This window comes from Semicossyphus pulcher, unplaced genomic scaffold, assembly GCF_022749685.1.
Source record: "Semicossyphus pulcher isolate SPU_LCO1_2020_fin unplaced genomic scaffold, fSemPul1.0.p SCAF_15, whole genome shotgun sequence".
Lineage (NCBI taxonomy): Eukaryota > Metazoa > Chordata > Actinopteri > Labriformes > Labridae > Semicossyphus > Semicossyphus pulcher.
In genome coordinates, this window is record NW_027211659.1 from 11,132,141 (window position 1) to 11,276,319 (window position 144,179).

Here is a 144,179-nt window from a genome sequence, read left to right on the forward strand (position 1 = left end):
GCAACTGTTCCCAGCAGGGGGTCCATCCTGTCTGCGTCTGTCCGCTCGCTGGCATCAGGAGCAGCTGCGGGGAGGACGGACGAAGGTCACCACCAAAAATGAGGCTGAGTGTCCAGAAACCAGAGAGCCCCGGTCCTGGTGTTTCAAGGTCGAGATTGATATACGAATCCCTGCAGAGGTAAAAATAAAGCTCAGTGGATCTCATTAAGGTGTCGGTTATGGCACCAAACGTTATGCTACAAAGCCTCAGTCCATTTTCAGTCATTTTAGACGCCATCTGTGGACTCTAAATGCTGCCATATCGACTGCTTTCCATCTTAAGGATTTGCTCCTTTAAGTGTGTGGTTGATCTGTTTCATTTAGAAAAACAGGGACTGTACCTTTCAGTCAAATGCAATTATTGCATCAACGTTTAAGTGCTGCATTTAAAGATATAATCTCAAAGATTTTCATTTAAATAAATGTCTGTTAAGTCACTATCTATCGCCGAATGAGGTAACACAATGGTAATTGAGCCCAATGCATTTGCAGTATATAGTATTATTACAGACTGGGTGTCTGTGGCGACATTCGTGCAAAAAATCACAAGCAGCGCCCAGTTAGTGACGCGTTTCCCATCATCCAGCAGTGATTGGTCTGCCAGAGATGGTTGGCGGAGCAGTAATCTACTATGGCTGAACAAACAAAGAAAAGATGGATGACTACAGATACAACTTCAAAAATAAGTGAAAAGAAACAAATTGGACGCTCAGATGAAGGCAAACAGTCTAAAAAGGAAAGCGACCGTCAGCGAGGAAAAACAAGAGTTACAACCGTAACAAAGGGAGCCAACTATAGACGTGTACTCCCGCAGCAACTGTTTCTCGCCAAAGGGGCTGCCAAAGAGAACGAAACTGAAATGTTCGGAATTGAAACAAGTCAAAAATTGAAGTCAAAATACAATTCTTGCATCAATTTTTATGTGCTGCATCAAAAATTTCAAGAAGCTATATTTTACTTATTATTGATTCCACTTGTCCATTATGACTGAAAAAAAGCCTTTTTGCTTCATGGTCGTGACTGAAGTTTTTTCTAGAATTCTAAAATGTTAAACGAGTGCTGACATTTCTCCTCTCAGCTTTGTCCTTAATAAACAAAATGTTGAACCGCTAGATTCCCAAATGTTTCATTTATGACACAACTTTAACCAATTTGCTGCGATTTTCAATATGAATTTGGATTCTGAGCAACACGTCCCCTCTCATCAATGGAGTTATGTTTTTGAAGCAGCGCTTTCTTGTTAGTTACTTAAATTTTTAATTAACTTTGAAGGCTTTTCAAATCGATGTATTTATGCCTGTTTGGTTAGTTTATAAGAGAGACACTTTTATCTCTCTCCCTCTCTCTCTCTCTGCTGTTTGCTAAAATCTCAGCTAAGCAACACCAGAGCCCAAAAAAAAAATCTAATTTCATTCACAACATCTGCTCCGCCTCCTGCTCCAGTTGGAATAAATCTAACAAATATTTCTCATTTGGAAACAAGGCCCACATTGTTCCCAGGAAAGGGTTAAAAATACATGTTGTTCATTCTGATGTCTGTGTGCTATTGATCAGTGTACACGTATGCTATAAAATACAGTTTGTTAGTGGGCGCACATGTGGCTGTGCCGTCTCAAACACACCATGTTTCTTAGTGCGCATATCGCCTGCACTGTTTTCCTCTTCTCCCTCCTTGATCCCGCATGATACAGCACTGCAGTTCATTTGGGATGCAGGCTGTGTATCAAGTGGGACGGGGGGGAGATCAAGTGTGGGTCAACCTTAATATGCCGGCCCATTGGCAGGCAGGCGGTGAAGGATTTGCTGGTTAAACTGTGTTAGCAGCACACTTCGAGACAAGCCACCAAAAGGCAGATTGCAACAGGCAGTGTTATTCAGGCTTCAATCTTGCGCAACAAACACAGAATTATGTGGCTGAAACAGTGACTCCCATGTAACATCAGGGATTAGAGGATCCAGATGTTTCCCTCGAAAGGAAGCTGGCTGTTATAGAGAAGTTTTATGGGACAGCTATGAACTACCACTTGTTTTATCTCACTTGATATCATTATTTTTTTTGTATCTAGTCTTTTTAGGAAGTCATGCAGCAGTCACTTTTCTGAGCTGCCTTTGAAGTATGTGTTGTATTTTGTGTTGGGATAAGGCTGCCATTTTTTAAACATGTCCCTTTTGCAGCACTTCCATGTAATAGTTAAATATTAAGACAAAATAATGGAAGATAATAACACCAGTGCCTGTGCATGTCCCTGTTGTGTTATATTTTGTTGCAGAATACAAATTCTCATTACCAGAAAATATTCAAGTTGTTCCGGTTCTTGGAGAAAACCTGACAGTTCCCGGCACGCTGCAGGCTGAATTCCATGTAATTCCCCCATGTGCACTGATTGCAAGAGAGACTGCTGCTTAGAGACAGTAAAAGACACATAACATTAAATCAAGCCTCAAACATATAATCAGGCGTTTTGCACATCAAACACAGTGCCAGCAGTTAATAATTAAGCAGAGGCTCGACCTAGGTAATTATCACAGAGTGACTTCAAAAATGAAACATGTTCAATAGTTATATTTCTGACACACAAACACTTCGGATACATGGCTGTTTCCATGAGAAAAGAAGGGCTCTTTCTAAGCACTTTAAAGATTTTACACTATGATCAATACCCCTCTGAACCTTCTCCCCAATGTGTCCTCCCCAACACCCTGTTAGCATATTTCTCCTTTGAGCTAGCTTTGAAAAAGGTGATCTCATACTTATCATCCTTTCTTCCTTCCTAGTTTTTCTTGTCCCGCCTAGTAACCCACAGTTTCCCCACAATGAAAATATGATACAGACGTACAGCGCTCTGACATGCAGGTCACTGCGGAGAAATATGTTATTAGTTTGATGTTTGAAAAAATGCTGTAGCAACCACCCTGAGAAACAACAAATAACAACCCAGCAACAACTGAGAAAAGATACCAGCCACTTAGAACAACAACAAGTAAAACCAAGCAGCTAACGTAGAAGTGCCAAAAACTGCACCTCCTCTGGTAGCCACTTGAGGCTGGCTCCAAAAGCGAGTCAACCACTATTCGGCGCCATGTTAAAGTGACCAACTTTGTACACAAGGGGTTGATTTATAATATAACTCAGCCATATAAATTATATGAAGGCATAGACTTTTGCATAATTAAAGTTTTGGCCATTTTAAGTGACAAGTTGATTCTGCTAGCTAAAGTGTCACCTCGGCTAATTCAGTCATTGAACCTAACCTCTCCAGGTTTGGGTGTTGAGAAATCTAGTTAGCAATAATTAGCATGCATAGATATCCGCATTCACCAGACCTAGCTTGTTTGCTCGTTCAGGCTTTCTCATACATGGATATATTTGTGGCTGCCGGTCCGTGGTTGTCAGGATTGTTGATTGAGTGCTTTTCTACAGATAAGACGGTGGGCTGTAGCGATGGGAAGACCTTTTGTTTGAAGTTACCCAGTTCATTTTGTTCACCCTCAGCTCTGTCTCCCACCAGTCTGCTCTGTTCCAAAGGCTCCCTTTAAAGAACTCCTGTCAGCTACCACCACAAAAAGAACCTCATTCTCCGGGAAACTCAATTGCTTACAAGCTAATTAGCCAGCTAATGAATTAGCCTTGGACATAGTCTAAGAGAACATACAAAAAAAAAAGCAACTAGTATCACCAGCTCTAAAAAGTGCAATGAAGAGCAACCTAACTGGGCTATATTTTCAGGTAGTTATACGTTAGTCTGAACTGGAAACAAAGTAAAAGGTTTAATAGTACCACACAATTTTAAAATCCTTCGAAGTTTATTTCAGGTTTAAGGAGCACAGGATTTAAAAGCTGTCTTTCTTTGGTCTGAGCGAACCTTATCAAATGTAAGCTGTTACTGAGCAGGCATTAATGAGAATTGACTTCCCAGTGCAACAGAGAGTTCAAGCATGACGGCAAATTATTAATGTATTACAAAGAAAGCCCAACCTTTAAAAACGTGTAAACCAAGACAAAATACAGCTTTAAGGGGTTTATATAAATGACAGGCAAATCAGCAAGTGTTTCATTATTCTTTCATATTGCATTAATAGCGTCATTATTTACATTTCAGACACCAAAAGCAGAAAACAATTCTTTGTTCAGAGTTTAGTGCATTCTCCTGATTTAGAAGTGAGTTGTGGAGGTGCTGCTGAAGATGTCTTTTCTCCCATGAAGTGTCAAAATGTCTTCCGTGTAGTCCCAGCAGCACATTTGTTGAGATCGTCATAGTAAATGATCTGAAAATGTTCCTTTGTTTTGCCAGTCTAGGCAGTGACAGCTTCTATTTAGGAGAAAACAAAATGTCATGTGAAATACTGTCTGTATCAGCCTGGATCTTTCTCATCTAAGTCTCATATTGTTTTCTTGTAATAAATACTAATAACTCTCTTAAACACATGTTTTGAGACTTGTTGCCCATATGGCACATTTCATGTTGTAAATAGTAGCTGTAGATCTGTCAAACCGCTGCTCCGACAAACATTTCAGCTAAGCTAACCTTAGACGTCTTCTGAGTTTGATGGTTGGGATTGGCTTTGTTGGAAATTTGCTGCAGTCATCAAACTCTATATACTTAAATGAATCATACCGTAAAGGTGTAATCATCCCACTTTTCCAGGTAAAAAGTCCCTCTAATTCCCAACTTTTTTTCCCACCTGGCCTCCTGATTCTTAGGCAGAGCCAAAGTCTGAAACAAAACAGCAGGCAGGCTGCGTGTGGGTGCCACAATCTCCACTGAATAAATTAGAGTATATGAAGTCTCAAACTACAACCCAATCTACCCTTAAATTAAAATAATGGAACCAAATTCATTTCAATCAGTGCTGCTCCGTCTTAATAGACAAGTTCATTGTTATTCTTGGGGCTGGTAACCACTCTGAATGGCAGCCTATCTAGTTTCCCTTCAGTCTTTGAAGTGTTTCCAACTCAATGGATAGACTCAATTCAATCTGAAACATTTTGTTATGCAGCACCAATAACTTCTCCTCAACCTCAATCTTCAGCAAGATTCAAACACAATTGTCTCAAGCTGAAAAGAACTCAAGGAGTTTCAATTCCAGCCCAGCAATTTCTAATAATTTCTTCTTTCAAGCAGGAAAGGTGAAAAATAAGAGCAATAGTGGCCATTCAGGAGATGGAGGCTATAAAAAAGAGGTTTAAGTAAACTCTCAGGCTCTCAGTGAATACATAAAACCCTAAGAATAAATCTACTTTATCCAGCTCTGTTCACAGATCAGCTTTTTTTAATCCTGATTCATCCTCAACATCATTATCCTTTTTGTCATAACCATCCTCATGATCACGATCATCATCCTCCACCTCATCCTCCTCTTTATTATCCTCCTCTTCATCATCAGCATCCTCATCCTAAGCATAATTATCATCCTCAACATCATTATCCTTATACTCATCATCAGCATCCTAATCATCATCAGCATCCTCATCATAACCATCATCTTCCTCATCATCAGCATCCTCATCCTTATCATCATCCTTGTCATCATCCTCATCAGCATCCTCATCCTAATCCTAATCATCATCCTCGTCATCATCCTCATCTTGCTCATCATCATCAGCATCCTCATCCAAATCATAAACATCATCCTTGTCATCATCCTCATCTTGCTCATCAGCATCCTCATCCTAATCATCATCCTCGTCTTGCTAATCATCAGCATCCTCATCCTTATCGTAATCATCATCATCCTCATCAGCAGCAGCAGCAGCAGCATCCTCCTCCTTATCATAATTGTTATCTTCGTCGTCATCGACATCCTAATCACCCTCCTCATTATAATCATCATCACCATGATCCTAATCATTATCCTCATCATCCTCGCCATCATCCTCATTCTTACCATCATTATCATCATCCTTATCACCATCCTCATCATTGTCATCATCATCGTCAGTGTCCTCATCAGCCTCATCATCATCATCATCATTATTCTCATTGCTGTCTTCATCATCATTATCATCATCATCCGCAACAGCTTCCTCTTCCTCTACTTCTATTTCTACTACTCCTGCCTGCCTATGTTCCTGCCTCCGTCAAAAAAAGGCGAGAAGAAAAACCTGGAATCAAAAAGGGGAAGTTGCAGTTTTGTGGTGTCAAAAGTGTCAAGGTTTCTGCCATGGTAGAAACACAATGAATTTGAAGAAATTGAGTGCTGCAACTGGATCCAATAACATGACAAGAGCCTGAATCTGGCTTGGATTGGCGGCAAAATGTTCCTTTTGCTCATGATGCTGATATCTCAGCTCACCTGTGTACCTTCAGCAGCTTTCTCTTTGTTTTTATCAATGCAACTTCTCTGAAGACGTGACCTTTGACTAAATGACCTTTTCTTACAAGTATTCACCGTGAATGTTAAAATGAATCAATTTTACTTTATCAGGAGTCGAAAAGGGGAAAGTCCTCGAGGTAAGACTATATCTCGCTGAAGTCTTTCGGTAACCTTGACTTTTTTTCTCCTCTTGAGGGATGTACACCCAATTCCTCAAATATGATCTCATTATTGCAAGTGTGGAATTGTGTTGTCAGACTGACTCATCTATCTCGCAGGATGAATTCTCATTAGGGTGGAGGAAACCAATTCTCTCTTGCTTAATAACAAGTGTTTTTTTCTGTGCTGCTGCCTCTCTGCCTGCTGCTTTGTCTCCTTTAGCTTGAGCCTTATTTTTCTCTACTTGGTCGCTCAACTCAGCTGCCTTACATGCCTATTATCTGACGCTGACTTTCAGCATACCGGGTTCAGCCTTAGACACACATTTTTTCTTTTCTTTTTGCACAAAATAGATCTTAAAGTACCATTTCCTGCGCCAGCGATCCTTAAGAAAAGTGACTCAACAACATCTTAGATTTTTCTGATAACGCCTGCAGATAATGAATATCTTCCACTCAATGCCAGCTTGCGCAAGGGTTAAGCACTCTTCTCAGCAGCTTTGCATGCTCCTGTGTGAACCTGCTGGGCAGATGAGAAGCAGAGTTTATGTCAGAGAGGTATGTGTTCATACATACACACCCCGATGAAGGGGAGTGTACGTGCAGACAGAAACACCTTCCACCTCCTGTCTCCTGTCTGTTTAACCTCAGGGGAAGTACCAGCTGCCTAACAGTCAGACTCTGTATTAGCCTGGTATTTATTCACAGAGAGGAGACACATAGCAGCCGCAGCCATGGGGAAGCAGGTAAGATCTGATAAAGAAACGTTTACTGGCATCAGGTTCAGGGAGTTTCATTAGGTGCTAAATTGTTACTTGTGCGCTGAGGAGGAATCGTCTAAGTGCCTTTTAAACTTGAAAAACTTTTGGGTCGAGTCAGAAATCCGAGGCCTGAAGTTCTGCAGAAGTTAGTACGGCAGGTTATCTGTAACACTTGTTTCTCTGACATGTGAATCAACAAACTGCAGTCTGCACAGTCAGGAAAGCATTAGTGGCACATGCATGGATGCACAGAGGTAAACAACCAGGTTCGCACAAGAAGGAGCACTGCACTGCTGCATTATACTGTGCACAAGAGAGGTGTCGGATATGGTGTCTTAACAACACGTTCCTTCTTGTTTGCACATGCATCACATCTGCAGACAGTTAAATATTCTGATATCATGAAACAACAGCTGGAAGATTGTGGATTTGGCAGACATTTCCTGCGCACTGGGAATGATTTCTTTTCATACTTTTTGTTGTCCAAAATGTTCTGTTTTTTACATGAAAGCTTATGATTTAAAAAGTAGGGCATTTTCCTCCTGACTCTTGTTTTGGTGAGAGCTAAACCAATTCCATGCTGCTCTGAAAGAGAACAGGATGTGTTATTGCGCCAAATAACCACAGATCGGGAACTCTGGTGAATTCATTTTGGTTTCGAGTTCTTTGTGGCAGCATCTGGTTCTGCTATTCCTCTGAAACGCCCCCTGTGTTCTGCTTGAAGAGACTGAAAGTATTCTTCATAGTACGTCCATTCAACTGCCCTTTCTCTTATTCTAAACCGGAGTGTGTTTTCTTGAGTGCTTTCAATGCGTGCTGATATTTTCCAATCTATTTTTAAAATCTCCCTCTTGCTGTCGTTACACTCGGCTCTGTTCCTCCGTTCCAAATATCCGAGTGATAAACACAACTGTCTCCATCGGGCCGGCAGTGCCAGCTCCATCAGCAGCTGTGAGTTCTCTGGGCCCCGCTTGTTGTGACAGGACGAGAGCGGACGCTGCTTCAGTCTCCCTGTCAGAGTCAATAACTGTGGATGGTAATGGGGCGCTTGTGTGTGTGTGTGTGTGTGTGTGTGTGTGTGTGGCTGAAGGACGCTCTACTTTCAGCGATATCGCTGCCGGAGAATGAAAGTTTAATCCACTTTAAACTCTGGAGAATGTGCGTCAGAGGCCAAGCCGGAGGAATGTGTCCTACACCGTCTTGAGGGAATGCTTTGTTGACACATGGATGAAGTGAGGATATTTTGTAAGGCCACACTGAGCCAAGCTTTTAGAAACTGATCAGTTTAATTCCCTTTTAACCTTTAGAGCATCTGCAACGCAGCTGGCCTGCTGAATCTCCTCGCCTTACAAACTCTTAGTTATCCGTGAAGCGCTAAAAGTGACAACACTGTCAAAGGTGCTTTTTGAAAACATCCCTCGGCCCCGGATGTGGCCGACCCAGATTCTGACAGCTGGGGCTTCTGCCTTTGGCTCTGACTTTGTCTCCTTGGACACATGAACACAGCACACCACAACAGATGTTCAGACCTCCTCCAGCACTTCTGGGTGTAGGAGGTCTGAGCGAGTCAGTTTCTCCAACTGCTGGATGGAAGAACAGTGTAGGTGTTGAAATAAAGCTTAATGTGTCCCATATAAATGCTATTGCTGCTTGTTAAAAAAAAGCGTATATATTCAGGGGCTAGGAAGAGTTAGTAGCAGGGTTAGTAGCGCTTCAACAGCTCCATCTCTGATAAGATAAGTTCAGCGTTAAAGGAAAATACTCGATAAAGACGTGACACTACTTTTCTACAGTAGATCCCTCAGAAGCTGGAAGCAATTACAGACCTCTCGGAGCAGCAAAGAATGCAGCAGGCGTTCACCGCACCCTTTCAGAAAGAGACTTTTTTTTTTCAGGAAAAAATAAAAGCCAAGACTTTCAGGCAACAGCTCTGTGGTGTGTGGACTAAACATAACACATGACCTGACTTTCCCAAAACTCATATACTGTTTCATTTCAGTGAGAAAAGGCCAGACATTACTGAAGTCATTGTCCTGCTTTTAAGCCACAGAGTTTAACTGGTTTTATGGAGGATGTTTGAATGTTTCTGTTGGCCTTCACTGTCTTTTGTTAAAATTTCATATAGTAACTTAATCCAATAGTAATAGCAGATGGTATACCTTCAATAAAAATCTAATCTCCATTTACAGATTCTTCATAGAAATGTAGAATCTGTAAGCAGGGACGTGGACTTTAAGAATGGCAAGTCTTCTGGTTTCTGTTTGTCCGTGTGGAGAGCAAAAGCAGGCGGAATGTAAAGCACCGTAATGACATCCCGGCTCCCATCAGCGGCTATCGGACAATGATTTAGCTTCTTATTAATCTCTATAAACAGACACCTGCAGCAAGTTCAGCTAATAATCTGCTCTACTTAAAAAATCGGCGAGTGAAGCAGCCGTAGCCACTTCCGCTAACCCAAACACACGCTTAACCTACCGAAAAAACAGCAAGGATCTCACATGCCGGCGTGTTTAACAGCAGAACAGCTTTTCCCTGTTGGTCTGAGGTTAACGGTCACAGGTATGGAAACTTCAATGACTGTAGTGATTGTTTAAGTTACGTTTCCCCTCGCCGATCATCCTCCTCTCTGCTCACCCGGAACTGATCGGCTGCAGGAGCCGAATTTGTCAACAGAGCTGTCAATCATCATTTTGACAGCATCAAATAACTAATTTAAAATAAACTTGTCAGAAAAATGAACACTTGGATGTAAATCAGCATGATAAGAACTAACTATAATGACAGAAACATGTTTGAGAAACATTTATTTGACATGTATTTTGATTTTATAGTTTGACTCATGTCCCATCTGATAACATGGAGGAGGCGGGCTTTATGACCTATACTGCAGCCAGGCAGCAGGGGGCACCCGAAATGTTTTGTCTTCACTTTTAGGGAGCTGTCATGTCATCCATCTTTTTATACAGTCTTTGGTATGAACACATGGTCGCTTCTCAATTTGCTAACTGGACTGTAAACAAAGCAGCACACGGAAAAGGAAGTCTTGACAGGAAGCTGTTTAGCGCTAACCGCCGGCTAAACTGGACACGCCTGACATGTTCACCATCGTTCCCAGAGGCTATATCGTCTAAGACGATAGCTGATGGGTACCTAGATTGATAGAAATCAGTCGTACAGTATAATCGCACTTCGATTCGACGTCAACTTATAGGTGTTGCTCCAGACTTTAACTCAGGAGTTTTCTTAGTCTACATTCCAAAAACTGTTAACAGAAATAGTATTATAAGTCCTTTGTACTAAGATTGTAGCTCTTATTTGTTTGCAACACTAAATAAGAGAGCAGAACAAGGTTGAAAATTGATTCTGTTGTTGGCAAAATGAACACAGCACCAATAAAGCTGCCGCGTGCTGAAGAAAAAAATCAATTCCAGGTCAATGCTCTCAGCAGTCCTATATGTTTACCACGATGAATGTATGTACACATCGGCTGTTGTGACATGTCGACAAGACAGTTTAAACTGTTTATTTTCCACCCAGCATGCTTAGCTTTAACAAGTCTTCTTTAGGATAATACCTGGAATTAACACCTCTGCTGAAAGTCAAAGATAAACTGCAGTAAGCGTTAATTGGCTTGCGACTAACGCGTTCACTTATTGGGTCGATGTTTGGATTGATTGCGTGTTGCTTAGTTATGGGCAGCGTGCCTCGGGAATGGAGGCAATTAAAATGTTGAACCCTTGCCATGATGAGGGCACGTGCAGGCTCCACTTTCATCTTACTGTTTATGGGCAAGACGAGGAGTTGCTGTCCTCGTTAGAGAAAACAGTCATCGCGGCTTATATCAGTGTTTTCACTCTAACAGACAATCTGGATGCCAGAGCGTGCGCTAACTCAATTAGCATGCGCCCTCAGACTTTAATTACAGACGTTTTCTGAGGGCTTAATGGCCGACATAACGCGATAAAGATATTCTGTTTGGTGTTGTTTTGCGCTTGTATGTGGCCTATGAGCAAAACAACATTTATTGTGAGGATGTATGGAGCTGTGTATTAAATGCAACGATGCAGCTGAGCCCCGGAGACTGATCCCATCTGTTCGGGGCCTGGTCGCGTAGTCGGAAACTCATCAAAAATGGGGTCCCCAAGGTTTATTCACCCCCCTTTTGTCTCTCCATTTGCTACATCTTTGTCTTTTTTTTTTTTTTGTCAGGAGGGGCAAAAGGGGAGGAGGGGAGTTGGGGGGTTGATGGGGGCAGAGCATTAATGGAGACAGTATCCATGAAATGACCCAGTGGAAGTGACGCTTCCTGGCCACGTTTTACGCCTGCATGAGCATACGGCTGAGGCTGGGGCTGGGGCAGGGTGTGGGTGTGGGGAGCCGTGGCAATAAGGGAGGGAGTGTGGAACGAGACTAGCCGGGATGCTACTGTGTGTTTTGTTTAGTCTGTCATCCATGTGCCACTGAAAAAGAGCCATCACTGGGAGTTGCACCTGCATTTTAAAGGATCACCCTGGACGACAGCATGTAAGTCAGGCTAAGTGCCTTTTTTCTGCTGCATGTAATAGAAAAATTGTGACTTTAGTGAGCAATTAAGTTGATGATATAGACAATATGGCTCTTGTCCATTATGAAAGTCTTTCCTGTTGTACATTTTGTGCTCTGAGTTTGAACCTCTGAGCACCAAAGTACAGTGAGGATGTAGCTTACAAATGTTCCTCCAATCGCCCCGGAAGCAACTATCAGTTTCCCCATCAAACTTTGTGTAACATCAGATTTCACAGCCTATTTTGTTCACACTTATCTGCTCCTTCAGGACAGCTTTTCTGGACCTTTTCAGGTCTTTTCCCCAATTAAAACAGCCTCATGTGCCAACAGCCACCCCGAGGAGCACCTCAGGCAGCGAGCGGCCTTATTTAGCGGCGGATGAATATTCATTTGTTTTGAGTAATTATTCCGGCAGTGCTGTTACTTACTGATAAGGGAATATACGTACAGTATAATGCATCATATTTTTCCGGAAGTAATTCGACAAGGATTACAGCATCAACATCTTGATTGCAGCTTATACAAATGCTTGAATTTAAATATACAATGGTTATTGTGAGCGTCCCAACCTCTGCGCTGGATTACACTGCGGCTTTGAGACCGTATTTCATAAATTGGCTGTGATGGAACAGTCAGTTTCTCTTTTGTCAGAGTTGATACATCATGAAATAGTAGACGTCCAATATTTGGTTTTAAATAATATCACATTTGTTTTGATTCCTGGAAGTTTAATTGCTTCTGAGGCGCAGGAAAACTGAGAAATACATGTTTTTCATGCATTTTTCCGAACTGAAAGCCGCAGAAACTTTTGTCTTTTAGCCTGGAACAAGGATCAGGTTTGGTTTCCACTGGTTGAGGTGGGCGCAGCTGCTGAAACCACGGCCGAGACAAGTTTTCTTTCTTTTATTGGAATGGCTAAAACAGAAACAGACATTTTTCCGCTTATTCTTTATTACAGTCCGGAAAGTGGAGTGACTTTTGATCTACCCTGGAGTGGCAAACCATTGTCACCTTTTAGAAAGTCCTGGCCTCAGATATCAGCCTAGCTACTCGATCCATGTAAATGTCATGAGTTTTATGGCCTTTTATTGCCTTGAAATGCACCTTAGTGTGAGAGAAGAAAGCAGAGCCGTCTTTATTTCACAGACAGTTTATGGATATATTGCATGTGTGGCCTTGGGCAGTGGAAAGAGATTTTCTTGCTGTTGTAATTTGCTGTAGAGGCGGCATACATCTGAGGAGTAATGAGAGAATTGTGTAGCATTTCTTTGGGTTTTTCTGCATGTTTTACACAGGAAATGGATGTGCTGTTTACAATCCATTAGCGTGTGTGTAATGTGTGCAGAACGAGCCATGCAGACGGAGGCATCACAGCGGAAGTCATGCTTAACTCGCCCATTGTCTCCCCTCGCTTGTCAGCCCATAAGCGTTTAGTCGTGGTCACTGGGAGCCGAGTGACCCGTCTCAGGTATTGTTCCCCCCGCTAACACTGTCTTTACACGTTTTCCTCTCCTTACAAAACGCAGCAGACTTCGCATTGGCACGGCATGTTGGGAGGAACTGGAGAGTGACAGGCAGCGGTAAGCTTGACTGAGAAACAAACAAGCTGTGAAGAGAGAGCTGAAGGTTTGCCAGTGAAAAGATTAGAGTGGCATTTGGCTGGAGCGCCAAGATGCATCGCTGGTCTCGCCACACCGCCATGGCAACAGAAGCTTTATGCTTTCCTCCCTGCACCCCCCCTGCTGAGCGTCCAGACTGTACCAAAGAGTCATTTAAAGATCTTGTGATTCTTCTTGACCCTTTTATTCAAGTACAGCATAAATTACACCTTCTTGAATTCAGCGGTGTTAAATAGACATTTGCAATGTCAACTTTGATTACTCACTCATTTCCATGGCTTTATCTCCCCTTTTGAATGACATGTAAATGAGTGAGAGTCTATTATAAACGTGCACATAACCTCAGCTGAGCATCTCTGCAGGCCCATTTGTCATGCAGGGCACCTCTGTTCCCCGGTGACCAATCAGGAGTGCCTCCCCGGCGGCTAAAAGCAACCCCCCCTCCTCCTTTGCCATCTCATCATCAGTTGTGATTGACAGCCTCCCACAGGAAGGAGGGGGGTTATTTACCTCCTTATGTTCTCATGGGACTAAGTTAATGATCCCAGCCAACAAAATAATACAAAGAGGGGAAAAAAGCCTGAGAAGTCGGCGCCTGGTTGAACCATTTGGAGCAGTTTGGGCTTCCTTTAGAGAGGATTAGAGAAGAAGAGGCTGTGTGAGGAGAATTTCAGAGATAGTGGGGGAGACAGACGAAGCAGCAGACTGAAAGTAGGAGCTAAAGGGAGGCTTCAGAGGAAAGCCAGTGTTTATAGAGAAATCTCTTCCCGGGCTTTATTTCTGTATTCATCTGCCACCAGGACTATGGGCTCTCTGGTTGACTGACTAACAGACTGCGAGGTAAGGGATCATGTGTATTTCCAATGGGTGACTCTTTTAGACTCCTCAGTCAGGCTTTGAGAAAGTTTTGCGGTGCTGAAATAAACATGCTCTGCAGTGTTCTGGATGCTTTTTTTGGTCTGAAAGTTTGAAATATTTAGCAGGTGATTCTTTGACTTGCAGAAAAGGATGGTGACGTAAAGCAAAATATGACGTTGCAGCTTTTTTCCAATGAATTTTCCCTGCAACTGAATTAAATAGTATTTTTCAAGCTTCACTGATATTACTGCACATTAAGTTCATACTGCGGTGACCTTTGCATCCCCGTTTGGCGTTATACAATCACCATGTTGGTTAATGGGTTTATGTCACTATCTGCCGTGAACCAGTGGAAACCTAAATCCCTATTAGCTTTGTAACTCGCTAATCTGTTGTTTTATGTGCAAAACAGTCAGCATCTAAAAGTATTAGAAATGTCAACCCAAATTAAAAAATAACGCAAGTTCCTGTAAACTTTCCAGGTTTAGCTCGTGTATTTATTGAAAAAATTACTCAATTAATTCTGTGAACCAATCACAGGAAAAAACGGCAGCTATTCAGCTATTTAGCTACATTTTGAGTTAGCATGACAAGCTAGCCAAGTACCGATAGCTGCTAATTGTAACTGACAAAAGCAGTTGTTGAGTGTCGACAGTAGTTTCAGGAGTTTAGTGCGGGTTGTTAAGCATCTATTTTTGGCAATGAGTGTTAAGTACGCTGGTGATTTAGTTTAGTCATGTAATGTAACCGAGCACCCTGGGTTCTCCTAGCTTAACAAAATAATACAGGGCGATAGTCGATGTAACAGTCAGCAATGAGCGCTGCCCTTTTTAATAACACTTGGCTACTTTGAAAACAACAGTAGAAGAAGAACAATTGTATTACACCCTACGGCAACACCGAGGGACACAGTACCTTACCAACAGGATCTTATATCTTATCAAATATATCTGTTACAGTTTTAATACGCTAGCGCTACAAAGCTACCATTTAGCATTGCATTCATAGCTTTAAGCACAAATGGGGCATAAGCTAACGTTGCATATATGCACTAAAATACGCTAACTGCTTAATATGGTATGAGGTATATGCTTTTTGTAACTAACAGTCAGACAGTAAACAACTGACATAAATAATTTTCTGCTCTATGCTGATTGTCTCATGCGCCATTGTTTTGTGCAGAGCCAGGCAGATCAATCAATACATGACCTGCCACACCCACACAGTGTTGAGATATGGTCTAAACAGCATAATGAGCTATTTTTTTAACCAGGTTTTGAACATGTATGCTCTCTCAGATTTATGTTGATGCTTAATGAGGCTCTCGCGTTCATATAATATAGGCATTGTTACTATTTCAAGCAAAAATTGAGGCTTCAGCATGCCTTTAAATCTAAGTCATTTTCAGTGCTCTCACATTTCCTTTCACACTTCATTAGACCCTGCAGGCTAAACTGAACACACAGAGAGCTGTCAAAGGGCTTTATGTTACTTCTAACCTAAGTCAGTCAATGCCTCATGTGCTGCGGTTTCTCCACACAACCTAAACATTTGCTTTACTCTGAGATAGGTATCAAAAACACGGATTTGATGCTGCTGACAAGGTCGTCCGAGGTAACGGCCTGTAACTAAACACCCCAAACCTCATAGTCAAACAGTTGACCGTGAGCTGAGAAAGTGATCAAACTTTATAAGACGAGCTTCACTCTTTGGATGCCAGCCTTGTCAGCGAGCACATGTTTATGCTGGAGACGTTTAGCCGAAGAGTGGCGAACAGATGCCAACAACTTTCAACACTATCTAAGTCAACTGTCGCAACCACAGTGCATTCCTGTGTGTTTCCATTTCAGCGTGTTCGCATGAAAAACAAAAGGGTGTTTCAGAAATAAGGTTGCTGAGTGTAAGTTCCTGACTTTATGTGGATTGTTTGAACGCCATCTGTGCGAATGAACAAGTCAATGACTCGCACACAAAGCATCCGTCTTCCACTGTCCCGTATGCTCATCATTGATTACTGTGTTTGCTCATGCACTATTTCATCCGGCTGTATTGAATCGTATCGAATGTGCTGTGTTAAATGTCAGGCATGAAACACATTTCCTGCTACAGTTAACCAGACTTAAAACATAGCAGCGCAGATTGTGGTTGAGTATGATTGATACTTGTAAATGCCATCATTCCAATTATGCAAAAATGTGTTATAAAAGCACTCAGTGTTTTTTTTTATGGTGTGCAGCTCAGCTATGTGGATGATGTTTATTTGAGGATGACAAAAAAAGCTTTGTTGGGAGTTATGGCAGCACTCCATGCTCTGATAGCCCTGAGTGATAGAGCAAACCAGCACAAGTCCTTCCCCTTCCACGCGATTGGGCAATGCAACAATTTGCAGCCCACTATGTCTGCGTGGGATAGGTAGAGTCCTCTGTGAGAGGAGAGAAAAGGGTGGAAAGTTTCGATCCTCCTACTGCTTTTCAATAGGCTTAGAGGACAGGGTTAGAGGGTCAGAAACTCACAGGGAGCAAGAGAGACGAGTCACTCCACTCAAAGTCAAAGACCACTGCACTGGATCAGCTTTGCAGAGCCCAAATATCAACTCTGACTGACTCTAAAGGCGGCTATTTCCACCCTTGTCTGTTTTATGGATGTAATCATGTGGCGGGTAAGTCAGAAGGTCATTCCTAACTCGGTATGTATTTTCTGTTACTGCGCCTCTGTGTTTTTCTACCAAAACATTGAGTCACGATTATGTTTCCACGCCTGCAGGCAGAGCTCTGTGCAAGTGTTGAGGTTGTTTGGCCTTGTTGTGCTCACAGATGCCTTCATGTTGTGATCCGTGGATAATACTCCAGAGCTAGGATGACTAAGTTAGAAGGCCGAGGGGAATTTAGTGATTAAGAAGTGTCGAAGACAGTCTGAGCTGCCAAAGTAGATTTCCAGTCAAATCACTCTATTCACTCTACGCTGAGGCATCATATAAAAGAAAATATAAAGAATTTGTTACAGCAATAACAAGACCGGACCTTGCAATATTATTTTTGTAGGTAGGCTTTTCTTCTCCTTCCCTCAGTGTCATCTTTCCCCAGTCATCATAAAAGTTTTTTATTACCTTAAGTCAAACAGAGAAAGCCTCTGTAGCCCAGAGGGAGATAAACCCAGCCCTTCATCCATAATCTGGTAGCCTCCTGACCTACAAAATACCATTTACTCCCCAGATAAGATAAAGGATACACACTTCTCTCCCCTGCCACATCCGTAGACGCTCGGGCGATACATCTGGCCACAGTTTGTGACAGGCCTGCATACACACAGGAAGCTAATGAAGGGTGAAACTGGGACATCGCAGTCGGGCCCGTGGTTTCCCTTATTAATTAGTAACTTATCTTGTTCCTGTGAGGAGGAATGTTAGACATCTTCCCGCCAGAGTGCGCTGCCTTTGATCCCCCGTGTGACAAATAGATATAAAGATGTCACCGTGGCAGCACACGTGGAGGACTTTTTAAAGACATCATGGCTTATGTATTAAGTGAAGCTTAACAATTACAGCAAACTACAAGATGTTCTCAGGCAATGCCCAAACAAATATACATTTAAAATATTGCATAAATAAAGATCTAATTAGCATCTGAGATGTAAAATGATGAAGTATCATGAAAAGTAACACTGGTGTAGTCAGGTTTATAGTATGAATAGCAGAAGTTTGCAATATTATTGAAATAAATAAACAATAAACTGTAATATAATTGTATAATAACTGTAATAATAGTATAATTAGACTTAATTAAACGTGCAAATCCTTTTAAGTAGTTACTTTCAATTCTAGTGTGCAATTCTAGTATTCTTTGTGTTAGGAAAAATGTTCCTCGAGTTACATTATGCTGCATTTCATAAATCCACCACTAGATGTCGCTCTTTGACCGTTCCCCCTGCTTAAACGGTGTTGTTGTATGACGTTTACAAACTGCTTGTACACACGAGGTTGACGTATAAACACGTTTGGAAGCGGTTGTACATTGTAATGTAGTCGAAACAAGCAGTCTTCACGGTAGTTTTGAACCCAGTTAAAGATTTCTCGTCCAAACGGACCTCTGAGAAGCAGCAGGCTACATGCCTGGAAAGTCACAAGTTCCTGTGGTTGTGGAAAGGATACGGTGTTTTCCCGCGGATGCCACCTGCCAAGCCGCGCGCGGGGAGGAAATGAGAGTTTGGTGCAACTTCTGAAGTTGGCCTCGATGACCTGTACAGCTCAGACAGTAAGCTAAATTAAAAGAAAGTAAGAAAGTAGACTGGTAGCTGACATTAAGACCTCTATTTCCAGTCTTCAGTCTGTAAGAAACTCATTAGCCAAAAACATTAGGTGCATTATCGATTTTTGGGGCTGTTTCCTCATTATGAAACATCCTGTTCACTCTGGAAGGAAGCTCGAGCCTCTTAATGGAAAGTCATATGTTACTGTTAGCATCAGAGAGCACAGCAAAAACTCATAACTTTTACAGATGAGTTATAAATTCAGTAGCCTAAATGTTTAGATTTGTAATTAACTTGCCCTCCACTATCAGTTAAATAACATTAATAATGGATGCCAGCCAGGGCCAGGCCTCTTGCAGCTAATCTCAGTAATGTGTGCAGCTGCAGGTCAGGTAGATTTGTCAGTGTAATCAGCTGGCTCGTGCTGCTCCAGCTGTAAATCACATTAGGCCTGAGTGGGCCGCTGCTGAGCAGGCTGCTTTAGGGAGCAGCAACAGGCCACGCATTGGTCACAGCCACGCTGTGGAGACAGGATTACAGATAAATATGTTAGGTGTCTGCCCCAGGAAAGAAGACAAGAGCAATCACACTCCCTCAGTGGCTGAATACATGGTGAAAGAGCTATCATTAAAGGTGATAAAAGAGCATAACAAAAAGGATTAGGACAATTCTGGAGCAGGTAATTGTCTTCATATGTGAGACATTGTAATTGTTTCCTCTCTTAATGACCCATTACTACTAAATCAAATAAACTCTGTAAGTTAAGATGATGGTTCAGTTCATTATTTGACAAGCAGCACACAGTTAAGTGCATTCTCACCCCGTATTCAGCAGCAAGAATCTGCAATCATAACTGTGCCTTATGCTACAATTAAATGTAAATGCATCTTCTTACTAGGAGGGAATTTATGCCGATTTGTCCTTGAACCTTTTGCACAACAAATGCATTTAAATGCAATGCAGTAGACACAATTGGGACTTCGACTAACAGTTACTCTGTTTGTCAATTCATTTGTGGATTATTTTCAAAGCCCTGTGATTGACTGGCGATCAGTCCAGAGTGTACCCCGCCTCTCGCCCAATGACAGCTGGGATAGGCTCCAGCCCCCCTGCGACCCTGAACAGGATAAGCGGTATAGATAATGGATGGATGGAAGGGTGGATTATTTTCAGTTGATGGATTAGTTATTGGTCTATGACATGTCAAAAAGTGGTAAAAAATGTTGATAAGTAGTTTCCCATTGTCCGAAAGCCAGTGATTTTCAGTTTACTGTCATAAAGGAGCAAAGTAACCAGAATATATCCACATTTATCTATTTTTACCTTAAAAACTGTACTCAGAATAATTTCAAAGTAGGTGGGGAATAATTAAATAGTCGACAACTAAACTATTACGGTTGCAGCTCTAGTCAGTTTTGATGTATGCTCGTGGTTTTGATACCTGTAATAGCCTAAAATAGCATGACCATAAAGGTTATAAGACTTAACATGCTAAAATTGCACGACCTATGAAAATGCCCCAGACTTTAAATTCTAGTTTTTGTTATCTCAAGTTCCTAAAAGTCCGTCTGCTCATGATCATAAATTCCATCCCAGCTGGAGTCTCTATTGAGGAAACCTGGGGAATTCCTGTCACATTCCCATGTGCATCTCCCGAGCAGTGTAGCCCACACCCACCGCTTTGTCTGAACTTTAGCTCGTCTTTAATATTTACAGAGTGTGCCTTCCTCTCGGAGACGATAGCCGCTCTGGGGACTCCCTGTGAATGACAGGAGAATTGAAACGGCGCACAGTGGGGGTGTGTCTGCGGATAGAGGCACATGGTTAGCAGATGGTACCTCGGTGATTCCCACATGAGGGGCCAACTGGGACGAACGTGAAGGTAGCAGGTGATGTTTCCAAGTGTCTGTCTTCATTTGTAGTCCTGTCTGTCTGAGATGATGTTTAGTGTCTTTCAATGTTTGCTGTCAGGAAGAGGAATGGATTTTTAGCCCTTGAGGCGTGTTACACATCACTGGCCTCTGGAGACTGTGAGGTAATTCCTTTTTTCCACGTCACCTTGTTTTTTTTGGGATGCTGCTGAAACCGCAGACCTCTGTCCCACGTTGCAGCTGAGTCCTGCAGCCTCTCAGGTGGCCTCTCATCGTTGTCTCCAGCCTTTCTCTTTGAATCCCTGGTGGCAGAGAAAGCAAAGAAAAAGTTCCAATCCGCAGCTTTGTGCGGAGGGATGGCCACACAAGGAAACCTGAACCTGATCCCGATGCTTTGAATGTCTGAATGGGCAGGGCCGAGAGGACACTAACCTGCCTGTAAGGGCATGGGCTGGGGCTCCGCACAATCCTCTGCCTCCGCTTGTTTTCTCTCTCTCTCTCTCTCTCTCACACACACACACACACTCTCTACACTCCCTCTTCTCCCAGTTACTGGCCAGCGCTCCAGCTGTAGGTGGAGCTGGCTTTCCTGGAATTGTCGGGCAACTTTTCCTGTTGTGCTTGCTACCTCTTGCTCAATCTTTCGCTTAATGACAGCTCTGCAGCAGGATTACTGGGGCTGTGAAGACTTGTGCCATCTGGATGCCTGTCTCTACAGCCATGTCCGGGTTTATATGGCTGCCTGGTGCAATTGTTATAAATATGTTTCCATGATTTAGGTCAGAAGTTTTTTTTTTTCCTTCAGCAGAAATGTCTCGGCAGTGCAAAGTGGGGCGAAATCCATCGGTGGGTAAAGTAAACTGTGCATGAATGGGAGAGCTTTCAGGAGTGCGTAGTGTACTTGGGGCTGTAGCAGCAGTTTGTAGTGGCTCTCTGCCTCAGTGTTGTTTCTGTGTAACTTTAACACCATAGGCGATGACATCAGAGGATCAGCGTCTTTGCATTGTGCTTGTTAACAAAGATCTTTCTTCATCTTGTATTTAAGAATCTAACCTGTTTGACAAGACCTGTAACTGCTATAACGTAGCCGTAAGGTTAGCTTAAAATGATATCATGTTTGGTGGCTTAATAAAGCAAAAATATGGCCAACAAACCGATCAAATGTTTGCAAGTAATTCGGTTTTTTTTGTGCCAAAGTTTATTGAGATTAGTGTGGTGTTAAGCTACTTACATATGCGTGCATTAGTTATGATTCGTGGCCTTAAACGTGGTGTAAACAACTGATAAAGTGTGTAGAAGCTTTAAAGATATGTTCTTTAAAACTTTAAATGGCGATGCCTGTGCCAGAATGTTTGGTGTTTTATTGTCAGCGTAAAGAGGCCGTCTTTGCTCCTCTGTAACATTTTATAGACGACTTCTTCTGCCGCTTTGTCTGTCAAGAACCAAATATCAAAAGAAACAAAGGCCCACAGAAGCATCACCGTCACTGGAGACAAGTGCAACAATCGCCTCTTGTCTCGTACAGTGCAGCGGGACAGCCGAGTGTGTGTGAAGATCTGAATAGAATAGAAAAGAACAAACCCAGGTCTGTAGCTCAGAGGTAATTGCTGTATCCTCGCAACTTCAAAAGGGGCTACTTGTGGCCCCGACCGTCCTCGTAACGAGCTTTTGCCTTCTTCACACATAATGAGTGGAGGTAGAGAGTTCACATCGAGAGACGCTGTGAGCACAGTGTGTCCACTCGCAGCTGGGGTGTCTGACTGGCCGGGAACAAAGGCTTAGTGTCTGTGATAGTGTGGAGCCCCAGCCATCAGCAAGCAGGCCAATAGACTTCTGCTTGGCTGAGCTGTCAGTCCTCGCTGGCCTGCTGACTACAGTACAGAGCGGAACACATGGGGACAGGCTAGACTTTTCCTGTGCCAAATTAAAATGAGCCGCGGCTGCATTCTTTCGAGTTGTAAGTCGAGCCAAACAAACCACACAGAAGTCTGATATATGTGTAATATACAGGGACGTGTTTGTGTTGCAGCTCTCCTGTTAGCTTGTTTTATTTTTACAGTTAGCTTCATTTTCATAATCACATATTCCTTACAAGAATTAACATAAAGTTATATTTATATTTGAACATTCACTTTGCAATGGAAATCAACATGGGGATGAATAATTCTGCTTTTATTATCATAAGTGCTTTATAATAGGGGCAGAATATGCATGATGTCTGTATTAATCAATGTTTATTTTCCGCTCTACGTCTAATCCAGAACATTAGGGCTGACACTTACAATTATCTTTATCATCTGCTGATTATTTTCCTCTTTATTCATTTTGTCTGTTTAATTTCTGTCACATTTATGCTTGTTAAAACTTCCTAAAGACAAAAGTGATGTCTACAAGTAGCTTGTTTTGTCTGACAAGCACTGGACGTAATGCAAGGCAACTTCCTACCTCCTGTTCAAGGACTGTTTACAACCTCCAATAGTTCCTAGCGATCAATATTTTAGAAGTCTTTTTTTGTCTTTGCAGATAGCTGATCAGCTTCCCTGGATTTCGCACACGACCCCGCTTTGTTTCGCCTGAAAATGGAAACACTGGAGTCGGAGCTGACCTGCCCAATCTGCCTGGAGCTCTTCGAGGACCCGCTGCTCTTGCCCTGCGCTCACAGCCTTTGTTTCAACTGTGCCCATCGCATCCTGGTCTCACACTGCACCCCCACCGAGCCAATTCAGTCCATCAGCGCCTTCCAGTGCCCGACCTGTCGCTATGTCATCACTCTCAACCAGAGGGGCCTAGAGGGACTTAAACGCAACGTGACATTACAGAACATCATTGACCGCTACCAGAAGGCTTCTCTGAGCGGACCTAACTCTCCTAACGAGACCCGGCGCGAGCGAGCCGCCCCCGAGAGCAGAGCCATGACTTCTCCCACTGACCGGGTGCAGTGCCAGTTCTGCGAGCAGGACCCTCCGCAGGACGCAGTGAAGACCTGCGTCACCTGTGAGGTGTCATACTGCGACGAGTGCTTGAAGGCCACCCACCCCAACAAAAAGCCTTTCACGGGCCACCGTCTAATCGAGCCGCTGCTGGACTCCCATCTGCGGGGGCTCATGTGTCTGGAGCACGAGGACGAGAAGGTCAACATGTACTGTGTGACAGATGAACAGTTGATCTGTGCTTTGTGTAAGCTGGTTGGCCGACACAGGGACCACCAAGTGGCAGCGCTCGGTGACCGGTTTGACAAACTGAAGGTAAGAAATGATCTATAGCAGTGAGAGGAATGCTTGGAGATTTATGATGCACTGCACAAAACACTTTCCTCTGTTTTCAACCCCTTTGATTCAAAGCTGACTTCTGCATTTCTTCACCTCTCTTCAGCCTGTATAGTATCACAGTAAGGCAGGTACACAAGATGTCAAGATGAATTTAATTTATTATATAAAATGTGCAGCATCAGGAGCAGTATAATACATATAAACTTTTTATATCTTCACGTATATTTGAGTTGTTTTGCATTACCCTAATTTGTACTGTATTTTTGGAGCTACTTGGCACTATTATTTCCTTCGGAATTAATAAAGTTCTATCTTATCTTATCTTATCTTAAATTAGTTTATCTTATCTTATCTTATTTTATCTTATAAAAAATGCCATAAAAAAGCTATTTCGTGCCGCCTGATTTTCCTAATGTAGAAATGTGGACAGACACTGAGATAAACAATAGTTTTTCCCAAAAAGTTTGATGTTTATGTTCAAAACTTGTAGCAACACGAACTTATAATACAGAAAATTACATATTTTATATACATATTTTTAATCAGCCAAGTTCAAGGATTGTTAATTAGAATTATTTAAAGGATACCAATAAAAGTTTTGTACTTCCCGCTTAACAATAGCCATCATTTTTGAATTCCAGTTTTTATTACTTACAGATAATTAAGGAGAAACTTGTACATTTTAATAAGTGGATACATACTGGACTTAATGCTGTCGGTCTACAAACATGAGATTTTTAGTTATTAACAGCCGTTATGTTTCGTACAAGTAAAAAAAACGTACAAAACTACATGTTAAGCCGAGTGAGATGCATCCCTGTTTATTGTTCTAAGACGTGATGTGAACGTAACATACAGCAGGCCTACACTCTGAATCAGAATCAGTTTTATAGGCCAAGTATATGGGCACATACAAGGAATTTGACTCCATTTGTTTCTTTACTCTCAGTGTGCAGACACACAAACTGACATACTACACTTAAAACAAGGACAGGTTGGAGACACTGAGGCACTAAAAGTTAAAAACTAAAACTACTATTAACACTACCGAGGCTGCCATCCGCGGCGCCATCTTGGCTGTACCTCAAAGTACCTAGAATAACTAAAGCTACAAAATTAATTCTAACTAACGCTTGTGTGATATTCTATCATCTATAACCTTTCTAAAATAAAAAAAATCCTGCGTCAAGAGCGCCCAAAACCGAGCACCCTGTGTCTCCTAAGCCTGATTGATCTAGCTTATTCCCCTCTGCGTTAGGGTTCTATTGTTGCCCAAAAACACATCAATGGGCGAAACCTTTACACTGGGCGACATGTTCTGAAATTACGTTGCGCATTCGCACTTTAATTTAATTTGAGACCACCCTAAATAAACTGCCCATTCAAAAAATAATCGCGAACGCACCAGATCTCCGGCGCAAAATATTCCCAGACGAAGACACTATTTACTTATAGAATTGTCTATTTTTGAAAACCAGACTTTATGTTTAGTATATGTTTACTTTAATGCGGGCTTCACGCTTGATTTTGGTCTTGTCATGGGATTTATTTATAATAAAAATAAAGAATACTGCCAGCCTTACTGCATCCAGACCAAATTAATCATAAGCCTTAAATAGACACGTAGAAAAAAAGAAGTGAGTAGCTCCCTCTGTGCCAGTCTAAAATGTAATCGCAGACCCTGCCAGAGACCGCTTTCACAGTTTTAGGAGGAAGAGGAACTGCTCATGTTCAGAGATATCAATAAGGCATGAGAAGATGCTGTTAGATGGAGCGCATGAAAAGGTGGCTCTGCTTTCTTCCCTTTATAGACTTGAATCAGCTTCTTTCATAAGAGTGACTTAGCAGGGCAGTATTTGGCCGGTACAGTGAGGGTCAGCCTCACGGGATCATATGATAGTCCACATAAAGGGAAAGTTCTGAGCGCATCCTTAAGTGTACCCTAACAATAGCATGGCATCCACTGCATGAAATAAAAATGAGGCTCTGCTTTGTCTTCTCTCACGGTGTCCATGCATGACTCACAAAAGGGGGGGGTGGCAGTGGTGGGGGGGGGGGGGGGGCACTGCATCGCAAGTAACACTCGAAACCCTTTTGTGCCCGCTCCTCTTCTTACACAATGCTCGGTCACAGTGGAACTGGGATGCAACATTTTGGGCGAGATAGGCCAGAGGACCAAGTCTTAACCTGTCTCCCTTTGTTTGATCATGCTGTCATTGTGCAGAAATCTCCTGGCCGCTTTCTCTGTGTGGGGCGTGATCGTTCACACCAGGAGGCCGACCAGGTGATCAGAATCATTTCTTTTAAGTTACACATTCAGGGACAGATTTACTTTACTTAAAAAACTAAACCTGAATGTTGCTTTTCAAGGGTTTCATCCTGTGAAAAGCAACAGAATGAAGCACATTCCCTGCTTACACACAGACATGGCTATAGCCTTGGTGTTGTCTTCATTCATTCTTCTAGTTAATTGTTCCTCTCTTTAAATAAACACATCCTCACAGTGGTTATTGACTGTAGCGTGTTTGACTTGAGCTGAATAGAGTCCTTGATCCTTTATCTTCTTTAAGCCGCACTAACAATGATCTGTTCTCTCTGCTGTATTACATCCTCAGCTGCCTGATGTCATTTAACAATGGGCTGTATTCTTCCGATTCATGTTTTCATTTGTTTCCCTATCTTGTTGACCACACATTACATGCACTTAGCTGCGTTGTTAGAAGCCTCATAGGAAACAGCAGTTCCCATCTCAGAGAGAAATTGTTTTGTTCTCGTGGCACGCAGGACAGCACCCAGGTGGCATGCAGCTGAGCTTGTTCAGAGTCGCTGTATTTCCCAAACACGTGTTTACACTACCAAACACATCTCAGACTTTCGCACACAAAGGAACATTGTAAATGTGTGCATGTAAGCGTGTATAATTTCTTCAGGCTGGTTCTAGCATTACGTGACATGATCCTGGTCTGGTATCAGATTATCCATCCTTATATGTATTCCCATATTCAGAGTCAAGGGAATGGATATCCCATCATGCAATGTTTAGAAGGGAAAAGAGCATTTTACACATAGGATGTTCAGGAAAAACTTGGGTTGCCAGTTTGTCAGTCAATAAGCACTCGAGGGCATTATAAGTTTCGACTGACTTTAAGTTGCAGGTTATTGAGCTGTGGGAAGAGACTCGTGAAAACAGAGAGAAATGTACGCTTAAAAAAGAAACGCTAGGAGTAAAATCTAGAGCCAGGACCTTCTTATATGCTTCTTATATGCTAGGGTACAACACGGTGCTGATATATCAGTTGTTGCAAAAATATAATTATAGTAATGTCTGATAATAATAACCTGCCTTGAAACCATTTTAAAGACTGTATTTGTAACTCTATCATGTGTAGTTATAACCTTATTAGTGACACCTCTCAAATGCATTGACTGATTTCATATAAATTTGACTTTCATATGACTTTACATTATATTTATGCAAAATGAGTCTACACAGTAGTGATGGGAAACGCAGGGTAACTCACGATACGATACAATCTGTTACGTTACGATAGGATACGATACATGATACAATGTGATACGATGTATTAGGATACGATACGATACAATACGTCAAGGTAAGATATGATACGATATGAAACGGGATACAATACAATGCGATATACGATACGCGATACGTGGCCCACGATAACGATAATATCATGATACAGCAATTCTGCGATAATTGACATATTGCAAGACAATAATATAATGATACATCACGATATCTGCTTAAATGAAGAGCACAAAACAGCCCTAAAAAGGTTAAGAGCAGGGTTCATGTATTTATTCACTGCAATTTGGTGTCAGTTGACACAAACGGAGATGAAACCATGTTTCAGTCTGTAAATTAAATTTAGAGAACATTTTAGTAGAACAACTGTCAACAAACAAATGAGCACTTTGGATTTGAAAGTGGCTGGCGCATCTCTTCTTTTCACCTCTGTCTTCTTCTTCTTTTATCCTGCTTCTTGTCAACTTCTTCGGCCAATTTATTTCCTTTCACGTCACCCTCATTGATGTCATAAGTGCCACCGCAAGGAGTCATGAAGTAGTGACGCGGTGAGTCGAAATCGCAGGGAAATCTGTTTAGAGCGCCATTTATTCCTACATTAAAATATTGATATTTGGCGCCTGCATCGATAATTGTATTGCACGAGTCAGGGCGACGATATATTAAATATCGTATCAATATTTTATCCCACCTCTAGTACACAGTTTGGATAGCCCCCACAGTGTTTAAAACGTTGCAGACACCCTCTGAGCTGCACCTTTGTCCTGCAGAATCAGTGCACTTCGGGGCTTTTCTGAGCTATAAATAAAGCATTGAATAGAATGAAACACTGTGGTGTTTTTTTAGGCACCTGAAGTTAAAACAGGTTTGGAACTTGCTTCCACTCCCACCTTGACTGACAGGCCTTTAAGCAGGCCTATTCCAGAGCCTGTCACAGCAGGAAGAGCACAGGTGTTATTTTAAGGAGGCTCTGCTCTATTTAAGTATCCCAGTAAGACATGACATTACAACGTGAGGGTGCATCAACCTCCAAATTGTTGAGTTAAGGGATAGTTGATCATTTGTAACTTTCATATGTGTTTCTATGAAAGCCTAAACAGCCCAGCAGCAAAGTGAAACTCACAGATGAGCAACAGGGTATTTAGTGCAGAATAAAATGACAAACTCTGACAGCGGATCCGATTTCTAATGTTGACACAGGAGAAAACTCCAGAGTCCTGACAGTGACCCGTCAGGACTGTGAGAGGAAGGAAGGGAGCCTGGCCAAAGCAAAGGTGTGGAACCAGAAGCATTCACACACAAAAAGGAAGCTGCTTTTCTTTCCTCTCATCAGCTTTAAAAGAATCTAGGAAAGAGGCGTCCATTAGAGAGAGAGCTGTCTAAACACGCAGAGAGTGTTAATGTTGCAGGAGAAGCAGTATTTTAGGCACTGTGAGAAACACAGAACACCGAAATGTTCTCAGAGATGAACTCGCCTTGTCTCTCACATTTTCCGTCTTTTCCATTTGCTCTCCCGCTCTCTGTTTGGCTTTAGGTGGTTCCTCAAATAACAGAAATTTTGACAGTGTTATAAGCTCATACACTTGGCTATATCCAACATCAGTTTGATGAATATGTTATGTTTCATGTGCCCATTTTAAAAGGTTTGCACCCCCCCCCACCTGTACCTGCAGCTCAGCATCTGAAATGGCTTTCACCACATTCTCTTCCATATAAATTAATCATTCTTGTGAGAGTGGTGATATAAAGCCTCTGCTATTTTAGCACACAATGACGCAACCCCCCTTATAAAATCACAATGTGAAACATCTTAAAAAGGTCTGGAAGAGGTCTACGCACTGTGTGCTACAAGACTTGGATCTTTACGGACCCTTTGTTCTCCGTTTGTTCTCTTCTTTGGACTATTTTCAGGATGTTGTTTTTGATCAAGTGAAGAATCTTGCATGATGCAAACAATTACACTTTTGGAGTTTGTGAACATTTTTAAAAGGGAAAGTTTAGGTAGATGAATTGAATATAAAACCTTAAAGAGGGGGTATTGTGCTGTTTCACATTTTAAGACTTAAACGTGGGTGTTTGAAATCTGTAGGTGAAAGTATGTTGGAGTAATCCCCTGCTAAAAAAGTCTCAGTCTACAGTCTGCTGTGAACGCTTGCTTTCAGACAGACTTCTCCAGACACTTCACTGTGATGTCACAAAGTGGAGGAACTCTATATTTGGGCATCTGCCCGAGATACAGCAGAACTTCCTGCCCCTGGCACAGTTCAAGGACACGCCCACCCAGCAGCTCAGTCTGCCTGAGACATTTTTTTCACTCCACTACTCAGCTCAACGGCTCTGCTCATCGAGTTGGTTAAGAATTTCTTGGAGAAAGTTTCTTTGGCTGTGAAGGAAAGACATCAGTGTTTACTTTTCCAAAGGACAAGAGCTCCAGATATTTATTTCAAATCTAAAAAGTGAAGTTTAGTCTGACGACACCTCTGTAACAAAGGGCAGGAGGGTAGGAGTTCTGCCCCTCAGCAGGTTTTTGAGAGCTGGCCAATCAGAAGAAAGCAGGCTTGTAGGGGCGGGGTTTCTTAAAGAGACAGAGCTGAGTGAGTCGTTATAGGCAGAGGCTGTATGAGGGTATCCACAGGTATCACAGAGTAAAATATGAGGCTTGAAATAAGCATAATACCCCACCTTTAATTTAGATGCCAAATACAACATGGATGTCTCAGAGATCAAATCATCAACTTTGTTTTTTAAAACAACGTAGAGACGTTTAAATTTGGATGTGACTGCACTTTTGTTTCCCTTTAAATAATCGACAGCACGCTTACATGTAATTACGCATTAATAATCTTTAAGAATAATAGTTTATATCAAAAGATATTTTGCACTATGATGTTAAACAGTCATCTTCCTACCCAATTACAGCGAGAGATTACGTTTGAAACATAAGCCTTTGATCTGAGTCAGTGATTAACACAGCCGGGGTTTAGTCGTCCAAATCGCTGGCAGATGCTCTGCTAAGCTCCGCGGCCTCAGCAGGCAGTATGATGGGATCTCTGGCTCACAGGGAGGACCTGGGGGCTCTGTACAGATCAGAGCCCAAATGTGGACAGTCATATCCAGAGGCGGCCTTGTGTGTCCTCTCCTGTGCCCATTACACTGAAGCCAGATATGATCCTTATGTTCCCATCCACCTTACTCTCCTCCAGGATTTATTCGGCTGTTTACAGCTTGTTGTTGGGTCTCTGGGGAGGTCTTACTGTGTAATGTTATACTCATTTTCATTTTTTTTTTCTCCGCAGCAAGCTTTGGATTCCAACCTCAGCAGTCTAATCAAGAGGACCAGTGAGTTGGAAAGTCTGATGGGCAAACTTATCCAAACCTGCCAACATGTGGAGGTGAGGTTGTTTATCTGTCTGGTTTCAGGTGCATGCTGCTCGCTGCTGCTGCTGCTGTGGCGTTTCATGGGCAACAACTCATTAAAATATTAACGCAGTGATAAATGACTGTATGTGAGGGTGGCTATTCATCATGTCAACAAGATTAAGCACTCATTAGGATATAGATCAATCATTTCTGTGATGTGCATGAACTTAAATGCTAATTTTCAGGGCAAATATGTATGCATTAACTTAACATTATCTGTCTCCTTTAAAAGAACATCGAGCAAAGCAAGGTTTGGTTTATAATCCCACCTCAGCATGCCCCTGTAACTCAAACTTCCCTAGCATAGATTTAAAAAAGTGAGAAGCAACCTTATTTTGGTAAATATATTCTCACTAGAATAAAGACATCAAAACAGGGTGCCACACGTTCAATACAACGTCTGCTATGATTTGTGTGTCTGGGATGAAAAAAACAAGCTGTGAACAAGGTCAGATGACTTCCTCTGTGTCCTCCCCGACATAAAAAGGCAGATTTATCCTCTAATGTTGTCCATGTGTTGCATGGGGGTTTTGCATAATATAAATGATGCTGTAAATAAATTACAAAACGCTCCCACTGACTGATCGTCTCTTATCTATACTTCTTCTTCTGTCCCGTCTAGGTTAATGCATCGCGACAAGAAAACAAGCTGCTGGAGGAGTGCGACCTGCTGATTAATATCATACAGCAGAGAAGACAAATCATAGCTACCAAGATAAAGGAGGGGAAGGTACAGTTTATCACCTTCTGTGTCTTGATAACCTTTGTTTGTATGTTTATCACCTTGTGCATGTTGATAACCTTGCCTCCCGGCACAGCTGACAAGATAACTTACATCTCAACACCCGAGCATGCGGCTCTTGTTAGAGTGCAACAGTAACAAGTCGGTGCTGCTGGGTGAAAACCATGTATCCTGAAAATGGTTCTTTTACAAGGTGATCAGAGGAGATAAACATAGACATATTCTGTATACAAGAAGAGGAAAAGATACAAAAAATCTAATAAATGTAGAGGTACGGATTTAATTTAAAACTGAAGTAAAAGTGAAAAAGTACAGGCTCTGAAATGAGGTGTGTATAAAAGTAAAATGTACATCTGCTGTTTCTGTGCTAAGCTAGCTGAGCAAATTAAAAAAACCTTTATATTAGAAATTATAAAGTTTAAATTTGCGTCAGTGTGCAAATCCATGTGGCTAGTTTTCCTTGTATGTCTGGACTTCTTAATATTTTGTCTCACAGACCAGCTCCAGTCATGTTTTAAGACATGAAATGCTCTGCTTGAAATACAAAATTGCGTCCGATGTTTTTTTCCTGCAAAATAAGTTTTATTACCTTGTAAAAATCCTCCCAAGGCTTCTCCTCCTTCTCCCTCATTAAAAAATACTGAATCTGCATAGTCCCCGCCCACTATGCACACTTCCAACCGCCATCTCCGTCGCAAAAACAAAACACATCTCTGCCATCGTTTAGTGGCAACTTGTTGAAACTTAGCTAGCTTGAAATGTAGTAATTAGTAATAGTAACATTAACGTTAGTAGTCAGTAGTGAGTTTGCAAAAATTACGATGACAGTTACAGCTGGCTCACGCATCACCGAGCGGTTGCCATAGGTTACACATAATAATATGCATAGCATCGCCCCGTCCATTAACGGGATTGGCTCCTTAGGTTTGTGACATCTCAAACCTGCCAATCTGAAAACGTGTCGTTCAGCCTGTCCTTGGCACACTGCAGTTTAAAAGCAGACAGGCCCAGCCGTGGAGATGACTGCTCATGTTGTCCCTGATATGTCTTGTAGCACATGAAAAACACCACATGGAGATGTTTACAAGGTTAAAACCTTGATTTTCACTGGAGGGGGTCTTTAAAGTGTTTTTTCTCTTATTATGTTGCATCTATCATGCATGATATGCACTGATGGATACGCCAAGGTATCATCTTTTTATGTATTATTGTTCCATCCGTGTAGGTTGAAATCAATCCTGATTTTAGGAAGGTGATGCGCAGTGATTCAAAATTAAAGTAATTGATGACTCCCCCAAAACTGCATAAAAACCACATAACAATAGCAGGCCTGTTTTTTAATACAAGGAGAGATGGTAAAGAAATGTGTGTTAAAGCGTGGGGGGGGTTGGGGCTGGCTCAGTGGTTAAATCAGCGGCCCATGTAGAGAGGCTACAGTCCTCGATGCTGCTTGACTCCCACCCTCGGCCCTTCGCCAAACGTCATCCCCCATTCTCTCTTTCCCTGTTTATAACACTATCTACTGTCCTCTCTATCAATAAAGGCATAAAAAGGCCAAATAAAATAAACATTTGTCAGAAAAATAAATACTAAAGAAAAGTAGATACCTGGAAAATTCTACTTAAGAACTGTGACAAAGTATTTGTAGTTTAACACTTCCAAACAATAACAACAAACCAATTTAACAAGTTCAATCCATTAGAAATACTGGGCCCATACATCGGATTTGCATTTAAACTGTGTCTCTTGAATCGCTTCCTTTCCTTTCCCCCTGTTAGATGCCTGTATAGAGGCAGGTATGCTGTCCCACGCTCAGTGTCAGAGAAAGATCAGATCTGCTTCCTGTGAGGGCTCTCTGTGGAGGAGGACTCTTTCCTTCCTCACCCCGTGCCTCGTGTCAGGTTCTGGTTTCAGCTGCTAAACCAATGAGGCACAGATGTGGGATAAGAGGCTCATGTTACTGATGCAGTGTTGTAATGGATGTTTCATAAACACATTTCTCATGCCAGTTGCTTTTTGAACAGGTTGAAGCCACGGTTTTTGGTATTACACTACTCAAAAATCCAATTGTCAAAGGTGTAAATCAGATTTTTTCCAGTAGGATTTTCTAATAGGCGAGTTCAGATCAGATGTAGCATATGGCAGGTTGCTGCCTCATACAGTAGCTAGTACATCATTGTATTATTTACCCGACCTTTCATCGATCATCATGTCTTTTTTTCCCTGTCCAGTCAGTGCGTCTGAGGAAACTAGCCCAGCAGATCGGCAGCTGCAAGCAGTGCATCGAGAGGTCCTCGTCCCTCATCTCTCAGGCCGACCAAACCCTAAAAGAGACGGATCACACTCGCTTCCTCCAGACGGCTAAAAGCATCTGTGAGAGGTGATGCAGCAAAGAAAAACAACAATAACATAGATCTGATGTATAAAACTGTCACCATCTGATAGAGTGCTTCTTTATTACAGAGTTTCAATGGCAACAGCGTCCTCCCAAATCCTGTTACCTGAAATAAACCTGAACGACACCTTCGATACTTTCGCTCTGGACTTCTCAAGGGAGAAGAAGATGCTGGAAAGCTTGGATTACCTCACAGGTGAGGAAATAACACCGGGAACAGAAGCAGTCATTTCTATTTTTGGCTCAGCCCTACACATGAAGGACTGCATGAGTGAGTGAACTGTGACTTTCACAGCCGTAGAGAGAGAGACTCGTGACATCGCAATGGCGGATCATGGAGCATATTGCACCTCCACTGACGCGACTCTCTGTCTATACGGCTCTGGATACTTTGTTCGGGGAGTGGGCGGGGCTGCTCTTCCGCTGTCGTCACCTATGCCTGCAGTGCGCTCCTGCTTTCAAACACGTTGTCATCGGCCTCATAAGGACAATCCTTGTAACACATTGCCCATAAAAGCGCACATTGACCTGAAGCGGTCAGCCACATACTAGGTTTTGACCTAGTCTTGTTATGAAGGGAATGGCTCCGTTAATTAACCACCTAATGCTCACTCAGTATAAACAATAGATTATTAGAGTGCCAGAAGAGATTAGCAACACAACAACTTTGTCTTGGTCAGGTTTTCACTCACAAAATACGATTCTATAAACTGATTATATTACCAATTTTGTTTGGCTCCTTTAGCCAAACTTATCCTCAACGTATTCTTCAATCATAGGTTCAATTTTCGCTTTGGCATGGCTAGAAGCGGGGACTTTATTTTTCAACTAGACAGTGATAGAAAACTAAAAACCTCACAGATGTAGGCTACAGTGAAGCTTTATTTTCCTCCGAATGAACCAGGTTTGATTGTTTATTCTCAGCGCCTGTTGTGAGCGTGAATTAAACCCTGCATGGGGGCTGTAGCTCTAATAGCTGTAGGAACTGCTCCCAGGCTTAATTACACTCGTCCGAATAGAAACACAAAAGGATGATGCTTTTTTTGTTTTTGTGGTCTCTGCGACATATTGTGAATTTTTTGTTTGTTATTTTGTTGTTTTTGTGAGCAGAATTGAATCTCCTCAGCTTTTCATTACCGACTTGGAACAACATTTCTCTTTTGTTTTCCAATTGCAGCACCAAATCCACCAGTAATCCGCGAGGAATTATGCACAGCTTCGTATGACACAATCACAGTCCACTGGACATCAGAAGATGAATTCTCCGTCGTATCGTATGAACTTCAGTACGCCATCTTCACCAGCCACTCCAATGTTGTCAGTAAGTGTATATGCGGCTCTCTGGCGGCAAATTGTTTGTGGTGGGAAACATGACAATGACAGAGGGATTTGAGGGGGATTTCGCTGAAGGACTTAAAATTGTTTGGGGGCTGTGTTACAATATCCAAACATCATATTGTATTGTAGCAGCAGGAGAAGGGGGGCTTTGTCCAGGCTCTTATGGGTAATGAGATGTTACCAAAATACACTGCAATTTTCACAGTGACTAGGAGGGGGATCAGGGAAAAAACAAGCTCAGTCAGACTGGATGTACATCCAGATGCACATCATGAGCTCGATATTGTCTTGGGGTTGGAATGAGCAGCAGACTGCTGGAATTGATTGCTCTAACAAGGTCACAACATGCTCAATCAAGCAATTTATTCTCATCTGCCTCAGTGCTGGAGCACGTTGGGATGAGTGGTAATGAAGCTGTATTTCAGGAGTCAAAAGAGTGGTTCTGGATTGAAACACCTCATGCAATTCTGCTGTTTTGTCTCATTTTTTGGTGTCAAACTCTGACTGAGGGCCTAACGCAACATGAGTGTTGATGCTGTACTGCTTTGTTCTCTGTCTGACTCTGTCTATCTGGGCTGAAGGTTTGTGTAACTCTGCTGATAGCTGGATGATTGTACCAAACATCAAACAGAATCACTACACTGTGCACGGCCTCCAGTGTGGCACCAAGTACATTTTCATAGTGAAGGCCATAAACCAGGCTGGAAGCCGCAGCAGTGAACCAGGGAAGCTCAAGACCAACAGTATGTCCACTTTAACCACATATGTGCATAATTTATTCTGAAATACGTTATTCTTGGCATGCATTGCAGACACCAGCATATCTTGTGGCTCTTTTTCTTTAAGGTCAACCCTTCAAGCTGGACCCAAAGTCAGCTCACAGGAAGCTGAGGGTGTCACATGACAACCTGACCGTGGAGAGGGACGAGACATCGTCCAAGAAGAGCCACAGCCAGGACCGCTTCTCCAGCCACAGCAGCTACGGCGTGACAGGAAACGTCTACATTGACAGCGGCCGCCATTACTGGGAGGCTCTGATAGGAGGAAGCACATGGTAAAAACATTGACCTGTTTGTAGCCGGGGTTAGGGGCGTGGCTCCTTTGATTGCAATGTTTGTCAGTCGTTAATTCTGCTACTGTGATCCAGACCAGACATCCCAATTGATTATCATAGATTATATGTATGAAATATAACAGGAGGCAGTTCTTTTGCCATAGATTCCCTGTATGGTGTAGCTTTTGTATAGGATTTTGGGGGATGTACTTTTTCACTGTTGTTTAAGACAGTGTTTCAGGTGTACAATGCTTTGAGTCTTCTTTGACATCTTTGAGTATCCATGAACTCTCGCTGTTTTTTTCCATTGTTCATGCAGGTTTGCAGTGGGCATCGCATACAAATCAGCACCAAAACACGAGTGGGTCGGCAAGAACTCTGCCTCCTGGGTACTCTCTCGATGCAACAACTCGTGGGTGGTGCGACACAACTGTAAGGAGATGCCGATCGAGCCTTCACCCCACCTGCGCAGACTCGGGGTCTTGTTGGACTACGACTCTGGATCCCTGTCTTTCTACGACGCCGTCGGCTCTCAGCACTTGTACACATTTGACATCGCCTTCGCTCAGCCCGTGTGCCCCGTGTTCAACGTGTGGAACAGGTGTTTAACAATCCTCACCGGATTGCCAATCCCGGATCACTTAGAGGGGAGGGACTACCACGACTGAAAAAACCTGCCCGGCAGGAATTTCACTGTTTACCCAAAAAGACACCTGACTGCTTGCGCCTCATTGACTGTGATAGTATTGACAGAATAAAAACAGTAACCCAACGAGATGCACTTAATAACCCAGGATTACATTCCTAATCAAGCCTTTTGTTGTAATGAATTGGAATTATTTAAGATATTATTTTCAAGCATCTGCAGATGTTTTCTTTGCTTTGCACATTTATGTACATTACACTGCTGGGTGGTTTTAAGGGTTTGCTTACACATTGAAATATTGTCGAAATAGACTCCAGATTGTTTTATTTTTCAGTTTTTCCATTCATGTGTTCCCGAGGGTGATCGGTGCAAGGAATAAGTGAACTCTGACTATTTTTGGAAGGTTGTTTTATAGGATATTTTTAATGCAATGTTTTGGGAAGATTTTTTAAGTAAATGCACTTTGAGAAGATGTCACTATAAAATGTAAACTAAACCACTCAACACGTACCATAAGGAAAAGTGTCCTTGTCATTGTTTTGTATGATAAAAACACTTAAATAGGTCAGATTACAGTAGTTAACAACAGCTTCACTTTTAATGTGAAATCAGTCAATCCAGAAAATTTCCAAATATTTATTTCTGTAAATACTCCAGTAGATTTCAGCGTTATCATTCCACTTCTCAATGTAGCAATTAAAAAAATGTTTTTACATTTATGTTTCTGTCTGACAAAATAAAAGTGACTTCCTTTGATCCTCTGTGTCATTTGTCCTAATTTCTTACACACGCTGCATGCTAAAAACGTGCATCAGTATAATAATAATTGAACACAATGTGCACTTGTTTACACTCATTTATACTTGATGTCTAATTACAGCTCGAACAAGCTCTCACAACGCCGTGGTGAAAAGAAAACACGACCTCCATAGAGAAAAGTGTCAGTCCTGCTTTACAGGACAGACTCCGACCCACTAAGAGCCAAAATACAACTCCTGACAAGATTTGCTCTGACATCTCTTTTTGTTCGGGAGTAACGCGGCTTGAATTCTGCAGCATCTCCTTTCAACTAAAGTAGACGTGAGCAAAAAGAAAAAAAAAACTGAACTCTGCGTGACCTTCCCAACGAGACACCCTGCAGATACAGCTGTAATACGTGAAGTCTACCTCCTCGGTGTACTGACACCGGGCCTTTGAAGGATTTTGAGATGTGTACGTGTTTGTTTGTAAAGGGAGTAGTGGCAGCCATTTGTATACTTTTATTATACTTGTATAATCTCTGAATCTGGTTTTGTAAATAGATTTAAACTAAAATTGTATTCATATCCAGGTAATTAAGTATTTTTCTAATGTGGGGATAAGGTTGTGTGCACTAACGAATATTTCAGTTAATAAAACATGCTTTAAGACTACAGAATCATTATGCAAAACAAGATTGAACTCCTGTTTTGTATAATTTCATCACGTTACATGCTGTAGAAAATATTTCAAATATAAATATTTTTCTCAAGACAATACACCACTTATGTGAGGCGTTTGCAATTATTTCAACACTGACAGTACGTTGAAACAAACAAAAAAAAACCTATAAATATATTTTTACTCTGTCTTACTTTATGAGACATGAGACAAAACGCAGTGGCAAAGAAAAAATCTTGTCAAACACGCATAAGGCATAATGAAGTGAGCAGACAATAAAGTTAAGGCAATAAATTTAAGGCTCTTTTTGTTGAAGGATGAGACACATTATTGTGGATATGTGAATGCAACACTTTAAATAAGTATGATTAATGCTTTACTCTAAGTGGATACTTAAAGAAGAGAAACTAAACTGCAAGAATAATAAAAAAAGAAAAGAAAATCTCAATTTGAAGTATAAAAAAATGTACCCCTGGGCTCCACCTGCTGGTTTTTTATTTATATGATAAATGATTAAACTGCCTGAGGCCATATCTACCCCACCCACAAATTCCATCTATCAGGCTGGTCTATTTGTCTTGTGGTGTTAGCTTTATATAAATTACATTATGGGCACAGCTGTTATCCAGGAGGCAAATTCAGCTCAAGGCAAATAAAGAATAAATAGCACTTGGTCAGGAACAGTCACAATAAGACTAATGTGAGGTGTCACATTAAGCGATTACTTTATAAAATAATGATAAATAAGGATTCTATATATTATACATTTTATTAGAGCACTTTTATATCTTTTATTAATGTGTTTAATTGTTACCATTTTAATTTGCTCAATATATGTATGCATAAGTATGTAATTAAGAAGTGATTTGATTTGCACATAAGAAAAAAAGAGACACACACACATTAAAAACTAAAACAAAGTTCATCTACCACGAGTAGGCTATAAAACAAAAAAATGACATGCACTTAAATAAAATAAATTAATAATAGTATGAAGCCAAACGATGTGTTGCACATAAAGTTGACAAAAGAGACACCAGATAAAACCCTAAACGTGTGTGTTTAAAGGTTTATATTGTTGGTTTCTTTATGGGCAGGCCAGAACTACTATAAAAAGCAGTCATGTTAAAATATATTTGAGTAAATATTATTGAGCTGCGACTGAACTCACCACTGTAGCTGGACCAGCAGCTTCCACAAGCCCCGCCCACACTCCCGGAACAGGAAGTACCTGAGCGTTGCTGCTGCTGCTGACGTTGGTGCTATACAAAGTGACGATGGCGTTCACAGAGCAGTCACTCCTGGACCTAACAGATAAAGAAACCAGGGAGAAACTATCGTTATGGGATCGCCGCACCGATGCCATGGCTCCGCTAACGGAGAAACAAATGGACTCTGTCCTGGAGATCCGAGCAGCAGCTGAAACTATCTCTATCCCGTCAGAGGTGAGGTGTTCCTCCGGAGCAAGCTAGCAAGCTAACAGGGCTGCTAACTTACTTTCTTAACGTCAGTGAAGTTAACTAAACATAGCAAATGCCTTTGCATGAGCTTAGTTCACCTTTTTGACTTGTAAATATTATATTTAAGCGAATTTAGCACGTAACGTTAGCTTGTTGGCTACCTAGCGAGCTCGCACTTACACTCCGCCACGTCAATCCTCCTAGCTAGCTTCACTAGAAGGCATGTTGTGTTTTTAGAAACTAGAGAGCCCTGCTTTGTTTTTCAGTTGCCCATTGAAGACTTGTGCAGCCTTTCGTCACGGTCCTTGCAGTCTCCTTTTACAGCGACTGTGCCCGCTTCAACAGAGGACGTCCTGCTGAAGGGTTTCCAGACGCTCGAGATGGAGAATGACAGGATAGAGACTGCACAACAGGTGAGCCTCTTTGCCACCAGGAAACGGTGATGCAGCCAGGCTTACATACTGTGTCGTAATAAGAAGCATGAGTGTAATACAATGACAATTTGTGTTGCAGTTTTTTGCCTGGTTTGCCAAGTTACAGGCAAACATGGACCAGGATGAGAGCGAAAAATACAGGTGAATTAATTTCATAGTGCTTTACACTACACTGTGATCATACGGATTGTATTGGCCATGTGCCTATATGGAGGAGGGCTGGCTTAGAGTAAAGCAGCTTCAAATATGAATTATTATTTTTTATAGCAAATCACTGTTATTTACAATTTATAGCATCTTCGCGTGAACATTAAGCTCTGTGTGCTTTAAATTAAAATGCTTGTTGATCACCCACAAACCCACTAAAATACGTTAATTACCCCACATGGAGTCTACCCATTATAAACAAGCTCTGAATGGCTGCCCATATATGATATTTGTTTTGCAATTCAAATGGGTTAAGTTGAACCAGGTTAGCTAGACATAAACCTGTGACACAAGCATGCTTAGTTAGAGACACACGGAAGCTAATCATCAGTCAACACAGTAGTGTCAAGTTTGCTTTGAAAAGTTGCCATGGGTATACTGGATCTCATGTGATCAGATCAGAGTGTTCCACAGAGGTGGACGAAAGGAAAGGAAAGGAAAGCAGGGCAGGATCCACCGCTGTGTTGCTCTACTGGCTAAACTCGTCTGCTGCACTTCTGGCCATGACCCAGTTTGTGATGTCACAGCTGGTGTCTGAGAGTTTCCACTAGAAGAAGTGTATTACGTTTCTGCTGCTATGTGTTTAAAACATTGTGGTAAACCAAAATCACCTTTCAAAACATTATGTAGCATCCCTGCATCATGCTGTTAATATGTCTGTTCTCCCCTCAGGAAAACCAGAGATGCTCTAAACTGCTACCAGGAGCAATGTGATGCTATTCTGAAAGACGTGTGTGCTGCTCTGGAGCACTTAGAGTCCCTTCAGAAACAGTATCTGTTTGTGTCCAATAAGACGGGCACCTTGCATGAGGCCTGTGAACAGCTCCTTAAAGAGCAGGTAAGCTGCACCCTATTAACCTAAGCCACATAATATGCGGATCTCTGAGACTTGATCAGCGGAAAAAAGTTTAAATTATGATTTCACAGAAAATATTTTTCTTATTGTCTAGTTTAGGTGTTTATATTTGCAAACATGAACCCAAAAGCTGCAGATATATCTGTAATGTCTGTTCCGCTTGTCTCTGGAGCTGCTTTGAATAGGGAATTTTTCTAAAAGAAAAAAAAATGTGGTAACCAAAGATGACTAGATATATCGTACACGATCTAGTTCAGGACAGCATGACATAGATAAAAGCCTGTGTGAATAGAATATCACTAGCATGTATTATGCAGGTCAAAAAAATCCCACTGCTCCTCATTCTTTCCATGGCGTGTTTAATATCTTATTGACGCAGCATTTTTCATTCCGTCTCTTCTCACAGTTTGCTGCTTATGTTCACAAATGTATGTAGATTGGACCGTTCGAGGGAACTTGGACTGAACTTGAACTGATGTGAAATTAAACTGTCATGACGTGTCGTGTCAACTGAGGTTTGTTGTTTTGTCTCTTTGCAGTCGGAGCTGGTTGACCTGGCAGAGAGCATACAGCAGAAACTGTCATATTTTAATGAGCTGGAGAACATAAACACGGTAGGCTGTTTTTATTTGTTCTTTATATCTTATAACTTTTAATAACTATATTCATGCATTAAACATGTTTAGCACTAATTTTAACTTATTATTATATTATGTCCTAGATTAAAACATTATTCTGAAGCGTTTGGAAGCCAGCTACATGTCATACATAATTATGTCTTTAAAAAGTTTCACAGAGTATAATCAGGACATTTTGTCTCACTTCCTAAATGTTAAAAAGTGAAATCTGTGAAACTAGTTCAACAGATTTTACTTTGGTCTGGTTTCAAAGTACACATCTCCTGGAGTTATGACTTTATAAGTTAAAATAATTTTCTGACTTTAAAGACAGAGAGCCGGAGGATTATAATTCTTGGAAGTCCTTCAAGCTTTTTTCTTTTCTTTGCCTTTGCAGAGACTGAACTCACCAACCTTGTCTGTAAATAGCGAAGGCTTTATACCAATGCTGTCCAAGCTGGATGACTGCGTTGAATACGTTTCTTCACATGTAAGTAGCTCGCACTCTCCAGAGTTTTGTCTGTGCAGATCTAAATTATTAGCAAAGAAAGAATTAAACATCATATTTGTGTTTGAATGTTTGCAATGTCATATTTATACCCAACCTACTTTACAGTTTTGTTTGTTTGTTTTCAAGTGAGAATTTCAAGACAAATGCCTGAATAATAACTTTCATAACAACTGCAGAGCTGATATCTTTGCAGTATAATGTCTGCATTTCAACATTTTCTTATCTCTGTTCATTGCAGCCCAATTTCAAGGACTATCCCGTTTATTTAGCCAAGTTTAAACAATGTCTATCTAAAGCTATGCACTTCATGAAGATCTACATTGTCAACACTATGCAGACTCTCACAAACCAGTTAACGAAAAGGGTAAGAAAAGTCAAATCTCCTCCTTCTAGACAATCACATGGTATAAAGATGCATTAATACTGTTTGTGTTCTAATATCACCACATGATTTTCATGTTTTCTCCCCCCTAGGATCCAATGGGCTTGACCAACGCTGACAATGCCTTTACACTTTACTATGTAAAGTTTAGGGCAGCTGCACCAAAAGTTAGAGTGAGTATAATGTTTTAATTATGCACTGAAATTATGCATGGATAAAATCCCCCTTTTAAAATAGTTTTCTTTTCCTTTCAGTCTCTGATTGAGCAGATTGAACAGCGAGCAGAGAAGATTCCAGAGTGAGTTTTAGATTTTTTCCAATATAAAACCGAGGTGCTGTGTTGGTCTGAATATAAGACTTTTTGAAGACCAAATCTTATATTCTCTTATATATCTTATATATCTTTATATCTTATATAAATCTCATATTTTCTATATCATTTAGATTAAAGCTCCTGTGAGGAACTTTCCGTTTGTGTTGATTTTGGCGCCCCCTGTGGACAAAGCCGTAGCTCTTATCTCTTTGCTGATTTTGTCCTGTACATGCTTAAGTGGTGTTTTTTTAACAAATCATCCTGCTTTCTTTAACTGTCATACATATCACTCACTTTAAATTTCTGCCCTGGAAAATGTAAACAAAGGCAGCGTGCAGTTAATCGCTGCGTCTGACACCTACCCTTCACCAGCAGTTTCAGGCATTAAAACTAACTATATAGAAATAATCAATCTTATCGCTCAGTTTCATAAACATCAAAAAACTCCTCACAGGAGTTTTAAATTGTCCCATTTAAATTAAATTAAATGGCTTTCAAATTTCCAATAAATCATTAACAATCGAAGTGAGGTCTATTTATAGAGCAGTCTTGAAACAGCTGGATGACAGCTCTAGTAATGTGCATACATTCGTTCCGTTTTTCAGTAACATACTCGCACACTCTCCTGTTGATCTCTTAAAAGCGACCGCTTTATGGACCACGGTACGATCTTCTCTGTCTCTGTTAGGTAAGACTGTTAGCATTTTTAAGACGTGGCGGCCCATTGCGGCTTTTTCCGGGCCTGCCCTCCCCGGACCGGTCCTGGGGGACTCCCAGAAGCTTGACCAAAGGTATGGAGGGCCGAGCTAAGTCCACTGAGAGCGCAGGAGGACGGGGCACGGCCGGCCCCTGATCTTTTTGGGACATTACACTCTGTCCGGAAATGGCAGACAGAGCAATTATCTTAAAATTTACATCATTGCTCCGCCTCAATTGTTGGTTAACTTGGCGCACTTTTAAGCCATTAGTTCTGGACAATCACCGTGTCGCTCCATCTTTCATCCCCCTGGCGCTGTAGCTGTGAGTGACGGCTGGCCTCTGTCATGAGGGGTACGCTCGCTTTACAGATGACTGGCGCCGTCTACTGTTGTGAGCGTATGTTGGCCTTTAAAAGTCGAATATAACACGACCCCACTTTTTCAGATGTATGTCAAGGGAAAAAACCTGTCTTATATTCAGACCAATACGGTATTCGCATTCCTAATCGATCTTTTCCACCCTTCTTGAGCCAAATTAATTCCTCCGACCTTGTAATTATGTGAGCAGATACCATCAGCTCTTAGATGAAGTCCATCAGTGCTACCTGGACCAGAGAGAGCAGCTCCTCAGTCCCAGCATTACATCCACCATTACTGACCTGACCAACCAAAACAGCAAAGACCACTGCGCTCTGGTAAGCTCTTCAAAGCACAACTTCCCTTTAGATATTGTAAGGTGACATTTCAGCCTGTGAAAAATGCACAGTTGGGTCCCTGTGGGATTTTTTTTGTGTTGCAGGCACAAACGTGTGCACATGATAAATGAGTCTAACCTGGGCGTACTGCAGGCGTCTGAAGTGAATTTCTGTGCCGAGTGTTGCTTGTGTGAATCTTTTGGCATGTTCCTCAAGTGTATAAAAATGAAACTGACCCAAAGGTCGGCGAAGCAATTCATGTAAAATATTTTTAATCTAATTTGATGCTTCAGAAATCACTGATCTAATTTTGGAACCTGGACAGACTTTGTTGTTTGATGCTCTTGTGATATTTAAAAATACTTCACTAATTGGCTTGATGGGGATACTGTAATTAAAGGTCAGAATATCATACAAGTGTCATAAAAGCTGCCCCCCCTATCTGAGATGTTTCTTTTAATAAAGGTTACGCGTCTCGTTAATGATTGCTTTAATGAATGCCTGCATCATTTATGTGGGAGGATGTTTGCTTGTTTAATAGGAGTCAAAGCAAAGTGTTGGTAGCCCATGCAGCGGGTGATAATTCTTGTTTGTTGTACAGGTTCGCAGTGGCTGTGCCTTCATGGTTCACGTCTGCCAGGATGAACACCAGCTGTACAACGAGTTCTTTACCAAACCTACAGCCAAACTAGAGTGAGTAGCAACTTCCTCATTGGTAAAACTGAACGCACACACAGCCATCGATTTGAGGCACACATGCGAACGAACCAAAATGCATGATTTTTCTTGATGTGTTAGTTACAACTATTTAAGTGCTAAAATATTTCTTGCATACTTATTTTTAGTCTTTGCTTTAATTTTAAACTTGAAGCAAAACTCAAACCTTTAACCGTAAGTGTTATTTTAGACTACAAAGTAATTAACTGGTGTTTAATCTCCGACAGCGAGCTTCTAGAGAAGTTATGTTTGTCCCTGTATGACGTCCTCCGGCCTCTAATCATCCACATCATCCATCTGGAGACGCTGTCTGAGCTCTGCAGCATCCTCAAGAACGAGATGCTTGAAGACCACGTTCATAACAATGGTAAGTTGGAGCTTCTGTTCTCCTAAAAGCGTATCACTTGTCTCTTTTGGTGTTAAATATGGACTTTGGGGTTTGTTAGATCACATTAAAAAAACTTTAACCAGTACTTGATCTTTTGGTAAATTTAGCTCTGTTAGAAAATTATCTAAAGAATAGAATTGTTTAAACTTTTAGAGCAGAAATCAATATCACAAAATATATATAAAACATACAAAAAACAAAGTCTAAAAACTTGAAATCAATCTTTTACAGTGGGTTATATTCCTGCCGAACTCTTAGTGGAGTCTATACAATATAACGTTTCCGCTCTTTGTGCTAAGCTAAGTTAGCTGGCTGCTGTTAGCCACATTTTTACTGGCGGCCTTGAGAGTGGTATCACTCATCTTCTAATCTAACTCTTAGCAAGAAGTCAATTCAGTGTAGCTTCTAGATTTCAAACCTTTCTTTAAAGCTTATCAACAATAACACAAGAGTTTTGTGAAGTTGGAAGTCAAACAAAGCGCTGTTGGACTAGAGGGCAGGGAGTGCTGTGCTTTTTATATGGGTTCAGCTGTGCACTGACCTCTGTGTGCTTTTGTGTAGCTACACAGCTGGGGGCCTTTGATGCGGTAGTGAAGCAGATGCTGGAGGATGTCCAGGAGAGGCTGGTCTACAGGACTCACATTTACATCCAGACGGATATCACGGGCTACAAACCGGCTCCAGGGGATCTGGCCTATCCTGAGAAATTGGAGATGATGGAGGTAAGTCTTTTTATAAATTCTTTTTTGTTTTTAGCATCGTCAGAATCCAAACTTTCATTAATTATAGTCAGTACAGTTTGTTCTCAACCAGCTTTATACAACCTGGATGTAATTACGACTGCAACAAATTAATATTTTCATGGCCATCAAAAATATCTCGAGCTTAAGATAATGACTTTCAAACAACTGACATAACTGGCATGACTGTATGTCTGTATGTATGTATCTATAATAAATAAATATTAAATTAATATAAATGATGAATATATTGTTCACTAGTTAACTAGTTAAATAAATATAAAAAATAAATATAAAAAATAGTAAAGTTTAATTTATACAAATAAATAAATAGCTAACTAAAAAATAGTTAACTAGTTAAATAAATATAAATAATAAATAGTTCACTAGTTAACTACTTATAAATAAATAAATAAATAAATAAATAAATAGTTAACAAGTTAACTAAATATATAATATATATTTATATAAATATAATTTTATTAATATAAATAAACAACTAAATAGTTGACTAAAAATAAAATATATGTAAAAATAAATAGTTAACTAGTTGGATAAATATTAATTATTAAATAGTTCACAAGTTCACTAGATAGAAATAAATATGAATAATTAGTTCACTACTTAACTATACAGACATAAATCGTTAACTAATTAGATAAATATAAATAATCCTTAAAATATGATGACATCAGATCTGTATCTGCTCATGTTAAGTGGACAAGGAAAAATACATGTTAATGCAGGTGTAAATGGGTTATCAGTCTGTGACAGTCTGGCTCACATTGTCTTTGAATCTTATGTAGATCCAAACTCGATCATACAGGTGTTTGTTTGTGTTTGGTCCACTGCATTGTCAAAGCAGAGTTGCTAAGATAAGGTTTGGATGGCATTTTTTTGCTGATATGTTTTGATGCAAATGGAGAAACATAAAACATTATGAAATATCCCTGATGCTCTTGCCCTGATGCTCTTGCTTTTTTTTTTTTTTACATGTAGATTCCATTATCGGTCATCAAGACTTTTCTTGGTAGCTGAGCCACCTGTCTGTTAATTTGCCCTTTAAAAACATGTTGTTGAAGCAAATGGAAAAACGTGACTATCCTTCTATTAAGTCTTTCCTCACTTCGTCATCAACAGAAAATTGCTCAGAGCTTGAAGGAAGAGCAGATGAAGCAGATGTCACAGGAGTCCATGTTTTCTGATGTTCAGCTTGAGGATCCTGATGCTAAAAGAAACAGTAATGCTGGTGTGTGTTTCCAGATTGTTACACTTGCTTTTCGACAACCTTTTTTTTTTGTTATTGTTATAACCTGATGGCTTTTGCTTCTTTTGTACAAAAAATACAGGGAATGTAGAAGCATCAAGCCTGCAGGCGTCAATCTCTCCTGCTGATCTGCACGGCATGTGGTACCCTACTGTCAGACGAACACTTGTTTGTCTCTCCAAGCTCTACAGATGTATAGATGTGAGTCGAACATTTTCTATACAAATATATGGTTGAATGTCTGCTGTATAGTTCCTCCACTTATGCATATATTATTCCAATGTTTCTTACTGTGTCTTGGTCTTTTTCCAGAGAGCAGTCTTCCAGGGTTTATCTCAAGAAGCCTTATCTGCCTGCATCCAGTCCCTGCTTAAAGCGTCAGATATCATCCTTAAAAACAAGGTTGGCACACATGTCTAACAGTACAGTTTTGTTGTCTATTGTTAGAGAACTTTTCAGACTTATTATTATCAAACAAGTTGGAAATGTGCCTTTCTTTTGACATAGTAAACAAGATTATTTCCCTCTTAGATAAAATGTGATCTGTTATTCAAAATTCCTTCCGGCTGCAGGATCCTTAACGAAAGCAGCTGGGATGTCATTGCGAGTTTATTTTAATGAGCGCTTTATTATGCTCTACAGAGTGTTCAGCAGACCATCCGTTATTTATGGGCTTCTCTCACCTTCAAATTTGCTGTCTATCTGTGCTAACTGGCCCGTTTCAACCTAACACTTCAAATTAAAGCAGCAGCATCAATCTCAGAGGACGTGTTCCCACCCTGTGTTGATGATGTCTTTCTCCAATGTTTCAGTCGCTAGCTGAGCAATAAATGATTTCAGCTGCCTTTTTTTTCTTTTTTTTTCTGTGTCACAGTAATGCGTCCCTTTCCAGCCGTGGTTAATCAGCAGTTATTAATTAGACATATTCCCTTATCTTCTCCAAAGCTGGTGCTTTTATGTTCTGTGAAGCTTGGATAGTCAGCAGATGCCCTTTTGTGCTGGCAGCCTGCAGTGTGGATTTAACAGTGTGCTATCACTTTCCGCAGACGCAAATAGATGGGCAACTTTTCCTGATCAAGCACCTGCTGATAATGCGCGAACAGATTGCCCCGTTTCACACCGATTTTGCCATCAAGGAAATCTCACTGGACCTGAAGAAAACGCGAGGTAAGATAATTAAAGGTGGAGGGAACATTGGTGTTCAGCTCCATAAAGCCAGTCATTACATTCTCATGCTCATTAAGCAACTTGTGCCTATCACATGCACCAGTGGCAACAATTAATGTGGAAATTACAGTGTAATCCAACACCATAATGTACATTAACTGATGGCTCACAGGGCAGGCTCGCTCCTCCTATCACCCTCATCTCAGTCAAGGTCATATTAAATTTGCAGCACTAGAGGGCACTGTAATTCTACACCAGTCCAGATTACATCTCTGCTTTGTGTTAAGATGCTGCCTTCAAAATCCTCAACCCCAAGGCTGTTCCCAAATTCTTCCGACTTAACAGCCACAACGCCATACTTGAATTCCTGTTGGAGGTGCAGTGCTTTTATTTTTTGTTTCCTTTTCTTTCATTAAACATACTATAAGTACTTTGATAGCACCCTGCCTTTAGGACACGGCACTTGATAGTGCTAAAGCCTTTGTCTCTGTGGCCCTCAGGGAACTCCAGAGATAAAGGAGCACTACATCGACTCAAAGAAGGACGTGGACCGACACCTGAAGTTCAGCTGCGAGCAGTTCATCCAGCAGCAGACTCAGATCTTTGTGGGGAACCTTGAGGAGTTTCTCACCAAGGTAACTGTTCCAGCGCAGGTAGACTTCGCCTCAGGCGGCTACGGATCATCCTGACCTTCACTTTTTCAGCGTTTACCTCTTTAAAACTAAAAAGTGCTTTACTGACATCTGTTTTTTCATCCAAGATGTCTAAGTCATTTGCTGGTGTGTGTCTGTGTGTGCATGTGTTGTCACTTTATTTTGTGAAATCTTTCAGTGCAATTATTGTGCTGCCATAATTAGTCGCCTGTCTTGTTGTCTACCTCCCTCCCTCAGTTTTCTGTTATTATTAAGTGAATTCTTTGTCTAACTCAAGATTGCCAAATTAGCAGCGCTGCTTTTTTGTGCTTGTTTTCACACACACAAGTGAAGCCTTTTCAAATTGTAATGTTTTGTTTTGACTGCCTGCACTCAGGTTGCAGCTCTGAAAACGATGGCTATCCAAGGTGGTCCCACGTACAGCCTGTCTCAGCAACCTTGGGCACAGCCAGGTAAGATTTGTCTCAGGGAACGCCACTGGCATCATACCGTAATTCATCAAAACTTGTAAAGCCAATGCTAGAGGGCATGTCAGTGTTTTTTCTCAGTGCTTTTTTTTTTCTCTTTTCAGCTAAGATCAACGATATAGTGATGACTACCTACCGGGTGATGAAGAGCAAGCTGCCAAGCACTTTACAAAGCATGTCCTTGTACTTAGCCAATAGAGACACAGAGTTCATCCTTTTCAAGCCTGTCCGGGTGGGTGGCAGACACACTCGGGTGCAGCGTTGTACCGCATGAGTCAATTTCTTTTCAAACCATTGTTTAAGCTCGAAGAATCCTTCATAAAGTGTTCACACAGCAGGAATGCCATGCGCTTGAGCTTGAAGGTCCAATCAGTAGCGATTAATGATCTGAATTAGAGGTTATCCACATGTGTTAGCGAAGAGTTCAACTCACAGACAGAAAGGCAGGTTTGTTTATCTCTCCACATGGATATTAAAATGAGTTATTGTGCAGAGATTAGCATGTCAACAAACCTCTGACTGCATCAGAAATCATTGACTTACATTTATTCATTAGCGAGAATTAGTCACTGTAGTAAAAGGCCTGTCAATCAATTTAGGAGACAATCCTGTGGTTGAAATCTCGTCCTGGCTTTGTCTTTTTTTCTTTAAATGTGGCGCGGATGTTGTGCCCTCAGCTATAAATTATCAGCGTGATTGAACTCCTAATAGAGAAATCTCTGTGCGCCGCTCATCAAGGTGCCAGGTTAAGCCGAAAGAGAGAGAAACAAAACACTCCAGTTGACATGGAAACAAGATAGTGAGGGGACGTAGGCCAGATGGAAATGTAGTATTAATTTCCCTCCAGCTCCCAGTAATAGGATGGCTTTTTTTCCCCCCCCTCCACAGAATAACATCCAGCAGGTATTCCAAAGACTGCACGCCTTGCTTCAGGAGGAATACAGCGGAGAAGACCTTCAAATCATCGCCTGTCCATCTCTGGAGCAGGTACAGTACTGCCGGATTAGCACAGCCCAAAGGCACCTGACATAGTTTTAATAATGCAACATCCAAAACTGCTGAGAGCCACTTCAGTGGAGAAACGCTAGATAACGAACGCCGGCTAAGTCACGGTGAGCACTCATCGCTTTTTTTTCCCTGCGCCTCTTTTCCAGATTAACCTGCTGCTGTCTGTGAATAAGTAATGTGCAAGTTCGACGTACATTCTATGCTGGTGTGCATCGTCTGGATACAGCAATTGGATGTTGCAACCCCAGCCATAACCGGGAGCTGTGAGGCTGAGTAGGCGAGATGACCGGAGAACTGCACCCGAGCTGCAAGCGTGGACCGCAAGCGCTGAACTGATGGCGATTTAAAAAAAGATCCCACACAAGGCCAAAGACTCTCTGACAGAGGCTCAAGTAGCTGCTGGTATGTTCAGGCTCAGGTATTCATCTTGAAGTCCGAAGCGGAGGGTGTTATTTTGGGTACTGAGGTCATTTTGTTCAAAGGTGGTGTCGTGGTGAGGGTTGTTTCCATGTAGGAGAAATCCATTTTCAAGGGTGGATTAAGCGCATCTCTCTTAACACCAAATTGGTTTGAATTAAAAGAATTTGCACACTATGTGAGGACGAGGGGGGTGAGTAATATGAAGGGTGTTCAGACAAGGACACTTTGGGTGTGCAAAATAGACGCACTAAAGGGTTGTTCATCAGCCAGGTAGCTAATGGCCAGTAAAAGGGGGCCTGCATTCAGATTCCTAGAATAGATTCCCCTCAGTGGGTTTGAAGGATAACAAGAGAAAAAAATGCTGCAAAATATTTTATTCCTCTATTTTAAAATGTAACACTCTTTGTAACGTTTAGTAGAAAACTCCATGGTGGCTTGATGCTCGACAGGACGCTCAGGTCCAACAGGTTTTCCTCTGTGATCATAACAAAAATCATCTTGTTTCCTTGTCTGAAAAATGTTCTTTTGTTATTCTGCTGCAAATATGTAAAAAAAGTCAAATTAAATCTTATGTTTTATACTTTTTTTATAACTAGGCTGATTAAAGCTACTCTACTTTTACTCTGGCTAAATAATGGACGTTTGACCTTGACAGTTTTGCACTGTAGACTTTATGATTTATGGGTTTCCTAGCGGTCCTCTCAGAGTAACACAAAGTAACAGGACACTGTCTGTGTAATATTTGCTTTGGTGTGTCCCATGTAAAATGACGTGTACAGTTATATTATTTATGAACATTCTGATTAAAAAAAACGGTTAATGATGTCCTTTGGTTTTATTTCTAGAGGCACTCTGTCATTGAATTCAAATTCTCGGGACACTTCAGCACGAGTCACTTCACACAAATGAGAAACTGCCATTCAAGGACATCATTGGCTTTAGGGGGTCTTTTTGGCAGACTGTTGCTGCTTCATTGGCAGCCGCTGCCTTTCCATCTGTGAGATGAGGCTTTGCTGGGGCTTGACCTTCCGTGGACTGACAGCCTTTTGATAGGTGATGAGGGACTGGATGTTCTGGAGCAAGACATTGATCTCTGCACTCTTCTGCTGCGGAGACCTCTGAAGCATGTCGGGCCCCGGCAGCGTTAGACCTTTGCCTTGATTTAGCTGCGACAGCGAGGAAATATAAAGCAAAGCAGAATCAATGATTTGGCCTGAAATTGGGTCTACACTTCACATGTCTTGTATTTCTGCTTTTGGCTACAAATGAATATTGATATCACACTCACTTACTTTCAATTTTGCCTCTACATTTAGCCGTAAACAGTGTTCAGCAGAGGTGAAAGCCATGCAGATGTGCTCCTGGGATTGGTTGGGGAAGCTGAGGTGAGGGCTCGGTGTAAGCCACAGGAGCGGGGCCGGGCTTTATCATGATTCTTCCCATCCAGCCTGCTCCACCGCTTCTGCAAAGCTCCTGTGTCACTGCAGCAGGTGCTTCCCCATGGAGTCACATTCACCTTAATAAGGTGAAGCAGCTTGAGAACAAAAAGCCCCTCTGAGGTTTTACCTAGACGAGTCCTCATTTCTACCTGCTGCCAATTCTATTAATCATTAAGATACAGTCAATTAGAAGTGCTTCTGCAGAGAACTGCTGAAAAAGATTCTTAATAACAAAATAATAAATGTACTACTATATTATTTAGGGTTTCAAATCAAGTATTAGGAATGATTAAACAACCAATCCTACTAAATAGAGACTTTGCTGCGATCACTGGTTCCCTCTTGCTCTCCCCTGGTGCTGAAACTGCCTGAATATGAGGTTTTTAAAGACGAATATCTGAAGCCTAAGTCAGTAAAAGTACGTCAGTAAATGTCACCTACCCACTTCCAAATTAAAACATTTGAGTAAATGCTAGATATCACATATCTTGTATAATGTAGGATGTGAGGGAGTTCTACACGTTGCAAACCTTAACTATAAAAAGCTACTGTGATTTCAACCTGTGAAAAAGCAGCTTTTTCTGGTACTAAATGTTTTCTAGTCGATGTATTTTATTTCGGTGAATGAAACTTGGTCCTTTGCAGTCAAAGCAGCAGCCAAGAGTCAAATCTGTAGGGTGGCAGATGCTTGTTTTTCCTGTCCTGTAATGCAGTTAAAGTCATCAGGCCATGCAAAGATAAGTAAATGTAATCTTCCCGAGTTAGGCCTATCTGTCCGGGCTGGATGGAGCGTGTGTGTAACCTGCTTTAGGGGTCTTGACGATCTGAGCTCCTTTCAAATTTCAAACCTTTCAACCTGCGCTGTATCATGGAAAATGTAGCATCAGAGATTCAATGGCATAGAAATTTAATTTGAAAAACCATTTAATGGTGGGAGCCAATAATGGTCCGAGAGCGGTTCTGACCTTTGATCTTTCTGCATTGCCGGGCCGCCATCAGTCACGCTCTCGTCTGCGATAACTGCTGCACCCTTCAGCAAAATCTCTGATAACTTCCATGACTTCTCACTGCAGAAAAGCTGACACAAAGAAAGAAAGAGGGGGAGAAGAGGAGTTCGTGTAGGAATGCTACTACAATCTAACTTCAGATTTTAAGCAAAATTGCAATAATTATTTAATCATATTTATTATTAGAAGCCCTGCTCATGTCTTTTGGAAGCAAATTATCACCAATTCCAGAATTGTTGGCATAATTAAATATTTCATACTTTCATACCAAAATACTTTTTTACTTTGAAAACCATCTGTCTGACAAAATTCCAGTTCACAAATTCAGACAGAAACTTCAAGTGCCCAAATATGTAAGGGATAATGTATAGTGAGCAGGTTGTTATCACGGCGATAACAACCTGCTCACTATACATTATCCGGCTTATTACACGGCTACCTACTTACAAAATATTTGACACAAAATATTGATTTGGAAATTATATTTATTAAATTAAAAATGATTATATTTCCGTAGTCCATTTAATAATAGTCAGTTACACTCATAGTGAGAGCTGGGTCTATAGCAACGGTGTAGCCTTCACAAAATGAGGCAACCAAGCTAATATTACCTTAAAATTAGCTAACCAAGCTGTTATTTCTCACATTAAATGGAAAAATTTCCAAGACACAGTGAACCGGACCGCAGGAATCAGCGCAGCACCTGATTGAGGTTTTCTGTCTCGTCACTGTCAAGAGTCTGTTGACATTTTTCCCCCCCCATTCACCGTCTTTAAACACCGCCGTATCCTGTGATATGTTCTGTTTAATGTTTACTTCATGTGCCGTCTTCAGTTTTTGTAGATCTCTCTGTCGTAGCCTCCCCTCTGTTAAGAGGCCTACGTTAAATTTACCGGACTTCTTTCGACGGATTGATATGATTACACTTAGTCCTCCGGATTGTGTGATTAGAGCCGCATCCCTGGTAACGGTCTGTTCTTCATAGCAACGGTGTGTTATCGAGAGATAACTGCTGTAATCAGAATTAAGTATTTAACACAGCCGTGTATTAATCAACTTTAAATGCTCAAGTTGCCCGATGATTCAAATTCTGATCAAATTATCTAAGTAAAAAAAAAGCAGCTTGAAATTCAGAACAACATTATTACTTTTTGTTCTCATTTTTTAGGCAGGTCAGAGTCATTATTATACAGTTTGATTAAAAGAACATCCTGATCCATTATATCCAGGGTTGATTGCTTATCCTGAAGCTGCTTAATAAAGAAAACCACATCAGTCTAATGACATGCTAGAAGCTCATAAACTGTACCTTAAATCCTTACAATGACAATGCAAGCATACTAATATTTAGCACATTCACCATCTTCATCCAGTCTCTAAACGTAGCTCTTTAGGTATTTGGTCACAAACCAAAATATGGGGAAGAGGGAAGGTCAGAAGCTCATTAAAGTCATTAGTGTTTAACTTCTCTGCAGCATGGATATTTGTACCACATTTTATCACAATCCAGCCAGTAGTTGTCAAGATATTTCCCTCTGAACCATAAATGCCAACCCCATAAAGGCACTACAAAGGGAAAGTCAGCAGATCACCAAAGTCAGTGGGCTTCCTCCTCTGGGGATCATGAATGTCTGAACAGAATTTTCCTGGCAGTCGTTCAGGAGTCGTCGAGGCGTTTCAGTCTGGACCAAAGCGGTTGACAAACACTCTGCCGTCCCTCGAGCCGCGCGGTTAATGTGGCCAAAAATACTTAATGAAGGCTTTGGAAATTACTACCTGTAAATGTCACCTCTTAAAATCCAGATCGTCTTTATTGTTTAATAGTTAAATGTAATAAAATTAGTGGCATTTCAAATTCTCCACATTAAGTATTCGGTGGTGTTTAAATGTCATTGTCGGTGTTAGATTGCTTATAATTCAATTTTTATGGCTTTTTCTGTTTCATCTCTTAGCTGCACAATTTGTAAGTGAATGAAGCTGAAAAATGAGCAAAATCACACTTTATTTAATTTCCCCCAACATGAGCGAGTCACCGTATCAACGGTAGTGTTACATGCACTCTCACTCTCTCACCTCTTTTGGGTCATTGCTGTTGGCTATCTGATCATTGGTCACATGGGGTTCCTTCGGCTGCTGGCAGTGCTTAAAGCGAATGTTCGACACATCATGCAGTCACTGCTCCGACGAGGTTGGGATCTAAAAATGTTCATAAAAAAAAAATTCACCCTTTCCTTCTTAAAAAAGACAAATATATAGCATCAAAATATGCTACTTAATGAGGTATTCAAAGCGTGTTTCGGTTTGGCAGCAGCAGAGACAGAGGAGTATGAAACGAGACAACACAGACTAATTGCATATTCTATAAGTGGATTCGTATTATTTATAGAAAAGAGGAAGCAGAGCAGCTTAAAAGTGGCATTTGCCTCCATACCTTGTCCAGATTAGTTAAAGACTCTTCAGTTTCTCCTTGGCAGGCTGCTGGGAGTTCGGGGAGTTTCCATACTGTGCGAATCCAACACTTCATTATCTGGGGATATCTCCAACTCCGACTTCATGTTTTTAGGAACGCTCTGAGGAGAAAAAACAAAGACTCTTCATAATTTATTAAATTCTTTGAGGTCTTTAACTTGTGCTTCATGAATAAATCAAACCCATGTCCCTGGATACCATGTCATATCATCTCTCACAAGATAAAACCCACTCTGTGACAAGGATAGACAAGGCTCTGAAAAGTTAAATTCACTGCTGCTTCTCCGTTCTCTAAAACACACACAAAGAAGTCATATATGCTAATTGCATGTGTTCACCGTTTGTCTGAGGTTTCTCCACAAAGAGCATTTTCAAATGTTGGTTTAATAACATAAAAAAATACTCAGACAACAGAGGATTCCTATCCTACTCCAGATGTCATTGCAGCGCTTTTATTTTGTCAAGGACATCGTGACTGCGGTTAAGTGACGGGGGGATTTTACAAGCTAGAGTAGCAGATCTTCTGGGTATTTACCCCACCTTAACACTCTCATCTGCTCTGATTTCAACCCCACATTCTCTGTGGGAGCTTTAATGTGTCTCGGGTTGGGTATTGATAGTCTGCAAATGAAAAAATAAATTAATATTTAATAATCTTATCTTAGGAATTCACAGCCGTTTGCCAACCAAGGTCAGGGATTCATAATGATCATGAAATGTGAAGAAGCGGCACCATGGCTGCTGCACTCCTCTTTGAATCTCTATTCAGTCTGCGAACCCACTCTGATTCTGGTTACAGCTCCCCTGTTAAATGTGTCACATATTTACGTTAGCTTTCACTGGAATCAGTCCTTCATTAAGAGTGTAATGAGCCAAAACATGAAGTACAATCAAATCCAAATGCCCTGCGATAAGTACAACCTGCTGCAATACAGTATAATGTTAGGATACGATTTTATTCATTGTCTTGCTTGAAGTTGAATGTTTGACTGTTTAAACTGAAACTAAAAATACATTTATTTATCACGTTTATCTTATGAAAGCTTACAACAGATAACTACAACTTTTTTGCATCCTGTTAAAGCTCAAACTTTCGGTTTGTGTCGCCCCCTGTGGACAAAGCCGTACCTCTTATTTCTTTGCTGATCGTGTCCTGTATATGTACGACAAGTGTTTTAACAAAAAATCTCATCCTGTTTCATTTTAACATTCAAATGTAGAACTTGCTGTGTATCTTTGCCTTGTAAAGTAAATAAAAAAAGGCTGATTGGCAGCGCAAAGTTAATCCCTGTCTAACGCCTAACCCCCCAGCAGTGGTTACAGGCGTTAAAATGAAGTATAAAGATATAATCAATCTTGTAGCTGATGGTCTTGTTTGCTTTTGAATGAGGGAACACAATGGGCCCAGTTAGTGACGCGTTTTCCATCAGCCAGCAGTGGTTGGTCTGACAGAGAGGGTAGGCGGAGCTAAGCGGCTGCTTTTCCAGTCTCTGCAAGTGTTGCAAGTAAGCAGTAATCTACTATGGCTGAACAAACAAAGAGAAGATCGATGACTACGATACAACTTCAAAAATAATTGAAAATCCAAAGAAAAAGCCACAAATTGGACGCTCACATGAAGGCAAAAAGGAAAGCGACCGTCAGCGAGGAAAATCAAGAGTTACAACCGGAGCCAACCATGGACGTCACACATGCTGCTTTCATCCATAGAACATGCAAGCCAGATTCTTCTATGTGTGTGTGCACGCACATGAGTGAGTTTCTGTGCGTAAGGAGTTGACTTTGAGTTGACTTTAGGTAGGAGAATAGGTTACCCTTCCATGATGTAGGTAGAAAGTACGATTTTTTAAAAAGTAAATAATGAACCTAAACAAAAAATAATATGTTTCATATATAGCACCTTTCCATCATAGTTATTTACAATGAGTCCTAAATTTCACCAGGTGGAACAGTGAGGCATGCTGTACCAGAGTTCCATAAGGTGAAAAACCTGAAGTGGCAAACAAAGACAACAATTCCACCAGTGCCACAATGGAAAGGCTCTCTACCAGAGTCAACTGGAGTATCAGAACCAGTAAATTACTTTCGCCGCCTTTTCCACAGAGAAGTAATTGATGTCGTCAGGCAAACTAATCTCTATGCTCTACAGTGCGACGTCACTAGACCCCTCAATGTTACTGTTGCAGACATGGAGCAGTTCATTGCACGTGTTGATGATGACTAAATGAAATGAATGATATTGAATGAGAATGATTAAATGAAATTAAACAGGAAATAAATTTGATTTTGATAAAAAAAATGAGGTCCCCGTGTCTTATTACAGGTGTGTGTAACTTTCTTATTACGATGTTATTATTAACATATATTCCAAATAACAATTAAGATTATATTAATTTAAGTGTGTAAATATTGAGTTATACATTTCACTAAGTGTAAGTTGGATTTGTTCAGTCTTGATTTCAATAAAGGGATGTTTTTAGAGAAAAATAAGATTTTATGGTACTTTCCATTATTGCGAATTGTTGCCACAATTTACCAACTACCCCCCTATAAAAATATTTCCATGATTTCAGTCATTTTAAGTGATAAAAACACATTAAAACATTTTTTTTCATGTTTAAGTATTAATTCATGCAACAGAGGGGGCCTGGTAATTGAAGGCTCTACCTCCCACACTACTCCTAGAGACTTTAGGTACCACAAGAAGGCCTGCATCCTGGGAGCGCAATGTTCTAGAGGGGTAATATGGCACTATGAGCTCTTTAAGATATGATGGTGCCTGACCATTAAGAGCTTTGTAAGTAAGAAGAAGTATTTTAAATTCTATTCTAGATTTTACAAGAAGACTGTGCAGAGAGGCTAAGACATGAGAGCTCTTCCTAGTTCTTGTCAGCACACGTGCTGCAGCATTTTGTACCAGCTGAAGAGTTTTTAGTGACTTATTAGGGATGCCTGATAGTAACGAGTTACAATAATCCAGCCTGGAAGTAACGAATGCATGGACTAGTTTTCCTGCATCGTTTTGAGACAAGATGTGTCTGATTTTTGCTGTGTTACGAACGTGTTAAATAATTGATTTTACTTCTATCAAATACTTCATTATTATGTGCCTATTTGTGGTATTATTCCTCTCTGAATGATTGCTCTGACATTGCACATTTTGTGTTAAAGGAATGCTTTACTTAATTATCCTCCTGCCAATAAAACAAATGTAAATTCGAGTCTGGGAGAAAACGAAAGAAAAATAGGATAAGAAAAAAATCCATATCTCCAGCGCTCAATAATTAAGAGGTTTCAGAATTGCTAATTAACAGTCCTCCAGTGGGCCATTTATAGTAACTTATAATGAAAACTATTAGTCTGCAGTTGACCAGAAGATACAAATAATGTTGCCGTCAGCTACAAGTGAAGAGAAAAAGCTTCAAAGTGAAGATAGAGCTGATCTTTCGAAACCTTGTGCTTGTTTCCAGTGCACACACGCTGTAGGTACCTTTAAACTCAGCATGAATATGGTGATGGAAATCGCTGTGTGATGTACACAATGATGCATCTGCTTTATTTAGACAAGGGATGCTGCTAACATGGTTTATTAATCACAAGTGTCCTGGGGTTCATTTTGATGTAGTGTGTACCACAACAACATAAGCAGTGCAGCTTTTGTCATATGTTATTCCTCTCTGTCTATCTCAGCCTTTACGTCCTCTTGAACGTCTGTTAAAATAATGGCAGTGATTTAGAACGCGTTACCCAGAGTTATGCCTGCAATATGAGGAGAAGAAGCGATACATGGAGAGCGTTAGCAGCCAATAAAATGTGCTTCAGGCTTCATCATACAGTATGTATCAGTAAACTTTCCACCACACGGCATTGTTATATAATGCATGCAATGTTGGATTTGCAAATACGTTATGCTCTGTTTGCTTCCTGAATAAGTTAGAAATAATCTGAACGTCCAATTGGAAAAAAAAAGATTTGATCTTGTGCCATTTTACTCAAGAGACCCATAGAAAGCCTTGCTTTCAGCTGGCGTAAACCTCAGTAATGCATTTCTGAATGTATCAGAATTAGTATTGGGGAAAATGTCTGGCTTGTGAGAGACTTCATTTTGCAATACAGAAACATAACATGCAGAGACAGACGAGGGGCAGATGGGCACTTATTTTGTGTAGTGTGGTGCATATAAAGTAGGGGTTATACATGTACATATACTGTATAAGTGTATCTAATTGGAAAACCAAGGACAAGAAGTCTCTGCAATACCAAGTCAGGTGTTTGATATGTTCCCTTGGTTGTAGGTCTTATTCAAGCCGTTGAGAGGCATTACACTGAGTCATAAAACGATACATTCAGCATTGAATCCATCACAGCAGATATTATGAAAAGTATCACAACGTTCAGAGGAATACATTTGTTCCCAGTGATCTCTGTAAGTACAGTTTATGCAGCCCCGAACTCAGGCAACCTTGGCTTCTTCTATAACAAATTATTACTTTATTCTCTCTAAATCTTAACGGTGATTAAGTCTATGGCCCACTGATGAAAGCCTTTGCATTTGCAGTATTACAGACTGGGTGTCTGTGGCGACTTTAACGGAAAAAAATCACAAGCGGCGCCCAGTTAACGACGTGTTTTCCATCAGCCAGCAGTGGTTGGTCTGCCAGAGAGGGTAGGCGGAGCTAAGCGGCTGCTTTTCGGGTCTCTGCAAGTGTTGCGAGTGAACAGTAATCTACTATGGCTGAACAAACAAAGAAAAGATGGATGACGACAGATATAACTTCAAAAATAAGTGAGAATCCGTCAGCGAGGAAAATCAAGAGTTACAACCGTAAAAAAGGGAGCCAACCATGGATGTCTGGTTACATTGGGAAGTGTACTCCTTCAATTACTATATGTCATTTAAGGTGCTGCCAAAGAGAACAAAACTGAGATCTTTTAGAATACTTCTTTGACGGGATATTTTAACGCTAAAATGACCTTAATGTTTTCAGAAATGTCTGCATTGCCAAAACAATTGACCCTATCTTCAATAAATGTTCTATAAAGCTGAGGCTAGTGAATGACTATAAGCAGCAAATACTAAAGAGGCTTTAAATATTAAAGGCTGTGAACTGTAACATAAATGATATCAGCTCCTGCCAATTCTGTATCTCTCTCTTAGTTTACACAGGCCTTTATCTTCTCCTGTAACTTCCCCCTCTCCATTTGTCTGCTTAGCTGCTGCGTACGGACAATAAAGCTGTAATGTGGTTTAATGTTGTTCAGATTTGCAGAGCGGTGGGACATGCAGGTCTGCATCCGGCCGAGCAGAGAGAGTAAATCTCTGAGCTCTTCATTGGGTTATGTCTCTCCAGCGAGACTTGTCCCGGCTTGTCATGGCTCTCTGGATAAATGAGCTGCATTAAAGGGGGGGAAAAAAAATAACGTGTCCTTTTTCAAAAATCCATTATGTTTTTTGCGTTAATTGCAAATCATTCATCACTGCTGTAATTTGCTTCACACAGCTTGAAATGGAAGCTCGTTTTTGTATTCATTATAGAGAAACACAAGTAAATAGTAGGTAAATCACTGCATCCATAGTGCATTTATCATTCCGTACCTTAGCTTTGAATTGACTCTGAAGCCAAACTGTTTCTCTGCTGTGCAAAGGTGGTGTACATGCTGTCTTGTATTCACATTGATGTTCGGGCCCAGGGCAAAGATTAGAAGCTTGAATGGAAGGTTATGCACATGTGGGTCAAAATACAACCACTTCTTGCGCCTCCTCAAATTCCCCGTCTCACTGAAGCAGAGACCTCCAACTGGCATCAGAATCAGCCTTCAGACACACCACAGAGATTAGCTAAACACTCATCCTGACCTTTAGCATGAGAGCAGCAGGTCAATCATAAGAAGCTATTTCTGGTCAAAAAGTCAGACACCTGGGAGGTCTTAATCTTTCTGTGTCCAAGATACAAAAGATACAGCTACGATCCAATAACAGCAATTATTACTTCCTGAATGTGTCAGTTAATTAAAGGAATAGTGGGACATTTTTTACTTACTTTCACAAACATCTTCATGATGCTACGCTAGCAAGATGTTTATGAAAGTAATGTCCCATCTGTTAACATGATGGAGGCAGGCTTCCTGACCTATACTGCAGCCAGTCAGCAGGGGGCGCTCTAAATATTTTGGCTTCACTTTTAGGAAGCTGTTGTATCATCTGTCTTTTTATACAGGCTATAGCTGTGTCCCAATCCAGGATCTACAGCCTTTGAAGGACGTATTTGTAGGCCGATTGTGTCACAGCGGCACATCAAAGGCTGTCCCACTTCGAAGGCTCCTTCAGATGCGACCAATGTGTCCGCCATTTCCCGGGCCATGAAGGATCCATCAGGTGCATCCTTTGCGGCCCAACTTATCCTGAGATTCATTGCGCACCAATTCAAACGAGATGGCGGACTCTTATGTGGCTGAGGAATAAACTTTTCAACTCAATCGAAGCGTTACACATGTTAAAGCTCCTGTGAGGAACTTTCAGTTTGTGTTGATTTTGGCGCCCCCTGTGGACCAAAGCCGTACCTCTTATCTCTTTGCTGATTTTGTCCTGTACATGCTGAAGTGGTGGTTTTTAACAAAAGATCTCATCCTGCTTTCTTTAACAGTCATATGTATCACTCACTTTAAATGTTTGCCCTGGAAAATGTAAACAAAGGCAGCGTGCAGTTAATCACTTCGTCCGACACCTACCCCCCTGCCAGCAGTTTCAGGCATTAAACATAACTATATAGAAATAATCAATATTTTCCCTGAGGGTCTGGTTTACTTTTGAAGGTCATATAGAGTCATCAGAATTAATTTCAGTCTGTTTCATAAAAACGAAAGGGCCCTTGAAACAAATTATCTTTAAAGTAATAGGTTAAATTACGTGGCGTTAGTTATGCTAGCTAGTTAGTCGGCTAGCTACCTGTTGCTAGGCAACAGGAGCAGCGTTTGGTGACGCAAACAGGATATTCTCCGTAGAACAGACCGTCTCATTTCATTTTGGCTTTAGCGGTCTACGCAGTTACCAATGACGGTGTCTTTCTAGACCGCCTCCTTCGAAGGCTGCAGCCCCTGGATTTGGACACAGCTACTGTCCCAGTCCATGTTTGTGTCTGAGACCTGTTACTTCCTCGTACATCCACTGGTTACATGACAACCACTGCACGCCTAGAAACCTTGCACAAAACCTCTGATAAAATAGCAAATTAATGTTTTTACTCAAACTACACAAACAAGATATAACTATATTTTGCTACCTTCAGACACAGCTCAGCTAACTGTTTCACCTTCTTTCCAGTCTTAATGCTAGGCTAGGCTATCCAGCTGCTAGCTATAACTTAATCTGTACTGTGCAGACATGAGAGTAGTAATGATGTTCTCATCTAACTCTGCCAGAAATTGAATAAAAATACTTAAATGTAAGCCCTTAGTAAAGTAAGAACATTGTTCAAATTATTATAATTAACACTTATTGTGGAGCTACAATTAGCATATCCTTCCACTGGGAGGGTAGCTTGTGCACTGGCTTTTTATTTGTGCAAACGCCTTTGATCCTGGGCTCTGTGTCCTTGTCCTCAAGGATTATGTAAGTGAAGTCAGCCGCTTCTGCGCAGGATGTTATAATGGCTGCTTTCCCAGAGGGACAACTTTGTCTATTAAGGATCATTAACACTGTACAAACCGTTTATCAAAGGGAACAAATGCGCACCCTCTCATTAAGTCCTATGACCTAGTCCTTGATCCTCCACTTTGTGCGCGGCTTAAAAGGATACAAAACATTACCCGTTCAATCAGGACACAAGGTGAGAAAACAGTTCCAACTCTTGTAGAACTTCTTAATTAATTCCTTTAGCTGTGACACAAAATAGTTGTTATTTACGACATGTCTGGTACAAGCACTGATGATAAAACGTTGGTGCAGGAGTGGCTACTGCAACAGGAATGTCATTAAGAAAACATACCTTCAAACGTACCTTCGGCTCACCATCTGTCTCTTCCTGCAGTGTAAACATGTCAGGAGTATTTTTGATGTCTATCTCAGGGATGCGAGTCTCATCATTGATGTGGGAAATCTCTTTTGACAGCCTTTAGAGGCTTTTACGTTTGATCTCAATGCGGCCTGAACAGGCAAAGGAGAAAATCTATTTATTGATATTTTGTCAATGAGAGGGATGAAAGACTGCACTTCTCATATCTTCATAATTTACAGTAATCTGTCTAGACTAGGGCCCAAGGTTGAAAACTTCTTTAAGTCCCTATGTAAGTTGTCTTTTTTAGGTTTTCCATGAAGTAGCAAACGTCTCAACCAACATTAGACACTGCCCAAGAAGTGGAATATATGTCCTTGAGAGACACGTTGAAAATTAAATTCAGTGCCCACCTCAACGTTCCTGCTAGAGCAAACAGAGAAAATTAGCTTTTTTGTGGAATTCAGTGTATTATCATTAGTTTCCATATATATGCCATAAAAAAGTACTTGTCCTTAGCAACCTTCCACACAATCCTGAACCCGTATATAATGAAAGCAGACGGGTCAGGACCTGCACGTTACTCACCTCTCCCGTGCCCCCTCTTGAGCAGCTTCCCTCTCACTCGTGACGGGTGTATGAGAGTCAACATCTGTCTTTCCGTTTAACTCATTCTGTGCCAATTTGTTTCTCTTCCAGGATCATTCGATTCTGCACGTACGCAACAAAAGAACAGATAAAAAAAAACATTTCAAAATACACACATCTTTACTTCCACTTTTTATGCACAGTGCCCCCCTCATTAACCACTTTAAACCTGATGTGGTTTTGCCTGAACTGTCATTATTCCTAATTAATTCATTTCCAGCACTCACCCTCTCAAAGACTGTTCCCTTTCCAAACAGTTCACTGTCACAGAGCTTCTGGCAATAGGCACACTAAGCGAGATTCTCATCCCTTTTGGATTCAACCTGTCTAACCTACAGTGCAGAAAAAAAACAGATTCTTTATCACCTCTCCACCTCTGATATTATAGCCTCCCCTCACTGATATTACTGTGGGAAAATGAAAAAGGCCATCACTGTCATTCTCAGATACTATGTGCAATATATAGAGATACAGGGCTAAGTCGGCGGTGCCTTTCAACACTAGGAGTTTGTTTTAGCTGTGGTTTGTGTTGTATGAGACGAGATGGACATACACACTCTATCTTGTTTATCATCTTCTGTCTTATGAGATAGAAATAAGAAAGGAAGGGGCTTGTATATATTGTTGGATGTAAGCTACATATATAGCCCACAAAATGATCTTGCTAAATTGTTTTTTACAGACAGAATTTAAAGCTCAGAGAAAAATTAGTGATCTTGGAATTGGTTGTACTCCAGTTCAATCTTTACTCAGGTAGTAGCAATACCACAATGTAAAAATACTCTTTACTGTTACAAGTAAAGTTATTCATTTAAATTCTTTCTTCAGTACAGTACATTTAAGATATATCGTCAAAATATGCTCGGACTACCAAAACTTAAGGTCCTTCAATGCTACAGCTAATAGTAAAGGTGTAGCTAAATTTCCCTTTTTTAGCTAGCTAGCTAATTTTAATGCTGCTTGGTCGCAAAACACATCATAATTTGCTCATATATTGTATTTTTTATGAACTTTAAAATCTGCTGTCACTGTTTACCAAAGCTGTCAAAAAATGTAGTTGAAAATAAAGTATTCGCCTCTGAAAGGTATCGGGGAAGAAGTATAACTAGTATAAAATTGAAGTATGCATAGCTCTGTACTTGAGTAGCATTCAGTACTTAGACAAATGTACCAAGTTCCTTTCTACTACACAACAACTTTATCCAACTTGACAATATAAGTAAAACACTTTTTGCCATGAGCATGCTACCTCTGAAGAATCAGGGTTCATGCTCACAACCTCCGCCTGCAACAACTGAGGATCTTCAATTTCCTTTTGAACTGCACAAGAGAGAAAATAATTGGGAATTTGACAGATGTCTAAGTCATGAGAGGCAAGAAGGGGCAGGAACAGGTGACCCATTCGCACCCAAGCTGATGACATGGCTTACCTAGACAGCTGATAGAGAGGCTCTACTCCACCCACACCCAATCTGTCTGGGTCTGAGTGCTCACCAAAGTAATGAGTCTTCCAGCATGTGTAACGTTACCTCCGTGAACTCGGGTGAGTCTGGACTCTTTAGAAGAACAGAGACAAAAGATTTAAAGAAATGCATTACTAGAAAAACTCTTATCCCCTGAGAGCTAGGCTAACTGATTTTTGTTATCTTGGGGCAGAGGAACTCCTCAACAAGCTAACATCTTATTGAGCTACTTTGGCTAACTTGTTTGCAAACTGTCAACTCTTTTCGCATTCAGCAGACTTGAAGCAACACCAGCTATTCAAAGATCATTTGAAAAACTATTCCTGTTCACTAACAACTCCAATGCTCCCTCTCATTTTGGCATTGTTCATCTTAAATCTTAAAATATTTTCTTTGTGTTTTAACTAGTTCTTGTTGACTTCTTCACCAGCTAGAAAGTCACTGACTTTATCCCTCTGTCACTTGTTGCTAGGTAGGTAGAATACAGCTGTTTCAATTTCACTTTTGGTGAAGAACACCTGCCTAAAAGTAGCTAATGGGGTAAGAAACTAAAGATATCCAGACAGTGTCACATGTGTGACGTCCACGGTTGGCTCCGGTTGTAACTCTTGATTTTCCTCGCTGACGGTCGCTTTCCTTTTTAGACTGTTTGCCTTCATCTGAGCGTCGAATTTGTTTCTTTTTCTTTGTATTTTCACTTGTTTTTTTTAAAGTTGTATCTGTAGTCATCGATCTTTTCTTTGTTTGTTCAGCCATAGTAGATTACTGTTTACTCGCAACGCTTGCAAAGACCGGAAAATCTATGTATCGCCTCCGGAACGCCGGCATGCTGTCTCAAACACACACTTCTTTGCTTCAGTACAAAATAAGGCGGTTTAACAGCAGACCTCTTTTTATGCCAATATCCTGTTCACTGCAACATTAAAACAACCACTGGAGATAGCAGCCTGAGGGGGCCTGAACTTCGAAGGCAACAAACACAGTGCATTTTTTAAATTTGTTTTGTAGGATGTCTACCTTTTGAGCAAAAGAGAATACCACAATACCAATACCTTTATTTCTGTTTTCTCTGGCTATGTAGCAGGAAGATGGATCTGGCAAACCTCGCATGTGCTTATATGCATAACCTTAAAGTTGTACATTCGTCAAAACAAATCAAAGCTCTTAATTAAAAATATTTATATTCAACAATGTATAGATAAAAAAAAGCATAACTTAAAGAAATAAAACTAATAATGTTAAATTGAATGGATGGACAATTATCAGTTGCATGAAGTACAGCTGGAAAATCTTTTTTCAGGCTCAATCAGAGACCAGTCGCAGTGTTTCAGATGTATTTTCTTTGAAGGGCTGAACATTTTTTTCACTACTTTGACCACTTTAACCAGCAAACCGTCATCAAATGCTATCTTTTCAAGAGATATTTACGATTCTTAAGCGAATATTTAAAGGTTTATGGTGATGCTACTGTGCATTAAGAATGGCTCCTGGTTTATAGGAGATGTACTGAAGCTTTTTGGTTCTCTCTTTTTGCCTATATGGGAGGAAAAAAATAGAAACGTATAGACAGCCTGATTATGAAAGGTTGTCATACATTTTCATTTCCAACTCACTCTTCTTAATCGGTTGCTCTTCTTTTGGAAGCATGCCAGCACACAGTTTCCCAAGGTCATTTGACGCTAGCGAAAGCACGGATTCCAACGTTCAAAAGAAAAGCTGGAGAAGTTGTCAGGTACGATATTAACAATGGCATCTCTCTGGTCGTCACATGTCTCGTGCTCCTCCAGGCTCTCTGGGTTGTCACAAAGCTGTCGTGGGGAGAAGTCACCTTCTTCAGGACTCTCAGGAGATGCAGAGGCAGTATCTCTCTGGTAAGATTGAGACTGACTCATCTTTTAAAGAACGTGATTTGTCAACTGAAGCGAAATCTCAGTTGCCCGGCAGTAGTTTTGCCTAAGGATCATGTACATCCGAACTGTCATATAGATGCAGAATAGTTTTCCTGTTTCCATTGTGGTCACTAATGAAAACTTAAAGCTCCTGTGAGGAGTATTTCACTGGTTATGAAACAGACTGAAATTAATTAAGAGGACTCTATATGAGCTACAAAAGCAAACCAGACCATCAGCAACAAGATTGATTATTTCTATATAGTTATTTTTTAAGGCCTGAAACTGCTGGCGGGGGGGTAGGTGTCAGAAAAAGAGATTAACTTCACGCTGCCTTTGTTTACATTTTCCAGGGCCAACATTTAAAGTGAGTGACACATATGACTGTTAAAGAAAGCAGGATAAGATTTATTGTTAAAAACCACCACTTAAGCATGTACAGGAGAAAATTAGCAAAGAGATAAGAGATACGGCTTTGGTCCACAGGGGGCGCCAACACAATCCAAAAGTTCCTCACAGCAGCTTTAAAGGTTTAATAATATAGAGGTTCTGTGGCTTTAAGCACAATCTCATCACTAAAATAGACATTTTCTACATTTAGATTTTGTGTTCAACTTTGATGCCAAACAAGATAACGTCCAGCTTTTTAGTGAGATAAACAACCATGGATTAGTATCCCTGCTAAAGCCTGTAAAATGATCTCACTGCGATAACAGACAATACACTTCAATGCCATCCTTTCATTGAGGATGATGCATCAAGGGGAGTAATTACAGTCACTACTGACAGATCCATGACTAATGCCGACAACAATACCTTAGTCTATAAAACCCTGTTTTCCCTCTGCTGCATTCAAACACTTACAGCAGGCACACTATCATAGTAGTAGTAGTAGTAGTCCTTTGTGTTTTCATACAGCTTATTTTGTAGGTATTACAGGGACTCATTTCCTGCAGGATCTGTATGTGTTCATCTACAGGTAAGCTGGCATGAATCCTTGTATCATAATGTATCAATGCTTTTTATTCCTTGTTGCATTCTAATAGGTAAATTAAATGATCTTTTCCCAACGTGCCTTGCTCTAAATCTCAAGGCGAAGATGTTGTGCTAATTATTTCCACTCTTATTTCCATTCCAGCAGACAACATAGTCTTTGAAAGCCTTACAAGGAATTCATCAACAATGTGGACCCTGGCTCTCCTTCTTTGTTTGGGAAATATTTTCATCGGAGGCGAGGCCACTGATCAGCATTCAGAGCCATCCCCCGTAATCCCGCTCTCAGAAACGGCCTCCCCTGGTCTTTTAATACTGGAAAAACAGAAATCCAACAGCTCAATTCATCCACCCCAAGTAGCAGGACCAAAAACACAGCACCCTCCTATGTGCCTGCAGCCGGCTGGAATCAGAGCCGCCTTCAAATATGTCAATACCGTGGTGTCTCTTGTTGTGTTTGTGGTTGGAATCGTGGGGAATTCAGCCTTACTGAGGATCATATACGTAAACAAATGCATGAGGAGCGGACCCAACATTCTCATTGCGAGCCTTGCTTTGGGCGATCTGCTCCACATTGTGATAGACATTCCAATCAATGCGTACAGGGTGAGTTTCTCACCACATGCTGTGCAATTACAATGAGAAAACAATGTTGCACCATCTCTTGCTCTTTTGATCCATTTTAAAACTCCAATCTCGCTTTGAATTGATTGTTAGTGCTGTTTTTTCTTTACTTCAAATTGCTCTTTGTTGTTGTTTCAGCTCATGGCAGAAGATTGGCCGTTCGGCTTGTTACTGTGCAAACTCGTCCCCTTCATACAGAAAACCTCTGTTGGAATTACAGTGCTGAGCTTATGTGCGTTAAGTGTTGACAGGTAAGAAGATAAGCAGCGCTGTCCTGCGCCTTACAAGAAAATAGCCTTGGTTGGCCTCTATCTATATTTCATCAGGCAGACAGATTTGTTTAGCATTAGCCCTTGAAATGTTCTTTAACTGAAAAATGTATCATTATTACAGACATAAAAGTCCCCCAAGCTGTAACATTTCCTGATCGATTTTGCAGATACCGAGCTGTTGTATCCTGGAATCGAATCAAAGGCATCGGGGTCTCAGTGTGGACGGCAATCGAAATAACTCTGATATGGGTTATTTCTGTCCTGCTGGCTGTGCCTGAAGTTGTCGGCTTTGATATGATAACAATGGACTATAAAGACAAGCAACTGAGAATCTGTCTGCTTCATCCCATGCAAACCTCACAATTCATGCAGGTACGGTTAAAAATAAAATCTCCAGCTAATGCAACAGGATAAAACAAACAGATCAACATGTGTTTGATTTCCATTTGTTGAGTGGAAATGAGCAAATAATGCTTCCAATATTATTTCTCCTCGCAGATTCCCCACACGTTCTTTTAAACCTACACATGTACATCTCAAATATTGTTTTTTAGCACGCTGTAGCGTAGTAACCGCCGTCTGACTGTGGGCCTCTGTCATGTTTAATCAACAGTTTTATAAATCAGTAAAGGACTGGTGGCTCTTTGGCTTCTACTTCTGCATGCCGCTGGCTTGGACCGCCGTCTTCTACGCACTCATGACGAGGAAAATGCTGAAGAATACTGAGAACACACTCAGCGACCACACCAAGCAGGTTAGCACTTTTAAGGATGCTTTTGCACTATTGTTTTTTTGCACATTTGGGTGAAACATCGACTTTTGATATTGATTATATCTCTCCTTTTTTTTTTAGAGACGCGAAGTGGCGAAGACTGTCTTCTGCCTGGTGATTGTGTTTGCACTTTGTTGGCTGCCTTTATATTTAAGCAGAATCTTGAAACGAACCATGTATGATGAGAAAGATCCAAACAGGTGTCAGCTTCTGAGGTGAGCATGAAAAATCAGTCCTTTTTTCATTTCCGGATCTGTGTTTTTGTCTGATTATAATATTTATCCTCTTTTTTCAGTGCCTTTCTCGTCTTGGACTATTTCGGCATTAACATGGCATCACTCAACTCGTGCATCAACCCCATTGCGCTGTACATAGTCAGCAAAAGATTTAAAAGATGTTTCAAGGTAAGATATACCACCATGCATATTTTGTTTCCCCAGTTATGTAGGGCACTACATTCAATTTTAACCAAAAGCTGGTGGGGGGGGGGGTGAAAACACTGTGATCCACATTGGGTGAGCTATGTGTCATCAAGGACATATGGAGTCATGTCTGTAAAGTGGCCAGACTGGAGCGAGCAATGACCCGAGGGGGTAATAAGTGAAAATGGTCTGGAAAAACATCGTCGGGGAGAAAGAAGGAGAGAAAATAAAAAAACAGACACTTGGCAATCCACCAGACAGTTTGTCACTGAATCAGAGTGATGTGTGGTGAGGGAGAAGAAAACATAGCTTCAAGGCAATTTTCAAGGGAAATTTCTTTTAAAAGCCTTTATTGTATTACGAGCTCAGAAGGACATATCTGAAACATACTTTGATTTGGTTTGGCTGTCATCACGCCAGAGTGCTTTGATTTGATTTGGCTTTTTGCACACCACAGAGAAGGAAGAACTACTTCCTGTGCAATACATGTTATATATTTCATGTATTTCTCCTTATGAATTATCCCCTTTTTTCAAAATAAAACCACCTAAATTAAAAGCGTTCTACAAATGTCTTTACAATTAGACCCTGTTCTATCACACCATCACTCAATTAGCAATTCTGCTCTAAAGCGACAAGGCTGCTACTGTAGGTGATTATTCAAAGACATGCAAATATCCCTCCACTCACATCGCTCCGCACATAAATAAACTACATAATGTGCCATTTTCAGGCGTCTTTATTGTGTGTTGTTCCCTAACCAAAACCTTCTTTGTGAATTCGTGTGTGTGTGGTCCTTCAGGCTTGTCTGTGCACTCGGTGTCTCCCTCTTCAAGCTGTTACCCATGACGAGGTGCAGTCTGTTTTGAAGTCCAGAATGCAGGATCACGCCTCAGAGCAGAGCTGCAACATCAAAGCTCCCAAGCAGACTTCCACACCTCCACCTGAGCAGGAGAACGCCTTACTGTGTTAGCAAAACTCATGTGGAACTGTGAAAATCACTTCTAAGGTCTAAAATATTTCTTTATTAAATATATATAGGGCTATCAAAGCAGCTGGCGTAGCGGCTCTATCGGTAGCGGAACAACCTTGACATGCCTTCCTAATGACATAAAATACCTCTTGAATAACACGTCCTTTGTACTGCTGTCGTCAGCTGAACATCTGCTTTGGCATGAGCAACCTGGAGTCAGACTGTTCAGACTATTTGCCCCCGGGGGCTTGACTCACTCCCAAACATTACATCAGATACCTCGTACCTATCCTGTATCATGCATCACAGTAGTCAAATCACTGTTTTGGGCACGATGTTAACCTGGCACCCATCAACAGATATCTTGTCACGGCTTACCGCCTGCATGTGTATCATTTTGATTCTGTTTCTGGATCCTGGCGCCGTAGGAAATCAACCAAATGGGAATTCAGAATTATTACGGTGGGTTTTTAAGGGTGTACGGTGTATTATTAGCGCATAAACGTGTGTTTTCATCTCTGTTAAGTTCCACAGACGCCTAAGACTTTACAGCGTTCCTTTCTCTCTTGAACCTTGAGAAACATATCAAATCGGTGCCACAAGTAGATTCTGTCGCCGCCGCTGAATGACTGATTGATGGTGGCCTATTTTTAATGCATTGTTAAATGTGTAATGCATGGAGACACTTTATAAAAGACCTGAGAGTGGGGAAGAAGGAAAACGAAGATGACAGAATGAGGTCAGGAGGAGAGAGGGGATGGGAGGGGAGGGGGGTGTAGAGATGAGCACCTGATAGGTCTTCCTGTCACAGGACAAGGCAAGCACAAATAGAAAGCGCTGTTCTTCTCACTAATGCCGTATCAGTCTGCAAAACTGTCTCGATGCGGCGCGCTGGAATGCCTATTAAAAGTTTATCTTGTCTATGCAAAGAGCATAACCCCGCGACTGTTTGTTCAGAAGTTTGTTTGAATAAAAGTGTGTGAATTCTTGTGATGCCTCTATAGAAAACGATGTGTATAAGGACATGGATTCATTCTATTTATCTGAAGCTATTTTTCCCCACAAAGAACTGCAGATTGTTCTGATTAAACTTTCAGTGTTTTCCATCATTTTCAATCACGTGGAAAGATGTTTCTTTATACCTCAGAGAATTGAAATCCTACACTTTTGACATCCCTTTCTTTAGTTTCTATTCAATAATTCTCATACAAGTACAGTCGTATGATGAAATGAAAGCATCTATACTGCCTTTAAAGAAAGTACATCCTAGATACATGTAGACTGAACCTTTAGATAAAGATGATAAAACTACAACAATGTTCCTTTTCAATCATTTATTCAACAACAAATATGAACAGATGTAACACAGGACAAAGGGACACTTACAGCTTTCATTGCCTCCTTCAGCAGAGGTTAAACGTTTTGTATGCTTGTCTACGGTTCCTGACTTGAACTGGTTGAAATGTTTAACCCCTCGGTGCAGAAATCCTTCAGCTGCGAGATGTTTGAGGTTTTTCTTGCAGTTACAGCACATTTCAAATCCTCAATCAACATTTGAACCTGATCAGATCTGATCTGGGCTTTGGCTTGATTATTCCATAAGCCTGAATTACTTCCTGATTAAACATTCCTTGGTGGATTTACTGGGATCATGATTCAGTTTAAAGATCCATCTCTATTTTAGATTCAACATTTGAACAGGTGGCCTCAAAAACTCCTCACACACTCTCTGGTATGATACAGAATTTATAGTTGAATCTATGATTGTAAGTTTACCTGGTCATGAGGCAGCAAAGCAACCCCAAACCGTAACGTTTCCACCACCATGTTTTCAGTGTTGTGTTACCCACTGAGAAAAGTAATGCGTTAGATTACTTTTGCGTTACCAAAAATTAGCCCCCCTTTGCGACTCGTTACATATGTCGTTTATGTTGTCAGGACAACTTGTAGCCGACTGTACGTCTGCCTTTTAATGTATTGACTCTACTGTCATTGCATAGCCTCGTTTAGGGCCCATAAACTATGACTCTGCAACCTAATAACAGGACTGACAGATATAACCTTTACAGCTCTTTGTTGTGCTAACAATGGTATGCTAACAACAGCTAACTAGCCAGAAGCTCTTAGTGGCCACCAGTGTAGCGTAGCTGTGTTTAGCTAGCAGATGCTCCTTCAAATTTGAAGTAGGACTCTTTCCAGCTGACAAGTACTTATCCTCCAGGCACAGCTTACATTTCACCGTCATGTTGTTCTTGTCCCTTACGCCCAAAAATTCAGAATAATGGGTACCTCGCTAAATAAATAAACGCTAACGCTAAACGCTAAATAACGGATTACTTGAATTGCAGAACTAACAGGCTACGTTACACTACGTTATGTTGCGTTACTCTATGATACGTTATGCTATGCTACGTTACATTACGCTACGTTACATTACTTCACGTTACTCTACGGTACAATACGTTATGTTAGGTTACGTTACGCTACGTTACGTTACACACTATAACAGATTACTTTGAAACATGTTACCCCCCCCACACTGCATGGTTTACAGTAGAGCGTCTGAATTGAAATGAAAATGTCTTCTTCTACCTCATCCAAACAACTCTTATCTTTGACTCATCCATCCAGAGCACATTGTTCTAGATGTCCGTGGCCATGCGTGCCGTGCGGATATTTAATGCCATACTTCAGTCATACTCTGATGTTCTTTTTTAACAGAAAAGGCTTCCCTCTGGCATACATCCCAGGCATATTTGAGCAGTCTCTTTATGATTGTAGTCAACACATTCACTTCTTCAAGGCTCCTTTTGGCATCATACGGTCTGCTCTTTGGCTGACTTAGCCATCCTGCTTAAATTGGCTGTAGTTTGAAATTTTCTCTACTTGTAGTCCAAACATTTTTTAACCACTTCCAAGACGGAATTCTATTTCTGAAGGCCTGATAGAGCTCTTTTGATCGAAACCGCATCCCAGATTTTCAAGGTTTAATAAAGACAGGTCTCTGGTTTCTCTATAAGCACAGAAAGAGGAAGGTCAATTGCTGAATGAAAAAATATGTTGAAAAAAATCTTTCATGTGGTGGAACTACTTTTTGTAATAATGTAATAACAGCAATCTTGATTAATATTATGACTTTTATATCAGTATCATTCTATAAAGTGTTTGTTGCTCTAATAGCTCTTGGCACATCCAATAGAGAGCATACAGAGATGCTGGTTCCACATCACATCACATCACACCAGCAGGCTGCCATCTTTATGTACCTAATCGATTATCCTCGCTCTCCCTGACGCACAAACACTAGATTAAACAAACAACAGTTCGCCTAGAATCACGTTTACATTTGTTAATTCGACTAGATTAGCAGGAATGCTGTCAATTTTTCATTATACATTCCAGTCGTAAATTGTATGACAGTTTTGTGAAGACAAATTTGAGCCATCTGACTCAAAATGTGTTTGTTTGTGATTAGCGATGCCAAAAATATGTTTGAAGAGAACAGAGAAAGTAACATGCGTGCTTCAGCCCACACAGTCATATTGCACGCTGGGCTACACACTTGTGCACCTCTCTGTGTACTGACATGAGAGAGCCGGTGTCTCTGAGGCTTTGACTGTTGGATTCATCAGTGTTGGACAGGATATTAGAGTTCAATATGCTCATTTATGCTGGAGCCAATTTGATTAATTCTTTATGCAGTACAACATGCATTTTATGTGCTTATGTATATGTATGCACATATGTGAGATGCTTCTGTGTAATTTTTATCTTATATTCCTTTTACATGGTGCTTAAGATGTATTTCATTTATTTTAATGTACTGACTCTCTGAACGTACAAATTTAAATATTACAGCAACACAATTTATTTGCTTCTGTAGAATATCTAATCGTGTCAAAAGCTGTCACATGCACTAGTCGCCTTTGTTAATGTAAATGCCAACAGCTAATGACAAATGGTCAGGGGTGTGTCAAGGGGTGGACTGGGTGCCCTCCCAACCAAAAACCTAATGACAATAAATAACAAATAAAGACACATATATAAGTGAGATTTCTAAATATATCATGAACATTTCTAAATCATCATCATTGGCCACCCCAGTTGCCTCAAAATGATTGGCTCTCTGCCCGATAAGAGGCGGGACTTATTGGGCTACGTGGCAACAGGCTGCTAGTACCTTCTGCGACATTCCAATGTAGCACAATTGATTTAGTTTTAACTTTGTACCTTTGTTGAACCTGATACTGATTTTTAACATCTTCTTGGAAGATTTACAGATCTTTTTTTAGCATTAAAGACCAGCTCCAGTCATGTTTTAAGACATATAAAATGCTCTGCTTGAAATAATAAATTGTAAAATATGATTAATTACCTTGTAAAAATTCTCCCAAGACATCTTCTCATTCTTTCACGGTTTAGGGTTTAAACAAATGGTTGAGTACCCAGATGCAGACTGAAATAAGAATTTATTTAAACAAAAAGGCAGAAGGCGAAACAAAAGACTCATATGAGGAATCCAAGGGGGGGCAGGCAAATAAAATCCAATGGTAAAAAGGTCCAACAAAACAGGCAATAAGTAATCCCAAATAAAACAGAAGGTGAAAAATCCAGGGAACACTGAGATTACTGAGAATAACAGGATGCATGGACATGGACAGACGACAACGAACTAGCACATGGACAAGGGAAGACAAAGACTAAATACACTGGGGAGATGAAACTAATTGGGCACAGGTGAGACAATCAAGGGAGCAGGTGAAAACAATAAGGGCAGGGCACATAATCCAACAAGCGGGAAAACACACAAAGGCAGGAAGTAAAACAAGACAAAACATACATAGGGCAAGAACTACAAAATAAAACAGGAAACACTAAAAACCAAACTCAGGACTGTGATAGCAGAAGAATTACATAACTAAACAAGACTTAATCAAGACAAGAACACAATATATTAAATACAAAATTAAACAATAAGAACTCATGACACCTTCTCCCTCATTAAGAATCCCAAATCTGCATAGTCCCTACACTATATGCACATTTTAAACCGGCCCCTCTTTTGTGAAAACAAAACACGTCTCTGCCATCGTTTAGTGGCAAGTTGTTTAAACTTAGCGAGCTTCAAATGTAGTACTGTAATTAGTAGTAGTAACATTAACGTTAGTAGTCAATAGTGAGTTTGCAAAAATTACGTTGACGGTTACAGCTGGCTCTTCATCGCCGAAGTGGTTGGCATAGGTTACACATAATGATATGCACAGCGTCACCCCGTCCATTAACGAGATTGGCTCCTTAGGTTTGTGACATCACAAACCATCCAATCTGAAAACGTGTTGTTCAGCCTGTCCTTGGTACACTGCAGTTTAAAAGCAGACAGGCCCAGCCATGGAGATGACTGCTGATGTTGTCCCTGATATGTCTTGTAGCACATGAAGAACACCACATGGAGATGTTTACAAGGTTAAACACTTGATTTTCACCAGACGGGGTCTTTAAAATACATACACAGGAATTTAACATCTGTATGATTCCTTAAAGCGTAGTTAAAGTAAATGTGATCATTGGAGACGGATATGGTAAATGATTGTTATTTGGACATGTGCGTGTGTGCCCACACACTTGCATTAGTCGGTGCCCCAGTTGGGCCATCACAGTCATAAGTCTGGACACGCCCCTGCAAATGGTAAAGTGCTATCATGTCCCCAGCGGTAAGAGCTCACAAATGCCACATGAAATTGACACAATCATGCCCAGTTATTCAGAGAGGGGTGACGTCAGCGCCGACACCGGCGAGAGAGCGGGTGTCTGAGCCCTTCTTTAGTAATCTGTGTACACACAGGACTCACATCGGGCTCCCCACGGTGCTGCCCAGGCTCCCCAGACTGTGGATTTAATTAAACACTGTGAAATTAATTAATCAGTGGGGTGGCAGGTAGAAGGACTTCTCACTGGAACCGCTCACACAACCAAGACAAGCATTTCATGTGCGCTGACAGTTATTAATTTGCTGTATGTTTTATTATAGTGCCTCTATATAGAGATGCTGAAAATTCAGGGAGATTAAAAGGCCTGGCGTGCGAAAAGAGCCATGCAAATTATCAAAATAACAGCTCCCCAAAATCAAAGTGTAAACCTGTGTTTGATCTGTTCTATCAATTAATTAAAAATTTCACTTCTGTATAATAATATGGTGCAAATTAGATGGAAATGAGATAAAATATTCATTTAGTTATCTGGGGAATCTGCCTGGAGGGCTTTTTAGTCTTCAGTCTGGCTCAAAATGCTGTCCATATGGCAATTATGTACAGTAGTGTTGCAGGAGGATTGGTCTGATGCCTACTGGCAGAGAGGAGCCTGCCTGTGACAAACTGCTGCTCGGATCTGATGTGAGTTGAGGGAGATAATGAGGCTGTTGTAAGCCTTAAGTATAGAGCCTGGCCCCGGGGTGGCATATCTAAAGGCTCAGGCTCCCTCATTGTTGCACGTGCTGCTGAGGATTAAAAAACACATTGACTTTTTTTCCTCATAAACTTTGTCAGTACTTCCCACAACTCTTTGGACAACTTCTGCTTTCATGTGGCAAGCCTCTTGACATTGCTTTGTGGAGGAGCCGGGTTTCTTTTTTTACGGTTTGTAGATGTGAAGTCTTGATTTGATTTGGCTTTGAGCTATCTATAGCTCTTTTTTAAGCACCCCACCAGAGGATGTGTACGTTCTGGGGTACATCCTGCGGTGACTGAAGCTTTGATGGATGCCACATTTGAGAGAGTATTGTGACTTTTTTTTTTTAATATGGATCTTATTGGCCTGGATTTTATTTCACTCACAGGGTTAAAAAATGATGATGTGTTGTTGTGTTGTTGGTTTCCCAGCATCCTCTGAGAGAGCCCGTGCCTGCTGTGTTATAAAGATAACTGCCCACCTCTTGTGAGGAACTCTTGACATCCACTGCCTCCATCACGCTAACTGTCACATATACAGTGTGGAAAAAACAATGGTGCAAACCCCAGCTCTGTGTCCAATTTAGACCTGCACCATACTACAGGTTTCCTATTTGAGTGCAGCAAGGACACCATGCAACCTAGTGCAATACACAGAAAAAAAATCCCTGTAGTGTGAGCAGAGTAATTGAGTCCCCTGGGGGAATTGCTATAATGTTTCACGGCATCGAAAGTGTAATTCACTGAATGCAGGTAGGCCTGTGGACCGTATTTACAGCTTTAACTTAGCGAAATAAACAAGGCAGGCTTCCTAATACAATACCGGCAGGCATATAATTAATGGCCATTTGGGGTTTGCATACTAAATAGGAGGGTGAGAGAGCGAGAGAGAGAGAGAGTCACGCAGGCTCCAGCCAATGGCGAGGAAACTTCAGAGGGACCTGCGAATGGCAGGCAGAGTTAGACTACTGGGCAGAGCTGCAAGTGGTCACTCAACCATGGGATTAAAAAGCATTTAAGCCTTGTACCAGAGGCCCCCGCTCCCTCCTCCCTCTCGTCCAGCTATGTTATTTCAGGAGAGAAGAAAAGACAAATTCTCGCTGCCTGCATGGGTTGTTATTGCCGATGCAAAACTGTGGGTTACAGGTCTTTCACCACGCCAGCATCCATAAACGTATTGCAGTGCTTTCTAGCAGAAAAACATAATGAGCTAAACCTAAAAGGGTTTCTGTGTTCGGGTTAAGGTGCAAAATGGACTGTCACTCCTGTTTATTTCATTCATGTCTGGATGTAATGGAAAACATGCAATCAAATGTAGGACAGCGTTTGCTAGAGTGGTTCACTTCACACTTGTGTTCACACTTCTAATGCCTCCTGGGCAACAGCAGGCAAATTTATGACAGTGGGGTATTGACGTATTTATAGTGCTCGTGTAGTGAGTGCACAAGCTTGATTAGCGCAAATCCATGCAGCCAAATAATCTGAAGCGAGGCTTCCTGGATGTACCGCGCCGGCTGGATGTTGGTGAAAAGGCTTTTGATTTGGCGGTCACCAGAGCACCGCAGCACCCTGCCTCACTGTGCTTGTTTTGATGGGCGATGATGAAAGCGCAGGTGGATGCGAGAAAGCTGCTGCGGACTTCTCTGCTGTGGTTTTTCCTATTAGCACAGGAGTGGAGGTTTGCAGTCTGGCCGCTGGGCACAGTGGGTCAGTGCTCACAAAGCTCTGTTTGTTCCCCGGCCTGCAGGGCTCCCAGGGTAAGCCCGGCTCCAGAGGGGAGACAAACAAAAAGGCACCACTGTCTCACACACACCGAATCTGCTCCCCAACACATTCGTCTTTTCTCCTCAATGGGGTACATTTCTCTTCTTTAGGGGAGGAATGGCAAAAGGAAACAAGTTTTTTAGAAACAGGGCCTCGGGATAACAAAACTGCTGTTGTTCTGAGCTATGTGTTTTTTCTCACTTTAAATGCCATTTTGAGTTGTTGCTTGTGGTGATGTGTTTTTTCCCCCCCTTTTTTTTCCTGCTTTGTGTTTTTCATCTCCTTTTGTCTAGCTCAGACTCAGAGCTCTTTGTCTTGTGCTGCTGTATCAACACATTCTGAGTGAAACCCGAGGAAGCCGCCGCCAGCAACAGGCACATAACACATCATATTTAAATTTTCCGCAGCTAACTTTAGAGATTACATATAGTCCTGTTGCATCAAAGCCAGCGCGAGAAAGAAACATAAAGTTCCCCAAATTAATGAATAATTCCAAGGTGTCTCTTGTGTGCCTGTGATTTCTCAAGATGAAGTAATGCGCATGGTTCCCGCACAGCTGCTGTCAGGTCAGACGTTCACTGTTGTGCTGCAATCTGCAGTCCAAGTATAACTCCATTATTGAGGGGACTTTAAAATGTGAGCCGTGTGACACACAGCGGGATGATTTAGTTTAATGACCATGGCAGTGACAGTGCTGTGATGGAAATTGGACTCCCCCCTGCAAATTTACATCACTTGAGGGTACTCGGGGTTCTTTTAGCGGCTGCACTCCGGAGCACGAGCCATCAGGAGGTCCTGGATATGTCATGCTTGTCACCTTCCTTTAAGTGCATCTGCAGACGTGGGAGAGGGATTAATATTATATAGCCTACGGAAGCACAGAGGCCGTCTTATCAGCACCGCAGATGTGATAAGCACCTCTACCCCCGTGAAAACCAGGAAAGATCTCCAAGCAAAGAGACAAGCATCTCTTTGTGTTGTTTCCTCACACTGCTGCAGAGTTTCAATGCGGCTTTAGTGGCAGATATGGTGCAATTTCACATCTGTTGTAATTTGATGTGCCCGGATCACCCTCTGTGAAATCGGCTTGATCGCAACATGGCTCCTTTCAATTATTTAGAAAGTTGGCATATGGCTTTAGCGATAGTAATCTGATTTCTTTTGATTTTGAGGTGTTCATAATAGCCTACAACACGAGCCCTAATAACAGATGTGATCAAATAAAAGCCTGTCTGTGATCATGTTATTTTGCATCCAAGCATCAACACATCTCCCTCTTTCATAGAGGGGAAAAAAATACTTATTTATTTAATAAAAATGTCACTTTTATGGAAATGTTTTCCATCACTGCCATGACACTCATCTCGCATTAGTCCACATCAATGCAGATGTCAGTGTGCACAAATTGCAATGCCCTCAAAGTGATTCTGAGCTGTGAATGGAAGTTATGGCAACCATTGCTGTCACTTCAGTTTTATCAGAAAAGCACCCAGTGGAACCATGGAAACAAGATGTGACACAAAAAAACATCCACATCAAAGCCTGCATATACTGTAATTAGAATTTATTGAAGCCTACTCAGTCAGAAAAGGTACATGATCTGCTGAGCCTCTGGATTCAGTCCCATACCTTCCATTAAACATAGTAGCGTGCATTAAGCCGTGGCTCTGCATGATGAAAAAAAAAAGCTCATTTGTGGGGTTTGTTGCTGTAAATAGAAATATGGCATTCCGTATATGTGAAGAAGAAATGTCTGCCTATAAAGAGAAAGCACCAGTTTATATGCAAATTCAACTGTCTTTAGTGTTAAATTGAGGATAATTATACATCATGGTGTGCATTTCATGCTAACAGGCGCAGCTTTCTGGCTGTATTCACAGTCCAACACAAAGGAAATAAATATCTGGACAGAAGCTGAAAGTTTAGAGACCTCGAGGGTCTTTAAAAAAAGATTTGTTTCCTCACGAGTGTTGCGTGCGTTCTTACACAATACCCAATATGCGTGCGACCCACCAGCGACAGGGCATAATGACTCGGCAGGCTACCTGGCACCCTCTGTAGTTATACGGCCAGGGCCAGTAGCCACGCAGGGGCTCGCAGACTCTCTGACAGTGAGTGTAGCTGCGTTGGCATTCTGAGCAGCAGATCCCCTGGTGGTCCAGCATGGTGTCAAAGGTCACGGCAGCTTCCTCCCTGGCGCCTCCGCTGCTGATGCTGCTGCTGCTGCGCTGCAGTTTTTTAAAAGCAGTGTTAATTTTAAAAAAAGGCTTCTTTTTCTTAATTCATGCTCATTTGCAATTCAAATGTTTTCAAAAACTTCTCATCCTCCCAAACATGTGACTGCACCTCCCTCTCTGAGGCGGCATGAATTTTTATAACCGGTGGGAATTTTCCGCTTTAGTTCGGAAGTTCATTGACTTGAATTGGCAGCTGTTACCCCGGTGACCTGTGATTACAGCCGCTAATATGACACCTGCTCCACAGCATTAGCAGCGTAGCATCCAGTTTAGCACTTTTCCACAACATTTACATCTAGTTCTGTGAGAGTCTAAACACGGCTGCAGTTATGAAGTCTTATGTTAAAGTGTTGACAAAACAGAGAAGCTTAAATTCATAATGCTCCTGTAAGGCGTGCTGCAGGGCACATAAAGCGCCTCTTGATAGTTAATCACCAGCCTTGTTTATCATAAACAGTGCTGTTGATGAAGTCGGTACCCACGTGATAGGGGTTTTCAGGATTGTACCCGGACCCCGCAGTCGACTGCGCCCCCTCCTCCTCCTCTTCTTCCTCCTTCACCACTCTGGAGATGTCATCCTCTGCGTGACTCACGGGGTCCCTCTCCTCAGCAGCTGCCTCCGACTCCTCCATGTTAAACTGCCGCTTGGCTCGCTGTGTGTCTCTCTTGCTCCTCTCCCCATCTGTTACAGCAGGCCACAGGAGGCGAGAGTATTGGGTCAACATCCACAAGATGCCATACATGTCCTCAGAGCTCAATCCTACATAGCCGGGGCTGTCTCGGATGTCCTGAATAATTCAATTAGCAGCCGTGATTTCAAGCAGTCTTGCATATTTCAGCATCATTCTTTTTTGATACAAGACTGGAGACTCTTTTTTTTTTTTAAGTGTCGGCTCTAAATGTAGTTTGTGTTCAAGATGTTCAAGTGTTTCACCAACTTTGTAGACAAGATTATAAATTGAACAAGTGTGTCAACAGAGAAGCAGGGCAGCCGCGGACTAAAGTTGGAAAACTAAGAAAGGATGTCCAGTAATCGGGCCAATTTTACGGCTCCTATGAATCAAAAATAGAGTGATTTTGTACATAATAGCAAAAGAAAAGAAGAAGTTAACCTTTTGGATAGATAGGTTGGAGCCAGTAGACGGGAAGCTCCCCACAAAGATTCAGAATCTTGTTGCTCAGAAAGGCGGTGTCCTTCAGCGGCTGCTCGGCAGCAACCCAAATAAGGAACTCCTCATCAAACCTCACTGGCATGATTTCATCTGTCTGTCAGGAGAAATACAATAATGCCCTTGAAACACTAAGCAAGAAAAAAGAAATGACAATGTTAAAAGCAAGCAGAACACCCTTTTCTCTCTTTCCAATTTGCTGCAAGTATTGTATATGTACCAGGTCAAACATCAGCGCCTCTTTGTTGTGAGCTCCCATGTGTGGAAGGCTGGCTTTGATTTGGGATTTTATATAGCACTTGTCTCCTCCAAAGAAGCGGATTCCGGTTATTCCCTGCACCAAAAAAAAAATCACAGAAATGCAATGTTTACACTCACGGCTTTGCTACTTTTGCTAAGCACACAGAAAGTCTCCGCTGAACCACCTCAGGAAGAAGACGAAAGAAGAAGGAGGACAAACTCGCTCACAATTTGAAAGTCATGAATCTCTACAGCTTCCTCTGCTCCGATCCCAGTTTTAAATCGCTCCAGGTTGTTGTCAGAATCGATTTCCACGGATCCCTCCCGTACCTCGCCGTTGATGTTCATACTGTAGCGAACGTTATAAACCTGGCAGGGAAAGTGGGACGTTAAAGTGACTGATTAGTTATGTAAATCTCACTTTAGCAGACACAATAGAAGTGAAGAAAAAACAAGCCTCGTGTTGCTCATTGCAGGTGTTGCTTCTCTCACAGAAATCCCGCAAGACGTGAGGGGCTTTTGCAGACCTTGATGGGAATGTTTGCCCTAAAGGTGAGCTTAACAGGATGCAAATACATGTTGCACTATTACTTCTAAGATGCAATAAAGTAACATGACCAATTCATGTAGTTTGCATGTATTGTAGAGGAAATAAAAGATGATTTATTCCTTTAATAAAGAGGTTTTTCTATAATCTACTTCCATGCAATCACATTTATATATCTGTCATTGATGTAATAACTGCAGCATAATCCTCCCTCGACACTTACATTTTTATCGCTGACTTTCCACAGGTACAGAGCAGCCGTGGATGCACACAACATGAACACGGCGCCAACAATGAGAGCCACAGCTCCACATCTCAGGAGGCGGCTGACTGCAGCAGAGGCCGGTGCGCTGGGCGCGCTTTGTTCCTTCACAAGATGCAAAAGCAAGAAGTCACTCACCGAGGACGGCTGATTACATCCCTGGAAACCTTAAAAAGTTTGCAGAGACTAAAGTTTCCCTCGCATGTCATGGATGTCATTTACGTTTCCAATCAAAAAACTTATTAAGCCGCTCTTACCGGAGGCATGCAGTGTTCAAAACAAGCAGATCCATGAGTGCTGTTTTGGACTTTTTCCATATTCTCCCTCATGTTGTCCTCTAAAACTCCTCCGCGGATACTGATGCTGCTCTGTGGAGAATCAGGATATCCACCGGGAGGCTTTTTTTGACGTTTGAGTGTGAATGACGTACAGTTGATATAAATTCTTGCAGCCAAATTCTTCGTCTGAATGTTACCTGTATGTGAAGGTCGCCTAAAGTGTGGAGGACATCCTGTGGAGCCACACTAATACTGGACTTTAGAAGCAGGGTTAGCTGGTGTCATGTGATACAGGACGTGATGTAATGGTTGGCTAAAAGGCTGTTAACTGGCCTTCAAAGGAGAAGTTTGATATTTTTAAACCTGGGCCCTATTTTTATACATTTGTGTGTTGAAATGACTCAAGATCAAAAACTTTTGGAATCGGTCCTGTAGGTAGCCTCCGCCGTAGCTGCGATACGGACTGGGGCAATTGCGCTCGATCAAAGTACGTCCATTAAAAGTGCTTGTTTGGGCCTCTGAAAGGCTCAGATTGTTACCCCAGGTGTCCGACAACATTACAGAAATGATCCCTACAAAGATTGTCCTTTTCTAAAAGAGTAAGGTCCTTTGTGTAACCAGAATCAGAAGTCTCGCTCAAGGAGAAGTCTCGCTCTGAAATCTCACGGGTGGTGAGATGTTACCTGAACAGGACGGTGGTTCAAATGCCTCATCTTCATCGTCGAAATCATGTCAATATTCAGCCATGGCTTTTAAAACATTTTCCTGCTGGCAGTCGTCTACGTAAACAAATCCTCTCTCCAAATAAAACTCGCATTTCCACCGTCCTGTTCACATCTCACCAGCCACGTGATTTCAGAGCGAGACTTCTCCTTGAGCGAGACTTCTGTTTCTGGTTACACAAAAAGGATATTACTCTTTAAACAAGGACGATCTTTGTAGGGATAATTTCTGTACTGTTGTGGGACACCTGGGGTAACAATCTGAGCCTGTCAGAGGCAAAAACAAGCACTTTTAGTGGACGTACTTTGATCGAGCGCAATTGCCCCAGGGGATTATGTTGCAGCCATTGCAGCTGTATCGCGGCTACGGCAGAGGACATCTACTGGACCGATTCCAAAAGTCTTTGTTCCTATGAGTCATTTCAACACCCAAATTTGTACAAATAGAGCCCAGGTTTAAAAATACCGAACTTCTCCTTTAAGGCAGTGTTAGGAGGGAAACATTAAAGTGATTTCAGGGAATATTTCAATGCAGCTAGAAGGTTCATAGTGTGAACCCCGGTGCGGACATAGTGGGCCTTTCTGTGCTTCCTCCTACAGTCCAAAGACATGCTTGTTAGGTTCATTGGTGACTCTGAAATTACCTGAAGGTGTGAGTGAGCGTGAAAGGTTGTCTGTCTCTATGTGTCAGTGCTGTGGTTGACCGTCTATCAGTCCGGGGTTTTTCCCCCGCCTCTCGCCCAATGAAAGCTTGGATAGGCCCCAACTGCCCTGCCATGACCCTGAACAGGATAAGCAGTATAGATAAAAGATAGATTGCCTTCTTTGCCTTTCATTTAACCACCTGTCTCTTATAGTTAGATGTCAATTATGATTTCCTTCACTTCCGTGTGGCATTCAGGTGTCAGTGGGAATGAACAGATTGCACTTGTAGTTAAACTTTTATGCAGAAATCCTTTTAGGTCTTTATAATATTTATAATGTGCCTCAAAACAGCACTTTCATACACAGTGGCAGACACACACAAACATCTTTCCTTCATTATGAATGTTCTGACTTGTCAGAAGGAGAAAGGTAGTTTTGTGTCAAAGGTTACTGTGGCTTTTAAAAAAAGCCATAGGAAGAATAATGGGTGCAAACATGCGGTGCTGCTGTTGCTTGAAAACCAGTTGAACCCCCTTTTTTTTTTGGGATGATTAGTTAAGCCGGGAGGCAATCAGGAAAGGTGAAGGGATTCTTTGACCTTTGAAAAACATGTAATTATAGCAGCATTTGATTAGCAATGCAGTATTTGCATGCAATTTGAGGCAGCAGTGAAGCTACATTGTGCTCCATGAATAGAATATGACATTTGCTTATCAATTTAGCTCTGATCGTTTGAGGAGAACATTTTATTTACTGCAGCCTTTAAGGCAAATGAAATGCATTCAGCTGGCTAATTGAGGTGATGTGTATATTTTCTGATTATTTCCTCTGGACAATAGGTTGTTCCTTCTCCTATATTGAGTCACGTGAGCTGAGATATCTCCATTTTTAACAGCAAGAAATCTTTAAACTGTTTATTTGTGCAACAATGTGACAAAATCTACCACAAACATGGTATCCTTTCATATTGATTGTTTCCGTTCCAGGCGAAATGTCCATGGGTCATGCCCTTTAAATAGTAACACATGCTCTTGAAAAGTCATAATAAAATTCTTTACACTGAATCATTATGAAAAATATATTATCAATGTACAAAATCTTGCATATTACACATGATACAATGAACAGTCTTATATGAGCCAAAAGACACGACGTACTACAAAACACTGCAACAATCCAACATAGTAGAGTCAGGGAACATAAAAGCACTGTACAGTAGAAAGACAGAATCCTCCCTTTAAAGGGTCTTTAAGAGTTTGTGTACTCTGGGATGGATATCTCATCCGTCTCCTGTATCCTGGCCGGCGTGGGCGGACCGACCAGGATGTAATCAAACTCCTGGTGTTGCACTTTTTCGTACACGCTCTGCAGGCCGTTGGTTTTGGGTAGGTGAGCTGGGTAGTAGTTTTCTCTTCTGCTGTCCCGGGGAAGTGAAGCAGTCTTGGAGAACGTGGACAGATGCGGCGCACAGGCCATGCTGGTGTTGGGCCTTGTGGCTGAGGGGCTCCAGCAGCGGTCTGAGTGTCCCAACACTTTGCACTCGCTCGTGCACGCCCAGAGACCTGCAGAATCAGATAATCATACTTATTATGTTTCAAGTTGGTTAGAAAATGCATTCGTCTAAATGTCTACTATCTGCATATTACATTAGATTGAAATGTAACCCTCCTAATTCCTCTTTACAATCAATTTTCTATTTACTTTTTCTTCTGCTTATCGACACTTACTGTTCGTCGGAGGTGACTCCTTCTTGTGCACATCCCCACTTATATCCGAGTCACTGTCATTGAAGTCGCTGTCTCCCTTCCCACTGTCCTTGCCGCTGATGTGTGGATCCCTCGCTGAGATTGTCGTGAATGAATTACCCTTCCATATCGTTATCGGCCTCACTGTTTCCTTCCCGTATCCCGGCAGCGTGGAATAACCCTGCAATGATAAAAAGAAAACGCATCCGACATGAAATGTGAGTCTCGATGCAAAGGACGAGTGGAACAAACTTGAAGTATCTGTGAAAAATAACGACTTTACCTTTAATTTCCCCTCCATGGTTCTGCTGTTGGACTCAAAGATGCCTGCTGTCGGCCTGCCATCCTCACAGCTTGCCTCTGCTGTGTTGCTGCTGGCCAATGGAGGTTTCTCTGGAAATGGATGGGCATCAAACACTTTGCCTTTGTGGTTGGCAATCAATGAATCAATGTGACCGCTCTCCACTTTCTCCACATTTGGTGTGTCTTCTTTCTCCTCGTACCCCCCCTCCCTGGTCTCCTTTTTCCGCCGGCTGCAAATGGTTGTGATGAGAATGATCGCCAGCAGAAGGAGGGAGCAGCTCCCCGCCAGGACGATGATGATGGCTATGGACGTGTCCCATTCAAAAGGCTCCTCGCTGCCATCTTGAGCCAAGGAAGGCATGCTGGGTAGAGCTCCTTCTATGAAGCTGAAGTGTATAATGGCTGTGGAGGTGAGCGCGGGGGATCCATTGTCGCTGACCGCCACTGTCACTTTGACATTATCTGTGAGATCATACGTCAGCTGTCGGCTCACGTGCACCTTCCCTGTGTCCTTGTTGACGGAGAAGCCCAGGTGTCCCCCCTCTGTGATTTTATAGGACAGCTGCGCGTTAACACCCTCATCAGCATCTGTGGCCTTGATCTGTGTCACCACGTAACCTGCAGGTGCGTCTTTAGGCAGGAAAACCTCTGCAGATCCTTTGTAAAGCGGCGGCTGTATGATCGAAGGCTGGTTGTCATTCTGATCGACTATTTTGAGCCTGATGACAGCTGTGCTCTGCAGCTGTGGTGACCCCCCATCGCTCGCTTGGACGTGTATGTCTAGCAGTTTCATCACTTCGTAATTAAAACTTCTCAGTGCATAAATAGAGCCTGAAACTGAGTTTAAAGACACAAAGGTGTTCACAGGAGAGCCCATTATAACCCCATCCACCAGCCTGTATGTGATTTTCCCATTGTTGCCTAAATCTGCGTCCTTTGCCTCTACGGTGGTGATATAAGCTCCAGGGGGGTTATTTTCCACCACTGAAACTTCATACACAGATTTAGAAAAGTGAGGGGCGTTGTCATTCTCATCGGTGAGTCTGATGGTGAACTGGGTGATCTTTCTCAGCGGAGGTGACCCGAAATCCTCAGCCATGACTGTCAGGTTGTACTCACTAATCCTCTCCCTGTCTAAGGCTGCAGCCGTGACTATCATGTAGCTGTCCTCGTAAGCTTGCCGTAGCTTGAAGTGATCGTGTCCGTATAGCGTGCAGTGGACCTGGCTGTTCACACCCGCGTCTCTGTCCATGGTGCTGATCAGCGCCACCAGACTGTCCTTGTCTGCCGCCTCGCTGATGTGCGCAACGCCCGTCGCGATGGAGGTCATCGGGGTGATGCTGATTTCTGGGGCATTGTCATTAACGTCTGACACGTGAATGATGATTTTACACACGGAGGGGGTCGGGTTCGGTCCCAGATCTGTCGCCTGCACGTCTAGCTCGTAGGTGCTTTTGTCCTCGAAATCCACGGGGCTCTTGAGCGTCAAGCGCCCTGATTTATTATCCACTTGGAAAAGTTCTCTGATCTCATGAGAAACCTGCTTTCCAAACCCGTACACGACCTCTCCGTTTGAACCCTCGTCTGCATCCACTGCGTTTAGGTCCAGGATCACTGTGCCAACCTGTGCGTCCTCGGGCAAACTGACAGAGAAACTATTCTGGTCAAAAACGGGACTATTGTCGTTAAAGTCAGTCACTCTGATGGTTATTTTTGTTGACCCGGATCTGTACGGGTTCCCTCCGTCTGTGGCGACCAGCTCCACTGTGTATAACGACTGAGTCTCCCTGTCTAGCTCCTTCATTAGCACCAATTCCGCATATTTAACCCCATCCGCTCTCAGGAGCACATCAATGGTGAAGTGACTGTTGACAGATATTTGGTAGCTTTGGATGTAGTTAGACCCCACGTCCGCGTCCACAGCCGGGTCCAAAGGGATGCGGGAGCCCACGGCTGCGTTCTCCGAGATTTCCACTATAGATTCCTTGTTTGGAAACTCCGGAGAGTTGTCATTAATGTCCTTTATCTCCACTTGCACGTGGATCAATTTGTAGCGATCTTTGGAGAAATTAACCACGTCAAAAGTGATGAGACACTGAAGAGTGTGTCTGCAGATTCTCTCTCTGTCAATTCGTTCCCCGACGGAGAGCTGCCCGTCGCTTTCTCGCACCCTGATGAATGAGTCGTTGAATTGTTTCATCATCCTGAAATTGGTCTTGGAGGAGTGAGACAGACTCAAGGACATGTCCTTGGCGAGGTTTCCGATGACTGTACCTGGCGCGTCCTCCTCATTGGTCTGGTATCGAACAGTATTTCCCTCGGTCCGAGCCGGTGACGCAAATAAAAACTGAAAAACGAAGAATATAAAAATCCACCGGTGCCAATAAGTTATAAACCTTCCGCGTAGCATCTTCTCCCCCTCCGTAAGCAGCCTCATTGCGCGCCGAACAGACCGGTTTCACCTCTGGAGTGAGCTCTCCATACAAGCTCGCGCGCTTATGAGCTGAACTGTGCTGGAAGTGAAAGTTACTCCTCAGCTCCTCGCGCGCAGCCAGCCAGTCAGACACGCTTGTTGCCTCGCCTTCAACACAGCTCAAAATTCTGCAGTGGCGGGGTTTATACAGCTCCTCATGCTAATGAGACGAAGTGTGACCAATCCCTCGCTTAAGAATTAAAAATACCCCCTTATGCAGGGAAAAAAGGAGCTCTAAGCCTGTTTGGAGAGTGACGGAAGTTGCAAAATAAAGAAAAAAGGGGCAGAAAGATATGCCATTGCAGATAGTTGCTGCTCTGTTTATCGTCTTTTTACAGCCATTACAGTGATGGTTGTGTTCAGCAGAAGCCTGTGTCGTCTTCTTTTGATGTGTAGTTTTATTGTCTAGAGTAGGAGTGGGTGCGCGCGCGCGCGCGTGTGCACGCACCAATTGTTTTATTTTGGTAAGCTGAGCAAGGTTTTCGTGAGGGTGCAGCTCATTTAAAACAGCTTCATTATCTGGAGACACACTCTTTGGTTATCTTTCACCTAAAAAGGATGTTCATGTTTTCCTATTTGTTAACAAAGTTGTAATTTTTCCGGTCTTCTTATCTGTGCCTGGAACTTAACATTCTCCTGTAATGGAAACATACATGTGTCTGCTAATTATACATGTTTATCTCCTGGGTGTTCACTACAACCCCTCACTCTTTAAAACAACAACAACAATAACAAGTGTTATGAATTTAAAATCACATTACACTCAACTAACTTTCGAAACACCATGATAAGGGTGAGCCTTTTTAATTTTGCGCCTTTACATGTACAATAAATCAGGAACTTCCATATATGGTCAAAAGTATGTGGACAACCCTTTCCACATAATTACAATACAAACAGCAGTTGTGTGCACTTCTGGTTTGGGACTCTTTAATGCTGAGCTCTTTAGTTCCACTTGAGGAAGATCTTAATGCCATAGCATGAAATTATAGGCTACTTAACATTTCTGTGAAATCAAACCGTTTTAATCATCAGATTATCACATGCACCAGTAACCTGCACAGCAAAGACGAAACCTTATTTTGTAGTGTAGGTATTCCTAATGATCAGGGGCGGATCCAGAGGGGCGGCCAGGGGTGGCCTGGGCTCCCCTTGAAATCTGATTGGCCACCCCAAGTGCCACTCCAAAATCTAGGATTCTCCTTGTCAGAGGTGGGACTCGTGTTAAAATCAACTATTTGGGCTGTGTTGCAACAGGCTGCAAGTAGCTTTCTTTCCATTTCAATGTGGCACATTTCCTTTTAGTACTTTAAATTTTTTACACATCTTCTGTTTGAGTCCTTAAAGAATTAAGATTAGAAGGATGGGTTAATTAAAGGCTATTCATATGCGTGTGTGTGGATACATACTTCATGCCCCCCCTGCATAAGTCAGTGCCCCAGTTGGGCCACCCCGATCAAAAAAGCCTGGATCCGCCCCTGCTAATAATAATGATACAGTGAGTTATTTCCTGGTGAACAGGCTGTTTAAACTGTTGATCACTCATCCTGCACTAGGTGGAGTATACTTACTTCATCTCCAATGAAAAGCAATCTAATTTTTTTTATATCCCGCCCCCAGAAAGCTAGCACAGCCAGCTAGCATTTACAGGTAGTCACTGTGTTTGTGAATTAATGTTCTTGCATCCAGCTCTATTAGATACCGTAAATGCCAAACAATCTGTGACATCTCCCTCCAAAGCTTTTTTGGTTGTTCAGGTGTCCACATACTCTTGGCCATAGGCTATAATGAACTCTGTAGGGGAGAGGGGGGTAAGATTAACCACTGTTTACTTATATTGTCTTCTAGGCAAGGTAAACTGATGAAAACATCAAGCCTTATTTAATGATGCCATTCATTAAACAGTCCCTCCAGGAAGTTGCGATTCAGCGAATTCACGCAAATTCAGCCAATCCCCGTAACTTTATTGTGACCTTGCAATTTTGGCCACAGTGGATGTGTCATGTGTGCCTGAAACATCGCAACTTTTCCAAAAATCTGCTGTAGAATCAGCCAAATCCTGGAGGGACTGATTAAAGGTTAAGTTGATCAGAGTTACTAAATAAGTTGAGTCGACGAGTGGGTGTTAATTGACCGTCTGACTTTTAAAAAATTTATATTATTAAAAGGTTTTTGACCTCATTTTTGACCTATTTAAAAAAACAAAACAATTAACTTTCCTTTTCACTAGCTAACATAAAACCACCAAAATAAAGATTAGTTTGAATGTTTGCCAGTGATGCCAAAGTTTAAAGAATTTCTGTTAAATGAGGCTGTGCATCAAATTAAAAGGGCAGCCAGTGTAATTATTTTAGAAGCAAATAAATAAATATATAAATGAATAAATGAAAACCAGATGTGATATGCAAAAAGAACTCCTGTCAAGGTTAGTCAAATAGATTGTTTGGAGGGAAAAAAAAAAGATTCCCTTAAGCAGTTTCACTTGAAGCCTAAAAAGCCTAGAACATTTGACTGTAATGATATTGCAACTCTACTCCTCTTTTCTTGTTGTGGTTGTGCAGTGTTGGCGCAGGTTTATGCCATGCTCGTAAAGATAATTCGCCATATTTTTGAGTTGTGATGGCTGGAGCTGCCTAGTGTAAATTGAAGAGTATTATTAAAAAGAAATCTGTATCTTTACAAAGGACCTGATTCTGTTTACACCAAATATGTGTGCATGTCGACCCTCTGGTGGAGCTTATAGATTTAATTGAGTGATTTTTATTTGCTGCTATGGAGACATGATTATTGAGAAACCCAGAGTATACCCAGCATCTGAGTCTTTTCTTTGAAGCTTCTGCTCGCAATCTATCTCCGACTATTTACTCCGAACATCGACCATACACTGTATATCTTAAAAGGGCGTGGAGGTGAGAGATGAAAACATTGTGTGTAGTTTGCTCAGAGCAGTTTATTAGTCTTCCACACAGAGTGCAAAATGTGCTGCTGCTGAAGCACCAACAATAATCTGAAACAATAATGCTAACAATGGCTCTAATGATCCCAAACACTGTGAAAGGCCCACAGAGGCACATTGAAAGGGAAAGGCTGCGGTAAACAACAAAGGTATGTGAGATATTTGACGGTAAAACCTGCCCAACTAGTGAGAACAACTGTGACAGATGTGTTTCTTTAAAGCAGTCGTCATTGCATTTTGGAATAAACAATGTCTATTAATGTTTGGAGTAAGAATATTGAAATTGCTCTCACTAAAGACCAGAATTGACTTTCCTAATCACCCAATTAGATTCACACAAGGCTGCCAACATTTCTTGAAGCACATTATTAAAAGTAGTTTTCAATTAAAAGTATACAAACAGACTTTAAACCCTTGTTCTAAACAACAATACACAATTTAAAATGTGTTATTCTTTCAGGCTTCAAATGCATGAAAATTCATCTCATCCTGAAATTGATTCCCTCTAATGCAACGCTACACTTTTAATGTGCAGCGTAAAATACAATCATTCTAAGTAGTAAGAATAAAAGCATTCACTCCCTGGGTTTCTTTGCTGTGTTTCTGCAAAGGTCCCCAACTCACACCTGGGTCCATTTGCACGTTTGATGTTTTCTTTATCTTGTGCTGTCATTCAGAGGCTAAATTTGGCGGTGCTCCAAAATGGCTGAGTTAACTGGACACTCTGGGGAATTATGTGAGAACAAAGCACAGTATTTTCATAGTAACAGCGGATCAAATGACCATGTGCAATATAATCAGTGTTGCTAGAGCCCACATTGGACCATCACCTGAATCTCCTGTTCCAACAGCTTCATGGAGAGTTTTGGCATTTTTAAGCTCATTGTTTTTTGGTGTTTTGGCCCACAGTGGTTTTGACTCACTGTTTTCATCTGTGTTACTTCCAGCTGGGCAGCTGCTGAGGCAACACATTTAGAGCACATACAGCATACAGTTGAATGAATCGTGAATGCAATGGAGCATTTAGCAGCGAAAGAGTAAAATCATTTGGTCAGGGGCTGGTGGAGACCAAAACAGAGCAAAACGAAAAACAATATTTGACTTCCATTCATCAGTTGGTCACAAATGCTACTAGAAATTAAGTTAAATGTTGCTTCATTATTATCACTGTTCTGGTATTTTGGCCCACAATGGTTTTGAGTCACAGTATTCATCTGTGTTACTTTCACTTGGGCAACTGCTGAGGCAACACATTAGAGTAAACAGGGCAGACACAGTTAGCAAGCTAGCTTGTGAACCTAGCGGAGCATTTAGCAGCTAAATAACCACATAATTTTGTCAGGAAGTAGTGAAGATCAAAACAGAGCTTAAAAATATTTGACTTACATTGACTCAGGTGAATAAGCTACAAGAAATAAATTAAAATGCTGCTTCATTATTAGCTGCGTAAGCAACTCAACAAGTACAGCAAAATACAGCAAACTAACGCAGTTAGCAACTAGCTGGTGAACTTAACGGATCATTTAGCAGCTAAAGAGTAAGATATTTTGGTCAGGATGTGGTGGAGACCAAAACAGAACAAAAAGAAAGGAGAATATTTGACTTACATTCATCAGGAGGACACAAAGGCTACAAATGAAGTTGAATGCTGCATCCTTATTACCTGGATGACTAAGCAACAGTCAAAAAAAGTGTTGCCAAAACATGTTAGCCGTGTCAAAATTGTTCCGTGATAATATGCTGATTTAGTGAGGTGTTTACAGCTTAATACACTAAACAATAAAATACATCTAATCTCATAGTTGCTATAATCCTCTTACAAACAACGAGAAGATAATTATGTACATTTTTACTACAGGGGTCAGAGTTATAATGCTGAGTTAAACATCATCAAATGACCATGTGCAATATAAACAGTAGTGCCACAACTATCACCTGTACTTTCAGTACAGTCTTATGGTATATTGGCCTACAGTGGTTTTGAGTCACTGTTTTCATCTGTGTCATTTCCAGCTGGGTAGCTTACAACAGCAAACTGATGCAGTTAGCAATTAGCCGGTGAAGCTAGCAGAGCATTGAGCAGCTAAAGAGCCATGTGATTTTGGCAGGAAGTAGTGGAGATCAAAACAGAGCTAAAAAACAAAAACATATTTGACTTGTATTCATCAGGTGGACACACATGCTACTAGAAATTCAGTAAAATGTTGCTTCATAATTAGCTGCATGTTGTGTAAGCAGCACAAGCAAAGCAATATAAAGGAAGCTAACGTAGCAACTAGCTGGTGAACTGAGCTCTGCATTTAGAAGCTATTTTGGTCAGGAGCTTTTAGAGACCAAAACAGAGCAAAAAGGAAAAAGTTAAATTCATCAGGTGGACACAGAGCTACTGCAAATGAAGTTTTATGCTGCTTCATTATTAGCCGGATGTGTTAGCAACACAACAAGTGGTGCTAATTCATAAGCCATGTCAGTTTTATTTGGTGATAATGTGGCAGTTCAGTATTTACAGCTTAATCCACAAAAGAATGGAGTAAAAAAGATCTCTTATCGTACTTGCTCCAATCCTCTTAAGAACAATGAAAAGGGGAGATAATTGTGTACATTTTTACTACGAGGGTCAGAGTTTAGTGCTGAAGTGGCAAAATAACAGCATAATGTACTTTTAATGCAGCAAAGGAACGAGCGGAAACCATCGAGGACGGTTCATTAAACAGTTTGATAAACAGTTGTTTCTTCTTTCCGCTCAATTTAGAGCCACATGTTACGTAGGCTGATTTACACTTTAATGAGAACAGAGGTGATCATAGATTCAGTGTGGGCGATTCTCTTTGGATTACATTAAACCAGGTCAAATGGCTGCGCTCATAGATGGATTATTGCGGTACAATACGGCATTAATTTGAACTGGGGCGTGGAGGAGTTTATGATAAGTAAATGGTTGTTTATGGTTGGGGAAGGTTATTTAGCAGATGGTTGTTTTTTTCATTGTGGTGTGCGAATTCAGTTTGTGGTAGCTTCATTTGCATATTACATTTAATTGTATTATGTGGTGATCGTGGACATAAAATATATTAAATGGTTTTTTTCCCCGCTCATTATGACCTTGCAGCAATTCAAGCTGTGTGAATATCCTAGTTTCAGAAAAGCAGTGCTCTACATTTTAAAAGCATAATAACACAGAGTGCAGAATATGATACTGCAAAAAAAATATTCTAATGCATGAGCTCAAGGTCACTTCCACAGAGGGACTTTATTCTGCATCCCAGACTCTGAATTCAGGCTACGTTTTATATTAATATTTGATTTTTATATCTTTGTAGCAATTTAAATAGCTGTTTTTCATCCACACTGAAAGCAAGCAACTGTCAGATTCCTCCGTAATAAAAAATGTCTGCATGATGCTGATGGAAAGCCATGATAGCATTTTCATGATTAATGTTATATAATTGCATCGAGTGTAACTGTTTCCATGGAAGTTACCAGCAAATTATTCACAGCCTCAAACAGATTCACAGAGCGAGTGAAGGAAGCAAGCGCAGAATGTATGAGAAAAAGAAACTGTTGCGGGGAAAGATATTTCAAATTTACTGTTGGCCCACAGACACAATTCCATATTTAATGGGATTGTAAATGCATTCAGTTTCAAGGGATGCCTTTTGCATTTTTAGTTCTCTAATCACTCTGGTCCATAATGTGCCTGAAGAAATGCCATGATAGTCTGCATTTGTGGAAGGCACTTAGGCTCACATTCTTTTACAAAAATTAGAAATCAGAGGCAAATTATACTTTGGTGGAGCTCAGCCCAACAGAATATTGCTCTGGTGGGAGATCGCTCGCCTTAAAGAACTCAATATCCCAAGTCTTTGAGAAGCCAGATGCTCTTCCTTCTCTCTCTCTCTCTCTCTCTCTCTCTCTCTCTCCAACCCTTTGTATTTCACGTCAGTTATTCTGCCCATGTTCAACCTGACATTCAAATATGACATTTGAGTTATACTTTATAGCTTAAGAACTTAATCTGCTCATAGCTATGGAAAATGTCTAATTAGTTGTTATGTTACAGATCAATCACGTGTATTCTCACAGGGAAAAGTTATAAGAATAGCTTCACACCTTTGCTCTCTTGCTGAGAGTAAGATGAGAAATATATGAGCTAACCACCATGCAGCAGCTCGTTAGCTTAGCGAAGCGCAAAGACTGGAAACGGGAGGAAACAGGTAGCCTTGCTCTGAACCCCAAAGCAGCGAAAGTTTTTAACTAATTAACTAAGTAAAAAAATTACATTTTAATTAGTACAAGTTTGAGGTGCTGGAAGTGGATTTTGTAACCACTGGATGGAGATGGTGTAAGGAGCCATGTATGTGTTGTGTTTGTATTATGTCCAACCACCAGGGGGCGCCTGTTGGAGTACAAACTGTCACAGGTTACTTAAGTTCATGCCCTCTAAACACAGGCGTTGCTGAATTGGCAAACAGTTTTTGACCGTGGTTGGACATGTCACCGTTGTGTGTATTTTTGTTTTACTTTACTGGCTCTATTAGCTGTCAGGGTTTCAATGTTCACAAAAAGGTGAGGACCAAGATGCAGACTTAGATTTATATATATATTTACATATATGATTTAATTAACAAAAGGCAATAACAAAGTAATAACACCAACAAAAGATAAAAGGGAAACCAAAGGGCAGAGCAAAAAGCTTACTTACACAAAACCCGGGAAAACAAAAGTCCAACTGAAAAATCCAACAAAAACAGGAGAAAACACAAGGAGCGGGGTAATCCAAAATCCAAAATAATACACAGGCAAACACGGGGATCCAAACTGAAGACGTACCTAGGGTTTTACAGACAAAGACAAAGACAATAGACTGGCAACGAGACCCGGGAGCACAAAGACTAAATAAACTTGAGGTGAGGCTAATCAGACACAGGTGAGACAATCAAGGGCAGGTGAAAACAATCAGGGCAGGGCACATAATCAAACAAGCTGGAAACACAAAGGCAGGAAGTGGATCAACACAAGAGTCAAGGTGACAAAGTAAAACAAGAAATGATCTAACCAATGAGACACAAATAAAATACTTAACAAGACTAAATTGTGACCCGAACATGGAATACACTAAACATAAAACTAAACAATGACAACTCATGACAAGGAGACAAAGTGACAAAGTAAAACAAGAAATAATATCTGAACCCCGAAATACAAATCAAAAACATAACTAAACTAGAATAACTCATTAGCACAGACATAGACATTAGCAGCCAGTAGTGGCTAAGTGTGCGATTTACTCACCACAGATGGGCTAGCTGTCTAATCAAATGAGTTGGTTCTAAGCTAAGCTAACCAGCTGCTTGATTTAGCTTCATGTGTGAGTGGTATTGATTTTTTCATCTAGCTCTTATGGCAATAAAGCGGGTGGAGTGTCCTGCTCTGGGGTGGCACGGGTCACCCCTGGAATTTAATTGGCTCCCCTTCAGGTGCCACCCCATTTTCCTAAAGTACAATTGGCAAACCAGCCTGGGCAGGGGCGGGACGTTTACAAAGGTATGTTATGGTTTTTAGAAGAGTTGCAAATGTCAATGTTTTAAACGTTGTTGATTAGTGAATATGTGATAGAGTTTGCATTTTGGTTTATGTCCTAAAAAAACACTGAGAACATTAAGATCTAATGCTCCTCTACAAAACTTAAAGAGCAGCTGTGGCTAATCAGGAGCTTAGGGGTTCTACCTATAGAGGTTGGCAGCCTCTGCCATCAGTGTGTGAATGTGTGTGAAAGGGTGAATGTGACATGTAATACAGTATAAAAGTGCTTTGAGTGGTATATAAGTACAGTCCATTCATTTCAAGATATTTCTTTAAGTGAAATGATCCTCATGATTTCCCTTACATCCTGTGGTCTGAACAAAAAAAAAAATCACTGTAATTTTACATTAAATGAATGACAACTAGTTGTGTTACCACAGCAACTCACTGGGCCATGTTCACAGTGAATACCAGTGAAAATATGAATATGCACTGAACTGTTCAAGTAAGGAAGCAACTCGTAGCCTGTTATTTACAGTAGGGTTGGTAATAATTTACATTAAGTTAAGGGGATAATATGTTAGTGAATTATAAGGTAATAATCAGACAAAAAGTAGTACTAGTTACTAACAAGTGAGAGATAAATCAGATATCAACCTGATAGTTAATGAATCATTAATGATTATTTCCTGAATGAGCGGGAGCACACTTCCCAGATATCCAGACAGTGTTGCATGTGTGTCAGTTGGCTCCGGTTCTAACTCTTGATTTTCCTTGCTGACGGTCACTTTCCTACCAACCACTGCTGACTGATGGAAAACGCGTCACTAACTGGGCAATGCTTGTGATTATTTCCACTAAAGTCGCCACAGACACCCAGTCTGTAATTCTGCAAATGCAAAGGCTTTCATCAGTGGGCCATAGGCTCAATCACCATTGTGTTACCTCATTCAGCGATCGATAACAGACATTTATTTACATGAAAATCTTGGAGATCATTACTTTAATCATGAAGGAATAAGGGAATACAAAGTACCTAGTCAGTATAATCTACTATTTTCTTTTTGAGGCGTAAAATCAATAATTAATGATCAAATCATTAATGAATGAGAAGTCACTAGTTTGTGCCAAAGCGGCTGCTTAAATCAGGAACGACAATCTTCTCTAGTAACTCATCATTATAGTCATCGATTGCGAGTTCTCCAGGAAGCGCTCATTAACTCTTTGATTATCAGGTCCTCACTGATTAAATCCTCTGTCATTCCTTAATTCAATATATGCTGTACAAGTAAGAAGAAATACTGCATAACCTTAATATTATTAATTGACACTCTAGGACAATTTACTGCTTAAATTTGTCAAACTATTCCTTTAACACTGTGTGATCACGGCCTTTCAAAATAAAAGTAACCATTTCTGCAGTTGGACAAAGCCAACTGTTATTTTTAGAGTCTGAGCTAACGTGGTAACGAGGTCACAGTCCCCTCCTCTTTATCCGTGTCCTTTGTATTCCATTGGTATCTACATATGTTGACCCGGTCCGCATAATTGCCCCATTGTGTTGCCACAAGTGACACACTTCACATGGGGTTTAACCTTCACATGAAAGACGTGTTTACACGTACTTTGCAGTGGGGGGATTTGAGTCAACACTTATTTTCAACACGACTCTTTGAAGTCAATTCTCCTCACCGAGGGGATAGATTAGGATGTTAGAAATCAGTGGTATATGAGGAGGGGGGGGGGAGAGTTTTGTAGACCAGATATAAGAGGCACTATGGATCGTCTGAGCTTATTATGGGCTGTTGAAATGCATTCTTCAAAAACACGCTTTTAAATACAGGCTGTGAAATCTCAGATGGCCACAGATCCCACAGGCAACATCAGATCTTTTTGTTCTGAAGATGCTCTCCGCTGATTAATTCAAACATCAAAATAAAACTCTGGTGTTTTCATATGCGAGAGTAAAGCCCTCCGACGTCACATGGGGCCTTCAAACCCCACAGGAAGTCTTACTTGCAGAAAGAAGCCAATGTTATGTTTTATTGATTCTTCTCCTGGAGTTCGGAGACAATCAGGCGGATGAATTTCTCATTTCGCTCGTAATGTTTGGACTGAGAGCTGCATCCCAGTGTTCAAGGTGTCTCTCCAGACGTGTCCCACAGCAGATATAAACAAAGTTATTAGATGAGCAAGGCGAGATTCAGAGGGAAAGTCAGTGCTGGGAGCTTCGGAGGAGCCCTCTGACAGTACGTTCTGGCAATTCAGACTGTCATGCTTCATTGTTCTTCGGGGGAAGCAGGGTGTTGTTTGACTTTGAATGTTACCACGGAGCTTATACACTCACCACTGGTGCGTCTCGTTTTGCATTATTGTGCATGTAAATGAGAATTTATGTTTTGAAAAGAGGCGGTTCACTGTGGGTTTTGCATATTGAAGGCAGATCAACTTAAATATGTACAGTAAGTGCAAAGCATTGTAGAAATATAGGTCATCTTTCTCAGGCGGTGAGATTTTCTCTCTTTGTGTGTGAGAGGAGGAGGTGTTATGAGCGTGTGTGCACAAATGGGGGGGTTGGGGGTCATATCTGTAATACACCGAGACCATCATGTCTCCTACAATGCAGATGGAGCAGGCGGCGGCTTCGCCGTTTAGTGTTTTCTTGCCACGAGCGTTAATATGGCTGTTTCTGCTCGTGCTGTTTTGCTGCGAGCGACGCCGCGTTTGAGGCGTGTGCTTCACAGGGCCGGATGAGGTATAATTATGTAAATTGCATTCAAAGGAATCAGCAATAGCTCATGTGGAATGGATGTGTCAACAAGGTGTCCACATTCGCTGGGAGAATTTGCTAATTAAACATGACACCGTTTCTCTCTCGACACATGGGCAGAGGGAGACACGGTGGTGTAGATTGTATTTGTGGATGCAAAATAAGCTTGTTGGGAAGGAAAATGGGCGTTCGAGTGTAAAAAATTTGCCCTCCAGTTCACTGCAGGACCATTAAACTTTGTACATGATGTTGGCATGTGTGTAATGGAAGTGCCTAAACTTCAAACAGCCCGTCCACACCGCGGCCTCTCTTCTGCCCTGCTACACAAAAAGAGATGATTTATTACACTGCTTATTTGTCCGGGCCCGCTAAATGCTTGAATTCCATTTGACAGCAGGCACAGATAAACGCTCCGTACCTGAAACGCAGAGATTAATCCAATCCATCAGGAAACATAAACACATTTTCCCCCCCTTTTTTTGTGTGCGCAGACAATTCCTTATCGTTTGTGAACTTATCAACCCGCAGAACAAGGCCGGGGGGAATAACCAAGTTAAATTCTGCTCGGTTTTGGTTGCAGTCGGTGCGCACGACCTGGGTTAAGCAGCGAGACAATTAATGAAGGAGAGACAAAATGCTTAGAGAGCTGCTGAATGACACTCGAGCACTGGAAACGGGCGGAAAAAATGAGTTTTGAAGTTTTCCTTTACTCCCTCCTCCTCTTGCCCGAGATGAATTGGCTTTTCAGATTTAAGAAAGTGCACGGCTGAAATACAAAGAGAGGCTCATCTATCAGCCCCCTGAATAGTGAGAGAAAATCCGGTGCTTGTGTGGAGGAAGGGGAGGAAGAGGAGAAAGAGAAGGCGAGGGGAGGAGGGGGGGGTGTTGTTGGTCTCTGATTAGACCCTGGGCCAGTTCTACTCGGGGACTCACAGCGCAAACATCAACCCTCTTCTTCTACTTCAAATCCTTTGAACCACTTGAGACAATTTCTTCACTGTAAGCCCCCATTTTTAAAGACTGTCTTTATCAAACGTGCCAGCATATGTGTCAATGAGCGCTCATTGCTGCTCGCTTGTTTATTATGTAAAATTCTAACTCGACAAAAGGAAGCTCCGGGCATCAGTAATGGAAGCAAAAAAACAACAACAACAGCCAGTCTGCTCTTCAATCATTCAAAGTGTCCACGCTCCATCCAGTGTGTGAGCGAGTGAAGCTGCAGAAAAACATTTGGAAATGGCTCTACAGTATGTGCGGATGTGTCAGTCAGACTGAAAACAGAATAGAGAGAAAAAAGATCAAATTTAAAACGCCTGCCATCCTCTTACACACACACACACACACAAAGAGCATAAGCAATTACACACAGAGCGGCATTATGGAAAGCTTTTATAATGTTTCCAGGGCGTCGAGATCTTAATTTTTGATGCCGCTTTATGTGCATCCAGAGTGAGAAAAAATTGGCCTTCCCCAGTTTTCTGAAGTGATAAGAGGTAAACACCAAAAACCAATAACTGTCAGCTCAACATTAAATCAAACTGACAAGTCTCTTAAAAGGTACAGCCATGAAAAATTAACTGCAGGATTTTGGAGGAGACTTAAAATGTGGAGTATTTTTTCCTCATCTTTGGAGCTGCTGTGGTCCACATTTTTCACACTTTGGAGCTCGAATACAAACCGTTTGGATGACTAATTCAAAGTGAATTACAAAGTCTTTATTTCAGGACAATTATTTTTCTCTTGCTCTCTTTCTTCACGGAAGCAAGCCACATGAGGTGAGCTTGAAACGAATGACTCGGGACGAAACGGTCACCTTGACTTCCTGCTTTACATCCTCTCTCTGCACGGCTGAATCTGTGACCTATGGGGGGGGGACTTTAGGGATTTTCTGGGCTCAGTCAATCTCAGCTGTGTCCTGGGTTCAGGAAAAACTGAGAGAGAATCACGCCCAAACCCCGACAGAGTGCGAGTGACATTAAATCCTTAATAGTTATTGGTAAGATATTAAGGGATTACAGCACACAACCGGAAAACTATCTGTCAAACATCCCCCCTCAGATTACCACGTTACATGCTGATGTGTCTCACAGGGCTTCGGTATGTACCATAAATCTCATCAAAATGTGCGTATATGGCAGTTCTGGGGATGCAGACTCAAAATTAGAGAGGGGGGAACTTCATTGCCCTGACACATGTAGGTCTTGAGTCACTTGGGTTTGCACGGTTTCCAGAGAGAGCAATCACAGTACGATTGAGCAAAAGGTGCACAAACTTAAACATGTCAGCCAATTTTTCGATGTGTGAAGCAACAGAGTGCTTCGGCAGCGCTGGCGGCTCATGGCCTTGGGCCTTGGGCTGTCGGAATCTGAAATTCTCGGTTCAGAGCACACACCCGGAGATGGAGCCGTAGAAATCCTTGATGCCCCGCACAATGAGGCCATTTCAGAGCAGATCACGGGAGTCTCTTGCTGGTGTTGAACGGAGGGGAAAAGCATTTTGACAGGCCAATGAAGAATTTATTTGAAGTGTCTTTTGGTGTTGAGAAGATTTGCATGCTATTCAAAAAAAAAAAAAGCTACAAGGGAAAACATCGGAGGGCAGACAGATATGAGTTTGTACAGCCATTCTTCTAGCCTGATAAGAGTGTTTGATCAACACCAACTAGTACTAAAGATAATCAGCTCTTCATCCATACATTCTCAGGGGATTTTGTTTTCATTCGCCTGGATTGTCAGTTTGATTTAGCACATCACTTCTGACAGTTTGTCCAAATTGCCTAAGCAAGCTGCACGGATTCCACGGTGTCTAGCTGTGCACTGCAGTTTGTACGCAAACATGCGACCAAAGAGAGAGACGCAGAACATGAGGGAGAATCATAGAACATGATTTAGGCTGACAAGAGAGTCCTCCGCTTGATTTTGGTGGTGACAGGCTGTGACAGTGCTCAGAGTCTTCAGGTAGGGAAAAAATGTGGGGAAATTTACCTTAAATTTTTGTGCAAAATATCAATCCAGTCCAGATGTGAGTTTCTTACACAAGTGGCTCTGGAATGTTTTATGTAAGAGTCATAATATAATGGTATATGCCCTGTCTAAAATGATGTATATGATGTTATGGACATGCACAGTGAGAAGAGGACCATTCCTTATAAGTTGATGTATCAGGTTCCTCTCGGCCTGAAAGAAAAGGGGGTCTCCGTCCTAATATGGTAAAAGAAACATGAACTCACCTCGATCATATATAAGTGTATATTGAACTCTGATTCGATGAGACACTATTTGGCTGAAGGTGTTCTCCCAGATATTGTAGAAGCCTGATCGATGCTGACACTTCGTAATAAACCTACTCTTATGCAAACAAGTCGGTGTCAACAGAGGTTCTTTCATCACCTGCACATCATTGATGGCTGAGAAACAACACTCCATTTCAGATTTAATAATCACATTTTATACCACTTAGAAATCACATCCAGATATATACATTGGGCACACACATTAGGCCTACAAGCTCTCTGATGCCAGGTCTGGTTAACCATCTACATCGCCCTAGGTGCTAAACATCCACAAAACAATCATTCAATTAAAAAATGTAGGAAATAAGAGAAAATACAATATAATTATTTCACAATATACATCACTACATTCTCCTAACATTACACATAAATGCATACAGCAATCCACATCCACAGTTGAGGACCAGAAAGAAAAACTGTTTCCTGCATAACAGAGAGGATTGTGTGACACTTTAAAGGCTCTTTTCACCCAAATTATAGAACAGAAGAATATCAGGTTTTTTCTCACAAAGGATAAGGCTTATTATATTTTTGGTATAGCGCACAAATTCAATGAAATCATCAAAAACCAGCATGCGTTAGTCCGCCTCTCAACTCTCTGCAGCTCTCAGCACATGGCCAATTCTTTATAAAAAGGTCAACTCAAAAGGCTAAATATATTTCCTTAAAAAGATTAGCACTTTGGTCTTTATTGAAATTTGTTCAAACCACAGTAAATTGTAGAATAATTTCGGAACTATTTTCATCAGTGTCTTTGGTACACCAGCAAGAATTTATAGCACCAGCGCAGTGAATGCAGGATTTACTCTAAATAAGTGCCCATGCTCATTGTAATAAGGTAACATGTCATCCAGTGCAACAGTATGGTTAGAAAACATATGATAACCATGCGTAGTCTCTATCCTTCAGTGATTCTGGCCATGCAGACAGTTTTGGCTTTATTTGCCAAGTTTTTGAAAAATCCTTCCCTTGAATTTCTGCCTCTGCACTTCAATGAAGGAACATTCAAAGACATCGCCTGTGCTACTCTGGATTATTCATATGCCTGTCTCTAAAGGCAAAAAAACTATCTGCATGGCTGAATTTCACTGTTGGTACAAAATATGATCTTTTTAATTTAGTTACTACAGGGTCAAGTGTGTAATACAGGAGCGAGCGCAGTATAAGCCTACATAAGCATGAAGTAAACCTGTTTTCATACAGTTGGAACAATTTGTGAAGGACACTTAGTGTGTGAGGGGAAACGCTTTGCTATCACATAAAACTAAAAGAAAGAACCGATTCACTTACAGCATGGGTACATCATTGTTTAATGGTGATCACTGTGTATGTTAGCTCTGAGAGCTTAATGCTATCACTGTGCACTTTGAAGAAAAGACATGGAAATATAAAACACAGCAAAGTTAAGAAAACATCTTCATCCATCTGACAACACGTTAGTACAGACAACACAACCATCATGAAAATACGACCATGATTACAGGTAGGCAGTCAGACGACGTATCAAAACGACAGGTATAACGACGCAGTCAGACGACGCATCAAAACGACAGGTATAATGACGCAATCAGACGACACATCAAGACAACAGGAATAAGGACGCAGTCAGACGACGCATCAAGACCACAGGGATGACGCCACAGTCAGACGACACAAAAGCACGGAGCTATAACGATGCAGTCAGACAACATATCAGTATAATGCCACAACAGGATGACAGGTATAACGATGGAGTCAGGCGAGGAATCGGGACAACAGGTATAATGACACAGTAAGCTGACACAACAGTATGACAGCTATACCGTCAGGTCAGGATGATAGTTATAACAACGCAGTCAGAAGAAACATTAAGACAACACATCAGGACGACAGGTATAACGGCGCAGTCAGACGACACATCAGGACGACAGGTATAGCGACACAGTCAGGGTGACAAGAATAATGACACAGTCAGGAAACACAACAGGACGACAGGTATAACGACGCAGTCAGAAGACACATCAGGATGACAGGTATAATGACGCAGTAAGACGACACATCAGGAAGACATATATAATGACGCAGTAAGATGACACATCAGGACAACAGGTATAATGACGCAGTAAGATGACACATCAGGATAACACGTATAATGACGCAGTAAGATGACAACCAGGATGACAGGTATAATGACGCAGTAAGATGACATATTGGGATAACAGATATAATGACGCAGTAAGATGACAACCAGGATGACAGGTATAATGACGCAGTAAGATGACAACCAGGATAACAGGTATAATGACACAGTAAGATGACACATCAGGACAACAGGTATAATGACGCAGTAAGATGACACATCAGGATAACACGTATAATGACGCAGTAAGATGACACATCAGGAAGACAGGTATAATGACGCACTAGGATGACACATCAGGACAACAGGTATAATGACGCAGTAAGATGACACATCAGGATAACACGTATAATGACGCAGTAAGATGACATATTGGGATGACAGGTATAATGACGCAGTAAGATGACACATCAGGATAACACGTATAATGACACAGTAAGATGACACATCAGGATAACACGTATAATGACGCAGTAAGATGACAACCAGGATGACAGGTATAATGACGCAGTAAGATGACAACCAGGATAACAGGTATAATGACACAGTAAGATGACACATCAGGACAACAGGTATAATGACGCAGTAAGACAACACATCAGGATGACAGGTATAATGACGCAGTAGGTTGACACATCAGGACAACAGGTATAATGACGCAGTAAGATGACACATCAGGATAACACGTATAATGACACAGTAAGATGACATATTGGGATGACAGGTATAATGACGCAGTAAGATGACAACCAGGATAACAGGTATAATGAGGAAGTAGGATGACACATCAGGACAACTGGTATAATGATTCAATAAGATGACACATCAGGAAGACAGATATAATGACGCAGTAGGATGACACATCAGGACAACAGGTATAATGACGCAGTAAGGTGACATATTGGGATGACAGGTATAATGACGCAGTAAGATGACACATCAGGATAACACGTATAATGACGCAGTAAGATGACATATTGGGATGACAGGTATAATGACGCAGTAAGATGACAACCAGGATAACAGGTATAATGATGCAGTAAGATGACACATCAAGACAACAGGTATAATGACGCAGTAAGATGACATATTGGGATGACAGGTATAATGACGCAGTAAGATGACAACCAGGATGACAGGTATAATGACGCAGTAAGATGACACATCAGGAAGACAGGTATAATGACGCAGTAGGATGACACACCAGGATGACAGGTATAATGACGCAGTAAGATGACACATCAGGACAACACGTATAATGACGCAGGAAGATGACATATTGGGATGACAGGTATAATGACGCAGTAAGATGACAACCAGGATGACAGGTATAATGACGCAGTAAGATGACACATCAGGATAACACGTATAATGACGCAGTAAGATGACACATCAGGATAACACGTATAATGACGCAGTAAGATGACAACCAGGATGACAGGTATAATGACGCAGTAAGATGACACATCAGGAAGACAGATATAATGACGCAGTAAGATGACACATCAGGATAACACGTATAATGACGCAGTAAGATGACATATTGGGATGACAGGTATAATGACGCAGTAAGATGACACATCAGGATAACACGTATAATGATGCAGTAAGATGACATATTGGGATGACAGGTATAATGACGCAGTAAGATGACAACCAGGATCACAGGCATAATGACGCAGTAAGATGACAACCAGGATAACAGGTATAATGACGCAGTAAGTTGACACATCAGGAAGACAGGTATAATGACGCAGTAGGATGACACATCAGGACAACAGGCATAATGACGCAATAAGATGACACATCAGGATAACACGTATAATGACGCAGTAAGATGACACATCAGGATAACACGTGTAATGACGCAGTAAGATGACAACCAGGATGACAGGTATAATGACGCAGTAAGATGACAACCAGGATAACAGGTATAATGACACAGTAAGATGACACATCAGGACAACAGGTATAATGACGCAGTAAGATGACACATCAGGATAACACGTATAATGATGCAGTAAGATGACATATTGGGATGACAGGTATAATGACGCAGTAAGATGACAACCAGGATGACAGGTATAATGACGCAGTAACATGACACATCAGGATAACACGTATTATGACGCAGTAAGATGACATATTGGGATGACAGGTATAATGACGCAGTTAGAAGACAACCAGGATGACAGGTATAATGACGCAGTAAGATGACACATCAGGAAGACAGGTATAATGACGCAGTAGGATGACACACCAGGATGACAGGTATAATGACGCAGTAAGATGACACATCAGGAAGACAGGTATAATGACACAGTAAGATGACATATTGGGATGACAGGTATAATGACGCAGTAAGATGACAACCAGGACAACAGGTATAATGACGCAGTAGGATGACACATCAGGATAACATGTATAATGATGCAGTAAGATGACAACCAGGATGACAGGTATAATGATGCAGTAAGATGACAACCAGGATAACAGGTATAATTACGCAGTAGGATGACACATCAGGACAACTGGTATAATGATTCAATAATATGACACATCAGGAAGACAGATATAATGACGCAGTAGGATGACACATCAGGACAACAGGTATAATGACGCAGTAAGGTGACATATTGGGATGACAGGTATAATGACGCAGTAAGATGACACATCAGGATGACACGTATAATGACGCAGTAAGATGACATATTGGGATGACAGGTATAATGACGCAGTAAGATGACAACCAGGATGACAGGTATAATGACGCAGTAAGATGACACATCAGGATAACACGTATAATGACGCAGTAAGATGACATATTGGGATGACAGGTATAATGACGCAGTTAGAAGACAACCAGGATGACAGGCATAATAACGCAGTAAGATGACAACCAGGATAACAGGTATAATGACACAGTAAGATGACACATCAGGACAACAGGTATAATGACGCAGTAAGACGACACATCAGGAAGACAGATATAATGACGCAGTAAGATGACACATCAGGACAACAGGTATAATGACGCAGTAAGATGACACATCAGGATAACACGTATAATGACGCAGAAAGATGTCATATTGGGTTGACAGGTATAATGACGCAGTAAGATGACAACCAGGATAACAGGTATAATGACGCAGTAAGATGACATATTGGGATGACAGGTATAATGACGCAGTAAGATGACATATTGGGATGACAGGTATAATGACGCAGTAAGATGACAACCAGGATAACAGGTATAATGATGCAGTAAGATGACACACCAGGATGACAGGTATAATGACGCAGTAAGATGACACATCAGGAAGACAGGTATAATGACACAGTAAGATGACATATTGGGATGACAGGTATAATGACGCAGTAAGATGACAACCAGGATAACAGGTATAATGACGCAGTAGGATGACACATCAGGACAACTGGTATGATGATTCAATAAGATGACACATCAGGAAGACATATATAATGACGCAGTAAGATGACACATCAGGACAACAGGTATAATGACGCAGTAAGATGACACATCAGGATAACACGTATAATGATGCAGTAAGATGACACATCAGGACAACAGGTATAATGACGCAGTAAGATGACACATCAAGACAACAGGTATAATGACGCAGTAAGATGACACATCAGGATAACACGTATAATGACGCAGTAAGACGACACATCAGGAAGACAGGTATAATGACGCAGTAAGATGACACATCAGGATGACACGTATAATGACGCAGTAAGATGACATATATGGATGACAGGTATAATGACGCAGTAAAATGACAACCAGGATAACAGGTATAATGACGCAGTAAGGAGACATATTGGGATGACAGGTATAATGACGCAGTAAGATGACAACCAGGATGACAGGTATAATGACGCAGTAAGATGACATATTGGGATGACAGGTATAATGACGCAGTAAGATGACAACCAGGATGACAGGTATAATGACGCAGTAAGATGACACATCAGGACAACAGGTATAATGACGCAGTAAGATGACACATCAGGATAACACGTATAATGACGCAGTAAGATGACAACCAGGATGACAGGTATAATGACGCAGTAAGATGACAACCAGGATGACAGGTATAATGACGCAGTAAGATGACACATCAGGATAACACGTATAATGACGCAGTGAGATGACATATTGGGATGACAGGTATAATGACGCAGTAAGATGACAACCAGGATGACAGGTATAATGACGCAGTAAGATGACAACCAGGATAACAGGTATAATGACACAGTAAGATGACACATCAGGACAACAGGTATAATGACGCAGTAAGATGACACATCAGGATAACACGTATAATGACGCAGTAAGATGACATATTGGGATGACAGGTATAATGACGCAGTAAGATGACAACCAGGATGACAGGTATAATGACGCAGTAACATGACACATCAGGATAACACGTATTATGACGCAGTAAGATGACATATTGGGATGACAGGTATAATGACGCAGTTAGAAGACAACCAGGATGACAGGTATAATGACGCAGTAAGATGACAACCAGGATAACAGGTATAATGACACAGTAAGATGACACATCAGGACAACAGGTATAATGACGCAGTAAGACGACACATCAGGAAGACAGATATAATGACGCAGTAAGATGACACATCAGGACAACAGGTATAATGACGCAGTAAGATGACACATCAGGATAACACGTATAATGACGCAGTAAGATGACAACCAGGATGACAGGTATAATGACGCAGTAAGATGACAACCAGGATAACAGGTATAATGATGCAGTAAGATGACATATTGGGATGACAGGTATAATGACACAGTAAGATGACATATTGGGATGACAGGTATAATGACGCAGTAAGATGACAACCAGGCTAACAGGTATAATGAAGCAGTAAGTTGACACATCAAGACAACAGGTATAATGACGCAGTAAGATGACAACCAGGATGACAGGTATAATGACGCAGTAAGATGACACATCAGGATAACACGTATAATGACGCAGTAAGATGACATATTGGGATGACAGGTATAATGACGCAGTAAGATGACACATCAGGATAACACGTATAATGATGCATTAAGATGACAGGTATAATGACGCAGTAAGATTACAACCAGGATGACAGGTATAATGACGCAGTAAGATGACACATCAGGATGACAGGTATAATGACGCAGTAAGATGACACATCAGGACAACACGTATAATGACGCAGTAAGATGACATATTGGGATGACAGGTATAATGACGCAGTAAGATGACAACCAGGATGACATGTATAATGACGCAGTAAGATGACACATCAGGATAACACGTCTAATGACGCAGTAAGATGAGAACCAGGATGACAGGTATAATGACGCAGTAAGATGACACATCAGGAAGACAGGTATAATGACGCACTAGGATGACACATCAGGACAACAGGTATAATGACGCAGTAAGATGACACATCAGGATAACACGTATAATGACGCAGTAAGATGACATATTGGGATGACAGGTATAATGACGCAGTAAGATGACACATCAGGATAACACGTATAATGACGCAGTAAGATGACACATCAGGATAACACGTATAATGACGCAGTAAGATGACAACCTGGATGACAGGTATAATGACGCAGTAAGATGACAACCAGGATGACAGGTATAATGACACAGTAAGATGACACATCAGGACAACAGGTATAATGACGCAGTAAGACAACACATCAGGATGACAGGTATAATGACGCAGTAAGATGACACATCAGGACAACACGTATAATGACGCAGTAAGATGACATATTGGGATGACAGGTATAATGACGCAGTAAGATGACAACCAGGATGACAGGTATAATAACGCAGTAAGATGACACATCAGGAAGACAGGTATAATGACGCACTAGGATGACACATCAGGACAACAGGTATAATGACGCAGTAAGATGACACATCAGGATAACACGTATAATGACGCAGTAAGATGACATATTGGGATGACAGGTATAATGACGCAGTAAGATGACACATCAGGATAACACGTATAATGATGCAGTAAGATGACACATCAGGACAACACGTATAATGACGCAGTAAGATGACATATTGGGATGACAGGTATAATGACGCAGTAAGATGACAACCAGGATGACAGGTATAATGACGCAGTAAGATGACACATCAGGATAACACGTATAATGACGCAGTTAGATGACAACCAGGATGACAGGTATAATGACGCAGTAAGATGACAACCAGGATGACAGGTATAATGACGCAGTAGGATGACACATCAGGACAACAGGTATAATGACGCAGTAAGGTGACATATTGGGATGACAGATATAATGACGCAGTAAGATGACACATCAGGATAACACGTATAATGACGCAGTAAGATGACATATTGGGATGACAGGCATAATGACGCAGTAAGATGACAACCAGGATAACAGGTATAATGACGCAGTAAGATGACACATCAAGACAACAGGTATAATGACGCAGTAAGACGACATATTGGGATGACAGGTATAATAACGCAGTAAGATGACAACCAGGATGACAGGTATAATGACGCAGTAAGATGACACATCAGGAAGACAGGTATAATGACGCAGTAGGATGACACACCAGGACAACAGGTATAATGACGCAGTAAGATGACACATCAGGATAACACGTATAATGACGCAGTAAGATGACATTTTGGGATGACAGGTATAATGACGCAGTAAGATGACAACCAGGATGACAGGTATAATGACGCAGTAAGATGAGACATCAGGATAACACGTATAATGACGCAGTGAGATGACATATTGGGATGAAAGGTATAATGACGCAGTAAGATGACAACCAGGATGACAGGTATAATGACGCAGTAAGATGACAACCAGGATAACAGGTATAATGACACAGTAAGATGACACATCAGGACAACAGGTATAATGACACAGTAAGATGACACATCAGGACAACAGGTATAATGACGCAGTAAGACGACACATCAGGAAGACAGATATAATGACGCAGTAAGATGACACATCAGGACAACAGGTATAATGACGCAGTAAGATGACAACCAGGATGACAGGTATAATGACGCAGTAAGATGACACATCAGGATAACACGTATAATGACGCAGTGAGATGACATATTGGGATAACAGGTATAATGACGCAGTAAGATGACAACCAGGATGACAGGTATAATGACGCAGTAAGATGACAACCAGGATAACAGGTATAATGACGCAGTAAGATGACATATTGGGATGACAGGTATAATGACCCAGTAAGATGACACATCAGGATAACACGTATAATGACGCAGTAAGAAAACATATTGGGATGACAAGTATAATGACGCAGTAGGATGACACACCAGGATGACAGGTATAATGACGCAGTAAGATGACACATCAGGATAACACGTATAATGACGCAGTAAGATGACATATTGGGATGAGAGGTATAATGACGCAGTAAGATGACATATTGGGATGACAGGTATAATGACGCAGTAAGATGACAACCAGGATGACAGGTATAATGACGCAGTAGGATGACACATCAGGACAACACGTATAATGATGCAGTAAGATGACATATTGGGATGACAGGTATAATGACACAGTAAGATGACAACCAGGATGACAGGTATAATGACGCAGTAACATGACACATCAGGATAACACGTATTATGACGCAGTAAGATGACATATTGGGATGACAGGTATAATGACGCAGTTAGAAGACAACCAGTATGACAGGTATAATGACGCAGTAAGATGACAACCAGGATAACAGGTATAATGACACAGTAAGATGACACATCAGGACAACAGGTATAATGACGCAGTATGACGACACATCAGGAAGACAGATATAATGACGCAGTAAGATGACACATCAGGACAACAGGTATAATGACGCAGTAAGATGACACATCAGGATAACAGGTATAATGACACAGTAAGACGACATATTGGGATGACAGGTATAATGACGCAGTAAGATGACAACCAGGATGACAGTTATAATGACGCAGTAAGATGACATATTGGGATGACAGGTATAATGACGCAGTAAGATGACAACCAGGATGACAGGTATAATGACGCAGTAAGATGACACATCAGGATAACACGTATAATGACGCAGTAAGACGACATATTGGGATGACAGGTATAATGACGCAGTAAGATGACAACCAGGATGACAGGTATAATGACGTAGTAAGGTGACATATTGGGATGACAGATATAATGACGCAGTAAGATGACACATCAGGATAACACGTATAATGACGCAGTAAGATGACATATTGGGATGACAGGTATAATGACGCAGTAAGATGACAACCAGGATAACACGTATAATGAAGCAGTAAGTTGACACATCAAGACAACAGGTATAATGACGCAGTAAGACGACATATTGGGATGACAGGTATAATGACGCAGTAAGATGACAACCAGGATGACACGTATAATGACGCAGTAAGATGACATATTGGGATGACAGGTATAATGACGCAGTAAGATGACAACCAGGATAACAGGTATAATGATGCAGTAAGATGACACATCAAGACAACAGGTATAATGACGCAGTAAGATGACACATCAGGAAGACAGGTATAATGACGCAGTAGGATGACACACCAGGATGACAGGTATAATGACGCAGAAAGATGACACATCAGGAAGACAGGTATAATGACGCAGTAAGATGACATATTGGGATGACAGGTATAATGACGCAGTAAGATGACAACCAGGATGACAGGTATAATGACGCAGTAAGATGACATATTGGGATAACAGATATAATGACGCAGTAAGATGACAACCAGGATGACAGGTATAATGACGCAGTAAGATGACAACCAGGATAACAGGTATAATGACACAGTAAGATGACACATCAGGACAACAGGTATAATGACGCAGTAAGATGACACATCAGGATAACACGTATAATGACGCAGTAAGATGACAACCAGGATGACAGGTATAATGACGCAGTAAGATGACATATTGGGATAACAGATATAATGACGCACTAAGATGACAACCAGGATGACAGGTATAATGACGCAGTAAGATGACATATTGGGATAACAGATATAATGACGCAGTAAGATGACATATTGGGATGACAGGTATAATGACGCAGTAAGATGACAACCAGGATAACAGGTATAATGATGCAGTAAGATGACACATCAGGATAACACGTATAATGATGCATTAAGATGACATATTGGGATGACAGGTATAATGACGCAGTAAGATGACAACCAGGATGACAGGTATAATGACGCAGTAAGATGACACATCAGGATAACAGGTATAATGACGCAGTAAGATGACATATTGGGATGACAGGTATAATGACGCAGTAAGATGACAACCAGGATAACAGGTATAATGACGCAGTAAGAAGACATATTGGGATGACAGGTATAATGACGCAGTAAGATGACAACCAGGATGACAGGTATAATGACGCAGTAAGATGACACATCAGGAAGACAGGTATAATGACGCAGTAGGATGACACATCAGGACAACAGGTATTATGACGCAGTAAGATGACACATCAGGATAACACGTATAATAAGGCAGTAAGATGACATATTGGGATGACAGGTATAATGACGCAGTAAGATGACAACCAGGCTAACAGGTATAATGAAGCAGTAAGTTGACACATCAAGACAACAGGTATAATGACGCAGTAAGATGACAACCAGGATGACAGGTATAATGACGCAGTAAGATGACACATCAGGATAACACGTATAATGACGCAGTAAGATGACATATTGGGATGACAGGTATAATGACGCAGTAAGATGACACATCAGGATAACACGTATAATGATGCATTAAGATGACAGGTATAATGACGCAGTAAGATTACAACCAGGATGACAGGTATAATGACGCAGTAAGATGACACATCAGGATGACAGGTATAATGACGCAGTAAGATGACACATCAGGACAACACGTATAATGACGCAGTAAGATGACATATTGGGATGACAGGTATAATGACGCAGTAAGATGACAACCAGGATGACATGTATAATGACGCAGTAAGATGACACATCAGGATAACACGTCTAATGACGCAGTAAGATGACAACCAGGATGACAGGTATAATGACGCAGTAAGATGACACATCAGGAAGACAGGTATAATGACGCACTAGGATGACACATCAGGACAACAGGTATAATGACGCAGTAAGATGACACATCAGGATAACACGTATAATGACGCAGTAAGATGACATATTGGGATGACAGGTATAATGACGCAGTAAGATGACACATCAGGATAACACGTATAATGACGCAGTAAGATGACACATCAGGATAACACGTATAATGACGCAGTAAGATGACAACCTGGATGACAGGTATAATGACGCAGTAAGATGACAACCAGGATGACAGGTATAATGACACAGTAAGATGACACATCAGGACAACAGGTATAATGACGCAGTAAGACAACACATCAGGATGACAGGTATAATGACGCAGTAAGATGACACATCAGGACAACACGTATAATGACGCAGTAAGATGACATATTGGGATGACAGGTATAATGACGCAGTAAGATGACAACCAGGATGACAGGTATAATAACGCAGTAAGATGACACATCAGGAAGACAGGTATAATGACGCACTAGGATGACACATCAGGACAACAGGTATAATGACGCAGTAAGATGACACATCAGGATAACACGTATAATGACGCAGTAAGATGACATATTGGGATGACAGGTATAATGACGCAGTAAGATGACACATCAGGATAACACGTATAATGATGCAGTAAGATGACACATCAGGACAACACGTATAATGACGCAGTAAGATGACATATTGGGATGACAGGTATAATGACGCAGTAAGATGACAACCAGGATGACAGGTATAATGACGCAGTAAGATGACACATCAGGATAACACGTATAATGACGCAGTTAGATGACAACCAGGATGACAGGTATAATGACGCAGTAAGATGACAACCAGGATGACAGGTATAATGACGCAGTAGGATGACACATCAGGACAACAGGTATAATGACGCAGTAAGGTGACATATTGGGATGACAGATATAATGACGCAGTAAGATGACACATCAGGATAACACGTATAATGACGCAGTAAGATGACATATTGGGATGACAGGTATAATGACGCAGTAAGATGACAACCAGGATAACAGGTATAATGACGCAGTAAGATGACACATCAAGACAACAGGTATAATGACGCAGTAAGACGACATATTGGGATGACAGGTATAATAACGCAGTAAGATGACAACCAGGATGACAGGTATAATGATGCAGTAAGATGACAACCGGGATGACAGGCATAATGACGCAGTAAGATGACATATTGGGATGACAGGTATAATGACGCTGTAAGATGACAACCAGGATAACAGGTATAATGACACAGTAGGATGACACATCAGGACAACTGGTATAATGATTCAATTAGATGACACATCAGGAAGACAGATATAATGACGCAGTAAGGTGACATATTGGGATGACAGATATAATGACGCAGTAAGATGTCACATCAGGATAACACGTATAATGACGCAGTAAGATGACATTTTGGGATGACAGGTATAATGACGCAGTAAGATGACAACCAGGATGACAGGTATAATGACGCAGTAAGATGACACATCAGGATAACACGTATAATGACGCAGTGAGATGACATATTGGGATAACAGGTATAATGACGCAGTAAGATGACAACCAGGATGACAGGTATAATGACGCAGTAAGATGACAACCAGGATAACAGGTATAATGACGCAGTAAGATGACATATTGGGATGACAGGTATAATGACCCAGTAAGATGACACATCAGGATAACACGTATAATGACGCAGTAAGAAAACATATTGGGATGACAAGTATAATGACGCAGTAGGATGACACACCAGGATGACAGGTATAATGACGCAGTAAGATGACACATCAGGATAACACGTATAATGACGCAGTAAGATGACATATTGGGATGAGAGGTATAATGACGCAGTAAGATGACATATTGGGATGACAGGTATAATGACGCAGTAAGATGACAACCAGGATGACAGGTATAATGACGCAGTAGGATGACACATCAGGACAACACGTATAATGATGCAGTAAGATGACATATTGGGATGACAGGTATAATGACACAGTAAGATGACAACCAGGATGACAGGTATAATGACGCAGTAACATGACACATCAGGATAACACGTATTATGACGCAGTAAGATGACATATTGGGATGACAGGTATAATGACGCAGTTAGAAGACAACCAGGATGACAGGTATAATGACGCAGTAAGATGACAACCAGGATAACAGGTATAATGACACAGTAAGATGACACATCAGGACAACAGGTATAATGACGCAGTAAGACGACACATCAGGAAGACAGATATAATGACGCAGTAAGATGACACATCAGGACAACAGGTATAATGACGCAGTAAGATGACACATCAGGATAACAGGTATAATGACACAGTAAGACGACATATTGGGATGACAGGTATAATGACGCAGTAAGATGACAACCAGGATGACAGTTATAATGACGCAGTAAGATGACATATTGGGATGACAGGTATAATGACGCAGTAAGATGACAACCAGGATGACAGGTATAATGACGCAGTAAGATGACACATCAGGATAACACGTATAATGACGCAGTAAGACGACATATTGGGATGACAGGTATAATGACGCAGTAAGATGACAACCAGGATGACAGGTATAATGACGTAGTAAGGTGACATATTGGGATGACAGATATAATGACGCAGTAAGATGACACATCAGGATAACACGTATAATGACGCAGTAAGATGACATATTGGGATGACAGGTATAATGACGCAGTAAGATGACAACCAGGATAACACGTATAATGAAGCAGTAAGTTGACACATCAAGACAACAGGTATAATGACGCAGTAAGACGACATATTGGGATGACAGGTATAATGACGCAGTAAGATGACAACCAGGATGACACGTATAATGACGCAGTAAGATGACATATTGGGATGACAGGTATAATGACGCAGTAAGATGACAACCAGGATAACAGGTATAATGATGCAGTAAGATGACACATCAAGACAACAGGTATAATGACGCAGTAAGATGACACATCAGGAAGACAGGTATAATGACGCAGTAGGATGACACACCAGGATGACAGGTATAATGACGCAGAAAGATGACACATCAGGAAGACAGGTATAATGACGCAGTAAGATGACATATTGGGATGACAGGTATAATGACGCAGTAAGATGACAACCAGGATGACAGGTATAATGACGCAGTAAGATGACATATTGGGATAACAGATATAATGACGCAGTAAGATGACAACCAGGATGACAGGTATAATGACGCAGTAAGATGACAACCAGGATAACAGGTATAATGACACAGTAAGATGACACATCAGGACAACAGGTATAATGACGCAGTAAGATGACACATCAGGATAACACGTATAATGACGCAGTAAGATGACAACCAGGATGACAGGTATAATGACGCAGTAAGATGACATATTGGGATAACAGATATAATGACGCACTAAGATGACAACCAGGATGACAGGTATAATGACGCAGTAAGATGACATATTGGGATAACAGATATAATGACGCAGTAAGATGACATATTGGGATGACAGGTATAATGACGCAGTAAGATGACAACCAGGATAACAGGTATAATGATGCAGTAAGATGACACATCAGGATAACACGTATAATGATGCATTAAGATGACATATTGGGATGACAGGTATAATGACGCAGTAAGATGACAACCAGGATGACAGGTATAATGACGCAGTAAGATGACACATCAGGATAACAGGTATAATGACGCAGTAAGATGACATATTGGGATGACAGGTATAATGACGCAGTAAGATGACAACCAGGATAACAGGTATAATGACGCAGTAAGAAGACATATTGGGATGACAGGTATAATGACGCAGTAAGATGACAACCAGGATGACAGGTATAATGACGCAGTAAGATGACACATCAGGAAGACAGGTATAATGACGCAGTAGGATGACACATCAGGACAACAGGTATTATGACGCAGTAAGATGACACATCAGGATAACACGTATAATGACGCAGTAAGATGACATATTGGGATGACAGGTATAATGACGCAGTAAGATGACAACCAGGATGACAGGTATAATGACGCAGTAAGATGACAACCAGGATGACAGGTATAATGACGCAGTAAGATGACACATCAGGAAGACAGGTATAATGACGCACTAGGATGACACATCAGGACAACAGGTATAATGACGCAGTAAGATGACACATCAGGATAACACGTGTAATGACGCAGTAAGATGACATATTGGGATGACAGGTATAATGACGCAGTAAGATGACACATCAGGATAACACGTATAATGACGCAGTAAGATGACACATCAGGATAACACGTCTAATGACGCAGTAAGATGACAACCTGGATGACAGGTATAATGACGCAGTAAGATGACAACCAGGATGACAGGTATAATGACACAGTAAGATGACACATCAGGACAACAGGTATAATGACGCAGTAAGACAACACATCAGGATGACAGGTATAATGACGCAGTAAGATGACACATCAGGACAACACGTATAATGACGCAGTTAGATGACATATTGGGATGACAGGTATAATGACGCAGTAAGATGACACATCAGGAAGAAAGGTATAATGACGCACTAGGATGACACATCAGGACAACAGGTATAATGACGCAGTAAGATGACACATCAGGATAACACGTATAATGACGCAGTAAGATGACATATTGGGATGACAGGTATAATGACGCAGTAAGATGACACATCAGGATAACACGTATAATGATGCAGTAAGATGACACATCAGGACAACACGTATAATGACGCAGTAAGATGACATATTGGGATGACAGGTATAATGACGCAGTAAGATGACAACCAGGATGACAGGTATAATGACGCAGTAAGATGACACATCAGGATAACACGTATAATGACGCAGTAAGATGACATATTGGGATGACAGGTATAATGACGCAGTTAGAAGACAACCAGGATGACAGGTATAATGATGCAGTAAGATGACAACCAGGATGACAGGTATAATGACGCAGTAAGATGACAACCAGGATAACAGGTATAATGACGCAGTAAGATGACACATCAGGATAACACGTATAATGATGCAGTAAGATGACATATTGGGATGACAGGTATAATGACGCAGTAAGATGACAACCAGGATGACAGGTATAATGACGCAGTAGCATGACACATCAGGATAACACGTATTATGACGCAGTAAGATGACATATTGGGATGACAGGTATAATGACGCAATTAGAAGACAACCAGGATGACAGGTATAATGACGCAGTAAGATGACAACCAGGATAACAGGTATAATGACACAGTAAGATGACACATCAGGACAACAGGTATAATGACGCAGTAAGATGACACATCAGGATAACACGTATAATGACGCAGTAAGACGACAACCAGGATGACAGGTATAATGACGCAGTGAGATGACAACCAGGATGACAGGTATAATGACGGAGTAAGATGACAACCAGGATAACAGGTATAATGACACAGTAAGATGACAAATCAGGACAACAGGTATAATGACACAGTAAGATGACACATCAGGAAAACAGGTATAATGACGCAGTAAGACGACACATCAGGAAGACAGATATAATGAAGCAGTAAGATGACACATCAGGACAACAGGTATAATGACGCAGTAAGATGACACATCAGGATAACACGTATAATGACGCAGTAAGACGACACATCAGGAAGACAGGTATTATGACGCAGTAGGATGACACATCAGGACAACTGGTATAATGATTCAATAAGATGACACATCAGGAAGACAGATATAATGACGCAGTAGGATGACACATCAGGACAACAGGTATAATGACGCAGTAAGGTGACATATTGGGATGATAGGTATAATGACGCAGTAAGATGACACATCAGGATAACATGTATAATGACGCAGTAAGATGACATATTGGGATGACAGGTATAATGACGCAGTAAGATGACAACCAGGATAACAGGTATAATGATGCAGTAAGATGACACATCAAGACAACAGGTATAATGACGCAGTAAGACGACATATTGGGATGACAGGTAAAATGATGCACTAAGATGACAACCAGGATGAGAGGTATAATGACGCAGTAAGATGACATATTGGGATGACAGGTATAATGACGCAGTAGGATGACACATCAGGACAACAGGTATAATGACGCAGTAAGATGACACATCAGGATAACACGTATAATGACACGGTAAGATGACATATTGGGATGACAGGTATAATGACGCAGTAAGATGACACATCAGGATAACACGTATAATGACACAGTAAGATGACATATTGGGATGACAGGTATAATGACGCAGTAAGATGACAACCAGGATGACAGGTATAATGACGCAGTAAGATGACAACCAGGATAACAGGTATAATGACACAGTAAGATGACACATCAGGACAACAGGTATAATGACGCAGTCAGACGACACATCAGGAAGACATATATAATGACGCAGTAAGATGACACATCAGGACAACAGGTATCATGACGCAGTAAGATGACAACAAGGATGACAGGTATAATGACGCAGTAAGATGAGACATCAGGATAACACGTATAATGACGCAGTGAGATGACATATTGGGATGACAGGTATAATGACGCAGTAAGACGACATACTGGGATGACAGGTATAATGACGCAGTAAGATGACAACCAGGATGACAGGTATAATGACGCAGTAAGATGACACATCAGGATAACACGTATAATGACGCAGTAAGATGACAACCAGGATGACAGGTATAATGACGCAGTAAGATGACAACCAGGATGACAGGTATAATGATGCAGTAAGATGACATATTGGGTTGACAGGTATAATGACGCAGTAAGATGACACATCAGGATAACATGTATAATGACGCAGTAAGATGACATATTGGGATGACAGGTATAATGACGAAGTAAGATGACAACCAGGATAACAGGTATAATGATGCAGTAAGATGACACATCAAGACAACAGGTATAATGACGCAGTAAGACGACATATTGGGATGACAGATAAAATGACGCAGTAAGATGACAACCAGGATGACAGGTATAATGACGCAGTAAGATGACACATCAGGAAGACAGGTATAATGACGCAGTAGGATGACGCATCAGGACAACAGGTATAATGACGCAGTAAGATGACACATCAGGATAACACGTATAATGACGCAGAAAGATGACATATTGGGATGACAGGTATAATGACGCAGTAAGATGACAACCAGGATGACAGGTATAATGACACAGTAAGATGACACATCAGGAAGACAGGTATAATGACGCAGTAGGATGACACATCAGGACAACAGGTATAATGATGCAGTAAGATGACACATCAGGATAACACGTATAATGACACGGTAAGATGACATATTGGGATGACAGGTATAATGACGCAGTAAGATGACACATCAGGATAACACGTATAATGACACAGGAAGTTGACATATTGGGATGACAGGTATAATGACGCAGTAAGATGACATCCAGGATAACAGGTATAATGACAAAGTAGGATGACACATCAGGACAACTGGTATAATGATTCAATAAGATGACACATCAGGAAGACAGATATAATGACGCAGTAGGATGACACATCAGGACAACAGGTATAATGACGCAGTAAGGTGACATATTGGGATGACAGGTATAATGACGCAGTAAGATGACACATCAGGATAACACGTATAATGACGCAGTTAGATGACATTTTGGGATGACAGGTATAATAATGCAGTAAGATGACACATCAAGACAAAAGGTAAAATGACGCAGTAAGACGACATATTGGGATGACAGGTATAATGACGCAGTAAGATGACAACCAGGATGACAGGTATAATGACGCAGTAAGATGACACATCAGGAAGACAGGTATAATGACGCAGTAGGATGACACATCAGGACAACAGGTATAATGACGCAGTAAGATGACACATCAGGATAACACGTATAATGACGCAGTAAGATGACATATTGGGATGACAGGTATAATGACGCAGTAAGATGACATTGGGATGACAGGTATAATGACGCAGTAAGATGACAACCAGGATGACAGGTATAATGACGCAGTAAGATGACAACCAGGATAACAGGTATAATGACGCAGTAAGACGACACATCAGGAAGACATATATAATGACGCAGTAAGATGACAACCAGGATGACAGGTATAATGACAAAGTAAGATTACATATTGGGATGACAGGTATAATGACGCAGTAAGGTGACAACCAGGATGACAGGTATAATGACGCAGTAAGATGACAACCAGGATAACAGGTATAATGACACAGTAAGATGACACATCAGGACAACAGGTATAATGACGCAGTAAGACAACACATCAGGATGACAGGTATAATGACGCAGAAAAATGACACATCGGGATAACACGTATAATGACGCAGTAAGATGACATATTGGGATGACAGGTATAATGACGCAGTAAGATGACATATTGGGATGACAGGTATAATGACGCAGTAAGATGACAACCAGGCTAACAGGTATAATGAAGCAGTAAGTTGACACATCAAGACAACAGGTATAATGACGCAGTAAGACGACACATCAGGAAGACAGATATAATGACGCAGTAAGATGACACATCAGGACAACACGTATAATGACGCAGTAAGACGACACATCAGGAAGACAGGTATAATGACGCAGTAGGATGACACATCAGGACAACTGGTATAATGACGCAGTAAGATGACACATCAGGATAACAGGTATAATGACGCAGTAAGTTGACATATATGGATGACAGGTAAAATGACGCAGTAAGATGACAACCAGGATAACAGGTATAATGACGCAGGAAGAAGACATATTGGGATGACAGGTATAATGACGCAGTAAGGTGACATATTGGGATGACAGGTATAATGACGCAGTAAGATGACACATCAGCATAACACGTATAATGACGCAGTAAGATGACATTTTGGGATGACAGGTATAATAATGCAGTAAGATGACACATCAAGACAACAGGTAAAATGACGCAGTAAGACGACATATTGGGATGACAGGTATAATGACGCAGTAAGATGACACATCAGGACAACAGGTATAATGACGCAGTAAGACGACACATCAGGAAGACAGATATAATGATGCAGTAAGATGACACATCAGGACAACAGGTATAATGACGCAGTAAGATGACACAGCAGGATAACACGTATAATGACGCAGAAAGATGTCATATTGGGTTGACAGGTATAATGACGCAGTAAGATGACAACCAGGATAACAGGTATAATGACGCAGTAAGATGACATATTGGGATGACAGGTATAATGACGCAGTGAGATGACATATTGGGATGACAGGTATAATGACACAGTAAGATGACATATTGGGATGACAGGTATAATGACGCAGTAAGATGACAACCAGGATAACAGGTATAATGACGCAGTAGGATGACACATCAGGACAACTGGTATAATGATTCAATAAGATGACACATCAGGAAGACATATATAATGACGCAGTAAGATGACACATCAGGACAACAGGTATAATGACGCAGTAAGATGACACATCAGGAAGACAGGTATAATGACACAGTAAGATGACATATTGGGATGACAGGTATAATGACGCAGTAAGATGACATATTGGGATGACAGGTATAATGACGCAGTAAGATGACAACCAGGACAACAGGTATAATGACGCAGTAGGATGACACATCAGGATAACATGTATAATGATGCAGTAAGATGACAACCAGGATGACAGGTATAATGACGCAGTAAGATGACAACCAGGATAACAGTTATAATCACGCAGTAGGATGACACATCAGGACAACTGGTATAATGATTCAATAATATGACACATCAGGAAGACAGATATAATGACGCAGTAGGATGACACATCAGGACAACAGGTATAATGACGCAGTAAGGTGACATATTGGGATGACAGGTATAATGACGCAGTAAGATGACAACCAGGGTGACAGGTATAATGACGCAGTAAGATGACATATTGGGATGACAGGTATAATGACGCAGTAAGATGACACATCAGGACAATAGGTATAATGACACAGTAAGATGACACATCAGGACAACAGGTATAATGACGCAGTAAGATGACACATCAGGATAACACGTGTAATGACGCAGTAAGATGACAACCAGGATAACAGGTATAATGACGCAGTAAGATGACACATCAGGAAGACAGGTATAATGACGCAGTAGGATGACACACCAGGATGACAGGTATAATGACGCAGTTAGAAGACAACCAGGATGACAGGCATAATGACGCAGTAAGATGACAACCAGGATAACACGTATAATGACACAGTAAGATGACACATCAGGACAACAGGTATAATGACGCAGTAAGACGACACATCAGGAAGACAGATATAATGATGCAGTAAGATGACACATCAGGACAACAGGTATAATGACGCAGTAAGATGACACAGCAGGATAACACGTATAATGACGCAGAAAGATGTCATATTGGGTTGACAGGTATAATGACGCAGTAAGATGACAACCAGGATAACAGGTATGATGACGCAGTAAGATGACATATTGGGATGACAGGTATAATGACGCAGTAAGATGACATATTGGGATGACAGTTATAATGACGCAGTAAGATGACAACCAGGATAAAAGGTATAATGATGCAGTAAGATGACACACCAGGATGACAGGGATAATGACGCAGTAAGATGACACATCAGGATAACACGTATAATGACGCAGTAAGATGACACATCAGGATAACACGTATAATGACACGATAAGATGACATATTGGGATGACAGGTATAATGACGCAGTAAGATGACAACCAGGATGACAGGTATAATGACGCAGTAAGATGACACATCAGGATAACACGTATAATGATGCAGTGAGATGACATATTGGGATGACAGGTATAATGACGCAGTAAGATGACAACCAGGATGACAGGTATAATGACGCAGTAAGATGACAACCAGGATAACAGGTAAAATGACACAGTAAGATGACACATCAGGACAACAGGTATAATGACGCAGTAAGACAACACATCAAGATGACAGGTATAATGACGCAGTAAGATGACAAATCAGGATAACACGTATAATGACACAGAAAGATGACATATTGGGATAACAGGTATAATGACGCAGTAAGATGACACATCAGGACAACTGGTATAATGACGCAGTAAGGTGACATATTGGGATGACAGATATAATGACGCAGTAAGATGACACATCAGGATAACACGTATAATGACGCAGTAAGATGACATATTGGGATGACAGGTATAATGACGCAGTAAGATGACAACCAGGATAACAGGTATAATGACGCAGTAAGATGACATATTGGGATGACAGGTATAATGACGCAGTAGGATGACACATCAGGACAACAGGTATAATGACGCAGTAAGATGACACATCAGGATAACACGTATAATGACACGGTAAGATGACATATTGGGATGACAGATATAATGACGCAGTAAGATGACACATCAGGATAACACGTATAATGACACAGGAAGTTGACATATTGGGATGACAGGTATAATGACGCAGTAAGATGACAACCAGGATAACAGGTATAATGACAAAGTAGGATGACACATCAGGACAACTGGTATAATGATTCAATAAGATGACACATCAGGAAGACAGATATAATGACGCAGTAGGATGACACATCACGACAACAGGTATAATGACGCAGTAAGGTGACATATTGGGATGACAGGTATAATGACGCAGAAAGATGACACATCAGGATAACACGTATAATGACGCAGTAAGATGACATTTTGGGATGACAGGTATAATAATGCAGTAAGATGACACATCAAGACAACAGGTAAAATGACGCAGTAAGACGACATATTGGGATGACAGGTATAATGACGCAGTAACATGACAACCAGGATGACAGGTATAATGACGCAGTAAGATGACACATCAGGAAGACAGGTATAATGACGCAGTAGGATGACACATCAGGACAACAGGCATAATGACGCAGTAAGATGACACATCAGGATAACACGTAAATTGACGCAGTGAGATGACATATTGGGATGACAGGTATAATGACGCAGTAAGATGACATTGGGATGACAGGTATAATGACGCAGTAAGATGACAACCAGGATGACAGGTATAATGACGCAGTAAGATGACAACCAGGATAACAGGTATAATGACGCAGTAAGACGACACATCAGGAAGACATATATAATGACGCAGTAAGATGACAACCAGGATGACAGGTATAATGACAAAGTAAGATTACATATTGGGATGACAGGTATAATGACGCAGTAAGGTGACAACCAGGATGACAGGCATAATGACGCAGTAAGATGACAACCAGGATAACAGGTATAATGACACAGTAAGATGACACATCAGAACAACAGGTATAATGACGCAGTAAGACAACACATCAGGATGACAGGAATAATGACGCAGTAAGATGACATATTGGGATGACAGGTATAATGACGCAGTAAGATCACAACCAGGCTAACAGGTATAATGAAGCAGTAAGTTGACACATCAAGACAACAGGTATAATGACGCAGTAAGACGACACATCAGGAAGACAGATATAATGACGCAGTAAGATGACACATCAGGACAACTGGTATAATGACGCAGTAAGATGACACATCAGGATAACAGGTATAATGACGCAGTAAGATGACATATATGGATGACAGGTAAAATGACGCAGTAAGATGACAACCAGGATAACAGGTATAATGACGCAGGAAGAAGACATATTGGGATGACAGGTATAATGACGCAGTAAGATGACAACCAGGATGACAGGTATAATGACGCAGTAAGATGACATATTGGGATGACAGGTATAATGACGCAGTAAGATGACACATCAGGACAACAGGTATAATGACGCAGTAAGATGACAACAAGGATAAAAGGTATAATGATGCAGAAAGATGACACACCAGGATGACAGGGATAATGACGCAGTAAGATGACACATCAGGAAGACAGGTATAATGACACAGTAAGATGACATATTGGGATGACAGGTATAATGACGCAGTAAGATGACAACCAGGATAACAGGTATAATGACGCAGTAGGATGACACATCAGGACAACTGGTATAATGATTCAAAAAGATGACACATCAGGAAGACATATATAATGACGCAGTAAGATGACACATCAGGACAACAGGTATAATGACGCAGTAAGATGACACATCAGGACAACAGGTATAATGACGCAGTAAGACGACACATCAGGAAGACAGATATAATGATGCAGTAAGATGACACATCAGGACAACAGGTATAATGACGCAGTAAGATGACACAGCAGGATAACACGTATAATGACGCAGAAAGATGTCATATTGGGTTGACAGGTATAATGACGCAGTAAGATGACAACCAGGATAACAGGTATAATGACGCAGTAAGATGACATATTGGGATGACAGGATATAATGACGCAGTGAGATGACATATTGGGATGACAGTTATAATGACGCAGTAAGATGACAACCAGGATAACAGGTATAATGATGCAGTAAGATGACACACCAGGATGACAGCTATAATGACGCAGTAAGATGACACATCAGGAAGACAGGTATAATGACACAGTAAGATGACATATTGGGATGACAGGTATAATGACGCAGTAAGATGACAACCAGGATAACAGGTATAATGACGCAGTAGGATGACACATCAGGACAACTGGTATAATGATTCAATAAGATGACACATCAGGAAGACATATATAATGACGCAGTAAGATGACACATCAGGACAACAGGTATAATGACGCAGTAAGATGACACATCAGGAAGACAGGTATAATGACACAGTAAGATGACATATTGGGATGACAGGTATAATGACGCAGTAAGATGACAACCAGGACAACAGGTATAATGACGCAGTAGGATGACACATCAGGATAACATGTATAATGATGCAGTAAGATGACAACCAGGATGACAGGTATAATGACGCAGTAAGATGACAACCAGGATAACAGGTATAATGACGCAGTTGGATGACACATCAGGACAACTGGTATAATGATTCAATAATATGACACATCAGGAAGACAGATATAATGACGCAGTAGGATGACACATCAGGACAACAGGTATAATGACGCAGTAAGGTGACATATTGGGATGACAGGTATAATGACGCAGTAAGATGACAACCAGGGTGACAGGTATAATGACGCAGTAAGGTGACATATTGGGATGACAGGTATAATGACGCAGTAAGATGACAACCAGGATAACAGGTATAATGACACAGTAAGATGACACATCAGGACAACAGGTATAATGACGCAGTAAGACGACACATCAGGAAGACAGATATAATGACGCAGTAAGATGACACATCAGGATAACACGTATAATGACGCAGTAAGATGACATATTGGGATGACAGGCATAATGACGCAATAAGATGACACATCAGGATAACACGTATAATGACGCAGTAAGATGACACATCAGGATAACAGGTATAATGACGCAGTAAGATGACAACCAGGATAACAGGTATAATGATGCAGGAAGATGACATATTGCGATGACAGGTATAATGACGCAGTAAGATGACATATTGGGATGACAGGTATAATGACGCAGTAAGATGACAACCAGGCTAACAGGTATAATGAAGCAGTAAGTTGACACATCAAGACAACAGGTATAATGACGCAGTAAGACGACATATTGGGATGACAGGTATAATGACGCAGTTAGAAGACAACCAGGATGACAGGTATAATGACGCAGTAAGATGACAACCAGGATAACAGGTATAATGACACAGTAAGATGACACATCAGGACAACAGGTATAATGACGCAGTAAGACGACACATCAGGAAGACAGATATAATGACGCAGTAGGATGACACATCAGGACAACAGGTATAATGACGCAGTAAGGTGACACATCAGGATAACACGTATAATGACGCAGTAAGATGACATATTGGGATGACAGGTATAATGACGCAGTAAGATGACACATCAGGATAACACGTATAATGACGCAGTAAGATGACATATTGGGATGACAGGTATAATGACGCAGTAAGATGACAACCAGGATGACAGGTATAATGACGCAGTAAGATGACACATCAGGATAACACGTATAATGACGCAGTGAGATGACATATTGGGATGACAGGTATAATGACGCAGTAAGATGACAACCAGGATGACAGGAATAATGACGCAGTAAGATGACATATTGGGATGACAGGTATAATGACGCAGTAAGATGACAACCAGGATAACAGGTATAATGACACAGTAGGATGACACATCAGGACAACTGGTATAATGATTCAATTAGATGACACATCAGGAAGACAGATATAATGACGCAGTAAGATGACACATCAGGATAACACGTATAATGACGCAGTAAGATGACATATTGGGATGACAGCTATAATGACGCAGTAAGATGACAACCAGGATAACAGGTATAATGACGCAGTAAGATGACATATTGGGATGACAGGTATAATGACACAGTAAGATGACACATCAGGACAACAGGTATAATGACGCAGTAAGATGACACATCAGGATAACACGTATAATGACACAGTAAGATGACATAGTGGGATGACAGGTATAATGACGCAGTAAGATGAAAACCAGGATGACAGGTATAATGATGCAGTAAGATGACACATCAGGACAACAGGTATAATGACGCAGTAAGACGACACATCAGGAAGACAGATATAATGACGCAGTAAGATGACACATCAGGATAACACGTATAATGACGCAGTAAGATGACAACCAGGATGACAGGTATAATGACGCAGTAAGATGACATATTGGGATGACAGGTATAATGACGCAGTAAGATGACAACCAGGCTAACAGGTATAATGAAGCAGTAAGATGACATATGGGGATGACCGGTATAATGACGCAGTAAGATGACAATCAGGCTAACAGGTATAATGAAGCAGTAAGACGACATATTGGGATGACAGGTATAATGACGCAGTAAGATGACAACCAGGATGACAGGTATAATGACGCAGTAAGATGACACATCAGGATAACACGTATAATGATGCAGTAAGATGACATATTGGGATGACAGGTATAATGACGCAGTAAGATGACAACCAGGATGACAGGTATAATGACGCAGTAAGATGACACATCAGGATAACACGTATAATGACGTAGTAAGATGACAACCAGGATGACAGGTATAATGACGCAGTAAGATGACACATCAGGAAGACAGGTATAATGACGCAGTAGGATGACACACCAGGATGACAGGTATAATGACGCAGTTAGAAGACAACCAGGATGACAGGCATAATGACGCAGTAAGATGACAACCAGGACAACAGGTATAATGACGCAGTAAGATGACACAACAAGGAAGACAGGTATAATGACGCAGTAGGATGACACATCAGGACAACAGGTATAATGACGCAGTAAGATGACACATCAGGATAACAGGTATAATGTCACAGTAAGATGACATATTGGGATGACAGGTATAATGACGCAGTAAGATGACAACCAGGATAACAGGTATAATGACGCAGTAGGATGACACATCAGGACAACTGGTATAATGATTCAATAAGATGACACATCAGGACAACAGGTATAATGACGCAGTAAGATGACACATCAGGATGACATGTATAATGACGCAGTAAGATGACATATTGGGATGACAGGTATAATGACGCAGTAAGATGACAACCAGGATAACAGGTATAATGATGGAGTAAGATGACACATCAAGACAACAGGTATAATGACGCAGTAAGACGACATATTGGGATGACAGGTAAAATGACGCAGTAAGATGACAAACAGGATGACAGGTATAATGACGCAGTAAGATGACACATCAGGATAACACGTATAATGACGCAGTAAGATGACATATTGTGATGACAGGTATAATGACGCAGTAAGATGACAACCAGGATGACAGGTATAATGATGCAGTAAGATGACACATCAGGATAATACGTATAATGACACAGTAAGATGACATATTGTGATGACAGGTATAATGACGCAGTAAGATGACAACCAGGATGACAGGCATAATGACGCAGTAAGATGACACATCAAGACAACAGGTATAATGACGCAGTAAGACGACATATTGGGATGACAGGTAAAATGACGCAGTAAGATGACAACCAGGATGACAGGTATAATGACACAGTAGGATGACACATCAGGACAACTGGTATAATGATTCAATTAGATGACACATCAGGAAGACAGATATAATGACGCAGTAGGATGACACATCAGGACAACAGGTATAATGACGCAGTAAGGTGACACATCAGGATAACACGTATAATGACGCAGTAAGATGACATATTGGGATGACAGGTATAATGACGCAGTAAGATGACACATCAGGATAACACGTATAATGACGCAGTAAGATGACATATTGGGATGACAGGTATAATGACGCAGTAAGATGACAACCAGGATGACAGGTATAATGACGCAGTAAGATGACACATCAGGATAACACGTATAATGACGCAGTGAGATGACATATTGGGATGACAGGTATAATGACGCAGTAAGATGACAACCAGGATGACAGGAATAATGACGCAGTAAGATGACATATTGGGATGACAGGTATAATGACGCAGTAAGATGACAACCAGGATAACAGGTATAATGACACAGTAGGATGACACATCAGGACAACTGGTATAATGATTCAATTAGATGACACATCAGGAAGACAGATATAATGACGCAGTAAGATGACACATCAGGATAACACGTATAATGACGCAGTAAGATGACATATTGGGATGACAGCTATAATGACGCAGTAAGATGACAACCAGGATAACAGGTATAATGACGCAGTAAGATGACATATTGGGATGACAGGTATAATGACACAGTAAGATGACACATCAGGACAACAGGTATAATGACGCAGTAAGATGACACATCAGGATAACACGTATAATGACACAGTAAGATGACATAGTGGGATGACAGGTATAATGACGCAGTAAGATGACAACCAGGATGACAGGTATAATGATGCAGTAAGATGACACATCAGGACAACAGGTATAATGACGCAGTAAGACGACACATCAGGAAGACAGATATAATGACGCAGTAAGATGACACATCAGGATAACACGTATAATGACGCAGTAAGATGACAACCAGGATGACAGGTATAATGACGCAGTAAGATGACATATTGGGATGACAGGTATAATGACGCAGTAAGATGACAACCAGGCTAACAGGTATAATGAAGCAGTAAGATGACATATGGGGATGACCGGTATAATGACGCAGTAAGATGACAATCAGGCTAACAGGTATAATGAAGCAGTAAGACGACATATTGGGATGACAGGTATAATGACGCAGTAAGATGACAACCAGGATGACAGGTATAATGACGCAGTAAGATGACACATCAGGATAACACGTATAATGATGCAGTAAGATGACATATTGGGATGACAGGTATAATGACGCAGTAAGATGACAACCAGGATGACAGGTATAATGACGCAGTAAGATGACACATCAGGATAACACGTATAATGACGTAGTAAGATGACAACCAGGATGACAGGTATAATGACGCAGTAAGATGACAACCAGGATAACAGGTATAATGACGCAGTAGGATGACACATCAGGGCAACTGGTATAATGATTCAATAAGATGACACATCAGGAAGACAGATATAATGACGCAGTGGGATGACACATCAGGACAACAGGTATAATGACGCAATAAGATGACCAATCAGGAAGACATATATAATGACGCAGTAAGATGACACATCTGTACAACTGGTATAATGATTCAATAATATGACACATCAGGAAGACAGATATAATGACGCAGTAGGATGACACATCAGGACAACAGGTATAATGACGCAGTAAGGTGACATATTGGGATGACAGGTATAATGACGCAGTAAGATGACACATCAGGATAACACGTATAATGACGCAGTAAGATGACATATTGGGATGACAGGTATAATGAAGCAGTTAAATGACACATCAGGATAACACGTATAATGACACAGTAAGATGACACATCAGGACAACAGGTATAATGACGCAGTAAGACGACACATCAGGAAGAGAGATATTATGACGCAGTAAGATGACACATCAGGACAACAGGTATAATGACGCAGTAAGATGACACAACAAGGAAGACAGGTATAATGACGCAGTAGGATGACACATCAGGACAACAGGTATAATGACGCAGTAAGATGACACATCAGGATAATACGTATAATGTCACAGTAAGATGACATATTGGGATGACAGGTATAATGACGCAGTAAGATGACAACCAGGATAACAGGTATAATGACGCAGTAGGATGACACATCAGGACAACTGGTATAATGATTCAATAAGATGACACATCAGGACAACAGGTATAATGACGCAGTAAGATGACACATCAGGATGACATGTATAATGACGCAGTAAGATGACATATTGGGATGACAGGTATAATGACGCAGTAAGATGACAACCAGGATAACAGGTATAATGATGGAGTAAGATGACACATCAAGACAACAGGTATAATGACGCAGTAAGACGACATATTGGGATGACAGGTAAAATGACGCAGTAAGATGACAACCAGGATGACAGGTATAATGACGCAGTAAGATGACACATCAGGATAACACGTATAATGACGCAGTAAGATGACATATTGTGATGACAGGTATAATGACGCAGTAAGATGACAACCAGGATGACAGGTATAATGATGCAGTAAGATGACACATCAGGATAACACGTATAATGACACAGTAAGATGACACATCAGGACAACAGGTATAATGACGCAGTAAGACGACACATCAGGAAGAGAGATATTTTGACGCAGTAAGATGACACATCAGGACAACAGGTATAATGACGCAGTAAGATGACACATCAGGAAGACAGGTATAATGACGCAGTAGGATGACACATCAGGACAACAGGTATAATGACGCAGTAAGATGACACATCAGGATAACACGTATAATGTCACAGTAAGATGACATATTGGGATGACAGGTATAATGACGCAGTAAGATGACAACCAGGATAACAGGTATAATGACGCAGTAGGATGACACATCAGGACAACGGGTATAATGATTCAATAAGATGACACATCAGGACAACAGGTATAATGACGCAGTAAGATGACACATCAGGATGACATGTATAATGACGCAGTAAGATGACATATTGGGATGACAGGTATAATGACGCAGTAAGATGACAACCAGGATAACAGGTATAATGATGGAGTAAGATGACACATCAAGACAACAGGTATAATGACGCAGTAAGACGACATATTGGGATGACAGGTAAAATGACGCAGTAAGATGACAACCAGGATGACAGGTATAATGACGCAGTAAGATGACACATCAGGATAACACGTATAATGACGCAGTAAGATGACATATTGTGATGACAGGTATAATGACGCAGTAAGATGACAACCAGGATGACAGGCATAATGACGCAGTAAGATGACACATCAAGACAACAGGTATAATGACGCAGTAAGACGACATATTGGGATGACAGGTAAAATGACGCAGTAAGATGACAACCAGGATGACAGGTATAATGACGCAGTAAGATGACACATCAGGATAACACGTATAATGACGCAGTAAGATGACATATTGGGATGACAGGTATAATGACGCAGTAAGATGACAACCAGGATGACAGGTATAATGACACAGTAGGATGACACATCAGGACAACTGGTATAATGATTCAATTAGATGACACATCAGGAAGACAGATATAATGACGCAGTAGGATGACACATCAGGACAACAGGTATAATGACGCAGTAAGGTGACACATCAGGATAACACGTATAATGACGCAGTAAGATGACATATTGGGATGACAGGTATAATGACGCAGTAAGATGACACATCAGGATAACACGTATAATGACGCAGTAAGATGACATATTGGGATGACAGGTATAATGACGCAGTAAGATGACAACCAGGATGACAGGTATAATGACGCAGTAAGATGACACATCAGGATAACACGTATAATGACGCAGTGAGATGACATATTGGGATGACAGGTATAATGACGCAGTAAGATGACAACCAGGATGACAGGAATAATGACGCAGTAAGATGACATATTGGGATGACAGGTATAATGACGCAGTAAGATGACAACCAGGATAACAGGTATAATGACACAGTAGGATGACACATCAGGACAACTGGTATAATGATTCAATTAGATGACACATCAGGAAGACAGATATAATGACGCAGTAAGATGACACATCAGGATAACACGTATAATGACGCAGTAAGATGACATATTGGGATGACAGCTATAATGACGCAGTAAGATGACAACCAGGATAACAGGTATAATGACGCAGTAAGATGACATATTGGGATGACAGGTATAATGACACAGTAAGATGACACATCAGGAAGACAGGTATAATGACGCAGTAAGATGACAACCAGGATGACAGGTATAATGACGCAGTAAGATGACATATTGGGATGACAGGTATAATGACGCAGTAAGATGTGTTACGGCTGACTAGAACCCAGGTGCAGAAACAGAGGCAGGAGGCAGAGAGTAGGGCAAGGATGTTTGTTTTATTCTGAGTTAGAGCTGCAGGGGTCCAGTGAAGGGGAAGCCAGAGTTGGAGCTGCAGGGGTCCAGTGCAGGGGAAGCCAGGGGAAGGAGCAGAGGACGAGGGCAGCAGGAGTTCTGGAGACGGATGCAGGGGGTCGGCTGGAAAACTGCAGGGACAGGAAACAGGAGTTAGGGTAAGGCATATACTGGCAAAAAGTCTACTATCACAAAAAGGCTTGAAGGTGACTGACTGCATAAACAGAGTCTACGATCTGGCAGGTTGGAGGAGTCAGGACTGGATCTTTATAGTAGGTTGATTGAGATGGACTGCAGCTGCCAGCCTGGCTCCCGCACACCTGCTTCCACTCCTGCAATTAACCACACACACACACACACACAGGAGGGGGAGGGAGAGAGAACCTGCAGGCCATGTAGGAGACCATGACAGTACCCCCTCCTCTACGGGCGCCTCCTGGCGCACGTCTGGGGTACCCTGGATGCTCCCGATGGAAATCTCTGATGAGGGATGGGTCCAAGATCTGCCTGCGGAGAACCCAGCAGCGCTCCTCAGGTCCATAACCCTCCCAGTCCACCAAATATTGTAAGCCACGACCCCGGCGGCGCACGTCCAGCAGCCGCCGGACTGTGTAGGCAGGGTGATCGTCAACCATCCTAGGTGGGGGGGGAGCAGGTGCTGGGGTGGACAGAGGACTGGTGGAGACAGGTTTGATTTGGGACACATGGAAGGTGGGATGTATGCGAAGAGTAGCAGGTAGTTTAAGTCGAACAGCACAGGGATTAATGATGCGATCTATCTCAAAAGGACCAACATAGCGAGGAGACAGTTTCTTAGATTCCACTTTGAGAGGAAGATCTTTGGACAGGAGCCATACCTTTTGACCCGGAGAGTACTTAGGTGCCGGGGTGCGACGGCGGTTGGCCTGACTCCGAGCTCTAGTGGCAGCCTGTGAGAGTGCAGCACGGGCACGCCTCCAGATCTCTCGGCAGCGATGCATGTGAGTTTGGACAGAAGGCACTGCTAACTCCTCCTCCTGAGCAGGGAATAGGGGAGGCTGGTAACCGAGAGAGCAAAGAAAAGGGGACATACCTGAGGAGGCGTTGGGCAGGGAGTTATGTGCATATTCCACCCAGGGCAGCTGGGAGCTCCAGGTGGAAGGGTTGGAGGAAGAGAGACAGCGGAGGGCAGTCTCCATCTCCTGATTGGCCCGCTCCGTTTGGCCATTGGTTTGGGGGTGGTATCCCGAGGAGAGGCTGGTAGTGGCTCCTAAGGCAGTACAGAATGCCTTCCAAACTTGAGAGGTGAACTGAGGGCCCCTGTCCGACACAATGTCCGAAGGGATGCCATGCAACCGGAAGACATGCTCAACCAAAAGATCAGCGGTCTCCCTAGCTGAGGGAAGTTTAGACAGGGCGAGAAAATGGGCAGCCTTGGAAAAACGATCTATGATGGTAAGAATGACCGTTTTACCTTGAGATGGAGGGAGACCTGTGACGAAGTCCACTGCGATATGGGACCAAGGACGACTGGGGATTGGCAGGGGACGAAGGAGTCCAGAGCTGGGTCTAGTTGATGACTTGTTTTGAGCACAGACGGAACAGGCAGACACAAAGGACCTGGTGTCAGAATTCATAGTAGGCCACCAAAACCGTTGTCGGAGAAAGGCGAGAGTCCGGTGGATCCCAGGATGGCAGGTCAGGCGTGTAGAGTGAGCCCACTCAAGAACCTGGGAGCGCACAGAGTCTGGGACAAACAAGCAGTTAGGGGGTCCGTTACCTGGGTCCGGTTGTTGACTGTGAGCCTGTCTCACCAGTGATTCAATCTCCCATGTGAGTGAGGCGATAAAGCAGGTAGGTGGCAGGATGGGATCAGGAATGGACACAGTCTCCTCCACAGTGAACTGACGTGATAAGGCGTCCGGCTTGATGTTACGGGAACCTGGACGATAAGTCAGAGAAAAATTAAATCTGCCAAAAAACAAAGCCCACCTTGCTTGACGTGAATTTAATCGCTTGGCTGACTGGATGAAGGACAGGTTCTTATGGTCCGTCCAAACGACAAATGGGTGGACTGCTCCCTCCAGCCAGTGGCGCCACTCCTCCAAGGCCAACTTCACGGCGAGGAGTTCCCTGTTGCCTATGTCATAATTTCTCTCCGCTGGAGAAAGTCTTCGAGAGAAAAAGGCACAGGGATGCAGTTTGTTATCAGCAGAGGAGCGTTGAGAGAGTACAGCACCTACCCCAGTGTCCGAGGCATCGACCTCCACGATGAACTGCAAGGCTGGATCTGGTTGAATGAGAATTGGGGCGGAGACAAAACGACCCTTGAGCTCGTTGAAGGCAGTCTCTGCCCCATGTGTCCAGTGGAATGGGGTGGAGGTAGAGGTGAGGGCCGTGAGGGGAGCAGCAATGCGGCTGTAGTTGCGTATAAATCTTCGGTAAAAATTAGCAAATCCAAGGAAGCGTTGTAGCTGTTTCAGGTTGGAAGGTGCCGGCCACTCTGACACAGCCGTGACCTTGGTTTGGTCCATCTGCACCTGACCCTGTGCAATCACGTAACCAAGGAAGGATACTTTGGAAACATGAAACTCGCACTTCTCAGCTTTCACATATAACTTGTTCTCAAGGAGACGCTGGAGTACCTGGCATACATGCTGTTCATGTTCTTGAGGGGACTGGGAGAAAATCAGGATATCATCCAAGTAAACAAAAACAAAGCGGTTGATCATGTCTCTAAGGATGTCGTTAACTAAGGCCTGAAAAACAGCGGGTGCGTTAGTTAATCCAAAGGGCATTACCAGATACTCGAAGTGTCCGAGAGGAGTGTTGAAGGCGGTTTTCCACTCGTCCCCTTCACGGATGCGGACAAGGTGGTAAGCGTTGCGCAGGTCCAGCTTAGAGAAGATGGTGGCGCCATGGAGGGGGGCAAGAGCAGAACTTATTAGAGGCAGAGGGTACTTGTTTTTCACTGTTATGTTATTAAGTCCACGGTAATCAATGCAAGGTCTCAAAGTACCATCCTTCTTGCCAACAAAGAAAAAACCTGCACCCACCGGTGAAGATGATGGTCGAATAATGCCAGCAGCCAGGGAATCCCGTATATACCTTTCCATCGCCTCTCGCTCAGGTCGGGAGAGGTTGTAAAGCCGACTGCTGGGAAAAGGAGCACCAGGCAGGAGGTTGATGGCGCAGTCATATGGACGATGAGGTGGCAGAGACATAGCTTGGTCTTTGCTGAAGACTGGGGCGAGGTCATGATAAATCTCTGGGACAGAGCACAGGTCTGGCGGCTCTGGCTGAAGGAGTGATTCGGAGGTAGGAGGGGCTAGGGCAGAAAGCAAACAATTAGTGTGACAGAATGTACTCCAGGATGTTATTCTATCAGAGCTCCAGTTGATGTGTGGATTGTGGATCTTTAGCCATGGATACCCAAGCACTAGTGGAGTATGAGGACTGTCAATTACATGTAAACTGATTGTCTCTCTGTGGTTACCAGACAGCAACAGGGTTACAGGAACAGTCTTTTGCTCAATCCGAGTTAACAATAAACCATTTAGTGCAGTAGCTTCCAGGGGGGATTTGAGCTGCTCAAGCTCAATGCCTAATTGCATGACCACTTTACGATCTATAAAGCTTTCATCTGCACCAGAGTCTATTAGGGCAGAAATGGAAAATACCTCAGAGCGCCACAAGAGGGAGGCCTCGAGTAAGCTTCGAGAGAGAGGGGAACTGGCTGCTCGGCTCATCAGTATCCCTCCAGCTACTGAAGAGCCGACCCTTTTAACGGGCGGGACGGGCATGAAGAAATGAAGTGACCGGCTTGGCCACAGTACAGGCAGGATTTGGAATTAATACGGCGAGCCCTCTCCTCCGGGGTCAAACTGGCTCGCCCAAGTTGCATGGGTTCAGGATCGGGATGACTCGGGGTCTCACGGCGAGGTTCCAAAACAGCCTGCGCAGAGACACGGGGAGGGACTGACGGAACATGGGACAACAGCTGTGACTTGGAAATCCTCTCCCTACGACGCTCGCGGAGCCGATTATCCACCCGGATTGCCAGGGAAATCAGCTGGTCGAGGTCTGAAGACTCCTCACGGGAAGCTAGCTCATCTTTCAGATTGTCATTCAGAGAGTTTTGGAACGCACCTTGAAGAGCCTCGTCATTCCAGCCACTCTCTGCAGCGAGCGTCCGGAATTCGATGGCTAATTCAGCCACGCTGCGTGAGCCCTGGCGGAGAGAGAGAAGACGCTTAGCCGCGTCCTTTCCCCGAACAGGATGATCGAAAACCTTTCTCATCTCCCTGGTGAAGTCATCATATGAAAAACAGATTGCTGATTGTGTCTCCCACACAGCTGAGCCCCAAGCGAGCGCTGCTCCTTTTAG

At 41.5% G+C, this 144,179-nt stretch overlaps 5 protein-coding genes across 7 annotated transcripts; 3 read left to right on the forward strand and 2 right to left on the reverse strand.

Annotated features, from left to right (window-relative positions):
• Window positions 1-16,824: 16,824 nt before the first annotated feature.
• mid1 (midline 1) lies at window positions 16,825-37,566 on the forward strand. Of its 3 annotated transcripts, none has more exons than XM_069663587.1 (11): window positions 16,825-16,954; window positions 22,935-23,656; window positions 25,905-25,964; window positions 30,527-30,622; window positions 31,273-31,380; window positions 33,624-33,772; window positions 33,856-33,983; window positions 34,965-35,108; window positions 35,707-35,868; window positions 35,972-36,179; window positions 36,499-37,566. In XM_069663587.1, exons 2-11 carry the CDS (start codon window positions 22,991-22,993, stop codon window positions 36,845-36,847), a joined length of 2,070 nt encoding a protein of 689 aa, XP_069519688.1. In that variant the 5' UTR covers window positions 16,825-16,954; window positions 22,935-22,990; the 3' UTR covers window positions 36,848-37,566. The 3 variants fall into 3 exon arrangements, with proteins under 3 accessions (XP_069519688.1, XP_069519690.1, XP_069519689.1); XM_069663588.1 differs by lacking the exon at window positions 16,825-16,954 and adding an exon at window positions 21,016-21,257; XM_069663589.1 differs by lacking the exon at window positions 25,905-25,964.
• Window positions 37,567-39,521: 1,955 nt separating this feature from the next.
• Window positions 39,522-52,054, forward strand: cog3 (component of oligomeric golgi complex 3). The gene is made up of 23 exons (XM_069663731.1): window positions 39,522-39,689; window positions 39,971-40,117; window positions 40,218-40,279; window positions 41,018-41,183; window positions 41,741-41,815; window positions 42,216-42,308; window positions 42,568-42,693; window positions 42,804-42,884; window positions 42,966-43,009; window positions 44,291-44,417; window positions 45,019-45,110; window positions 45,362-45,501; window positions 46,084-46,244; window positions 47,403-47,511; window positions 47,612-47,730; window positions 47,842-47,931; window positions 48,576-48,696; window positions 48,984-49,072; window positions 49,197-49,331; window positions 49,726-49,801; window positions 49,921-50,048; window positions 50,705-50,803; window positions 50,971-52,054. The coding sequence occupies exons 1-23, from the start codon at window positions 39,522-39,524 to the stop codon at window positions 50,998-51,000; spliced, it is 2,478 nt and encodes an 825-aa protein (XP_069519832.1). The 3' UTR covers window positions 51,001-52,054.
• Window positions 52,055-69,332: 17,278 nt separating this feature from the next.
• Window positions 69,333-72,206, forward strand: ednrbb (endothelin receptor type Bb). The gene is made up of 7 exons (XM_069662921.1): window positions 69,333-69,749; window positions 69,906-70,018; window positions 70,207-70,411; window positions 70,653-70,793; window positions 70,893-71,026; window positions 71,107-71,215; window positions 72,036-72,206. Exons 1-7 carry the CDS (start codon window positions 69,333-69,335, stop codon window positions 72,204-72,206), a joined length of 1,290 nt encoding a protein of 429 aa, XP_069519022.1.
• Window positions 72,207-82,395: 10,189 nt separating this feature from the next.
• On the reverse strand, window positions 82,396-85,197 carry cnmd (chondromodulin). Its single transcript, XM_069663705.1, has 7 exons — window positions 85,126-85,197; window positions 84,830-84,973; window positions 84,288-84,428; window positions 84,040-84,153; window positions 83,763-83,916; window positions 83,133-83,332; window positions 82,396-82,641 (listed from the first exon to the last, which is right to left on the reverse strand). The coding sequence occupies exons 1-7, from the start codon at window positions 85,195-85,197 to the stop codon at window positions 82,396-82,398; spliced, it is 1,071 nt and encodes a 356-aa protein (XP_069519806.1).
• Window positions 85,198-87,431: 2,234 nt separating this feature from the next.
• On the reverse strand, window positions 87,432-90,904 carry LOC138592562 (protocadherin-8). The gene is made up of 3 exons (XM_069663395.1): window positions 88,542-90,904; window positions 88,241-88,439; window positions 87,432-88,075 (listed from the first exon to the last, which is right to left on the reverse strand). The coding sequence occupies exons 1-3, from the start codon at window positions 90,804-90,806 to the stop codon at window positions 87,762-87,764; spliced, it is 2,778 nt and encodes a 925-aa protein (XP_069519496.1). The 5' UTR covers window positions 90,807-90,904; the 3' UTR covers window positions 87,432-87,761.
• Between the last annotated feature and the right edge of the window lie 53,275 nt (window positions 90,905-144,179).

Bases quoted from the DNA above. Each gene is read 5' to 3' on its own strand.
- mid1 (XM_069663587.1), top strand. From the start codon at position 22,991: ATGGAAACACTGGAGTCGGAGCTGACCTGCCCAATCTGCCTGGAGCTC. The intron at 33,773-33,855 runs GTGATGCAGCAA...TCTTTATTACAG, and splicing joins GCTAAAAGCATCTGTGAGAG to AGTTTCAATGGCAACAGCGT. The intron at 36,180-36,498 runs GTAAAAACATTG...TTGTTCATGCAG, and splicing joins CTGATAGGAGGAAGCACATG to GTTTGCAGTGGGCATCGCAT.
- cog3 (XM_069663731.1), top strand. From the start codon at position 39,522: ATGGCGTTCACAGAGCAGTCACTCCTGGACCTAACAGATAAAGAAACC. The intron at 39,690-39,970 runs GTGAGGTGTTCC...TTTGTTTTTCAG, and splicing joins CTATCTCTATCCCGTCAGAG to TTGCCCATTGAAGACTTGTG. The intron at 40,280-41,017 runs GTGAATTAATTT...TTCTCCCCTCAG, and splicing joins GATGAGAGCGAAAAATACAG to GAAAACCAGAGATGCTCTAA.
- ednrbb (XM_069662921.1), top strand. From the start codon at position 69,333: ATGTGGACCCTGGCTCTCCTTCTTTGTTTGGGAAATATTTTCATCGGA. The intron at 70,019-70,206 runs GTAAGAAGATAA...TCGATTTTGCAG, and splicing joins TGTGCGTTAAGTGTTGACAG to ATACCGAGCTGTTGTATCCT. The intron at 71,216-72,035 runs GTAAGATATACC...GTGGTCCTTCAG, and splicing joins GATTTAAAAGATGTTTCAAG to GCTTGTCTGTGCACTCGGTG.
- cnmd (XM_069663705.1), bottom strand. From the start codon at position 85,197: ATGAGGGAGAATATGGAAAAAGTCCAAAACAGCACTCATGGATCTGCT. The intron at 84,429-84,829 runs GTAAGTGTCGAG...TTTCCCTGCCAG, and splicing joins GGAAAGTCAGCGATAAAAAT to GTTTATAACGTTCGCTACAG. The intron at 82,642-83,132 runs GTGGGTACCGAC...AAAAAACTGCAG, and splicing joins ATCCTGAAAACCCCTATCAC to CGCAGCAGCAGCAGCATCAG.
- LOC138592562 (XM_069663395.1), bottom strand. From the start codon at position 90,806: ATGTCCTTGAGTCTGTCTCACTCCTCCAAGACCAATTTCAGGATGATG. The intron at 88,440-88,541 runs GTAAAGTCGTTA...TTATCATTGCAG, and splicing joins CCATGGAGGGGAAATTAAAG to GGTTATTCCACGCTGCCGGG. The intron at 88,076-88,240 runs GTAAGTGTCGAT...CTGATTCTGCAG, and splicing joins GGAGTCACCTCCGACGAACA to GTCTCTGGGCGTGCACGAGC.